A 104,017-nucleotide genomic window follows, 5' to 3' on the forward strand; every position below is an offset into this window, starting at 1 on the left:
GACTGGACTGTCAGTGTTGAATCCTTAACAGCGTCTTACTGGGCCTATTGTCAAAGGAAAAATCTTTATTCTGTAGTTTATTGTAGAAAAGACAATATCTATAGTTATAGTTGATAGGAAAACGTGTAGTAGGCTGTAGTAGAATATAGGATCCATAATACCACAGAAAATAACTGAAATCAATCATAGGGTTATGGATACAGTCTTTCTTGATCTTGCAGGACAGTCCATTGTTAAAACTCCATTAGATACAGAGACAAATCCTGCAAATCAACAAATCCCAGAATTATATTCCAAGTATTCTGGTAATCTGAAAGTACTGGTTACCAAATATCCTGATTTATAGGCAGGATTTTTAGAGAATGAATTTATTCAGTTGAGAATTGATGTCTTAATTGAGTTTTTTGACCAGGGCAAGGAAGGGACACATTAAAAACAGAGATAAAACTACAAAATCTATCTAATATAAAAGCTGATATTGGATTATCATCAAGAACTCACTTTGTTAAACAGCAGGAAAACAAATTCAAGAGAGAGAAGGGTGTGTAGTTTTCCTTGGTTGGGAAGTAAACGTACTGTTTTAATTTTTTAATCTCAATTGTTATCTTAAAATGTGCAGGGGCTTAAAAAGGTATAGGTGGCATATTTAACACTGAATGGCAGCCCAGTCAGAGGTTTTAGTTCTGCTGAAAAGCAGCCCGCTGTTGCGCTCTCCTGCTCAAGTTGAAAAGCCTCAGTGTGTCCAGATCGCTGTGTTCCTCTGAGGGCCTGAAGTCACTGCGCCCGAGTCATTTTCTTTGTCTCAGCGCTGGTCTCTTGTTAGCAGCTGTTATCTGCCTGCTACCTGTGTCAACTATGAGCTCAACAAGTCAGTGTACAAAAGGAGTGCACAAGATGAACTGTAATGCTGATACTTACAGTACAGAATTTATTCACATACTAATTTCCAAATATTACCTTGGAAAGTGAGTTGGTGGAATCTTTGTCATTGCTTCAGTTTTCTAGATATTACCTATTTAAATTAGCCTAAGTGATGCATCCGCATAATCAAAAGTTTATTGAAGGCTGTTTTAAGGAGCTCCCAGAGGTTAATTCCATCTTGCAAAGTTAATATTAAGCTTACCTTTTGTACTCTCAATTTGGAAGGCCAATCAAACAAGTCATCATCTTGTGCAGTGTAATGATAGCATGGTAACCCCATTTATTATGGCAAAATTGGGGTGATGACTTGTCCTTTTTCATTGGCGGTGCTATTTAATAAAATCATTCAATCAATATAGTCCAGCTTTCTATACTTTGCCCCTTGGAAGTGGTGTGCAGAAATTTTTAAGAAGACTGCCGAATGTTTTTTTGTTTGGTTTGGTTTTTGTGCACAATTTCAAAAATCAACTGAGTGTTTCCCAGCTAAGGGTTTTCACGGGATTTTCCACATCCTCCAAAAAAGGACACTTCATTTCTCCCTGGCATTTAAACAAAGGCGTAGTTAACTAATCATGCAGCGGTGAGCAGAAAAGAGCACCGATTCCAGGATCTAACAATGTGCATTTGGTACCGCGCAGTCTCTCACTGACAGACCCCGCTGGTGGTTGCGCCCGGCTCCTGAGCTTTTCCACACCTGTCTGCCGAGAGAAAGAGGAGGAGGGACCATGATTGACCTGAGCTACCTGACAGAGGAGGAGCAGGGGATGATCATGACGGTGCTGAAGAGGGATGCTGAACTGAAGAAGGCAGAGGAGGAGAGGGTCGGGTAAACAAGTGACATGTTATCTCCATCTTGCATATAAGCAGGGAACCTTATTTCTGCATTTCTATCTTTTTATAGTTCAAAAACGTATCATAAATCAACTGCTTTGAACCACTGATTTTATAGTACCGCTGTATCATGGGGTTATTTATACGTTGCAGAAATGTTTTTGATTACAGTTAAGTGTATCTAATGTCATTTTGATAAGAATGCCCAAGTCCTCTCGTAACTGTTTTGCAGAAGAGGCCATTGTGGGAGAGTAAACAGCCTAGTCAAAATGATATTTGTTTGACCATAATAGAATAACATGATAACAGCTTGGCCGGATATGGACATTGCTGGCATCACTGAGAAGCCTCAACGTGAGATAGGCAATTAGATTACAGCCCAGTTAAACTCCATGCATTGGGAGAGGAACATGCTGGTCTGATGGACAGGAATAGAAACCCTTCGAGGCACAACAAAGAGAGACACCTCATTTAATAAGGAACCAGTAAAAACACACACAAACACACATTGCAGCCATAGAGACTGTGAGTTGCACATTAAGTTGCAGCAACATGTGTCAAACATGGGTCATGATGCTGCTTCCTACTCGCCTGGAATTTCAGTATGCTGTCAGACTGTACAGTTATCACCTTAAATTGTTTTCACAGTAACAGAATAGGCCTCTTCACTCTAACTTAATTTTAACTTAATCTGCTCGAAAACACCTATTTGCAGGCATATGATAGTACTGTCTGTTCAACCCTATGGGAGGGGTCAGAGGCAGACATTCCTTGCCGTCTGCGTTAACAGGATGTTAAGACTAACAAGTAGCCTAACATCTTATCTGACCTCTCCCATGGGCCAGACTGAGAAACTTTCTCAGTATCGAATCGTATATGCAAACTAACCTCTGAAAATTCAGTACATTTTATTTACAAAAGTCAAGAATGTGATGAAACAATGTGCTTTTCATTGTGACTGTAATGGAATTGGACAGCTATCTCCCTTTTCATCAGACAGACACTGAATGCTTGCTGTGTCTTGACCAGGCCCGGCCCTAGTCAGCCTGGTGTAAAAGGATTAAGCCAATAGCCTGTAATAATGTGCTACCCTTTTTTCACATGACCACTGTAGTTTTCTTTCAAGAGGAAAGATGAGTTGGAACAGTTGTGTCAAGGCACATGATTTTTCATTCAATTCTAGCATGCTGTAAACTCTTTCAAATACTTTATTTTTGATGGATCATGCGCACTGTTATGTAAAAATAATTCTTCTGAGTCATAAAAGTAAAACTTAAAAATATGTGACAGAGCACAGCTTGTTCGGCTTGTACAGCTCGTATGGTTTACTTAGTAGTTCGCACTCTAAATCCAAATCTGTATCCACTTTTGCAGAAACTAAAGAAGTCATTTCATCAGGGCACAACAACAAACATGCTGTGGTTTGGCCTTTTTTGTCTGCCCTTGGATTTATATTTCACCTCATATTTTGAGAACAGTCCTCTTCAAAGACCTGAATAAAATTGGTGTCGGATGTTCCAGGTTGAAATAAGTGTGTCTTTTTGCTCTTTGAAGACAATGTCCTATTGTGTCTCTGCAGCCATTGGGCTGGATAGGAACAATGTCTTGATGGATGGACCTTTTCTTACCTTGATCCAGTGAGAACGGACACTCAGCTAGTGTAACATACTGTGTTATCAAGAAATTATTAGAGGAGAAGACTGCTGTTGATAGAATAATTGAAAGTGAAAAGTGGTCATTAGTCATTTTGCTAACATCTTTTTAATACTTTGATGGTGACTGAATAGACTGTGTTCACTACTGTGTTTGTTTCTTCTTCATTTTTTTCAACCAGGAAACTACAGAAACTGCTGAGCAGTGGCTCGCAGTCAGACACCAACCTGAAGTACCTGACAGGAGAGTGGTTTTATGAAGTGAAGTCTCGCAGACACATGGACAAGATCCATGGCTCAGAAATCATCCTGGCCTCCATGAAACAGAGGAAAGCTGGTGGCTTAGGTGTGTTCATTCTATACTTGTCAAAGTCACAGAAATACATGAAACCAAACAGGTACAATAGCTCATTTGTATGCACATTGTGTGACCAGAAAAATAATCCAATTTAAATGTCCACCCACCCATATTGCTCCAAAACAATAATGCAGTAAAACATGAAATAATTGACTGCACACAGTGTTTTATTGAACTGTTTACACTCAGCTTATTTCTCATTTCTGTGGCAGATGGATCCCTCAAATATGAACGATCCAGGGCCTCCAGTGGCAGAGGGTCAGACATTGTTGCTCCACCTAAACCTGCCAGACGTATGGAGATAGCACAGAGCCAGGAAATGAGGTATCTATCTATCTATCTATCTATCTATCTATCTATCTATCTATCTATCTACCATGTAATTTACATATAAATATATACATCCTCTCACATACAGTGCTCAGTGTTCCCTCCTTTCTGCTTTTGTGCATTGGAGAAATTTCTTGAAAAGCACAGATTATATCGGCAATCCAGAACCCATCAAATAAATTTTAATGGATTTAAAACACTGGAACAGATTGTGTGTGTGTGTGTGTGTGTGTGTGTGTGTGTGTGTGTGTCTGCATGTTTTTTTTGTGTGTGTGTGTGTACAGTATGTGTGGTTATGTGTGGTTGCCTTGTGACTCAGCTTGAGTCAACATAGGTGGTGCTGGCGTGAGATATGTCTGCTTAGCAGCAGCTATCTGCTCACAACACTGCAGGATGTGGCCTCACATGGCTGCTGTGATGTATGAAGGGAAAACATTTCCAGCAAAATGTTTTTCAGTAGAACTCAAAACGTAATTACTCAATATAGTGTCTTAGTCATCCCTATAATGGAATTCCACCAAAAGAAGCAGAACGTTCTACCCCATATTCATCTGATGCTCGGTACCTGAATGATTTATTTATTCATTTATTTATTCCCTATTTGCATTTGCAGATAAATGTAGTGTATAAGGAGAATCCTCCCCACCTCAACCCCACCACAAAAAAAAAAAAAAAAAAAAAAAAGACAAGACAAGAATTTCATCCACATGCCATTGCTGAGACACAGTTCAGAAACTCCTGTTATATTTAATTTGGCAAGTTTCTTAATTTGCTGCAAAATACCATTAAACGCCTAAGCCAATTCCTGGTTTTCCAGTGCAGCCCCTATGTTTCATTTAGATGCAGTAAGAAAGGCATAAATCTGAAATCTGATGCCCCTTAACTTCAATCTTCTCATTTACTTTCCTATGTCAAATTAAAATGCAAAGTGTGGGGAATTTACTAGACCGGAAACTTGTGGTGTGTTCTCTCAGACTCCCAGAGGGTCTTAAGTATTTTGGTTCATGTGCTCTGAACTTCCCTCGCTTCACTTTGATATCAGCATTAACTACGTTTGAGCAAGCCTCAGTCATGCACACTACAGTATAGCAAAACAACTACTAAGGTGGTTTTTCATGGGGAACATTATACACTTTGAAATAAAAACAAAAATAAACAAAAAAAAAAAACAGCTTCTTCTGTGGCACCTTATTTGTTTTTTCCACATGATTTATATGACTGGATTTATTCACATCAGTCAACTAAACAGAAAATGTTGTTTTTCCAGGGATGCAGAGAAAGAGAAACTGAATTCAGGAATCCGCTCTCCAGGACGGGTAGGCACACATGTTAAACATAAAAATCAAATATCAAAAGCAGCTTGGTGTTCCTTGATGAATTTTTGTCTCTGTATTGTTGTAGCCTGTTTTATAATCACATTGCAACTGTTGTAATATTTTAAAACACTCAGAGAACATTTATTTTCTTTCAGCCAAGGCACAACCCTTTCAATCGGGCATCCCTTATTCTGGTCGAGCCACCTGAGAAGACAGAAGAGCCATTAACCAATGGGGACCAGGAGTTTCCGAAGTCACCTGAAACAGGTTCGAATGAATGTTCACAACAGACGAGCACATCTGTGAAGCTGTGAATAGACAGTGGTTTTGTCAAAATGGCATTTGTGATGCATAATAATGAATGTACAAAGTGACAGCGTTGCAGTCTGTGCTTGTGTAATCCATGATGGCACCCTGTTATCACTCCACCAGACTCATCTTCTCATCTTTGTTTTCTTTTTTCCCCCAGATACCATATCTCCTCTTAATAATCACCCAGTTGGCCAGGCCAGTCAGACCTCAGGAGGCTCTATAACATCAGAAGGCTCCTCTGTAGGGTTCAGGCCTGTTCCAAAGAAGAGGACATTTCTGTCAAGGCGGTCCAGCACTCAGAAGTCAGAAGTCAGCAGCTCTGGGTCAGGCCCACAGGCAGGGTCAAAGGTCATTGTCCCTGCCCCAAGAGTGAGCCTCCAACGTGGCTCCAGTGGGGGCTCTAACCAGTCCAGCCTGAGGGGCACTGAAGAAATGTCACAGAAAAGTGCAACTACAACATCTCATCAAATTTCTCACTCTGGTCAGCCGCCCAAATCTCCAAATGAGGCCTCTCAGCAGCCGATGTGTGACACATCTCAGGTTTCCTCCAACACTGAGCTAGAGAGAGATAGCAACCTACCCTCTATAGCCAGAGAGGGGTCAGTAGAAAATTCATCTTACAATTCTTACCACAAACCTTTATTGAAGCCCCCTCCTCTCTCCACTGAAACCGACAACCTGTGCATTTCCAGAGCAGACACTTACACCAAAAGTGATGGTCCCTCTGACAGAGTAACCGTGGGTAAACGTGGAGAAAAGGATGATCTGAACCAAAGAGAATCTCTACCCACTAACAGGAATCAGGATTCAGATAGGTCAAAAAACAGCACTGTGGAAACAGCAGGTGGGCAGGAGGAGCTCAGCTTGACCGAAAGTATTGTGGGTAAGTTTAATAACCAAAAAAGAAAAAATTAAATAAAAGAAAGTTTTGTCAACACTTAAGATTATCCTGATATTTTCTTTGCTTTATGGATAAGCATTTAATGATTTTCCCACAATTTTCTTTCCAGAAACACCAGTACGTTATGATCTCAACTTCACTGAGAAAACTGATCAGCCTTCAACCAAAAAATCAAATCAGAAACTTAAATGCAAATTATCCCCCCAGACACCCACTGGGGATGAGGAGGACTCCATTGCCAAGGTCCTGGAGTGGTTCAGCCGCAGCACAGACAGCAGTGAATGGCTCAATGCAGAGGACAGTCCAAAGGCTATAAATAATACTGACAGACGAGAAGACATCACCACACTGAGATCCGAAGATTTGCTGACAAGAGATGATGAGGATGTCTATGAACCCAGAGTAACTGATAGAAAGAGCGAGGCTGTAGAAATTAAGAGAGATCCTTTACAACGACAGGCAAATGAGGCTAAAGATAAGATGGGGCAGACTAAGTTAAGAACAACAGACAGAATGGAGAGCAAGGAAGTGACAGAAGTGCATGAAGATGTGAAAAATGATGTCAGAGCACATATGAAGGCACAGGAAGTAAATGACAATGAAGATGAAAGTCAAGTACCCAAAATCTCTCATCTGAAGTCATTCTGGGAGAAAGGTAACACGGGCCCTAAAATACTCATCAGCAGATCAAACACAATCAGTGACAAAGGACAGAAACCTGTCTACCTTCCAGTGGAGAAGGGGAGGCAGAAAGAAGTGAATGAAAATGAAGAACATATATGTGACATGCCTTCTGGAGTGAAGGGAAAATATGACAGACGTGCCTCAAATACGGATGAAAGAGAAAAAGAACAACTGCAATCAGTTATTTCACAGAAAGACATTGGAGGTCATTCACCTGCACCAGAGATACACACATCACCAACCTACCAGGGAAAACATCACAGTTCTGGAAGTCAAATGGAAGAGGAACCAAAGCACAATACAGATTATTTAGCATCACAAGCCGGTCACCAAGTAGCTGACCGAAGAGGTTCAGACACAGAGTTTTTATCGCTAACCACAGTCAGTCCTCTGCCAAGGACACACCTCCAGTCTCGAGTCAGTCTCGAGTCGGAGGGCCTCTCTCCACAGCCTGACAGTATTTCCCAATCTACAGGCAGCCCTATGCCTGTTAAATCCCCATTATTCATATCAACCACACAGCAAGAAGAGTTGCCCGAGGATGGTCCTACCTCACAGCTTGATACAAACCTCCAAGCAAGGAACAGCGCTGACCCTGAGAAGCTCTACCTGTCCAGAAACAGTCCATATATGGACTACCAGAGAGGAGGGAAAGATGCACAATGCACTCCCAAAACACTAATGCGGAGAGGTTCAAGTGAAGATGGAAGATGGAGGGACAGTGAAGATAGAGGTGTGCAGTCAAGCACACCTTCCAAAAAAAAGGAAGATTTGTCCAATAAAGACAGAACTAGTAGCCCCCATTCGCAGAGACAGGGTCCCAAACATCAGGAAAGCACTGCAGAGAGGATAAAGCAGCTCAAATCTTTCTGGGAGCAGGAGAGGAACAAGCCTGTGTTTTACACTGGTAAATCTAAAGGTTCAGGGGACGGGAAAGTAAGTCGAGGGGCAAACCTAGCAAAACTTAATAAAAGATTCACCAAATCTGAATATGACCTGACATCAATTGGCAATGATTCCAACAGCGATGTGGAAGAATCTGATAGAACCCGGCAAAATTTTACAATTCTTCCTCTGAATCAGAGGCTAGACAAATTGTCCCCAAGCCTTGGAACTAACCGTGCACAATTTAATAATCTCCGTGAGTTCTGGGGTGAGGCCGCCTCAGTTCGCAGGGGGTCATTATCCTTTGACAAACCCAAAAGTTCCAGAAAGAGAGAATCAATAGATGCTCAGCCTTCAGCCTCAGAGTTAAAGTGCGCTGACCCCGAGTTTTACCGAAAATCCTCCACCATCGAGAAAAACAATACTAGACCAAATATGAAGTCCTCCCCACCCTGTCAGAACCGATCAAAGTCACCCCATGATAGACAGATGGGGTCTGGGTCAGGATCAGGGAACGATAACAAAGGCAACCTGTCCCATTACGTGACCGCTGAGATGGGACAGCAAAGAGATTCCAGGAGGGGCTCAAAAGAGTCTGCCAGAGAGGAAAAACCCACCAAATCACAAAACAGCCTAGGGAAAGACGCTCGTTCACCCAAGAGCAAGAAAGACAGCTTTGGCAATACCAGTGGTCGTGCAAGTTCTTTGCGTCGCGCCACAAGTATGTTTGCTCTGGACGTTAGTGATCAAGATCAACCATTTCTAGGCCAGCTGAAAAAGACCCCAGATGCTAGCCCTGTTCACTCCCAGAGCAGAAGGCAGACAGCTGATCGGATGCAAGGCAGGAGGCAGAGTACTGAAAAAGGAGCCACGTCTAGGAGATTGTCAGAGGAATGTGAAAATCTGGCCCCACGTGCACGGGCGTTTGTTCCCAGAGACTATCGACATTATTTGGGCATGACAGAGAAGTCCAGCGTTCACACCTCCCTGGCCCCAGCCATGAAGGAACAAGGGTCAGAGGGCAAGACCGGATATGAGCTTGACCTGAGTGGACCAGTGAGGGCCAGCACCCCTGTGAGCTCAGAGGAGCGCTACAGCAGGAAAGGCATCAAGGTTAGCCAGCGCCCTCTATGGGCAGGCTACAGCAGCTCCGACACCGGCCAAGAGTCGTCAGTGAGCAGCACGTCAGAAACGTGGTCCAACTCCAGGAACAGCTCTAACCGTGAGCACCAACCTCAGTTTCTACAATTTAATAATTCTCACAGAAGCTGTCTTTAGCGGTTGAGTTAATATTTATGAACATGAACCATTATTTCCAAAGCTTAAGCGAGTTCATTCATATTCTAATATGTGCTATTGAGAGTTAAAAGAAAAAAAATCCTTATCCTTTTCTTTATTTGCATGAAATTAGTTTCTAAAATTGCTAAAAGATTAGGCAGTTTCATTTGTTTCAGAGCAATTAAAACCAAAAGAATTTTCATGAAATAGTTTCATAAAATGCCCTGTGATGGACTGGCAGCCTGGCAAGCGTGCTTCCCCTAATTTTGCCCTTTGTATGCTGGGATAGTCCCCAGCCTCCTTGTGATGCTGATTAGGGATAAATACAAATATAGAACATGGATGGGTGGAATTACCTTAACTCTAACCAATGGTAGAATTTTTCATTTTTTTCTTTCAGAAATAAATATATATATATATATATATATATATATATATATATATATATATATATGTATGTATATGTATATGTATGTATGTCTATATGTGCATGCATACATACATATATCTACATCTATATTTATCTATATCTATCTATCTATCTAGATTTTGACACTTTGTCTTTGGCAGAGAGTTCCCATGCTCTAAGCTGAACTATCCAGCGGTATCCTTGTTATAATGTCCGTGTCTGGTAATCTGTGCTGGCAGACACCAGTCTCTGTAAACACTGACTACTTGCAGTCAGCTGCCCATGTTTAATTTGTGGGCTGGGCGATACACTGCTGTAACTTCTCTGACACCACATATCTCTGTAGCTGTGGGAAACCTAAGGCATGTTCAGACTTATTATATTTGATCAAACTTATTACAGCATATGTGATCGTTGTCTGGAATTATGAGCATCTCTATAATTTCCCTTCATACTAGATTACATTTCATACCTTGTGGTTTGTTTATTACATATTTTTGGGCTGCGAGATACCAATCAAAATCATATCATTGTGTAGATGCCAAATTCTGACTATGGCACTAAAGTCAAACTCATTTATTGCCAGTGTACAAGAGCCAGATTCATTTTTCTTTTGCTTTTACGTCCCTCTTTCATGTACACAAATCTTCAATGCCTTATCCAAAATAACAGACATGGATGTCATCTGTTCTCTGCATGCTCTTTTCATTGCCTTTTCAGTAGTTGCTGCAGGCATATCTCTTAAAACATTTGGATTCCCACTGCTGTGTTAATATTATGGATATACAGAATATACACAAGATCTCAGAGGTGATGGCTGCTACTTTGAAATCATACCAGTCACTCAAAATGCCAAAGCACTGCTCCAATATTTACGACCAAAACTTAAAAACTAAAATTCAGAATATTGCTTAACTTTCACATATTGTCAGTCCTTGGGCCAACAGTTAAGACGGCCACTTTTAGAGTGAAAAACAGTCCTTAAGCCAGCAAACAAACAAACCCAGTATTGTCTCAGTTGTTCTTCAGGACTTTCTTTTCCAATACTTCAGGAGAAAATGATGATGAGGACCAAAACCCTGTGAGGAAAGCATTGAGGCGAGCTGAGGCACGGCCTAAAAATCTGGCTAAAAGTATGGAGGACATAACAGCGTCCTCAACACCACGTGAGCATATTTTTAACTTCCAGCTCATATTTAATCATATGTTAATATCACAATGAACATTTTGATTGAATTTTATGGTTCATAAAAACTGCTCTAATTTTCCACAGGCCAAGAAGGAAGACAAGACCCCATTGCTGATTTGAGACGCATTAGTGATGGTTGAAATTTCACTCATGCTTTTCATTATAAACATTTGGTAAAGTTGTGAAGGTTTTTCTACTCAAGACCCACATTTCCCTTTGCTTTTTAGTCCCATCCATCCCCTCACCCGCCTCGTCCTCATTTTCGGACCCAGAACACCTCAAGAAGATGAGCAAGTCAGTTCCTTCATTCCTGCAGAAGGAGGTAAAGCCACTCCAGCACCTTTTAATCCACTCGGTCAAAGGCTGCTCTGCATCCCTGTGCATGTGGCTTCCTGTGGCTGCTGTCTCTGTTCCAGGGTGACGGCACAGACCCTGACTCCACCTCCGAGGACAGCTACCACCGAGGCCAGGCGAGGATGGGCAGATCTGTAACTAACCTCACCAGCTCCTCTGGCATGGCATCAGCATCCTCTGTATGTTGACACCCGAGCGTGCCTGGCTTATGCATAAGCATGTTTCCTAATCAAACACTACTCATGCACACAGTATTGGTTTTAGCTGTTTAGGCTTCTAGCTTGTCTCCAGCTTAAATGACACTTGACAGCTGCATTGGTGCTAAAAAAAATGTCATACACTTATGAAGGTTTCTGTTTGTGTTAACTGTGGGTATGTATTGGCATGGGATCAGTACTAATCAACACTAACGAGTGACTCTCAAGGATCCATGTCAACCCATGATTCATTCCTTTGTTCAAAGCAGTATCACCAGGGTGACACTGTCATCAAGACAGATGTAATGGCCTCCTCAATTTGGCAGAATCAAAAATAGCTTCCTGGACAACCTGAGCCACTACACGAGTACCAATTAACCTTGAGTTTGAACTCTGAGAGATGAATGAACCAAAACAGAGCAGCCCGCCTTCATTGTGAAGTTGATGTTTCTGTGACTATAAACATTTCACCAAGCAGACAGGCTGAGGGAATAGGTTGGGTCAAAGTCTCTTGTTGTGACGCCACTGGGAATCAACCACCCAGAAATTGGACTGCCAAAAGTGTATAACTGAGGACAGAGACATGGATTCTGACTTAGGGACGGTAATTTTTATTGGCACACGGAATCAAAATGCTTAAAAAACACTTCACTGGGTACATATTAAAAACCTTGTAAAGAGAAAGTAATCTAGTTAGGACTGTCACTAGGAATACTGGGCAGAAATGATGAATCCTGGATGGATCTCACAGCTTATCCACGGGCAAAGGGACACCAGCCGGGAAAAATGTGTTGCAACACGTAAACACACTCACAGCAACCAAAAATAAAGTAAAAGTGCACTCTATTACCGCCACTGCATGCAGTGAAGGGGGAGGGCCACACTCATTCATCCAGCCACACCCTATAAAAAGATGAATAAAAACTGTTTGACTTAAAATCTGTACAAAAATTAAAATTCTGATAACACACAGGGACAGCCAGCATTCACTCAATTACCCTTCTGCACAGTAGTGATAGTGATATACTACCATTTACAAAAGGCAACAAGGAAGATAATACAGTAATTCAAAAAGCATTTAAAAGTCCAGATAAATGCTTAAATTAGCAAAAGAGCACAATGTGGAGGGCAAAGCAGCAGTGGTCACGTCCTAGTTGCTGTGTAAAAGGTTAACTGGGCTTAAGCAGGACTGGCTCCTCTCAAACAAGACTTAGGCCAAAATAAGATCAACACTTCAGAACATCTGCTTTGCGTTGGGGCCAGGCAATATAACTGCACAGTACGGCTGCTGTTGGTAACTGTAGCAAACACACAAAGTAAACAATTTAACTACATTACTCACAAAATTAAATCAGCTCCACACTTACTGCTGGTGGTTAATGTCAGCCTAACAACACCCAGCAGCCTCAGCTCTAGTGTACTCCCGAAACTAATGGTGTGTCTGCAGGTGAGGTACCTGGGCCACAGAGAGGGAGGGGGCGGGGCCTACCTTAAAGAGAGGGGGCTGTCAGAGGCCTGTAACACACAAGTAGACAGAATGAAAAAAAAAAAAGAAACACATTAACCAAAATAATGTTGTTATCTTTTCTGTGATTACCATGGTTGTGACTGACACATTAACATGTTACTTCTGTGTATGTGTATGTGTATCTGTGAATGTGTGTGTGTGTGTGTGTGTGTGTGTGTGTGTGTGTGTGTGTGTGTGTGTTTCTAGCTGAGTGGAAGCGTGATGACAATGTATAGTGGGGATTTCGGAAATGTGGAGGTTCAGGGAAACATCCAGTTCTCCATCAACTATGTCCAGAAGCTCAGAGAGTTTCATATATTTGTGGCTCAGTGCCAAGACCTGGCTGCAGTCGATCCAAAGAGAGGCCGCTCCGATCCGTGAGTCCTGTCCTTAAAAACCCCCTGAGAGCACATCTTGCTTTTCCTAAGGTTTCATAAGTAATATGAATTGAATATGAAATTTGCTGCACTGCCTAAGTGAGTGAGGATAGGACTGGACTGGACTTGTGTAATGTACAAATGTACAGTATATCAATTACCGCATTAAAAGTTATCCTTGCAGGTTATTTTATTTTACATAACTTCAGTTTACCCGTCCCTGGCAATTAATTTTTGACACTGCCCATGACTACAGATGCTGTATTATGTAACTGGCTTCACAGATTTTTTATTTTTTTTTTTATTATTATTATTATGTCCTTTGAAGGTATGTCAAAAGTTACCTTGTTCCCGACAAAGCAAATCTTGGAAAGAGGAAAACATCGGTGAAAAAGAAAACACTAAATCCAACTTTCAACGAGATCCTCAGAGTAAGAATTGGCTGAAATGATGCCGGTAGAAATGAACACATACAGATATTTTCCCACACTGCACTGATTAATACACATTTGGACCAACAATCGGCAAACAAAAGAAATTCGCTCTTCTGTGTCCCTCCAGTATCGAGTTCGCATGGAATATCTCCGAACCCAGACGCTCATTCTTTCAGTCTGGCACCACGACACCTTTGGCAGGAACAGTTTCCTAGGGGAGGTGGATGTGGACCTTTCCAAGTGGGACTTTGACCACACCCAGATGAACTACTTAGCCCTGAAAGCCAGGGTAAGAAAACAAACACACACACGCACAGAGACACACAGGCTCCTTTATCTACAGGAGGTGTTTTCTCTACAGGTGACAGCTGGTTATCTAAGAATCTGATCAATTTCCTCTTTTTCTCAATGGGACCAAAGTCTATTTGAGCAGATGATATCACACGTGGTTGCTGTAACCTGCACGCACAGGAAATTCAAGAACTTTATGATAGATTTGTGCTGTATATTTCATGTGCGCTCTGTCATCTTTTTCAGACGACACCCACTCTAGTGCCCTCAAATGACAGAGGAGAGATGAGAGTAGCCATACGTTTCCTACCCCAGATCACCCACAGCGAGGGTCTGTCCCTTATCACTCATTCTGCTCACGAGGACTTTGTTAGCTGATGTAGTTTGTTTAAAAAATGTCATTTGTCTACAGCCAAGAGGCATCAGATCCCATTAAAGCTCAAGTTTTCCCTGTTGTTGCTGCTGTGTAGGCGTGGCTAAGGACGGCCCCAACACAGGAGAGATTCACATTTGGGTGAAAGAATGCAAGAATCTGCCTCTGATCAGGGCCACCATTGACCCATATGTTAAGTGGTATGCACAAAACCCAACAAATATAGCCTGTCACTTGAAGTTTCCATCATACGTATCAAGTGACATGTTTCTTCTTTCCCTTTCTCAAGCTTTGTTCTGCCAGACACAAGCAGGAAGAGCCGCCAGAAGACACGTGTACTGCGGAGGACAGTGGATCCTATATTTAACCACACAATGGTGTATGATGGCATCAGAGAGGAGGATCTGACTGAAGCCTGCGTGGAGCTCACTGTCTGGGACAGAGACAGGCTGGCCAGCAACCTGCTGGGAGGACTGAGACTGGGACATGGCACAGGTACCAGTAGCACAGATTTCCTCTCATATCTACATGCACAAACCAACAAAAAAAATCAGGGTTATATATCATTGCAATGCCTTTGACATAGTTTTATAGATTACCAGTGTATTGAGAGTGACATAGTATCATTCCCATGTAATTTGCTGTCTCCCTCTGTAGGCAGGAGTTACGGAGCAGTGGTGGACTGGATGGATTCAAATCAACAGGAGGTGGCTATGTGGGAGCGAATGATGGCGGCACCTAATGAATGGGTGGAGGAGGTGCTCCCCTTAAGAATGCTGACCTCTGCCAAAACAGCACTGAAGTAAAAGTGGAATACCCGCCACATTTCAAAGACATTACATTTTAATCGATGAAACAGTACTATTTTATAAAGATCCAGTGCAATGATCTTAATTCAGTCAGGGAAAGCTTTCTAAGGATTTCAGCAAGATATGGAGACAAGTGAAAAATCGCAATTAACCATGTTATTGTCATTTCACAGCTGCTTACAGTGCTAACCACCAAGGCAGTTTCTCAGTTCCCTTCCCCCTCTCTTTTTTGCACAGTCCTCAGTGTGCAACACATATCGTAAACACATCTTTTTACTCCCTAAATATCAAATAAGCCGCATTATCGAACAATGGTCATATCTTCAATCCCGTTTTGTAAGGCTAATGTTAACAACTGTGGAGGCGAGCAGTGCTAAATGCATGTTACCACACTGAAACATAAATAAAATTTCACTTTCAGTACCAGAGAAGCGTGTGGGACTTTATTTGAAATTTGTGTAAGGCTTTGACCTCATTGTCTCCACCAGGCACCTGCACAAAGGCAAAAGTAAGTAACTTGCAGCTTCACTGCAAACAAGCACAAAGATTTAAGTCTAACTGCACATTTTAGCTAATCAGTATACCCAGTGTCAATGTCACTCTGGGTTTTCTGACCTCTTGACCTCTATTTTTTCTTGGTGACACTGGTATTTTCTTCAACATAAAATTATTTGTAAAACCAAACATTTTTTAGGCGGCTTATTGAAGCATTGCTTCCAAAGAGTTTGCAGCGCAGACAATGACAGACAAAATAAGATGATAGTCCTTCCTTCTAAATGCACCAAATCCTGCATATGAGAGTTTTTATCTTTGGAGTGGATATCTCACTCCTAATCTCACCATGGTTAACTAAACCATGGTGAGACTGTCAGCACAAACCTTGGTACCCATTGGTGATATACAATCTAGATGATTATGATAATGAGTTTGATTGTTTGGAAAGCAGTCAGCTGGCTCCTGCTGTGCAGACTATGGGCCACCTGATTAGCGATGCACTCTGTTAACCAGTCAGAGAATTTGCTAAAATGTGGGTATATCTGGGTCAAATAAAAATGAGGTCAAATAAACATTTTTGTATCTTGTTATAACCAGCAGCGTAGTGTAACTTAAATTTTCTCAGAGTAACACTTGATTAACAGTTTTCAATCAGGGGCCCTTCATTAAACATCCACATGACATTGGGAAATCCCATTCTTGTTGCACTGGACCTTTAACGCACAGTTGTTAAATATCCTCAGTTACTGACCTGCACCATACATATATCTATCAGTATACTAGCCACTATTTCAAAAGTTGTTGAAACGGTTGTTGCTGAACAACTGGTAATTCATCTAAATAAAAATCTACTTCATCCCATCCAATTCAGGTTTAGAGCAAACAGTGAATGGACACTGAATGGTTTGCTGACTGGTGCTTTTGATATGGTCAGTCACCCAGTACTCTGTCTCTAAGTTGTATAAATTCAAATTGTCTGTTAATACAATAAATTGAATTCAGTATTGCCAATTTGACTACTCTCAGTGTCTGGATAAAGGAAAAAAACATCATCTCAAGAGTATGTGTTATGGGAGTGCCGCAAGGTTCCATCTTAGGACCTTTGCTGTTCAGTGCATACGTCAGTGATTTTGGTGTGTTTAGATCCTGATGTATGCAGATGACACAGTCTTATATGCAGTTTTTGTAATAAACAAAAATATTTGGCTTTTTCCAAATATTTATGTACATGGACAAAAGATAGAAAATGTTGATGAGTTTATATGTTTAAATGTAACTAGATTCCACACTTATATTCAAAAGGGCACGTTAAAAACATATTGAACATGTATTGAAATTTAACACTGCTAACTTTAGATATATTAGGAACAGCTGAAACCTCTAAGAGATATTTGAATGCAGTGATTTTGTCTTATTTTCATTACTGCCTATCATGTTGGTCTCAGGCAAACAAACCAGTTGGGTCACTTAATAACCAAGCCCTGAAAGTCCTGGACAGGGAATCATGACAGTGTTATCATTGAGATGAACTTATTAAATATAAAATGTTAAACTTTGACGACTCAATTTTGTATTCAGATATCCGTTTAGTACATAAGATAATCCATAATGCTGCTCCTCCACCGCTGAAGAGCTTTGATCAGTTCTGCTCAGTTTAGCAGAGCTTCAAGGGGAGAATGTAGTGTTGCTAAATGAGGCTCGGCTTTGCACAATCTGCTTTTTCTTCTAAAGCCATTAAAGAAAGGAATAAGTTCCCTCTCAACCTGAGAGCCTGCACAGATTTCCATATTTTCTCTTGGAAAGTTAAAAAATGGATTTTAAGTAACCAGTTTTATCAGCATTAATTTGATGTCTTGATTACCTGTTTTTAGAACTTTGGATGAATGTATGTTATGTTTTGATATTTGTATTCTACTTTGTGTTTATTCCTATGAAATGCGTGCGTGTGTGCATGTGTGCATGCGTGCCTGTGTGTGTGTGTGTGTGTGTGTGTGTGTGTGTGTGTGTGTGTGTGTGTGTGCATATCCCTGCGTAAGTCTTAATAGGTTGTTGATCCATTTGTTGTGGAGATGATAGGTTTTGCTCTGTGTTTTATTGTGCCTCTTCACCTGCTCAAGGACTTTCTGTTTGTTTGAGATTAATGTATTTGTACATGGTCCCTGATATAAATAAATGTAATAAACTCAACTAAACTAAATCAAATATTGGCCCTTTAAATATTGGCCCTGTCTCCATATCTTTTTAAAATTTTGAATGTTTTTACTGGTAAATCTCTTGCTTCTTAAAAATGCTTTCGTGATTTATATTTCCTCTTGTTTTGACGGTATTTGTATGGACCTAGTTGGATTTCACAGCATATTTGGTATGTGACTTAATTCCCAACTGTACTCCATGTACATACTGTGTTAACCACATCTGGAATTAAAGAAGTGAAATGAAATGAAACAATTTTCACAACTCATCCTTTTTTGTCCTTGAACATTTTGCTGCACAGTTGCCATTTCAAATACCTGGACCAACTGGAGAAATGTACATGGGGATGTGAGGTGCCCTTGAGCAAGGCATTTAACTCTCAAATTGATAGTTCCTGGAAGGGAATGTGAATTAAGGTGCTATTACGGAGAAGCAGGCTGTTGGTGTAAAAGGCCCATGCTCAGTCTACTGCCTCTGTTGAAATAAAGGTTTCGACTATAAAGGTATATAAGGTTTCAACTGCGCGCGCGCGCGTGTGTGTGTGTGTGTGTGTGTGTGTGTGTGTGTGTGTGTGGTGCTTGTGACTTAGAAGCTGTACTTAGAGGCGCAGGTTGTTTGGTGGGAGGGCCTCTCTGCTCCTGTTTATGATCTCCATCTGGTGGTCAGAGCCTCATATAGACTCTATAGATTTTGCAGGAGCTGCTGGTTTCAGTGATGTTGTGGATTTCTTGTGTCACATTCCAGTAATTAAAATCACACTCGAGTTCAATAGAGAGCCTTTTTCTTTGCACTGAATGCTCTGCAGGAATATTCTGCAGCACCAGTATTGTTTACAACATGACTGACTTTACACATATATCCCTAAGGTTTATTTATTGTTTAATTAGTACTGGATGCAATGGTTGCAAGTACGACATATTTTTTTCCTGAAACTGTACGTACCATAAAAAAAAGGACATCACTATCAAATCATAATGCCATTTCTCCCTTACCACTCGATTTCTGCTTTTTGATCCCTGCTGTTTTCTTGCAGTACCCAAAAGTCGAGGTAATTAATTACAATCACTCATGTTACTGTAATTGAGTACTTGTACTTTTTGAGTGTTTTCTAAAGTCAATAATTTTACTTGTACTCAAGTACATTTTTGCTTGAGTATTGTCCTTCACTACATTTTAAATCACATCCATTACAGTGAAAAAAATGATCAGTGACAGATTGTGGAACCTTTCACAATAAAAGCTCCATCAGCAATGATGAGAAGAGGAATCAGCTTCCTAGTTTGTTGGTTCTACTTTTTGCCATTTCCAAGTTTCCAGTGAAAGCTGCTCTATGAAAAATTGAAAATGGTTTGTGAACCATTTAGACTCAACTGGCAAAAATTGTGGAATAAGTGTAGAAAATGGAAATAAATGTAAGACTCTCCTCTTCTAACTGCATGGAAAAGATCATATCTAACAAAGTTATTATTTTGAAAAGTAACGTCTACTCCGAGTACATGTTAAATGAGCAAGTTTTTACTTTCACTTTAGTAGATTTTACAGCAGTACTTCTACTTCTATTTAAGGGAATGTCAGCAAACTAACAGTACTTCTACTTGAGAAGCAATTTGTAGTACTCTTTCCACCACTGACAATACCTGTATACCAGCTGTTTCGGTTTCACAAAATTACTTCACTCTTCTGTCAGGGAAGTGAACAAATAGTGCAGCACTTCTTTCTGTATATAAATGTTAAGTCAGAGTAAACTCGGCCAAACGCAGTCATGTATTTACGTGAAATATCCAACATGAGCACAGTTCAATGTAATGTGTGAAAAAGAATCAAAATGGTGCTCTACAAAACCCAGAGGACTGCTGTGGTTATTGCACTCAGCTGTGGCCCGTGGGTAAACCGCATAAGATTAGATACCAAAATAAAAGCCAGCAGGGTACAACCTGGATTGAGTGCCACTGATCTGCATGTACTTCCCTCAGCCAGTTACTTTTGGTTAAATTACACAGACACCATGGCTTATTCTGAAATTGTCTGTTCATTGATGAGACAGCAGAACTGTTGCACTTCAAAAATTCTTTCTTTTACCTAAGAAAAAAGGATAACAATCGACAAAAAACATCTGAAACAGCATTTCTACATACATGTTGCACAGGAATTTCTTCAAAGTTGGCTTGGATTGGATAGACATACTTCTCAACTAATTATAATGAATACTATCACTCATTAAACACTTCTGAGATCAGAGATGGAAAAAAATCTATTGAAATTCCACATATCACCATACAAAAATGTGCCAATAGGTATCATGGGGGTAGAAAAATAAATTGTGGTATAAACTCCATTTTATTTTTAAGTAATCACAAATGAGATATTTTGCTCATCACAATTCCACAACCTCTTCATTGAGATTACATTATTTGCACTTTGTATATGACAACATTTTTAACACTTTCATACTCTCACAAGCCAGTGCCGTTGCGAGAAAGATTTGACATTCACACTAAACAATCCTGTACAGTCATACTTTGTCATTGGGCTGTTATTTATTACATTGTATCTTTCCTGTATCAAATTATATTGTGAGATTCCCATTGTTATTGATATGACTCTGTCAAGGCAATTAAAACATTTCTAGCATTTAATTATATTACAAGATTACTATACTGTACACACTCTCTTGTGCTGATCATGATTATTTAGGTGCAAGCCAAGATAGCTATCTACAACCTTGTTATGATGCTATGGTTGGGAATGTTTATGAAGTTCAGCTAAGTATCTTGTTTTCTACGACATGACAGTCCTCACCGTTCTTGCTCATGGCTCGTGTGCCTATCTTTATGTTACTGAGGCCACAAGTTACAGATGATTAAGTATGACACTAGGAGTAGGAGAGAGAGGTGAATGGACTCCACACTCAGTCAGATGACCTTTGTCGCTATTTGAAGTACTGGGGTGTATGTTTCTTTCTCATGTACAACCCAAGCATGACTATCAAAGCCACAAAGAGGACAGCCAGGATGACAACAGCAGCGATTAAACCCACCACAGGGCTGCTGTTCCTCAGCTGGAATGTTCCTAGATGGGCAATGAAGAAGAGAAACGTTACAACAGGGGAGAATATTGTGGCACACAATTATTGCATGTGACATATTTTACATTTGGAGTACAGTTGTAGCATGAGGACAGCTGCAACACGTTGAATATCTTTTGAGCGACGCAAGGTTGAACTGTCATAGTTACGAGGCACACACGTCATGCTCTTTGGGAGTGGAAAAAAAATCATCTTGGTTCCTATAAAGATATAAGACAAAGTCTGTTTTTATGGTTAGCTATTTTCATTTCTTGACTTTCTTTTGATGTATCGTTATGCCTACTTGACCACAAAATAAAACTTTTGCTGGTGCAGTAATTGATCTATCCACCAAAAAAAAAAAAAAAAAAAAAAAAAAAAAAGACATTATTTGTGACATGTTTTTCATGAAAACCAAATAGACAGGGCAGGAGTGGGACTCATTTTCAGCCCTGGAGTTTCATGCCTCAGACCGGCCCACTTGGAACTAATGCTCGCTTGTTCACACACTCTGTCACAACAGCTCACCTGTTCCTTCCATACTGACAGGAGCAATCCCCTCATCACTACTGGCTCCTGGCTCTGCTTCTGACACCAAATCACATTTTAAAAATTGTCATAATTCTCAGCACAAATCTCCCCTTTTTTAACATAGCCTTCTGATCAATTCAGGCCAGTTTCATTAATGTAGTGCTGAGTCATCTAGCATCTCAGGACACTTTTCATATAGAGCAGGTCTACACCATACTCTTCATTATATTAATTCTAATAATATTCACTCAATGAGCAATCCTACCTGCCCACTCTGGGCTTGTGGGCTCATGGCTGGTGTTTGGTGCTGGATCTTGCTTCTGACTCTGAGGGGCTACAAGACAAAGTTTCCTAGTTATGTGTCAACGCATAAATTAAATTAATTAAATTAAATTATATAACGTTATGTTATATGCCACAACGCCACACAATTCATTGAATTGATAATTAATTAACTTGAACGGTGGCTTGCAGGCAAAGTTCAACATCTTGCCTTACCCGTTTCATCGTCCTCAATTGTTGTTTCAAACCGCGAGCTCGTTTTAGCGAAAAAGTTGCCAATTTTAGCACATTTGGCTGCGTCTGTTTCCAGAGCTTTCCTCTGTAAACAGGGAAAACTTGTAATACAGTGTTAAAATGGCCCACCAAAAAGTGTTGCAACTGTCCCATGGCATTGTGACAAAACTGTCCTATATTTGAGGACTTTTACAAATGTATTCCTTGTCTTTAAACACCAATTGTTACACCAATATAAACACTAACACTACAATATTAACATGAAACACTACAATATTAACATGAAACACCAAAATTTTTACCCATGAAACTGTCTGTGCACTTATACAAAGGATGCATGCAGAAAAATCAGATGTTTTCTATCTACAGTTTTTATGTGTTAATGCAAAAATCAGAAAGTGTTACAACGATGAAGTAGTCCATTAGGGGCTATTTCAGAAAAAAGACATCTACGTATCTATCTATCTATCTATACACATATATGTATCTATATCTATGTAGATATAGATATCCACTATATAGACCAAAGTACTGGGATTTTAAACAATGAATTCAGGTGTTTCATTCAGTCCCATCGCCGCAGGTCTATAAAATCCAGCAGCAAGCCAAGCAGTCTGCCTTTACAAACACTTGTGAAAGAATGGCTCATTCTAAAGAGCTCACTGAACTCCAGTGTGGTGCTGTAATAGTAATGTAAAAGGACTGTCACCACATCAACAAGTCACTGTGCACCAGGAGCTTCATGGCATGGATTTCCATGGCCGAGCAGCCGCATCGGACAGAGCGGTGTAAAACACGCCACCACTGGACTCTGGAGTGGTGGAAACGTGTTCTGTGGAGTGACCAATCACGCTTCTCTGTCTGGCGGTCTGATTGACAAGTCTGGGTTTGGTGAATGCCAGGAGAACCTTCCCTGCCTGACTGCATTGTGCCAACTGTACAGTTTGCTGGAGGAGGGGTAATGCTACTAGGGTCCTATAATTTCTGCGATCATGGAATCGTGGACGGAATCGCGGAATTAGCCAAATAAAACGGAATCTACTTTTAATGCGGAATATCGCGGAATTTGACATAATCTGAATGAAATGCTGTTTCTGTGTGGAATATGAACGTATGTCTGAAGAAATTACATGGAGGGAAGCAAATCTGGTTGGCACAACCCCTCCAGTCGTTTCACCTGCACCACCAAAAAAAAAAAAATTACAACAACTGCACCAGCACCAAGTCCAAAAGGCAGAGAAACTTTCCAGGCTACAGCAGCGCACTGACATAGATTGTGTAACAAAGCGACGAGTTGCCACTCCGGTCTATTTTCACTGGCTAACAGCAGCATACTGGCTTAGCTTGTCTATTCAGAGAAGCGGTATCACTTCTGCTTATTTTTCAATCTATCTTATCACATGCATGCTACTGCTCATTCATTGGTAGTTGAATCGTTAGGTTTGTTTTATAAGTAATTTACATTTTTAAAACAAATAATAATTTAACATATTGTTAAATTATTTGAGTCACGCTTACTGGTAAACATCTACTCCTGCAAGATAATTTACTATGTTCTACAACTCATAAACAGGGGCGCCACCAGGGATTTTGGGCCCCATGAAAAGAAATCTTATTGGGCCCTTGTATAGCTGACCAATAGGCAAACCTTTTTATTGCAGGCCTTTGAGACCTTTGATGGAAGATACTGCAGCGTCCTAAACATCGTCATTTGTAAGTTAATGTGAATAGCCTGTACGTACAATGGTCAACACTCAGTTAACAATCTTTTAAGTTAAATGTGTGCATGCACTGACCCAAAATCAACCCTCAGGTGAAATAATTACTGATGCATCCTCATGCATGTCATTTTTGTTCAATCATTAATAACATATCATTTTCAGCTTTTATTGCTATAACAACGTAATTGTTAAATAAATAAGGTTTTGTTTATTTGTTACCTCAGTTAATTTAAGGTAATTTCTATTTCATTTGTGTGCATTTTAGTCATTAACATTTTAGTCATTAACATTAAAAACACACTCTTTTTTGGCAGTAAAATAAGAGTAAAAGGTAAAAAATGGAATTCCCAAAAATTAAATCGGAAAAAACGGAATTTGGGAAAAAATAAAACAGGTTTTATAGGGCCCTATGCTATGGGCTGGTTTTTCTTGGCTCGGCCTCGGCCCCTCAGTGCCAGTGAAGGGAAATTTTAATGCTTCTGCTCACCAAGACATTTTGGACAATTCTCTGCTTCCAACTTTGTGAGGACAGTTTGGCGAAGGCCCTTTTCTGTCCCAGCATGTCTGAGCCCCAGTGCACAAAACATAGAGAGAGAGCGGAGAGCGGTCTCCTCACTGACTATGCCACCCCACTGTCCATCACCAGTTAAAAAAAGCTTAAGTACAATTTCATTATTTTGACTGCATGCATGCAAACATGCATGCATGCATGTACCACATCCATACACAGCACAGGCCACACACACCACATTCAATGGATATTCTTACCGTGAGCAGTTGCAGGTGCTGAAAAGTTGAATCAAAATATGTTTATTGTGTTAAAACATAATGATAGTTGAAAAAATAAATAAATAAATAAAAGGTAAAAGTGTTATTTTTTTCCCAAAGGAATGCTGTAAGCCATAAATTCTCCACCTGCTTTACATCTCGTATTTGGAATCACAGCACAATCATCACTTAATAAATGAGATTTCCAGTGTTAATGTTCTTATCCTCTGACCCATATGTTACATTTATTTGGTAATTCAGGTGCTGATGTTTGATAAATTAAAATATTAAGGACATTTAAACTTCCTAAATAACTCTGTTTGACTTAGGTTTCAACTTTTGCTGTGTAATGATGAACAAAAAAGCTGCCCCATCCCCAGATCACTGAAACATAAAGCTATAAACAAATGAAACCTGTTATTTCTCCCAGTTCCTTCCATTTATTTTCCTCATCAGTGGAAAAGCTAAGGATCATTTGGCTGTATCTATAATGCTGTGGGCATAAACTGCATCCATGCCATTGTAATAGTATTGAAGTTTTCATCAAGCATGTTTATTTCTAAAATGCCAGTGTTAAAGTTAGGCCAAGCAAGTGAACCTCTCAGTTGGGAAGTTAGGAAGTTAGGAATCACTTTGCAAACAGTATACATCGTTTTGATTGAAATAGTTTTTTTTTTTTTGTTGTTGTTGTTTTTTTAATGGAATTAAATAAATAATAAAAACGAGAGTGCTCAAACAGTGTGTTTGTGAGCAGTAGACTTAAGCACAATGGATGTTTTCTTATTGTATCTACACTTTTGTATATATATTTGGATATACCTAATATATCCATGTTCCACCCATGCTTTACTGGCCATGGACTCACACTTCTGGTCAACTGCAATTAATCGAGATGAATCACTGCCAATTTTGTGATTGATCAGTTTGTTTATTGTTTGTTTTTATTTCACAGCCCTGTTTTTCTTGAACAAAAATTAAGTCAGAGCTTAATAAAGGCATACCGTCGCTCAGTTCGTTCACAATGATGGGAGGGGAGGAGACTGTGGCCATGTTCTCATCCACAGCCTCTCTCTTTCTCCTGGATGGGCCCTCTGGACAGGTCTGCTCAAAAAGAAATGAAAGACGTTAGAGAAAAATCTGTCTGGCTGTCTGTTTGTCTGAAAAAAAAAAGTCAAACATAAATACTATTAACTAAAATACCTTTTCATATCCATAAAATACCTTTTCAGCATCCATAAAGTAATTTCTGATAAAAGTGTAGTTGGAGGTCCTGAACATGAAAAAGATTGGCACACCCACTCTAAACTATGCAGCACTTTGTGGATAAAGTGTGACATACTCTTTTTTTTTTTTTTGATGAGAAAGAATAGCTTAGGACATGGTTTTTTTCCACTCACAGGCTTTAAAGTGGCACATCTGGACACTTCACAGAGTCTGGTGATGCAGTGCAGGTAGAAAGTAGAGACCGTCATGTTTTTGTGGCTGACGAATCTGAAGGCCTCGAAGGAGAAGTGTGCCTTCTGATCCTCCCCGTTCATTTCCATCACTGTTTGCGGGTCTCGTGTGCACCTCGGATGAAAAAGTCAAAGCTATAAGACGCTACGGTCATAGTGTAAAAGCTATTATTGTAATCTGCATAGCTGACAGAGAGCTGACTCACCCCACGAAAAGGTCATAGTAGGTGCTGTTTGTGGGAAACGGCAGCGTTGTTGCGTAGCATCTGTCGAGCAGCACGTGGAACCTTCAAAGAGAGGCAGGTGGGTTTTTAGAAAAAATCAATACTGTGATATATATACTCACTTATGACAAAAACATATGTATTTCAGTACTTGTCTGTGAGATTGGTAGCTTTAACGGCCACAAAAATCTTGGTCTTCAGGTTGAGCCCACTCTCTGGCACGAAGAGTGCCTCTGTGTAGTCGCTATCCTGTCCCATGCAAAAGCAAGAACACCATCAAGTCAGCACAATACAGCGTGGCCCTGTTATAGATACTCTGTGTGGAACATATTAAATCCAAAATTAGGGCAGCTCTTACTCCATACAGGTGCATGCTCAGAGTGCTGATGAAAGTACCATTGTTGTCTTTGATGGCGAGACTCACGCCGGATCTAGATTGAACGAAAAGAAGTTCATGTTATGTATCTGAATACAGGCAGATACATACATGCACCCCCCAGTTTCTCTTGCATGCATCATCATCACTGAAGGGGCTCAGGTTTATTTGTGTTGGTGGCAATAAGAAGTTTATCATAATAAGACAGTGGAAGCATGAAGTCACTCACACGCCCAGCTCGGTGTTGTTCACCACATATTGCATGGGGTACTTGCAGGAGAACATGTACATGACCTGTGGGCGATAGGTGATTGTGCCCGCGCTGGGGTCCAACGAGTTGAGCGTACCGGAGATGTTGACATGCTGGACGTTTGAGAAGTCAGCAAATATACCAGTGCCAACTTCATTGGTTACCTGTAAAAAAAGAAATTCAGTTTCTTCTTACTTTTACCAAGCCTTGATTTTCTTTTTCTTTCTTTCTTTTTTTTTTTTTTAAAGATAGTGTTAGTACGTGTCGTTTCATTGTATTATTCTCTGCCAAAATCAATCTCCATTGGTCCTGCTAAAATGGCATTAAAGATTCTATTCTATTCTATTCTATTCTATTCTATTCTATTCTATTCTATTCTTAACAGTCATTCCAGATATCATACATTGCCACTTCATTTGAGAAATACAAAAATTCATTTCATGCTCAGTTTTCACAGATTAGTATGAAATGCTATTGTGAAGAATACCTTAAAGTAATTGTTACAGGGATCACGTTCAGTTATGGAGAAATTGAATGTTAAGAGAGGGGGATCGGCGTTCCAGTCGGGAACTCCAAAGCACTCAGGCTTGTCAAACACTCCATTCATGGCCATCAGGGATTCATTGTAATTAGCATGGTAAACTGGACAAAGATAGATGGTCATCTGCATGTGGTCAGTACCGCATGTCACGTTTATGTCAGAGTTTCCTGAGGGAGATGACAAGGGAGATGATACATAAGTACAGGCACCATAGAAGGGTAAAAATAAGAGAAAAATAAAAATAAAATAAAGTACTGAACTACAATTTTGTCCTTGGTCTAATAAAATGCTACCAACTTGGGGATCTGAAGGTTTCACCACTGCAAACTCGCTGTGTCTGTGTCTGTGCCTCACACCTAAGAATTAGGCCGAGCTGGCACACGAGGATGAGCAGCCTCATTGTTCTGGATCTGCAAGAAAAAAAAAACAAACAAAAAAAAAACAAAACAAAACAAAACAGAACAATGAGAACAAAGACATTCACCATCTTCTTTCATGAGGAAGTGATCTGCAAGAAAACCACACTTGGCAACATATTTGACTTCGCAGCTCGCTTATCGACCTACATGAGGACAAAGCCCACAAAGATAATTATGACAGAGGAGTCATCCTAGACCATTATGCAACATAAGCAGCTACTCGTGGCTCTGCCATGAAAAAAAAAATCACAAAAAAGAAAGAAGGAAATAATTCTACTGTTGTATTATCACCATCAATGAGTTATCACACATATTTTCAATCAGAAAAATCTATACATTCACATGAAACTTCTTACATTAATGAATTTGGCACACAAAGTTGCACTCTTTTTAAATTTCAACACACCCTACATTTTGAAAATCCAGCAAATGCGTTAAGTTTATCAGTGAATCCAAAAACAAACTAATTATTTTTGCCGCATTTTATTCTGTTGCACAGATAGAAGGCAGACACTAAAAAAATCCTTTTGCTTTTTGAGATTTTCCCATCAAAGTGAAAATGTTCTAGATAATATTGTCACTATAATTATAACCAAAGCATTTCTATGAATATTGCATGGGTGTAAAAATGATGCTGTCTCACCTGTGAGGCTTCATGTTGAGTCTTGCTATCGTTTTCCAGAGCTCTGCCTTTATACTGTCCTCAGAGGAACTGAGGGGCGTGAGAGGCACAGACTCAGACAATAGAGTAACATGAGCTAAGGATGTAACAACTTCATTTTTATGAAATTTGACGTTAATCGTTTTCTTGAATGATTATTTCCCATAAAATAAAAGTCACTGCCTACATAGTTTGGCATGCCCATTGATTTCAGTCTCCTCCTGTTGATTTGTGACACCCGGTTATTTTTAAAGATCCACTCAGGGCTGGAGCTCAGTGCCATTGTCTCCCCTCGTGTGAAGGCATTTTTTCCTGCTGAAATTTAGTGACTAAGCTCTGGCTCTTGATACAAGAACTAATGTGTGTGAAAGCAACACACAAGTTATAAACATTTTCGGACCTGTAATTTGAATTAGGATGCAATCCAGAAGTGATTCATTACTTCAGTTAATTAAGGTAGCTGCCCATTAAAATGTTGCGTATAAAAATTCCTACAGAGCTGAATTCATACACAATATGTTGAATTGGGGATTTAAAATGAGTTGGTCCAAGTTTAAGGACCACACCAGTGATTGAATGTTTGAATTTTTACAATTTACCCACATTTTACATCATAACAAACCATTTGCAAATCATGTGGAGGTACTACAAATTTCACATTAATCACATACAATAAGTACATACAATTGAAATCCCTTGATTTTCAAATTTGAATTTTTGGCTAAAACACCCACCTTATCATGTTCTGCTTCCATGGCTAACAATATCGTTGCCGTTCATAAACCACATTGGCTGTGTAAAGTTTCACTCTGCCCAATTCCATCGATTTAAATCCTAAAACAACATTGCTGCTGCTTTATGGAAAACTGTTGATGATGTTGGTGATGGATTACTGGCGTGAAACAGTTTGTAGTCTCAGAAAGTTCATTTTCATACTGGAGTGAAATGAATGGAATCCAATGGCCAGCTAACAGACAGAAAAATGAAGCCGAAATCTAAAATATGACCGGTTGCTTGGGGATTCACAGAAATGTGACTATGTTTTGTAGATTTTATACTAAACATGCAAAATCATTGGTATGGTCCTTTAGTGTTGGGTTGTCTGCCATACACAGACATAAAGAGGCACATATACAATATCCATGCAACTTTTCATTACATAAGTACCCATGAGGTGTAGCTACATTAGAAATTCTGTCTTGAATAATTTCTTTATAAGGCAACCACAGAATTACAAAAGTCCTTGTATTATTGTGGGGAATGAACAAAATCATTGGGCTTTCTTTACTTTAGTGGGGCCACTGTTGATTTCCATGCCACAGGTCTGCAGCGTGGTCACAATAATAACATGAAAGGTTGCTGATCCAAGCAGAGGAGCTCTCTTTTAGTTTGGAGGCTGGAGCACAGAGCTCAGTGGAGGCGAGACAGTTTCTTTCCAAGGACACTTGGATGTGTGTTGATGTTTGCTGATAGTGTGAACTGAACTGGGAGGTCTTCTCTCTTGCGACACCGTTCTGCTTCCCCAACCACTTATTGGCAGTAATGGTTGTCACAGTTCATTTGGGCTATTAGTAAAGAAGGTGTTCAAGTTTATGCCTGGGGGACAAGAAATAACCCCGGACTAATGCTGTACCTTTTACAACTAGTCATCTGTGCCTTGGTTGTTACTGGAACGGTGCTGGATGGTGTAGCGTGGTATCTTCTTGCTTGTTAAGACACTTTGATCAAATAAAACAAAAAGATAAAGAACTGTTCATACCTATTTAGTATCAATTAAGCGACTTAAGTGAGAGTCACTCTGTCAAGACATTTATCAACTGCAGTAACACAAATGGTACATATTACACTTACCTAAATGCATAGGCATCATGTAATGCAATGCATGTATGTGTGTTTGTGTGTGTGTGTGTGTGTGTGTGTGTGTGTGTGTGTGTGGGAGGGGGGGTGTCAGGGAAACAACTGTAATCATCACTGTTTGTTTGTGTAGAAAGCCATAATGTATACACAAACTGTTCTTTAGCTGTCTTTTCAAAGACCAGGATCAAAGATCTCTTTGAACACTTATTCTCTTTGGAGATTTTTCAAGGTGATAAAAGGCTCATTATTGTTCTTTGGCATGCGGGTTCGGTAATGGATCAGTTTTTGTTATCGCCCCAGGCTTTAAATTGAATATAGAAATTTTCTCTGCAGCTCCCTTACAGTCTGTGAATAAATGACACACCTAGCTGAGAGAAATCCTGGGCCTTTTGTGCGACATCACAAAATGAAAAGGAATTCTAACTTTCCTAAGTCCCCAAAGGATAGCACTACAATGCGCTATGTGGGTACAGCCTAAAAAGGGGCATGTTAGATTACTTTAGACATATCCAATTTCAAATGCCAGTTTTAATCTGCTCTTTGTTGTCTAAACAACTATTTTTCTGTAAGGCATGCCATTGGTGCTACCCGGATACTCAGTAACTGAACCACTGGCACATTTTGTCAGTACTTGGACCCAAACTGGGTAAATTTGGTCACGCCTTGGGACAAAATATTAGTACGAGGAGACCCAGCAGGTACAGGCCTGTGGCACATTTAGGTCAGAATCCATGATTAAAGACACAGGTGCATGGTTTGAAAAGGGACCTAGTAAGTTTTCACTGTGTATTTTAGCTGTATAAAAGGTACAATACACACACCAAATGAATGGCCTCTTTTAATGAAGCATTTTAAACATTCTGTAACAGGACATTTCCCTGCAGTTATGGTAATCTCTGGAGGCCTGGTGTCTTCTCAGGTTATCTCAGGTTGGTGTCTACATATACCTATTGTTTAACTCCCAGAATGCTCAGTTTTTTTCTACCGTGTCTCTCTGCATACGCCCTGCTTGACTCACAAGGAATGTGTTTGGTTTTCGGTGAGCTGTATTTCATGTATGTGTATCTCTCCCACTTTGCAACAATGCCAGGCTAGTGTACAGTACACTCCCATATGTCACTGAGAGAGAGAAGAACACAATAGACTATATTCCCAATGGGAGCAAAGGTGTGAATGGATGTTTACGCTGATACAAGAATGACGATCATGTAATGTCAACTACCATGTCTCTGTACGGGCTCGTATATGCCACTCACTGTTTTAACCAGAGGCCACTCACATTTAATCACCGAATAGCTCCTTGAAAACACTCCAGTGTGAAAACAACTTCAGTTACATCTTAATACCACCCAGTGGCCATAGTGAATAGTCAATTAGTAATTATTTCCATAAAACCAGGTACTTTCGGTGAATCTGTTTCTGATATAATTTTCTGTTTGGAGTACTCCTTACGTGTGCAGCTTTTGAGTACAATAGTCAAAAAGTTTTTAATGTATCTAGCTATGTGTTAGAATATTTGTGCTGAGACCTGACTTACTAAATGAGTCACACTCCCTGGCACATGTAACACATGAGCAGGTCATCAGCGCCTAACATGTGTCACCTCAGCGACAGGGGAAGGGCTTACTGTTTTTCCCCTGGGTCACACTGGGACAGACCTCTTGCAAGTAAACAGTAAAACAATCTTAGGGCCTGTTACAAAACTTTGTGACCCACTTATAAGTTATTTGAGAGACACTGCATACAGAATATCTCTGTTCAAATAAGTTATATAACACCTGGTCTGGCACTGCACAGATCATGTTGCAGAGGTGTTATTAAATTAATATGAGGAAAGCCTGTCACCAGCCCAGAACAAACTCATCTGTTTCACATGGCCCTGAAATTCATTTTGCACTTGTTATATGTATGTGTTTTCAGATGAACTACTTCAGTATGGCTTTATCAGCCATGCATTGCTGCCACATCGCAGAAACTGAACATGGTCTTTAAGTTTGGAGAGATTTGCCTGTTATATAGTCCAGTCATTTTATGAAAAAACCTAGGACAAATTGCAAGAGAAGCAAACTCAACTGATTTTGGATCCTCAGTATGTCCTGAGTGAGGGGAAAAAAGTCCCAAGAAATCCCATTGGTGGAAAGTTTTGAAAATCACCTATTTATGACCACATATTACCAAAAAACACTGTTTTTAACACACATGGGAAAGGGGTTCAAAATTTTGCTTTCAGATATCACTATAAAAATTCACAAGTTGATTACACACACATCACACATCACACATGATCACACATTATCTGATTTGATATGCGCTAATAAGAAATATAAGGAATAAATGCCAGAACAGATATTTAAACAGTGAATTAAAAGGTTACTATATATATAGTAACCTTTTAATTCAAGGTTACTATATATCACTGTTTAAATGTCTCTTCTGGCATTTATTCCTTATATTCCTTATTGACGCATATCAAATCAGATAATGTGTGATATGCATGTGTAAACAGAATAATTCAAAGAACTTGTAACTGACTTTTTTTCTTGTCTTTGTGTGTGTAATCAACTTGTGAATTTTTATAGTGATATCTGAAAGTAAAATTTCAAACCCCTTTCCCCTGTGTGTTAAAAACAGTGTTTTTTTTTTTTTTTAGTAATATGTGGTCATAAATAGGTGATTTTCAAAACTTTCCACCAATGGGATTTCTTGGGACTTTTTTCCCTCACTCAGGAGTCAGGACATACGAGGATACAAAATCAGTTGAGTTTGCTTCTCTTGCAGTTTGTCCTAGGTTGACCCCAATTTTGGCCTAGAATTACTGGACTAATATGCCAAAGGATGTCTATATACTTATATATATTGCTTCACCTGTTTTGGGTGTTCAGCCAAATTTGAGTCCCTAGAAATTAAAAACAAATGCCCGTCCTCAGACCCAAACCAACTGCGTTACACTGATCGGACACAGACGCTCTTTAATCTCATGCTCATGATCTTCCTCGGTTCCTGGTAGCAACTACTGTTAAAATATTTTAATTGGACAATTTGTTCGGGGGCTGTGAGATGATTGACATGTGATTGGCTGCGGCGGTCCTCCTGTGTTCTAGAGTGTTCTGCGTGGAAACGGGTCGTCCAGCTCGCCGCACACAGCCGCGTCTGTCAGAGAGAAAGACGGGGAGCAAAAACACAGAGAGAAACCCAGCGAGGGGCGTCCACACCTGCTGCACTGTCAAGAGACGCATTCACACTCTGAATAAGGCAAGTTTGTTATTGTGTTGTGGCGGCTAGCCGACATGAATAACACTGAGCAGGGAGGGCGATATGAAGGAGTGACGTTAACGTGTGTTTTAAAAAAGTTTGACGAGGGAAGCTTGTTAACGTTCAACAGATGCTGCCAACGTTACGTGTGGCGTTGTTTAGTAGTGTGAAATACGGTCTAACACAGTTTCCTGACGTCGGTTCTATTCGTCTGTTTATATTATTTTGCTGGTTGAAAACCGTGGTACCCAAACAAAACTGCGTGAGTAGCTAATGTTTACAACTGAAGTTAGCGTTTGCTAGGTTGTCAACTTCGCATTACACTAGAGGATGCTGTAACGATAACTTGTTACTGACTTGTTGATTTGAAATTGCCCAACAGTTAACGCTACATAAGTTTAAATTAATGTTCGTATTATCTGGTACGACGGGCTAACGAGTCGGTGCCTGTCCGGGCTATGGTGTGCCCATGCTGGCATCTCTCTGCCGTCACGCCTAGACTGGGCTGGCTGGGTAAACAGCTCGCAGGCTTGGCACGGCACTTGGATTTAGCCAACAATGTTATGGCGTGACACACCAAACATTGTGAATGCTGTAGACCAGGAAGTGGCCAGAATGTTCCAGCACTTTCTTCACCACCCAAATTCAGGAATGGCACGCCCTCTTACTCAGTCTTGTGTTTTGATGATGATGCAGCATCAGCCTCGCTTTTGACCATAGTTTAGTTGAATCACGAAGAGCAATATCAAACATGATGTAGTATTTTTTACCTCTGTTAAGCTGTCATGGTGGTGGTCTGCTGCTGTAGCAGCACTAAGTTTGCCTTTCTGTCTGTTGTTGCCTAAATAAAGACAACAGTTATTAAGCCAGCTGTCAAAAGTGTGATTATAGATGTTTGAAAACAAATGCTAGGGACCCTCATTGAGACAGTTTGGTGCCATTTATGTTTAGCTACTGAAACTCTAATCATAATTATATTTTATGCACTTATACACAAGTGTATCTTGGTAGCCACACACAGTAGAAACTCCTCTGCTAGATGATTTCAGGAATCTTTTGGGGATTTCAACTGTATTCTTGATTGTTGTGATGATGATTTTCCCATAACCTCAGGAACTATGTCAAAGGGACCAGCTGTTGGCATCGACCTGGGCACCACCTACTCCTGTGTAGGGGTGTTTCAGCATGGCAAAGTGGAGATCATCGCCAATGACCAGGGTAACAGGACCACACCCAGCTATGTTGCTTTCACAGACACAGAGAGGCTGATTGGGGATGCAGCCAAGAATCAAGTGGCCATGAACCCTGCCAACACAGTCTTTGGTAAGAGAGCTGTCCAGATATAGTAAGTGAAGTATGGGCAAGGATTGCTGCTGTTTTTGCTTATTCACTTCCCTCTCCCCACAGATGCAAAGCGTCTGATTGGACGGCGGTTTGATGACAGCGTTGTCCAGTCAGACATGAAGCATTGGCCATTCACAGTCATTAATGATTCGTCACGGCCCAAAGTACAAGTGGAGTACAAGGGAGAGACCAAGGCCTTCTACCCAGAGGAGATCTCCTCCATGGTGCTGGTCAAAATGAAGGAGATTGCTGAGGCCTACCTGGGCAAGGTAAACAAGCATGCTAAATTTGCATGACTGTGTCTGATTAGTTTTATTATTCATTTGAGGTCCAAGCAGCAAAGTTGCTGGAATAAAATTTGAGCAGTTGGTGCCAAATTTTATTTAAATGCTTTAGGCGGGGCATATATAACACAAAATGTCATACCTCCTGAACACTTCGAGCTGTTGCACCCAATTTGCTTTAGATGTGTTTATAATATGTGTGAGTGACCATGGCAAATTTGGTGCCTCTTTGCCAATAGATGGTGCTGTAGCAGCATCATGGGTCTATACATCCATAATTCATTAACTGTTAGTCATATTCATTTGAAATTTTGTATGTTTCTTCAATGTACAAAGTTTTTATGATGTCTGACAAGATGTCCTCATACAAAAAAACAAAACAAACAAAAAAAAAAAAAAAAAATGGCCACCATCATTCAGTCAGTTTTCTGCTGCAGTTATAACATGGTGAGTATGTCATACTATCTGTTGGTCATTTCATAGTTGAACTCACTTTACCTTTATGAAGTGGCAGGCTGCCATTGTGTTAAAACCAATGGATAAGATTTCATGAAATAAGCAATGTTTGTGCTGTTTGTGCAAATTTTTCTACAGTTCTGGGGCCCTGTACTTTGTAGTGACTCCAAGACTGCTTGTTCTGCTTGGACCTCATTATTGCTGCTTGTGGCTAAATTTAAAAATAAATTTAGTGCACTAGTTCACAGGGTCACAAAAAAATCTTTGTTTCACCAACAGTAAATAGACATGGACAGATGGAAGTTGCCGGATTGTTCTTTCAAGTCAAAACACTGTAATGTCCCCTTTTAAAGCATGCAGATGTCATCAAAATTCTGCACAATCTGTTTACTGCAGTAGAAATCGAGTGTATCTGTTCTCATTTAAGTAAGTATATCTAAGGTAACTTAATATAAAACATTCAAATTAAAATTATATTAAATTAAAATTAATGTCCAATTTGTTGTGACTGTTTTCTCTCTGCAGTCGGTGACCAATGCTGTTGTGACTGTGCCTGCCTACTTCAATGACTCCCAGCGTCAGGCCACTAAAGATGCAGGGACTATCTCTGGGCTTAATGTCCTGCGCATCATCAACGAGCCAACGGCTGCTGCCATTGCTTATGGCTTAGACAAAAAGGTGAAATGACTCACAAGCTGCAGCCTCCTTGTGATAAATATTGATCAGAAATGTTAAGATGTGTATTATACAAGTGTTTTTGTAGGTATTTACATGTTAAAGGCTCTCTCAGTGATGGCAGTATGACACACCCTTTCAAAGGCTGCATCTCCTTTTAAGCCTTTGTTTATGAAACAATGAGCTCATCACATAAGGACTGTATGACACCTTAACATGATTGATAGTTTAACATCTTGACACTTTCACAGTTTTACACATTTAAGTACAACATTGCTGTATTTTGACGTTGAAGTCTTCAAGGACATAGTGAATAATAATGCTTGGTCAAATAATGATGGTCAAATAAATTCCACATTGTATTTTGCAGGTCGGATCTGAGAGAAATGTCCTTATCTTTGATCTTGGCGGCGGCACATTTGATGTCTCCATCCTGACCATCGAAGACGGAATCTTTGAGGTGAAGTCCACCGCAGGAGATACACACTTGGGTGGAGAAGACTTTGACAACCGCATGGTCAACCACTTCATCTCAGAGTTCAAACGCAAGTACAAGAAAGACATCAGTGACAACAAGAGAGCTGTGCGTCGTCTTCGCACAGCTTGTGAGAGGGCCAAGCGCACCTTGTCCTCCAGCACTCAGGCCAGCATTGAGATTGATTCTCTGTACGAGGGCATTGATTTCTACACCTCCATAACCAGGGCTCGATTTGAGGAGCTAAATGCAGACCTGTTCCGTGGCACCCTGGACCCCGTGGAAAAATCTCTCCGTGATGCAAAGTTGGACAAGGCCCAGATCCATGACATTGTTCTGGTGGGGGGCTCCACTCGTATCCCCAAAATCCAGAAGTTACTGCAGGACTTCTTCAACGGCAAAGAGCTTAATAAGAGCATTAACCCTGATGAAGCTGTGGCCTATGGTGCAGGTATTGTAGTAAGCTCTTATCTAAACATAAAAAGCATGAAACTATTCTGCTAAATTAATTTAAAAAAATCTTGACCAAGAGATCGTCTGACAGATGTGTTTCTGTGGGTTTGAATTGTAAATCCACCTGTTTGTTTTGCAGCTGTGCAGGCAGCCATCTTGGCAGGTGACAAGTCCGAGAATGTGCAGGACCTGCTCCTGCTGGATGTCACCCCCTTGTCTTTGGGCATCGAGACTGCTGGAGGAGTCATGACTGTGCTCATCAAAAGGAACACCACCATCCCCACCAAACAGACCCAGACTTTCACTACCTATTCAGACAATCAGCCTGGTGTGCTCATCCAGGTATGATCACCATCTTTTGCCTCAGTAGAACTGTTGTGGTTAGGTACTTTAATTCAGGTGCCAGTAAAAGCAGACTTGATTGCACTTTAAAATGTTAATGAGGAATAATTTGCCAGTGCACTACCAAGTCAAAGGTACTTAAAATGCCTCAGGAGCAGAGAGTCACATTTAAAATAATCTCAATTGGTGGTTTGACCTGAGATTATACCTGCAGGTGTATGAGGGTGAAAGAGCCATGACCAAAGACAACAACCTTCTGGGGAAGTTTGAGCTGACTGGAATCCCCCCAGCCCCCCGAGGTGTTCCTCAGATTGAGGTGACCTTTGATATTGACGCTAATGGTATCATGAATGTGTCTGCAGTCGACAAGAGCACCGGCAAGGAGAACAAGATCACAATCACGAATGACAAAGGTACTGACAACTGTAAAGAATCAGCCACTGCAAAGTTTGACGTGTTCAGCTTCATCTTCACTTGTCAGTATCTTTCTAATAAAATCCATCTTTTACCAATAATCAGGTCGCTTGAGCAAGGAGGACATTGAACGCATGGTTCAGGAAGCTGAGAGGTACAAGGCCGAGGACGATGTACAGAGAGAGAAGGTGTCTGCCAAGAATTCCCTGGAGTCTTATGCCTTCAATATGAAGTCCACAGTGGAGGATGAGAAGTTGAAGGGCAAAATCAGTGATGAGGACAAACAGAAGATCCTGGACAAGTGCAACGAGGTCATCAGCTGGCTGGATAAAAACCAGGTATGAAAAAACAAGTGATGGTCAGGGCTTTTGGTCATCAACTGTGTATAGCTGTGAAATCTCCCTTTCTGCAGTGTGTAGTACAGGTTTTTCTAAACATGCACAGCAGGTGTTTTACAGAATTGTCACGCTGTTATCAGATTGACATTTCAGTTCAGCTTCTTTCTCTCCTCTCAGACTGCAGAAAAGGATGAGTTTGATCACCAGCAGAAGGAGCTGGAGAAGGTGTGTAACCCCATCATTACAAAGCTGTACCAGAGTGCAGGGGGAATGCCGGAGGGGATGCCAGGCGGCTTCCCAGGCGCTGGTTCTGCTCCTGGAGGAGGATCTTCTGGTCCCACTATCGAGGAGGTTGACTAAACTGCAACATTCCACAAATTTGCCCTCTTGCCTATTTGGTTGTTAGTGTGAAGGGTGATCACCTTGATAACAGCACTGGTTTATCTAAATGTTATATTCCAAAACATTAACTACTTGTTTTATGGGATTATCACATTTGCATATGCTATGCTAAGCGCAGCACTTTTCAACTGTGGTTTTCAGTGAGCATTCTCTGCTACGGCTCTATTGTGTTCAGTTAAACCAGTTAATGTCTACAGTACATAACCGCAGCATGTTGTTTTTTGTTACTTCTCTCTGTGGAGCTGAAATGGTTGCTATTGTTCCACAGTTTGCAAATTGACACTAAAATAAAAATTCTTTTTGAAATCTGACTCATGTCGATGTTTCATCTACCTTAACAGTTACCAAGTTGATCTTATTTTCTGTCACTGTTTTTGGCTGTTACACCTGCTAAGAGAAAGCTTTGTTTTTTAACTGATGACAAACAAATACTTTGGTTAATCCCATTTATTTTGCTTGATTGTCAATGTTAAGGTTAACAGGAAAAGTGTATGAAGGTTCACAGGGCTATTTGTTCCTCAAGGCCATAAATAATGAACCAGTGCCAGTGTGTGTGTGAAAGTGTTGGGCAGATTAACGTGAATTAGAGCTCCTTGGGCATTCATGCATCCGGTAGGCACACATGTAGAAGATACCTAGAAGAGAACGAATACAAGTTATACAATTTTAAAAAATTGTCAAAGAAGTCAATGTTTTTGTCAGCATAGTTTGGACATTAAATGAAGTGTTGGCAGCTCTCAGTGTGACAGCACACATACCTGAGAAGAACATTAGCACCACAGCCACCCAGCCCATGATGTAGGACCAGGAGAATCTCCAGTTCCCGTAGCGTTTACCATAGTAGTTTACTGTCACTCCTGTGTAGACAGCCATTGCCAGCAACACAAAGAAGCCTACAGAGAGCAGATGAGATCAGCTACTTTTAAATTAAAGCTGAGTCACACAGGCATGCATGGGACTTTGGGAGAGGAGCTTACAGGAAATGAAGAAGAGGATGCCAGCTGCAAATGTCTTGTCAAACCCATCAAAGGAAGAGTAATGGATGAAGGCCATGACGCCAATCACAAGGCCGAGGAAACAAGCCAGCAGGGAGAGAATCATGAAGGCCCGGGTTGCATCCCAGTAGGCTGAGTGTAAGAGAAATAAGATGTAAGCTGACTGACACTTGATGAGCAAGGCCAGAAGTGAAAATTAACAAAGTGCGTTTGCTCAATTACTGCATCTAAGAACAGTTTTGAGGTACTGTCTTTTGAATGTTTCCAATTTTGTGAGACTTCATCATTTTACTCCACTATGTTTCAGAGAAATATCGTACTTTGTACTGCACTACATGTATCTGACAGCTGTGTGTACTAATTACTTTATAGAATAAGCCTGTACATGCAAAACAAAATCTGCATTGATAGAGCATAAACTAGCCACCAGTATGGAACTCTTCACAGTACATTTTACTGTTAACATCTGAAAGCAGGACCTGTTGTGGATTATTTTTCCATTATGATATTATCACCTTTACGTAAGGCTGTGTAAGGCACTATCATGCTCACAGAGTTAACTTGTTTAGGAAGACATCACTGGGGCCATCATTCTGTTTGGAAGATCACTACTTTTGCAGTATAAACTTAATCAAATATTTTTTTCTATCAACCAAACCAACAAAACCAGACTAGTCATCCCAGTGTTCATTCCGGTTAGTGCCAAGATCTGGGCCTGAGTGACAGGAAACTAATGAATCTCAACAAGGATCTGCAGTGCATCTCCATGCAATGGAAGCCATCCACCGAGTCTTGCTGTCTTACCAATGCTGTCTGTGTGTGTCATGCATTTTCCAGGCACACAGTACCGCCACAGGCCTTGGTGCATGTAATTGTTGGAGTGACGGTACTGCATCCAGTAGTCAGTTGCCGTGGAGACAATGAGGAGTATGTTGCCGACTCCAGCACAGAACAAACCGCCTCCCATGAAACTGTACATCCTGCCAAACACACTGACTGACAGAGAGGAACAGAGCAGGTCAGGGCCTTGCCACATCTGCTGTACCCCCCGCTATACCAATTACTCCCTGTTACAGAGCACTGAGTAACCATGGCCATGAATAAAACAACAATATTCAAATACATTCAGCGTACCCTGAGGAAGCATTGTTACTGTAGAGCCAGAGCAATCTAATGACTGGGGCAAGACTTAAACAGTAACACTGAAGTTTGTTAAGATGGGTGGCCAGCTCACCTTTATTAACTCTAATTAAAGCAGCAGGGAAATGATCACTTTGTCTTCATCAGTGTCACATGTACTGCACAGGTACACACACGCACACACAGTTGCATATATCCACATATGCCAAGATGTCACGCTGATTGCCTACCTTTATCTTTTTTCCCTCAAAAAGTCAGAGATTCCAATATTACCGGGTTGTCAAAGCACAGAGGAGCCCAATATTGCCCGGGGTGGCAGTAAAGTTTTGTTTGTGCATAGGAAACCAAGCGAACAAACGGCCTGTTGGAACAATGGAGCATGCTGAGCCACAACCAATCACAGAGGATGAGTTTTGTGTTTTAGGGAATCTGCTGAAAATACAAAACTGGTAAAGCGCTGTGCACGTCGCCGTAATACTGATGACACAGGGCTTTCAATTGAAAATGCTGCACAACCATGCACAGTAAACCAGCAGGCCGCAATAGGCTTAGCCATACTATTGCTGGAAAGTTAATTTCACAAAGATTATTTCGTCATTCATTCATTATTTATTTATTTACTTATTCATCTTTTAGCTGTGTCTCAGTCACTCTGTCTAATTTTTCATATACTTTGCTCTCTTATGTCAGTTGAAAAGCATAATCATTTTCAGCACAGATCGCATACAGAATGTAATTTCTGCTGCATAGATTTCAATTACTGGTGTCTGTATTAGCTCGTAAGCAGTATTATATCAGTTTATGTTGTGCTTTACCCCCTTGGCACATAAAAGTCAAATCCTATTGTGAAAAAGAGAGTTTTTTTCCCCCCCATGCATGCAGTTTAAAATTTGAAACGATAATACACAAACTGCACACACTACAGAGTGCTTTCATGTCTTTTCATACAATCTGCTGTGGAGAGATAAATTTGGGGGTACTTCATTAAAATTACATTTACTCTCACATTTTAGGCATTTCATATTCAGGTCCTTTAATTACTGCACAGCCAGCTAAGTGGAACTGATTTAAGTGCATATGAAAATTTTCACAGACATTTATAATGCGCGCACACACACATACACACACACACACACACACAAATGCAACAGTAAGCATGAGCACAGCTGACAGCAGAAATTCCCAGGACAAGATGTGCAGTGACCTCAGAGGGAGAGAGCATACTGACCTGGGAAGTGGATGGCTAATGGTTTGAGGTGTGTGTTTGTACAGCTTGGGGGAGGAAGCTGTTATTTGTCTTTTTGCCAAGTGCTCGGAGCTTTTTCCTGAGGGTAGAAGCTGAGAGAGAGAGTGAGCTGGATAGGAAATGTCTGATTATCTCCCTTGCTCTCTTGATGTTTCTTCTGGTGGAGAGACGGTGCATCGGAAAGAGCCCAAACAAGAATTATAGCTTGTTATATAGAGACTGGTTGCTGAGAATCGATTTAAAAATGCATTTAGGATCAATTCTATTCCTGAACATGGTGTCATTTCCAGTTTATTCACAAATTAGATAACACTTGATATGTGATACTTTAATGAGCCATACATCCACATGTGACAGACAGCAGATCCATATATTTGTATGTAGATGTTACACAAAATGCCACTTGCCTGTTTGTTGCATCAGCACATAATGTGTAACCCTAACTTTGAGCATAATGGTAATCTAAACTCCACTTTAAACCTTAACACAATGAAAACCTGGCTTTATTTCTAACCTTAACCCAAAGATTAGCCCTAACCAAGTCACTGAGTTGGCTCTTTCAGATGCACCATCTCTCCACGTACTCCAGCTGTGGCATCAGGGGAGCAAGGGAAATAATCTCCTGTATTGGTAACCGGGAACTCATTAGACTTTTTAATGGATTATATTACTGCCACATAATGAGTTGAGTGTCAGCATTGGACCGTGGGAGCATTGTGAGCCAATTACAGGAACAAAGAAATCAGATAACATAGATTAGTGATGATGCTCCCCAGTTCTAGGACATGCCTACCTACCACCAGAGTACATGGGAGCACTGTTATTATGCACGTATCGCTAATGACCACTAGATGGCGGTTTTTGTCAAATCTTGCAACAAGAGAGCAGCAAATTCGTGGGGCTTTGGATTGTTTTCACTTGGTTTCTCTCCCACATCCAAATTGATTGTGGTGGCCACAGATGGGCCAGCAGAATCATAGTGTTTGTTCACAGTGAAATTCTCCCCCAACTAGGAGAGCCCTTACCTGCTCAGGCAGATGGTTTGTTGCTGTGTGGTCCTGCATGTCCTTTTCATCTTAACCCAAACAGATCAGCCCCCCACTCCATCTTTTAAGCTTATCCCCACTAATGACAATATGATGGTTTATTGATGCCTGTAAGGAAATTCTCTCTTCATTCGCTCCACTTTCAGGCAGATCAGAGCACAAGCTCAGTTACAGAGCATAACACGGATAACAGTGTCTTGCTCAAGGACACAGGAACTTAAAGTCTTTCGAACCACTCGGCCAGTCGGCCACCAGGCATACAAAACAGGTGTTCACTATACTTACATGCAAGTTAGCCAGTTGAATTCATAGGCGTCTATATTATTTTCACCATACTGGCTTTTATAATGTCTACTCAATCACATTTACAATTACTCTGTCAATAAATAAATAAATCAATAAATACAACTATTTACGTCATGAGAAAATCTCTCTCTCCCTCTCTCTCTCTCTCTCACACACACACACCCCCCACACACAGGGATATATTTGTCATTGTGCAAGTGGAGTATGCTTATGGACAGATGTGAAGTGACCATTTTGTGGCGTCTGTCGCTGATTGTGGCTGTTTAAACTGAGCAGCAGGGGGGGTGATGAGGAGGGGAGGGGCAGTAAATCACAGGGACCCTAATCCGTGCTACAAGCCTAAAAGCATAAAACAGTAGAACCCCTCTAAGTTACATAACCCCTTTAAATTGCATTGGATTACCATTATCCTCTAGCCTGGTGGAACCTAGCAGGTATTTGCCAAAGGCAGCAGACTCCGACTCTCTCTCCACTCCATCCAAACGCTTTCCTGCCAAATTGCTCTACACACAAGAGAATCAAGCTGCAGATATATTCCAAGAGTTGATGCAATAAGACATGGGTTACCTCTTCTCGCTCGCTATATATATTTCTGATATGTTATAACAAAAAAAAAAAACAACCCAGGTAATCTCACACAACATATCCTGAAAATCTCTGGAACATAAAGTGAGGCAAATATAAAATGTTGTCACTGCTGCAATTTGCTGACACTAGAAGTCCAAATTCATATCAGACATCAAATTTTACAGGCCTCAAGGAGGAGCGGCACAGATGGGAAAATCGGAGCTCACACCTTTGTTTGTCTCTTTCCCTTTCTGTGTTTTTACTTTCTTTCGATACTCCTGGTGAGGCAGTTGATCTAACACAACACACATCCACATTCCTGCTCACTTCCCTCCCGTTGTTGCAAAGTGATTCAGCGACAAATCATTTCAGGCGTCAGATACTTTAGAGGTCAGTGTGTTTTCCAGCAGATTCCAGAAATATTTCAGGTTAAGACTCGGAGGCATCAGGCACATGAAACACAAAACATTGCCTATAGTGTTGTATATGTCATACATATTATTTTGAGATATGAAGTCCAAACACTGATTGGGAACAGTTTTGTAACAAATCTTTTATTGGTCAGTTTAAAAATCTCGACAGAACTAACACTGGTGATCAACGAGGGTACAGTACACAGTCACAGAGATGAGAGATAACACTAACACACACACACACACACACACACACACACAAACACTGCACACATGCACTGATGCACACACTCATACACACCCACACAATGGCTTATTAACAAGTTTTTTGCCTCATGTCTTTTCCAACCTTTCATCAAACAAACATCATCATGGATTCATGGTCAAGAGTAAACGGTAGTTACATTCAATAATCTGCTGTACAATATGTAATAGTTACATTTCAATCCCATTTCCTAAAAATACTTTTTTTTTTTTTTTTTTAACCCCAGATCCATTTCAGTACTGTATCAGATCACATTTTTAAAAAGTTGTAAAGATGTCTATATACATGTGGTGGGGCAGGAAGTCACAAAGAAAGAATAATTAATAAATTAAAAAAATGAATACAAATAGCAATAGTTAGTGAGAAGGCAGATGGCAAGCCTTGACATTTTCCCTTTTGTCTTCAGTTTGTCATAAGATACCATGGCAACAGATTGATGGTTCGCAAAGACAGGAAATCAGAGAGGGAAAAAGGAGGATGTCGTGTCACATAATCTGCCGCTCTGTCTATATGAGGTTCTGAAAGCAAACAAACACAAGACAGTCAGTAATGGGATGAGTGCAAACGACTAATCCGGATGCTGAGAGTGTAATTAAGCTACAGCTTAGCCACAGAAACATCCAGGTTGTTATGCAGACGCCAAGTAATTCTATTTCCCCCATGACTATTTCCATGTAAAAAAGAATTTATAGAATTAACATTATTCACAGAAAGTTGGTTGAGCATGCTTTTTCAGCAACACCAAGCTTCACGTATACATATTATTATAATAAAGTAGACAAGATTACTGCATTTAAGTCCAGTCCTCCAACCTATAAGGTACCATTGGCACTCTAAAATTATATCCTGACATGGTGTGACTTTTTACCAACATCTTGAATAAAACTTGCAATTCCTCATCATCAATTAGAAGATTGGTAACATGACAGCTTGTTGGGTCATGTGTGTGTTTGTTGGCTGTAAGTCTATACCAATCAGGCACTGATTAAAAGAAGAAGAAGAAGAAACATCTGCCATTAAATGTCCTAAAGAAACAGTTCACCCAAACTAGAAAAAAAATATATTTTCCCATTCCATTTGCAACAAAATGGATCTGTCCAACTCAAATTTGTACTCGTTGGGGGCGGACAGATATAGTTTGCTGGGGTTCTTCAGCAGGAAATAGTTCCCAGCAAAACTCTGGATTATGCTCGGTGTCTGTGTCATTGTCCTTGGAAAGAAGTGTTGCCGTTGAGTTTTACACATATTAGATTTTAACGGCTTCAGCTCCAACACCAAAACTCATCCAGCCCCATTGTAGAGTGCTGGCGTGCTGAGAGGCAGGGAAGATCGCAGCACCAAATCACACCAAGACCATCTGGATGGATAGACTGCACAAAGGCTATGTGGGAAAATATCTTGTTTTTTTTTATATTTTGGGTTACCTGTTGCTTTATGATGGTTGACAGGCAGCCCTAATTGTAGTTACTTTGAAGTGACCCTTACTATGTGAAAGTGTGGTGTCTAAACCTAAGCCATACCTCATCTGACCTCCGACCAGCGGCGGGGCCCCGGGGCCCAGTGGAGGACCGTGGATAGACCCCTCCACCCAGCGACCCATAGCCTGACATCTGGACCTTGGGCAGGAAGCTGGACTGGCCGTATGGGATTACATTCTCATCTGCAGATGACAATATAAAACCAATAACTCAAAAGTGCAGCAGGAAATATATGGGTCAAACCCTGAGTGATGAAGCAGAGAGGTCAGCCGACCCCCTGCCACTGCGGGTCAGAGCAGTCTTATTAGACAAGAGTATGCTGCTTACACTGATGACTGATGGTTCCTTTTAAGTCCAAGCGGATTTGTGTGCATATGAAACAATAACAATAATATCTGGACGCCAGTTGTTTAAGCAGGATGCCATGTGTGTGCTTTTTTCTTTCTTTCTTTTTTTTTTTTTTTTTGGTCCGACAGATATGAAACTGTACTATTTGAAGCCTTAAATGGTTAACATATCGTACATACCCTCTGATAACCACTTTGTAGGGCCTCTCTTCTGGGGTGAGAAGTGCTCTCCCCTCCTCTGAAGGATGGGCGAGCCGATCCCCTCCCTTCGTTCACTGTCTGTTCGGCTGCAACTCAACACATCAGCCAAGAGCTGCAGGGAATCATCTGTGGGGGGAGGGGCCGGTGGTGGAGGAAGATCTGCACATGATTGATTGTTCATGATTAGTAACTCCAGAGGAAAATACTGCATTAAATGCCTGTGACACACATTAGTGACACAATAACTGCCTTTACTGTATTCCCCTCTGTTCCTCATTCCTCTCTCAAGTGGAGAACATGAAACAGAAATGAGACACACTACAAACTGTGTGTCATACCTGCTTGGTTGTGCAGTTCTCGCCTGAGTTGTCCGTCCTTGGGGGTTTTCTTCTTAGTCCTGGTTCTGTGAGCCGGGACTGCAGGGCTTGACTCGGCAGGCAGAGCGGCAGATTGTCCTGACAAGAAAGAACACTGATGTCACCCTCTGGAAACTTAGGGGGCAACTAAGGAATACTGAGCTACACTTAAAATAAAGCTAACAAATACTTTCCGTTAGGTAACGTCATGAGCTAAATTATAAATGACATGCACTGAGTCTAAGAGAGTCTCTCTCAGCAAGGCGAAACACAGTGCCGAACACTGAGTAAACCAACTTAAATACCATGAAGAGCCTACCTTTTCCAGCGTTCTCCCCGTTGAAATCATCTGCCCATTGGCTGGTGTGGTACACCTCGCTGACATCTCCGACCTCCTTGTTGGCAAACAGATCTGGGTTGGACTTGGTGACCTGGGAAGCCATCCGGTGGCGGTCCAGCAGGTCAAAGTGCTGCAGCCGGGGACTGTCACTGGGCCTGTGTGTGCTTTGTTGTGGGGGAGACGGCAGCGTGGCTGCAGCCTGCAGACTGTAGCACAGCTCCTCTCCTCTGCAAGACAGGCCAGACAGTTCCTCCCTTGAATTGTCCATCAGGTACGTTCTGGCCGGCAGTGGAGGACACCAGTCCTCATCGTCCTCCTCCGAGCTAGAGGAGAGACAGTGACAGTATGTAATTTAGAGGGAAACACTGTCAACATGAAAACTACCTACATATGAAATGATACAGCTGGCTACAGCATTGACTTGGGAATTAAATCTCTCTTTTTCAGTGGTTTTGCCATTGGTCGTCTTTGCTTTCTTTATATTATTGTCATTGTCCCTGTTTGTATCTTTTTTATTGTTTTGCATCTGTTGCATGCTCAGCTGTCCTGTTGAGCCTGTAATTGCTGCGCCCAAGGTCTTCCAATTCTTTTCTGCCTGATTTGGTTTATTTGGGAGCCTTTTTTCTCTTCACTGAGGTGCTGTTGTTTGTGTACTGGCGTTATTTTGATTTGTAAATTATTGTTGATTACTTGGATTTAGGAAGGCTTTTTCTTGGTAAAGTCCTTTGAGACATGCCTTGTGATGAAGCGCCATACAAATAAACTTGACTTGACTAGACTTGTTAATTTTAGGTTTAATAGCCGTAATATTTCCAAAAGAGAAATCTCCATTGTGATCCACTTGACAAATCCGAGTTAGCATAAAAATGGGACCAATATAGAGTTACAGAGGACAAGAACTACCTCCGTGATTTATGTTGTCACTTCAGTGCCGTCGGGGCTAATTTAATGATGGACGTGTCATTGAAAATGGAAACTACTAATCCAGACTGTCAGATGGTGGCCAATGTCATTACAAAAGACACAGCACAGTCAGAACAGCCCTCCAATCCCACCCCGTTATGTCCACAATCTAATCTGTCAGAACCAGTTAGACGAGACGCTCCCTTCCATAACCTCAGTGCGCAATCTACTCACTGCCTGCAGACATAACTGTTAATTTCAAAACTTCTCGAACTCGAAACTTCACTCAAGTTTTGTTTGACAGCCTTGCCTGAGTTATAGGGCAGGTTTGATACTCATCTGCATTAACTCTCCCTGTCATGTGGTTGAAGTCAGAGGCCTCGAATCTAATAATAACCTACAATACTTACTGAATGAAAATTACACGTCGTGAAAAGCAATCATGTTTGTTGGACGAGGAGAGCCTCGATAAGCCTCACCTGGGTTGCTCCTCGTCCTGGTCTCTCTTTGGATGGCCTGTGTCCGTGCCGGCATGCAGGGGCACAGACAGAACGTCCACCCAGTTGAGAGGAGCCGGCTTGGACGAGGACCCGGTAGATCTCTGTTTCACCAGTTTGTCTACAAAAGTGAGCAGTAAGATGTGAGCAATCAGTCAACACAATGCAAACACTGCAAAAACGCAAAATCTTACCAAGATTATTTGTCTTATTTCAAGTCAAAAATGTCTTATTTCTAGTCAAAATATCTCATTACACTTAAAATACGTGAAAGTGAAAATTCACTTGAAATAAGTGAAAATTAGCTAGAAACAAGAAACAAATTTTGCCAATGAAACAAGCAAATTTTCACTTGTTTCAAGCAAATTTTCACTTGAAACAAGAGACAATTGTCTAAAAACAAGTTACTTCTGAGGTGATCATGTCTTATTTTAAGTGTAATGAGATATTTTGACTAGTAATAAGACATTTTTGACTTGAAATAAGACAAATAATCTTGGTAAGATTTTGAGTTTTTGCAGTGAAGTCAATATAAGATTATGCGCGGAGGTAAATACCTTTACGATCTGTTGTCCTGGAGTACTGGAGCTTTGCATATTCAGCCCCAGACTGACCAGACTGGATGGTCCACTGGTCCAGGTCCTGCTTCAGACCCACCAGGCCACTGTTTGACAGGACCGGGGTGCTGGCATACGGGTCGGGGCCCTGATTGTAGGATGCGCTGGAGTAGGTGTCATAATACGCCAGCAGGTCCTCGTCAGCGGCCGTGTTGATGGTGCTGTAGATGGGACTGTCATTGGAGGCCGTGCTGTATTTCTCTGACTGGCTCGGGTAGCCGTGGATACCAACTGCCGGACAGCAATGGACTGTGTTACATAAACGGTGACAATCAATCTACTCCATAATCTCAAATGTATTATTCCACCAATGACCTACTTTGAAAGTCACAGCGCTCTTACCGTTGTAATATCTATCCGAGTCCAGCTTGCCGGAGCAACAGTTGACTGAGTCTTTGCTGTTGTGTGTGAGGTTGGGAGCGGGCCAGGAGTCGGCCAGCCAGGGGTAGTTGCCCATGTTGGATCCCAACATGCCAGGCCTGGAAACAAGACGTGAGATTGTAGCATTTTTATTTTGTGTCATTTTCATTATTCTTCTTCTTATTATTTTTTTTTAAATCACACATGAAGAAGTTAATGTATCAAAGTGTGATTTGTACCCTCCATTGATGATCCCAGATCCTTCACCATGAGCGAAGCCCACTGAAAGAACACACAAAAAACCGGCTGTCAGCTTTAAATCCCAGCTTTTCATTATAAGGCTTAAGTTTTTTCTATAAGATTGATTTCCAAAGATTGCGTTAAAGATGAAATATTGCGCACTGCGTTGCACTCAGGGCCATGTAGACAGTTTGTCTCACTTGGGATTAAGGCATGCACATTTTAATTGACGGTTTATGAAAGGCACCGTGGTGACCTACATACGCCATGAGGTACACAGTTGATCATTATATATATATATATGTATATATCTGCAATACATGTCAGCGGCGTTGTAATTTCAACGGCAGGGAATTTAAAGATTCAGTGCTATTTGGAGTCTAAGCCATCTAAAATGACAAGATGATATAAGCTTTACATTGTGAAATAATAAAATGTTCTTGAGATGTGTAATAATAGCCACAGTCATTAATAATTCAAATGGTAGTAAAAGTCACAGTAAAATAATCCTCAATATTAATGAGGAATTTAAGACAAATAAAAAATTCATGTTTTTCTTGAGGCCTTAAGTATTTGTGCATATGGACAAGTATTTCTTAAAGTCAGAAACTAACTTATGTATTTATGTGCCCGAAGGTATCAGCTAAAATTTATGTGGCGATTGCTGTTTACATATGCTAGGCCATGTTTTAAATGCAAACGTCATGCCTGCCATAAAAATCACCCAGCAGATATAATTACATTTTAATTAACCGAGTATGCAATGAAAGTGCATGAATCACAGTGCAGAAGAGAACGAACGTTGAAAATATTTATCACTGCGGGAGATCCTCATTATCCTGCGAGCAACTTTATCACCGTCACCTGGGTGAAAACTTAAATCTGTCATTTGCTCTGCAACGCAATCACAGCAACAGAAATAGTTTCCTCGGTTGCTCCCACTTTTCATGAACAAGAGATATAATAATAAATAAGAGCTGACAGTCATCACATTAGTATGCCATGCATGCGCTCGGTGATGACGGGGTGTCTCCAAAATTGAGAATCCTCCTGGATGGTGTCATTGTAATCTCTTCCACATTTCACAATTCATTCTTTACGGAGCTATACATCTGTCTAACATCAAAGATTAGAAGGAGGGCAAAATTCCTCTCTCTCATCTGGTAACAGGAGATAATATTCAGAATTTCCACCGATGCAGACTGACTGTTTTGGTGGATAAAAATGTCATATTTCAGAAACTGAAATTTGGTAACATTTCCTCTCAACACCTGAAACGGAAATCATATCTTCTGGTGCTAAAATACACCTAGAGCACAAGAGCTCAAAGGCTGTTTTTTTTCCCCACATACCTGCAGGTGTGTATGCGAAGGAGGTGGTGTAGTGTCCGAGCTGCTTCCTCCTGCGGTGGCGACAGTACAGCCAACCACTGAAGCCCATCAGAACGAGCCACGAGGCCACACCCAGTCCGGCAATGAAGGCCGGCTGGCGGACGACGTCTGCGATCTGCTCTGACAGGCTGAGGCTGCTGCCTTTCTGCACAGGAGTGGAAGACTTGTCCACTGGCATGGCTGAGAGCGTGTGAGAAAACAAAAACAAAACAAAAACGGGGAAAAAAAGCCGGATTAATTCAGACTTCATTCATAATCATCATCATTAATACATCACCTTCACAAGTACCTTGTTAATTTTGAGTAGTCTGATACTGCCACTGTTTTCAGCCCATCCAATATCATTTAACAGCAACTGAGTGGCAGTAAAATCCTTAATTACTCCGCCGCTTCATCGGTAATTACGGATTTGCAAATTTAAAACATCACACTCAAAATATCAGCCTTGCGAGGGCTCCAAATGTAAATTGATTAACACATAATCGACATCCCACGTAACAGATTTCACCTATGATTAAGTCGGTGTCGCAGAGAGCCGTTTCTAGCCGTAGTAGCTGCAACAGATTGAGTGACTCACAGAGAAGCAGGTTGACAGGTGGGCTCTGGGCGCCCACACCCAGGCTGGTGACAGCAGCCACCACAACACTGTAGTGGACGTCAGGCAGCAGGCCTGTCAGCAGGATGGACAGAACCGATCCGTCCACCGTCCGGTTAATCTGGTGCTCTCTCTCCAGGTCGCTGCTCACACACCACACCTGACCACCAGACAGGGAGGGTTAGTGTTTGAGTGATCACAGTTTAACACATGTTACAGAGCGTGAGGACATTGCTTTCCATGCCTTGTGATAGGGGTATCTTCCCTGATTAAGACGGCCTATAGTTCTTTGTGGATTACTTTTATGGGATGTCTGTGTTATCTGATTGTGCGCTGTGGAGAATAAAAGATAGAGGAGACAGAGAGGGGAATGTCAATGCAAAGATGACCGCGAGCCAGATTCAAAACGGCGATGTTGCAGATGTATAGTTGGCGCCACGGGCCGGGATCACCCTTCACATGTTGACTGTGCTCCTATCCCGCGGAAGTTCATGCATTTCAAATAGGACAATGTTCTGGCGCAGTGCCGCTGCTGGATCCTGTCTCTGTTTCTGCTGCTGCTGTGTTGGATTTATTCACAGTGTGCGTTGGTCATGCATGCATAATCTAGATAAACTTTTTTCTTTGCTAACACTCTGTGATGTCTTTGTGTGATGAAAACATGCTGGCAGTGATCCAGAGTGCAGTGGAAAATGCGCACCGTAATTATTAGGGCTTTTACAATTTGTCAGTTAATTGGGTGACACTTACATTTTGGTGGGCCACAAACATCACGGTAAGTAGGTGATAATTAGCAAGTAATGTGTTTGAAATGACCCCCATATTTACATCAACATTTACCTCATATTGAAAATGAAAACCAAACCTTTTATTCTTTCCATGTCACCAAACTTATTCTATACTTTCCAAATGATGTTGCAGAACTGAAGTTATGATTTTTATTCAATGGTTTTCCTGCAGAACCCCAGTGCCAGAAAGTCCAAGACCAGTGGCAAAACTGATTTCATTTTTATGATCTGATGGATTTGAAATATTCATCTGAAATGATTTTAGTGACAGCACTTAGCTGTGAAATCGCAGGCCACTAAAGTGTGTTACCACTGACTGATAAACCAGCTATCATTTTGATGACTGATTATTCATCTCAGTCATTTATCATGTAAAAATACCAAACCACCACTGGTTACAGCTTCATAAAAGTTAAAGTGTGCTTGCTTTTCTCTGATTAATGCAAATCTCAAATTAATACTCTGGCATTTTTTTGGATGCTGGTCAGATGAAGCAATTCTAAGACTTTGGGAACTGATGGGCATTTGCCAATATTTTAAACATTCGACAGATAAAATTGTAAATCGATCGATCGAAAAAATATTCAATAGATTAACCTTTTCAACTTTTCACAGGTGGGTTCCTCTTTGCTGTGCTGCCAAGCTTTGCTCAAACCTGCTGAACTTTATTTTAAAACTTAACTTCAAGTGGAGACTTCAAAAGATACCAAACATGTCCTGCTGCCGACCCATCTGCCAGCACCCTGGGAAATGTGGATAAAAATCATGCACAAGACATTTTTTGTAATTGCTCAGCCATAAAACAGTGGGATCTTGGGTTTGAATATTTTACTATAGTAAAATGTCACTTTGCATACATGTACACTGTGTGACATTGTCATAGAGGGGGAAAAATAACTTAATAGCTAAAGGAAAGGGAAAATCAGAGTTTTAGGGGTTAATTGACAATAATATTGTCTGTGTTTTTGTATGTATTTTATATGGACCTGAGTCTGGAATAAGGTTTATATACAATAAAAATAACTTCTACTTCCACTTCTAATACTACAAATACATGTAGCCATTTAATCTGTTTTATCTCAATATGCCTGAGCCAAACGATGCTTGCGTAAAACTCTGCGTGTAGTTTGCAGCAACATGAATCAAATGGGGATTAAATGTGATCCCAGCTTGGGACCCCCGAGCGAGCGGGATGCCCTCGGACTGGGATGTGGACGTGGCTGATACAGGATCTGGAGTTCGATGATCACACTTGTGCTCTTTTCTTGTAACTTTCAGCGTGCAGACGCAGATGGGGAGACAAAACAAAATAATAGAACTGCGTGTTCCATTCTCATGTTTTTTTTTCCGGAATAGCAGATCGGTGATTAGTAATCAGTGTTCTGCTTGCACCAAAGGACAGATAATCAGAACTCTGTGTTTTTCACAGAGCAAACAGATGACAGTCGGTGTTTAGCTGAAAATCTGATGACAAAATTGGTTCTCTTTCAGCAGCAGTGCCTGTACTGGCAGCAGATAAGAAGCAATAAGTAATTACTAATTGTAAATTAAAATCAGTGTTTTTATAAGTATCTAAACAGCAAATTTTGACAACATTGAGCAACGACTGCGTGAAATCAAAACACCGTGCAGTAAAAGATCCACTGTTTTTTTTTTTAGCACACATTCCCGGTCCACAGCTGGCAGGACTAATTGGCTATCGTACAGTGAGGAATAAACATCAGAGAAGAAGACACTGGGGCGCTCTGTACCAGTCAGGTGTCGTCTCACCAGTCAGGTGCAGCCAGGCACAGATTGTAGTCTCACCTTGTACTCTTGAATGATGCCGCTCTGAATGTTATGCGGCGGAGGCTCCCAGGACACGCTGATACTGGAGCTGTTGCTGAGCTGCACCACTGATACAGCTTGTGGGGGAGCGCTTAATACTGGGGACAGAGATAAGCGGGAAAATGATATCAGGCTTTAACAGGTTATTGAATGATTCCAAAATGAGTAACGGGGTGACCTCTGACGGCGGTGTCATCACCGATCAGAATATTTTGAACAATAACATAACCTAAAGCGACTGAGTGAGCCGCACTTGCCGATATACAATATGTGAAATGACATGATACACGCAGTGATGTGCTGTGGACAAAGCCATTGTGCGAGCATGTGTATGTGAAAAAGGGCATTGCCAGGAAAGAACATATGTCATGTACCCTGACTAAATAAAGGCTGAATTAATTAATTAAAACAAAAATCCTGGTTCATATGAACATGTTCAGGGAAGTGAGCAAGTAAAATTTATAAGGGGTATAAGTACTGATATGAGAAATAATTTGACTTGCCTTGTGTTTTCTGTTGTTTTCCTGATTATTATAACTATCAATGGGTGATGTGGTTTTTAGTTTTTGTATTTATCTTATTAGTATTAGTATCAGTATAGTGACATCACCGTCTGGATGAATATTAATTTCTGAGGTGCGTGTTAAAACACGTAGTTCGGCTCGACTTGAATCACCGCTCCATCATCCAACTTGTAACCATGGCGACATTAAAAAACACAGCGGTCAAAGCTTACTGGTTATAAACCGCGTCCGCACAGCCAAGTCATCGGCTTGATAAACTAAATGATCACAAAGGAAAACACACCAGTGGAATTTTTTTATATAGTTTTCTCCTCTTTTCTTTATGTTGTTGGTAAATGACCTTGGAGTGAGTGGGATAACCAACCAGCAGGTGTGCGTTAAGCGGTTTTAAGGCACGACGTGGAGGCAAAGAAGCACCCGACGTGAAGCAGAGGGTGGTCCGCCTCCGTGAAATTATTTAACACACACCGACTCGTTGATTATCCCTTACATATGCACAGTATATACTTTTATTTGTATTTTATTTTTACTTTTTTCTTACTCCTTCTTCCCCTCAGGAACGTCATGAATATAAGTTGTATTGCATAACGTGTACCAGCTCCAAATTAAAATTTAAAGAAACAAAGAAAAATAAAATCCTTACCCTCCTCCGGTGTACGCAGGAGAACCATAAGACTGTCAAGGCCCTGTAACTCATTGAAGTACGGGCGGATTTTGACCTCGTACTCGGTGGTGCTGCGCAGATCCGTTAAGATGGCGCTGTGCTCAGGCTTGGCCTCCACATCCTGGACCAACCAGGAGCTGCCGATGGTCCGGTAAAATATACGGTAACCCTGGACATACCGAGACTGCCGGGCTACCTGGAAAAACGGAGGAACAAGAGTCTGACACCACAATCGAGAGGCTGAACCAGCTGTGTTTGTGCTAGAAATCAATACTGTTTTGCCACATGATGTTTTTGAAGTTAAGGTTTGAAGGTCTCAGTCTGTCTTTCAAACTGCCAGCCAGCTATCAGAAGCAGGATATTTTCCTCAGCCAAATATTCTACTCACGGTCCAAGAAATCTTGGCACTGGTAGGAGAGAGAACGACAGGCTTCTGCAGGTAGACAGACACTTCTCCTAATTCTCTCTGCACCTGTCTGTGGTCCACACCCTGTTCTGCAGGACTCCCATCTGAAAACAACACAGAATTCAATTCAATCTAGGCCAAAAAAAAAAAAAAAAAAAAAAAAAAACACAGCAGATAGCAGCTATTCAGCAAAAAGCTTTTAGATTAATTCCAGCATTGCTCAGGACAGAGGACTGTCATACTGAGAAAACAATTGCTTTTGAGACCACACATCCCAAGCCAGTTTCTGTAAACCGTGTGGCATATCATCTTGGCGTCAGCCCTACACTCATTACTCATGACCTCTAAATGATCTCCGCCGCAAAAAATAGCCGTCCTAAAAAAAGCTCCGTAAACCTGAATTTTGCTTCAAGATTAAATTGGTAACACTTTACAATAAGAGTACAACAATTAATGTTAGTTAATGCCGTAAAAACATTAAGTAACAGGTAATAAACATTAAGTAACAGTTAACTAACCGTTAACTAATGTGTCTAAGAATCAAGTACTAATGCTGTTCATGCTAAGGTATTAATTTATATGTTATTTAAGGGTTATTGTAGATATTATTAACATTAGTAAATGCCATAATAATCATTAACTAACAGTTAATTAACCATTACGGCATTAACTAACGTTAATTGTTGTACTCTTACTGTAAAGTGTTACCATTAAATGATCTGTTAATTCAGTGTTGCATCAACACACGTGAGTTGTGGTGGAGAAACAGAGAATGTGTCACTCCACTGGCAGATTTTTATTCTGTTTTAAAATATGAAAATAAACACATGATGTTGGCACTCAGTACAAGATGAAACTATTTGTACAAATGCAGCATTTCTCCGACGGATACTCACCCTGTGTTCTGACCGGCTCAGAGATCGGACTGGGGTCACTGAGGCCGTAAGAGTTTACAGCTCGCACAATAAACAGATAAACTGTGTTGGGAAAGAGCCCGATGACTGTGTGCTTCTCCTGCTTCACATGGTCTGCAACTGTCTGCCAGGTGCTGCCCACGGATTGGCTGGGAAAAAAGGCGGTGATTTGTCACTAAACACTGCGGATGCACTATGAGACAAACAACACTTATCTCCTGATCACAAAATAATTATGTCGTTATCTCAAGATAACTTTGTTTTCTGATGATCACAGTTTAAATTATCTCATAATCACGAGATAGCAGAAAATGGTTTTCTCAAGATTACAACTTATTTATTAGGTAAATGATTTTGGCCGGGTCACACGATGATATCACGCCTCAAGGTCAAGCTCTTCAGATGCTCAGCTAATTTGAAAACCAAATCCACAGTTAAATATGAAGTTGATACGGTTCCACTTGGCCGACTAACTCTGTTCTTGGCAAAAAAATGCTCATATTTTTAAATCGCATTATCTCTTGATCACAACTTCATTTTCTTGAGATAACAAATTAATGATTTTGCCAAGAGCACAGGTCTTATCCTGTTGCTGCTGCCTGCACGAGAGGCGAGTCCAGCAAAAGCAAAACTGGACCTGACTGTGACGACTGGTCGATGCATCAGATTCTGCTTCAGTCAAGGTACTTTTAATTTAGTCAAGGCAGTCAGTTCTGCCTGTTTAGACACGGGCAGCGTTACCTAATTAAGTTGTGATCTCAAGAAAACCGTTTTTTATTATCATCTCCTGATCACGAGAAAATTAAGTGTCATATCTTGACATAATGAGATAATTTAGTCATTATCTTGAGATAACAGGAGTGAAATAAAAATTAGCAACCACACCCTCCCCTCCCTCCGCAAAATAATCATTAGTTTTACTTCTTTCATTAAATTAATACATAAGGATGAGTGTTGAACAGGTCAAGAGAGCACACTAGAGGGATCCAGGGATCTGGGGACTAAAAAAATGAATGAGTACAATTTAAAATTATCTACTTTTCATCATCATCCATTTCTTCTCCTCTTCCGTTTTGCCATTTAAATAGAGTCACGAGCTCTATTTAAAGCCATCTCTATTAATGGAGTTGGAGAGACGCTGCAGCAGTTGCTACTATATAAACCACCCCGATCATTCATCTCTGTCTGTCTCTACTTTATGAAACAATAACGCAAGAATGAGCACAGGCATTGTAACTTAAAATGTAGGGCTATTGTAAGAGACAATTTGGTGTCCAGATCTTCGCTTTTTTTTTTCCCTGCTGATTCCTGAGAACAAAAATTTCCAAGCAATTACTGTTGGTGGTGGAGCATGCAGCAGTAAGTTTGACATGAACCACGGCTACACGAGAACATCCTCAGCTCTCACTGACAGTTTAGTCTGCAACAAATCTGCAAATCTGGGCTTCCTGTTACACAAAGCCTCTTGGAGTGTGTGTGTGTGTGTGTGTGTGTGTGCACGTTCCCACACTTGGCCTATACCCTCTCTCCCGCTTCTATAATGAGTGAATTCTCCAACTGGTCTAGCATCTCCCTCCATTGCCCCAGGACAGGACAGAGCTGGTGTGCTGACCACTGCAATAACTGTCCTCTCTTTCACCCGCTTCCTCTCTTGCTGCAGCCCGTGGTTGGTTGTTAAAGCTGCTACAGTTGTCTCTGGATGCTACGACTACACACAGCGTACCGATGCAGTGAGTGACTTCACATCACTTCACAGAACTGTCTTTCCCTCGGGCGGTAATGAATCAGCTCCAAGATGTAATGGCTAAATAAAAAAGGCATTTGTGACATGGGAATAGCCAGAATGGTATCGGCATAAACAGAAACAGACAGAGAGCACACAGTTTAAATAGCAACAGATCCTAACTAAGATATAGTGACTGCCCTGTGGCCTGGCAGGGGGGTGGGAAGTTTACCGCAGTGTCATACCCAAGTGGAACCACTCTCACTTTACTTATATTTGACTCAAGCACAAATTAAACGACTGGTGATAACATCAACATAAATATAACGTAGCACTTTAATTTAATAAATTTTCTCCATGGATTCACAGCCAGCGACACTGTAAAACAATCAAGACAACAACCAGACAAACGGGAAGCGATAAAGCTATGGCTGCATGGACGGCTCTTTATCCAATGTCAATTAAAACAATCAGTGCCGTGCTCGCTGGATTGTGTCCCTAGCAATGTTCAGTTGTTGTCAAGCACCAGTCTATGCTGGATGAGTTATGTTTTTGTTTTTTTTTTTTTGCATTGGTAGTGCCCCCTAGTGGTAGACAGCTTATAATACTACACGAGAAAGTCAGCAAGTCACAACTCGGGCAACAAGGCTATTATGGGTAAATGAGCATTTAATGTTATACTTGGGTGAAGTCTGCATTCTCTATCAATCCTTTGTAAAGTGTTTTAAATTTTTACTCTGACACATGGTATTGATCTCTATCTCTAAAGCCCCTTTTCCACCAAAAAGAACCTGGTGCTAGTTCGGTGCTGGTGCTAGAGCCTGTGCTTAACTGGTTCCAACAAAGAACCGGTTTGCTTTTCCATCGGCCAAGAGCCAAGCTGAGCCACGTCAGAGCCGCGTCATTACGTCATCGTAAAACGTGATCACGTGGGTGTGCAAGGCGCTCGCTCGGAATCACAATAACCAACATGGACGACAAATGGACGAACCATCGTAGCAATGCAAATACTGCTCGTGTCTTTACATTGTTGGCTACCCGTCGTATTCGTGGTCGGAAAAAATGACGACTACGTTTAGCTATACGTTTATAGTGTTCGCTGTTCCCGTTTGGGTCTGTAACCCCGCCCACCAATGACGGGTTGGTCGCGTCATCAGTTCTTTCTCTGGCCCCTGTTTAGCACCTGCTCGAAGTTGGTGCTTGCCTGGAACCGATTTGGAACCAGTTTGGCCGGTGCTTGGGTGGTGGAAAAACAAAGAACCGGTGCTAAGTCAGGCACTGGCTCTGAACCAGCCCTGGAACCTCTTTGGTGGAAAAGGGGTATAAGAAATAATGACAAGCTCCACAAAACGGAGTCAAACTGGGGTACAGTTTGACTCCATGACATCAGTTTACCCGGGCAGTTAAAATAAGAGAAGCTTTCATTAATGACGAGGCCCGACTATGTGACCAATAATGAAAGCTAAGATTACAAGTGGAGCTCCATGAGTGTGTAAATGTGCCACTATGTTATAAGACAGACAATAAGACAGGAAAACAATTTCTGAACCGACAAATAAAAGCAATCAGTCAGTCGGGTTTGATGCAGACAGACTGTAAAATCAGTCTGATGCAGTTGTTATGAAAAAGCAACACAATTTGTAATAGCTATCTGTAATGGATGCCATTTAAAATCTAGCAAAGTCCCCATGAAATGAACACCAGTTACTTTTACTTCCTGGAAAACTGTCCGTGTTAAATCAAAATTTCAGCCAATAAATTTTTGTTAGCAATCCCACCCGTCCAACTGTTATACTCTAAAATCAAGGCAGTAACAGTGCCATTTCATGGGGTCGTTAAATCAAAATGTACTCAAGTAAAAAGTAAAATGAATGCCTTAAAGAAATATTCAATACAAATTTAAGCAGAAAAAAGATGCTCAGTTGCAGTAATGAATGTACCTGAAGGCCTCGATGACGTAGGAGGTGACGGCTGCCCCGCCCTCATGGGGGTTGGACTGCCAGGTGAGGGTGACGGTGTTCTTGGTCACCTCGGTCACCACGGGCTTCTGGGGCGGCCCCGGCAGCTGGATGGACTCAGAGACCCTCGATATGGAGGAAACTCCATCCTCTGTCACGTAAACATGAAAACAGCATGAAGCCAACACAGTGAAAACTACAAAAGAACGGCAAATATTTTGGCCGCGGTGCTTTTTTGTCACATTGCGGCTCCAGAATGTGATGTCCCACATTATGAAGAACGCCGGCCAAGCGTGCTGCCTCTTGTGTGAGGAGGTGCTGCGTTAAGAGTGACAGGGTGTGAGGTGTGAGAGAGTGACAGGGTGTGCAGAGAGTTATGTGTGAGTACCTCTGACAGTCAACATCCCACTCCAGCTCGACTCCCCTGTGGCACTGGAAACCACGCATGTGTACATCCCAGAGTCTGTGTCCTGTCAAAACAGCAGAAATCCCACATGGGAGGGTCTCCAAAAAGCAAAGCGAATGAACGCCTCCAGTAATTTTTCATTGTTTTAAATAGATTTGGATCTACTGAAATATGTTTAAATAGCCTGCATGTTTGCTTTTACTATTTCATGTCTGCTTTGCTCTCATCCCCGCATTTCAGACCTAAAACCTATTTATTCATAAACTCCAAACTTTATCAAATGCTGCCTTTTCCACTTCACTTGATAGTCATCGCCAAAAAGCAGGACTCTGAGTTTTATTGCTGCCATCCCTGAGGTGCCGCACCGCGCTCTGTACCTGCCCTCTATTTACATTGTGCACTGTACATCTGTACTGCATGCCTCACTGCCACTGTTGGTGCGAGCTGTTAGCCCTGGCCTGGCACACAGCCAGTCTACTAGAACTATCATCAGACCATATGAGATCATTCACTGCAGTGTTGACCTCTGGCTGACAGACAGCACAGCGTGTGGGCAGCCAAACTTCTTTAGATGACTCTAACTACCGCTAAAATATTGATGACGAGAAGGGGCATCAGCAGGGTAAATATTTTTAGTCTCTCACTCGTCATCTCCATTTCCCCTTTTTTCCTTGTCATCCCCTTGATGCCACACTAATGCATCTCTTCTGTTCCATTGAGCACAGTGGCATGGCAGATTTCCCCCGCCTCAGCGGTGCACTGGACCAAACCTTAATGCTCCAAGTTTGCTGAGCGCCACTGTTGAGCACGGCACGGCCAGAGAAAGAGACCGTCAGAGGAAGTGAGCGAGCACAGTCTGGGCAGGGGATTTAATTAAAGTCCGTTAGATCGTTAATCATCTATCGCCAGTCAATTAACAGAAATGATGCTGCTTTACTCCGTCCTCCATGCACTCACTAACCTCCAGGTGGGGTTATAGCACAAAGGGCCCACTGACTGCTCTTTCATCAAAGCCGAACACATTAGCATTTACAAACAAGCGCCTTCATTAACATTACAATTACACACTGCATGAGCACATAATTGTGTTGGAGAGATATGTGCTGCCTTGGAGAGATTGGGCTTTGAAATTCAGTCTCACCTTAATTTTAAAAACTGAAAAGGAATTTATAATAGACAAGAAAAAAAAAATGTCATATGGGCTTTAGAAGTTTCAATGCGGAGGAAAGAAAAGAATGTTGGAGAAAAGGACAAGGTTGTTTACAGTCCTTGTTTACTTTCCTCCGTGTAAGGCCTCTCAAACCACATCCCTCTTAACGCCCTTCCCATTAAATGACACTCATTTTACCCAAACACACACATACACACACCTTTATGTTGGTGATTTGCAACGTGCCATTCTCCATCAAGGTCATTCGAGGTTTATCTGCCTGAATTTTCTCTCCATCCTTCTCCCATGAAATCCTGACTGAGGGCCCGCCGATTACACGGCACTGTAGTTGTGCCACCGACCCCACAGATACGGTCTGATTGGCTGGGCCTTGGCGGATGATTGGTGGGACATGGCCTGAAGGACCTTCGAGTGAGAGGGTAGAGGAGGAAGAATGTTATTAGACAAGGCAATACAAAACTTCCTTCCTATGTGTCACTTCTCCCGTCATTAGCTATCCACCGGGAACAGCAGGGCACAAAAATAATAGGCGTTCTTAAACGGCTTGCAGAAAACAAAATGAAAAGGCACCACAATGCAAAGGGTGAAATGTATTAATTGCGTACGAGGCACAAAATAATAAGGCACATGACGAGAAAAAGTGCTTAGATGCTGCCTGGGGAAGAGTGCTATGCTTAAAACGTGTAAATTATCCTGCATGCAGAATGGAAGCCTAGAATAGAAACCTTTAGAAGTCTTTTTTGTTCTTCATGGGCCTCACTGTTTTGCATCTAGTAAGCAGTTAATTCATTTTCTCCTCATTAGCTGACAGCACAGAGAGCATTAACCTCGCTGAGGCTCAGACATGATTCTATCTTCTAGTCTTGAGATACTCACCGCCCTCCACCTCAAGCAGGGCTTTGGTCAGCACGCTTCCTGCCACACTGATGGCCTGGCAGATATAGAAACCCGAGTCTTCAGGGTGCACATCAGTGATGGTCAGCTCCCCACTCATGGACACAGAGTAACGACCGGACTGTGATGGCGGCTGGCCAGGGAACAGCAGCATCTACACACACAAACACCGGAAAATAAAAACATTACATCGTGACAATACATCTTAAGATCCGGGTCACATCCCTTCACCTTCTGGGGACTCAAACCTGAAACAAAAAGACCGAAGTGGATGGGACATGATGTTTTGGTGTTTTGGGATGATGCTCACTAACAGACGTTTTATAGTTGCCCCAGTCTGTTTCAGTAAGTGAGATGGATGTGAACAAGGGGGAAGGGAGGCACATCAATCCATTCAGCCATCCATTTCATTCCTCTAAGAAGCTTAGGCTACAGTGGAGGGGCCAAGGTTATAAGGCTACAGATAATCCCCAAAATACAGCAAAAAGCTCTACAAACAGGGAGGCCATGCCTCAACTATCCTGCAGAGTGAAGCTTATTCAGTAAAGCTGCAGCTCAACTTCCGGTTTCCTCTCTAACTTGAGGGGCTCCAGAGCTACTAAAACATCTCATGTTCCTCCTCCAAGTCAGTGATCTCAGCTGTTTTTGAGCAACAGGGTATTTATAGTTGGGTACAATGTGGAAGGAGGACAGTGTTTTTCTGTGGGTTTGCCCTGAAGAAGCAGTTTCCACACCTGGTGTACTTCCTTGGACTCATCCCCTCCCTTCTTCTTTTTCCACTTCTCCTGATTATCCTCCCCCATCACTTTCCTTTTTCCCTACATCTGCAAGCAGCAGAAAATTTCTCGCCAACGCAATACCGCATTGCCTTCCAACGCTTATCTGTCCTCATATCTCTGAGCCAAATGCAAATGTGCTGCCCTCCCTTGTCTGCCTCTCGCCCATTTCCCTTGGAAAATGTGTCTCAAAGAGTGTGGGCAAAAAAAAAAGAAAAAAAAAAGTGTCAGTGAAGGCACGATTAAATCAAACAAAACCTGTTTGTGTTGCGGTGAATCATTCTCAGCTGAAAAACAAACAAGGTGTGAAAATAACTACCATACTCATCAAAATAACACTATAAAATACAAGTTTGTTTCCTTGACAGAACTACAAAAAGTTCAATTTTAAAATTCATAGACAGACGTTTTTCATATGCACTCATCCAATGGCTTTTGGAATGGATTTTTCCCTCCATTGCTGCACTGGATTTTTTTTTTCTCTGCAGCACAAAGTGTGTATTTTCCCCAGGACCTCTCGTTCCCTGCTCCCGCCTGGTCTGCCTCTTACCTGGCTGCCCTCTTTCTGCCAGAAGATGGCAGGTGGAGGGTTTCCTGTGGTGCCGCATTGGAAGGCGACGCTCCTCCCCTGGGTAGCAATCTGGTCCCGGGGCTTAATGGCAATCTGGGGTGGTACTGGAGAGGAGAAGAAGCATGACCATCAATTATAAGCCCTGGACATTATTAGGAGCTTCTAAAAATTGGCCAAGCTCCAGCTTCTTTCCACTGTGCGGCCAATACCTGCTTCCAGTACAGCACAACTGAATATCCCTACATCACTGGTTTTATATGGTCTCCTTGAAATGTGTAAAATGCATGTTATTGTATGCAAAATCACTTAATTGATTGGTGGGTTTAATAGTAACACTTACATTGTGATTAGCCCCAGAGTAACAGCGGTGCAGTTGAAACAGCAGCGCCTGCCTTTATGTCACCTATATAATCCCTCGTGCCTGTGTGTTAATGCTCTGATGGCTTTTTTTTTTTTTTGGCCAAAACACATTAGCATCATATGATGTTTGCCTCATTAAATATGAAGTTTGTCTCTACTCTCTAAATTTTTAATTTTTGATGTGCTGCCTCTTCCTTTTGGAGCTTTGTTCTGTGAAACGAGGGGGGAAAACTGCACAGTGTCCTCACTTACTGGTAATTATATTACATTTTGTTCACATTTCAGTCATACGACCTTCATCAGGCCTTGTCCTATATTTTCTTTGCTGATTTTGGGTCAGCTACGAGAATCCTCCTGTACAATGTACTATACACTCAGTATTACTTATCTTATCTTTACCCTCAATATCCTTTGAAACCACCAATCATCTCTCACCAGCGCGGTGCCATTCTGATGACATTTATTGAGTTATTTTGAGAAAGGTCTAGGTGCAGCTGCCAATTGCCAGCGTCTGTCAGATCACTGCATTAGCCGCATCATCAAGGGCCTCTATAGGAGACACCGACACCGCCTGCAACTTCAGTCTGAATTATAGACTCATGCTTACCCGCGATATGAGGTTTCTCCCTTCTGTATTCCTTCCTTCTCTACACACACACAACAGGCACACACACAAACACACATGCACGCATGCATTCACACACATATCTGGCTCGATACACAAGGGAACTGAGTCATCTATGTTATGCCTTCATGTTCTCACTAAGAGGAAGAACAGTGCATCGTCCCACTGCGAGCACAGAGCACACAGGAGAAAATCACAAACATTTGTCCTCATTAACATGAAGGAAATAGAGACAATTTGATTTTTTTTTTCTCCCCCAGAATCATGTGATAAATGGATAGGTTTATTATATTGAACTTGCCCCTCAAAATGCTGCTCTGCCTCCTAATAAAAACAACACAAGAGTAGTAAATCTTGGCAGAATTGTAATATGAGTGCTAATATTACTACAACTATTATTACAGCCAGTAATGACATTCAGTGTTTTGTTAAAAGTACACTTATGTGTGAAGCCACGTAAATCAAGCAAGTTCTTCCACAGTTCATGATTAACAACTAAATCTATAAATTAATAAGTAAAAAGCCTGGTAGCTTTTAGATATCTATTCTGAAACGGTTATGAAGCAGATACCAAAACGTTGCCTATCAGGGTATACTTACGCTTGACCAAAGTATGGTCATTAACACAAAGGTCACGCCCTACCATGACTTATTTATATCCATAATTAAAAGCCTAGCTGCATTTTCAACTAGCTGCAAATGAGAAAGGGATTTACATAGTGTCAAAGTCTCCTGACACACTCCCCTATACACAGCAGATGTGTGTTTGATAGTCTTTAATCTGCCGTTCTTTAAGTCTCAAAGTCCGAGGCTTGCTTAGTGCCTGCCTGCAGCAACCGGCATGCCAAAAATAACTCGGTTCCTAGTAGAACAACGTATTTACACCATTAGGCGGTGATGTTTATTAACAAATCAAGAGAAGCCCAGAGTGTAGCGTAAACACTGAATTTGGCAAATAAATAAACAGAATGTTAACTTCACAGAACCGGCCAACTTGAATGACAGAACTGTACGGGAAAAACATGATGGAGGGCGATGGAAAATGAATGAGGAGGACGAGCACGGCGGTGCAGAATATGAAATGCACAGCCACAAGACCGGCGACAGCGGGAACAGAGTGAGAGAAATGTCCGGCGAACGCGGAGCGCCCGGTTTGGATTTCATTTGCACTGATAAAGGCGGATGGTGGATCGTCTCAGACCATTTGATCCAAGAAGCACAGAGAGCAAGCCAGAGAGAGGGGAAAGAGTGAAAATGAGAGAGAAAGAGTGAAAATGAGAGAGAGAGAGAGAGAGAGAGAGAGAGAGAGAGAGAGAGAGAGAGAAGGAGAGAGAGAGGGAAAGAGTCATGTCTTATTAATACTGTGACTGCTCTCTGGCAGTGTGTTAAAGCACACATCTACCAAACATCTGTCAAATGGAGTAATCCATACGGTTTAGCATAAGCTCCTGGCAGCACGGCTGGACAGGGACTCACACAGATATGCTGATATCACACACGCCCAACCTTGGACAGGAAATGGGCATGAACATTTATTTGGCGCTGTTGCCATGTGAGTGTGAGCTGCCTTATGCATGAACATGAACTGTAGGTATGAGGCCTCGTTTATGCATGCTTAAGTATGTGTGTGTGTGCGTGGCACGCGTGCGGGCGGCATTTACATATGATAAGCAAAATGCATGACACGTCTCTCACCGTGGACCTGCAACATGGCCGAGGCCTCCGTCTTGCCCACGCTGTTCTCCGAGGTGCAGGTGTACGTTCCTTCGTCCTCCTCTCTCACCCTGAGCAGACGCAGGCTGTTGTCATTACGGATCTCAAACCTGCGAGGGGCAGACAGACCGAGAGACGGCGAAGGACCCCATCAGAACAACACCGTTCGAAAAAACAAAACCCCCATCCTTGTTAACAAGCCATTTCATCTACACAAAGTGAGGAGAATCTGCCAGTGGTGCAGAATAATTCCACTTGTTTCCAAATGCCAAATCCCACTGTTTCAAGGATTTTTCTTCAATCAACTGACATTATCTCGAGTGCAGTGAGGCAATCTTATTTCGAGATATTGTCACTGGCTCCAAGAAAATGGAAAACAAGTGAAACTCAATTGGAGGCAAACACGTAATCTCACTCTGTTGGGTAGATTTCTCAATTGCTGTAAAAAAAAATGTCAATTTAAGCCTCAATCATAGATGAAATGTCGAGCTAAAATGGACTTTCGCCTTGCAAAATTGGTTTAAGTGCTAAATACAGGAATTTAATTACGCAGTGTCTCGGGCTATACAAAACCTATGAACAGTCAGCCACACACAGGTCTGCTTATACAGTTACATAGTGTGAAGGAATTTACCATTAAAACCATCTGTTACTTAGCCTTTATATGACCTCGGAGTTAAACTGGTGGTATTAAATCCCTTCTTAAAACTCACTTTTACCGTTTGGCCTTTTCTTAGTTGCTGGTTCTGTCTTTTATGGTCTTTTACTATTTTATGGGGACCCCTTCTGGTTTTATTGTAATTTCTTTTTTGTTTTATCCTCACTTCTATTTTTATTTATTTTTTTTTAATTTTATTGTATTTTATTTTATTATTTTATTATTTTTATGTTGTTAATTTATTGTGAAGCACTTTGTAACTGCGTGTTTTGAAAAGTGCTATACAAATAAAGGTATTGTTTGAAATGGATCAGACCCTCTACCAGCTTATCTCATTTAGAGGTGATCAGTTACTTGTCTGGACTTTATGACTAGACCTGTTCATTAGCTAGGTCTGTTTCTGGAAAATTTTTATTGCTTTATTACCTGATTGACTATGTAACACATGCAAAGTATATGTAAAATGTGAAGAATGGTCCTGTCACTAATTGACAATCTACCTCCAAGCTTTGGTGTGTATGATTCTCCTGCTGTCACAGCATTAAAGGCCTGAAGACCATCTGACTGTTTGTTTTTGTTGTAGAGAATTCCACGATAATAATATAATAATACTCTTTATTTTACTGTAACTGAGCAGCTTTTATGTACTTTTTACAGTCATTAATTTTACTTTGACTTAAGTAAATTTTTGCTGATTACAGCCATTACAGAGGGCAGACTTTGGTGGCTCTCGATAAACAACAGAAACCGGATCATCTCAAATTGAGTAGTTTTGCAGCTTTTCACAGTAAATGGGCAGTTGTCCGAGATGAAAATGGAAATCTGGCTTTACTTTGTTATCACACTTCTACTAATTTCTACTCTGAGTACAACTACTTTTTACTTTTGCTTAAGTTGACCTTTTACAGTAGTACATCAACAAAATAGCAATACTTCTGCCTGAGTAGGAATTTCTAAGACTTTTTCCACCACTGGCTCTACAGGTGCTTTGAACAGTCCTTAAAAAAACACACAAGGCTTATGTGTAAAAATGATGTGGATAAAGCCTGATTGGTCACAGGAAATCTCTGGCAACTAATGAATCCTCTGCGGTCTCCATCTCATGAATTTGTATCGTTTGTTTGAAGGGAAGACACAAACTAAGCAGTAATTGCTCTCTCCTTTCTGGGTCAAATCCTCTGATCCAATACATATTCATATCTGGTGGAACTTCATCCAGGATTCAGTCAATCTGTCAATATTGCAGAAGCCGTATGTCACCAAACTTGATCCTCATTGGTCTGTGGTCATGTCCGTCATCCTCACCTGCCCCGGGGAAGCTCACCCTCCTCCCTGCGCCATCGCACGGTGGGGGCGGGGTCTCCGTGCACATCGCACATGAAGTCGACCGTCTCCTCCTCCATTACCACCTGGTTCACCGGCCTCCGAATCAACACAGGGCGCTCTGCAGGAAAATGGAAAAGGTTTCAAACATACACACCTAAACACAGACACACCAGTTCACTCTAACCCACTGTCAGCACACAGACTCCTAGAGAAATGGGGTGATGACATGGCACTAACACTTTATGTGCACCGTGTTAGAAATTCTCTGATAAAGGTCGAAGTGGTCTTTCTTTAGCCTTTTAATAATACTGCAATATGGAAACAGCCGCACACCGACAGTGTCAAAGTTGCTCGGCGCAGGCTGATTCAACGAGAAAACGCTCACTAGTTACACTGAATCTGAATGGCTGAAGCTGTTGCTGACCAGAAAGCAAAATCCCTATTAGGTCATAAGAGACTAGATGGCAGATATAATTGGTTAACAACCTTTCGACAATAGCTCACACCCACAGCTTCTGCAGCGCACAAACCTGAGTCTCTTAGTCATGTTTCAGAAGCATGACTCATCGGTTTTACCACAGCTAAAGACCAAACAAAATGTACAAAAACACAGGATGAAGTTGTTTTGGTTCTTTGGTCTAGAAACGTCTAGAAAGCATCTAAATATAGAATAAGCGCAGGATGAAATGTGGAATATGCATGAATGTGGAAGAAAGGCGGTTCCATGATTTTAATGATAAGATAGGCAAATATATGTTTATCAGAAATGAATACATAATTCGCATTTCCCAGTCTCTCTGTTAGGATGCTGCGTCTTTGGTTTGTTGGTATTTGTATGAGATAAGCAAGACAGACAGAGACTTTCCCGAGCATCCCAACATGAGGTCAATCAGTCAAACACATAGCTCATACAGTGATTTTCAGTGATTAATACTAGATGTGTTGGAGTATTACACATAAAACACTCCTGAACGGCAAAAATCCTCCACAATACACAGCCTGTCAGCAACTCACCATACACCACCAGCTCTGCAGGATCGCTGTCCCTTTCTCCGACCATATTAGTGCCCACACAAACATACATGCCAGCGTCACTTTTCCTTGTGTGAGAGATCATCAGTTTGCCCCCACGCATCTGCAAAACAACACAGCAACAGCTCAGGTTATCAACTTTTGGGATATCCTGAGCCACGATCCCAGCTAGATACTGATCAAATCATCAGAGCCATTAGAGGAATACTGCACCCCCAAAAATCTATATATCTATACTTATTATATTTCCTAATAAAAGGCTTGTAGCAGTTTAAGACTGTGGTTCTTCATCTACCTATTAGTCACAGCTTGTTCTGCACCAATCTACACCTTTGAAGCTACCGCAGCGGTGCACGCGGCCCTCACCTTTTTTTGCAATTAAATATTTTGAATCATTTGCTCACCCAGAGTTAAATGTCAGAAAAAAAAATGTTTTAATGGTGTGCCCCTGCAGAGATTGAAGCATCCAAAAACGGTAGCATCTCTGTTAAAATGGAATTGATTGGTGATTTCCACATTGCAGCAACAACAAGTTTATCTTGGACCTTTTTTTTTTTTTTTTTGGTGATCTTGCGAATAACACTTTCTTGATCAGACATTTAAAACAAATCAGGGCGAGTAAATCATACAAAAAATATAGTTTGGGCATAAGTGTTGCTTTATATCTATGATGCTCAGTGCAATCCGGGAGCTACTTTGTGCCTTCCTGTTGTGATTTCCTGTTTTCGTCCTTTAACCTGCCTCGTCTCTTTCTTCTTCTTTAGTTGGCAACTCGCCGCTTTTCCCGAAATGCATCAAATTGTTGGTTTTACATGAAAGCAGAGAGTGCAGTAACAATAGTACGAGCGAGAGAGTGAGTTTTGCCAGTTGAAAAAAAGTGACAGTTGCACCCTTCTCTCTGAAAATAACGTGCCTTGTGGCTGCATTGCCCTATCATCTATTGAGGCTACTCTCGGTGGTTCAAACTGTTATCTCTGCCTCTTCTCCCTGTATGATTTTTGAACCTCCGTCCAAAATGATGAATGCAGGTAGAGGCCCCCTCTCTTTTTGATTCTGAGGAACTGACACCAAAATTGTCCAGCTATCACACGCCATTGTATCTGGGCTGGAAATATTGCAACATGGCATCAAGTTGTCTGCATTTGGTCGGGTATCTAAAGAATCAAAATAAAACGACAACACACCATCCAACAACAAGATGGACCCAGAAAAACAAGGTTCATAGCAAATTGCTGTTTTTTTGTTTTGTGTATTGTGGATGTTCTCTTCAACTTTTTTTTTTTATAATGTGGGTTTCAAAGCTTTTTATGTGTATCTCTCTCTCTCTCTCAGCTCTTATTTCTGTCTGAAACGTGAGCCATACTTCCCGTCTGTGTTCAGAGTATCCCGTACGGTTGACTCACAGAGATGCGTTCGTCCTTGGTGCTGACGCGGACGTTGTTGCGTTTCCAGGACACGGTGGGCTCAGGGTGACCGCGAGGAGGCACACACTCCAGGACCGCGGGCTCTCCGGCAGCCACGACCACATCGCTCGGGGCCTGCCGGAAGTCATCCCTCAGGACTAGAAGTAAGACACAATGAATGTGAATTAGGTTGAAACGTTAGAAAAATGATCAGTTTAACGTATTTAAAACACAGACTCAAAGACGGGGCTTTGAGTAGTAACACAGACGTATGACCGGCAGCGTCAAAAGAGTCAAGGATCTGTCCCAGGAGTCATTTAGGACTGTTTCCTTGAGTGGGCTGTCTTCCTGAAGGTTAGACGAAAACAAGCTTATTGAGTGAGAGTCGATTATTGTGTTTACATGTGCATGACTGCTCAAATCCCTGGCAACATCCTTGTTAGACTGTGCTCCGCTTTAATGTTTTTTTCCCGGCTTGTGTCCTAGTCTGCTGTCTCTCCTGTCAGAGCAGATGAATAATGCACATCTCTCAGTCCAACACAGAGTAAACAAATCACAGCGCATTTATAATTTAACCCGTGTGCGAGGGAGAAAAAATGGCCTCTGCATTAATGTAAGGTTTGTGACTCTGATTCCCAACATCATCTCACGCATCCGCAAAACACTCGTGACCGGGAGGATAAAATCCGGACGGTCCTAAACACGCACGGGCCTGTCCCCGTGTCATCCTTGAGCCCGGCGCTGTCGCCACCCTGTGAACAAAGACAGGATGAGAGGCTTGACACGATGACTTCTGATAACTTTTAATCTGCCGCTGTGACTGACAGATCAAAGTCACAGTGTGAACTGTGAACTGAAGCCATCTCTGGAGACTTCCTGTACAATCGGAGCTCATACTGGGACTTGGACATGTTCACACACAAACACACACATATGCATAGAAACACACAAAATGACATCACTTGGCATTTTGGACCATGTCCCGTGGCTAAACCTACAAGCTTTTTCCTCAACCAGCGTGTAGTATCCCAGAATAATCAATCAAAATGTTCTCCTTTTAAACCCTCATGAATATTTCAGCAGTCCATCACAAATACAAGCAATGAAAGACTCTCTGCTTCCCTGTCAATCTCCCCTCTACAATACAGTGTGTTAACATAGTAAACATGAGTACGTCCTGCACGGTACACTCATCATTATCACTCGAAGAATGTTGTAAATTAGTGTAATCTCAGTTAGCCTGAGAATATTGCAAATTGGTGTAATTACTGTAATCCAAGTGAAATCGGGTCGGTCTCAACTAATCAGTTAGTTTATACAAAGCACATTTCTCTGTGCAAATCAACCTGGTCTGCATGAATTATCCACCAACGCGTCTGACAGGTCTATGTCTCCCCGCCTTCAAATCGAGACGAATATTCAGAGCCACGGGGCCTGAGTTTAATCTAATTTGGAATGGCTCTATTACTGCCCTTTAAAGAAAGAAAAGCACCTCTCGCTCTCGTCTGAGGACAGCAATTGTCTTGGGCAAACACGTATGAATATTCCAAGCTCAGCGAAGCAGCAGACAGCCTTCACTCAGCGTCCTGCCTTTCAGAGCCGCCGTCTGAACTGAAGTGATCATCAGCCGATCTGTCCCCTTTCACGCCCCCCCCCTTCAGCCGAGACATGAGACAGGCCGACATCCACTACCTGCTCACTTGAAGCCGGGCCCATTGAAATGCAGTGGTAACCTCTATGAGGTGGGCTGTGTTTGCATTATAATGAACCACATTCTATTCACTGTCCAGGAGCGTTTTTTTTTGTTTTTTTTTTTTTTTTATAATCTTTTTTTTTTATATAACTGCTGCTGTGACATTTAAGCTTAGCCGAGTATATTTTTTTTTATTTGATGAAAACTTATTCAGGAATTCTATTCACCTCCACATTATTCAATTCTTCACTATATTCATATGACATTTTGATTACTATCATTCACATTCAAAGTTTTAATACATCCAGGCCAGGTGATTATGCGGCAACAATATAAAAGCCCTGTCGAACTCTACTGGCCAGGGGGAAGCTGAGGTCCTTGCAGACAGGAATGAGTAATCCCTGGAGGGGGCTTCTGGCTGGACATCTGTCCACCTAGATACTGTGACATCCTAAAAACCCTCAGCCCTACTCTAAGCGCCCTCCCATAAACCCTTGCTAACCGAAGAGGACCACACTATAAAAACAGCCCTGGCAAAGACATGGATGAACTATAACCGGTCGAGGCACTCACACTCCTCCCAAAAGTCTGTTCGCCAAACAACCCCCCCGCCCCCCGACCCTATTCACATGGCTGCCTGTTTCAAATGCTTTGCGGAGCTGAAGGGCTAATTGAAAGCACTGCATTATTTTTAGACCTCCGTCTGTAAGGGCTGGTTAGATGGGAGCCGAGAGACCTTTGTTTCACTGCCATGGTGACTGGAGTGAAAAAGTTATGGGCACAGAGCTAATCCTTGAACCTCACACAGGCACATGCACACCCACAGATACACACACACACACACACACTGTACGCAGGCATGCACACACCTTCAGCATTTAGTGCTGAAACCCTGAGTCCCCGGGCACAGAGACTAAGAAAGTAGGACATTGGAGGGTTGATGCCAGAGAGCAGAATACTGTATACACCTCAGATCGCTCCCCTAGACACGATGCAATATGAGCTTCAAAACTCTTTGAAGCTGCGTTGAAGTTAATGTGATCCTTCCTCGGTCGGGCTGTAAAGCATGCTATGCTTCACACGGATGCTTGTATGAGATGCTGATCCCAGTAAAACATCGACCGAGATGCTCACAAACACAGAGACAGGCGCCCTCCTGAGGGGCTGCTGTCCCTAACTTAACTTGGGAGGCATGATAAGGCTAAAATAATTTTCTCAGCTGTACCCTGTGCTCTCCTTGCTGTAGCTATCCAGCTCTAATAGAGAGCAGGCATATTGCAGGGCAGCTGAGGTTTGACCCTTCCTCTCACCGGGGACAAAGACAAATCCTCATATTCCCCTGGCCACCTCCTGCGAGCTTAAATAATGGCAAGGCAGAGCTAAATGACTTTAACGGCTTCATCATTATTCCTGTTGCGCACTATTCTGGGATCGCCCATTCATTTTCATAACTTTAATATTTCAGGGATATACAGATTAAGAGATTTAATCTCAGACAGAATATTCATCACTTGATTTTTAAGTGACATTTATCTCCATAATACAGTGTTTAGCAGAGCACAGCTTTAGGACTGTGGAAAGGCCATCTGTTGGTGTTTTTAGAAGAATGGATAGATAGAGGATGAGAGATTAATCACAAGAATAATGGTGTGTTGCATTCTCTTGCAGGTCTGCTTGTATTGCATGCACTGAAATGTGTACGGTATTGATGAATGTAAAGTGCTGATGTTTTGTTGTTGTTGTTTTTTTGTTTTTGTTTTTTTAAATTGACTGTGAAGACGTTAGTAACCAGGCAACCACATGGGGCTGGTTTCAGTTCACTGCAGGTTGAAGGAAGTGTAATTGACAGGGTGTGTGTGACAGACAGGACAGGAAAAAAGAGCAATGCTTAAAGGAGAGGTGACAGTGAGCGTGGGAGGCAGGCAGGACAGATAGTTGGGTTGGACAGATATGTGAATGGGTACCAGACATGGTGGAGGAAGAGAAGGGTGGAGGCTATAGGACGGTGGAAGTGTACAGTAAATTTTAACAACCTGGGATGACCTGAGGCTGAGCTTTTACTGTTCTTTTGTTTCTGACAGAAATAAACCCATTAGGGAGGTGGTCTAATCCCATTGCCATGATACTGCACTGTAACAACTAATGGAGGCTTTGCCTACAGAGAAGAGAGATTGTTTTAATCCAGCCATTGTCTGACTGTGTTGATGTAGGTTGAGGAGGCACTCCAGGTTCAGCAGTCCTTGTCTTGTCAATGTCTTGTCTATAAATTCCTCCCTGTCCCAAAATCGCATGGATGTTTCACTTACAAGACACACTGCAGACAAAAAAACACACATACAAGTAAGGGTATACTCTAAACTGCCATACAACACGCAAAAGCCTTATTCAAATGGGATGATGTGAAAAGAGGCTCTAAAGTGGAAGAAGCCAAGAAACAAGCTGCAACCACAACTTTGATTCCTTCGTAATCCTTCATCAGGAGTAAGAGGAACATCTGGCTCTAAAGCCTTTTAAGCAAGTTTTATTTTTTATTTGTCCTACTTTATCCTAATCCAGTCACAGCATGTGACCGTCTTCTCTCGGAAACAGATATTCACATTCATGGCTTTGAAACAGATTCTATTTCCCTTTCACCTAAAAGACAAAAGACAGAGCAAAACACTGTTTGGAGGAATGCAGAAATGGATTTCAGTCCACTCCCACTGTCTCATTATTCTGGTTTTTCAACAGCCAAGTCAGCCAGTCAGCCAGAGAGAGAGAGAGAGAGCATGAGAGTGAGAGAGACTCTCATGCTCAGAGTGTGAGTGAGGGCTCAGAGTGTGAGTGAGGGCTCATGGCTGTGTGAGTGCAAACATCGCGAGAGTCGGATACCGGAGGCAAGATCCAACATGGCGGCGCCCTATCGCTGAAGAACAAACAAAGAACAAACAAAGTACTTTTTAAGTAATATAGAATACATACCAGATCAGATCGCACACCATCCAACTGCTATTATCAACCCGGAACACCATACTACTACAGTGGAGGATACAACAGACCTCGAAGCCTTTATTGACCACTACTACTACCACCAGCATAGCAACATGGACCCGGACATGGCAAACCCGAATAAAAGGAAAAAACAGGACTCCTCAACTGACACTGACGACCTGGAAACCACCAACATAGAGGTCAGTGTACTCGCCAGCATAAATAAAAAACTGGACTTGCTTTTTACAGTGCACCAAGAAGTCACAGATATACGCGATAGCCTGGAATTTGCCCACAACCAAATCATCACACTACAACAGTCAAACCACGAACTGCAGACCTCCGTCAAAACACTCAATGATGAAATTCAATCCGTCAAGCGAGAAAACAAACTAATGAAAGAAACTATCCTGGACTTACAAACTCGCTCTATGCGCGACAACCTCATTTTCTCTGGCATCCCTGAAAACACAACTGACAACCCCGAAACACTAATCAAGGACTTTATGAAAACGCAACTAAAACTACCACCCGACACCGTCAAAAACATTACCTTTCACAGAGTTCATCGTCTCGGCAGGCAATCAGACAGTAGACCACGATCCATCATCGCGAAATTCGAACACTTTAAACATAAAGAACTAGTAAAAAGCAAAGGAAAAGAACTCAAAGGAACAACATTTGGACTTAACGATCAATACCCACGTGAAATCAATGAACGACGAAAAGTGCTGTACCCAATCTTAAAAGAAAACCGGAAAAAAGACAAACGTGCAATACTTGTAGTTGACAGACTGTATATCGAGGGACAGTTATACCGGAACACACAAACCACGCCATGGCTCTTTTAAACAAACTGCAATGAATCAAAGATACACCTCCGAACCGGCATAGCTCCGAGGACTCTCCTAAGACCGCAACCAAATGCCCTTTTCCCTTCTATGTTCTCTTATTATCCTCTTCATTTTGACATGTTGTCACTGTTTTTGTTGTCATCTTTTGTTTTTGTTTTATGTTTTTTTTTTTTTTTTCTCTCACTCCATGCTCTATGTGCCCAAACTACGTGTTGTATGTACACGCGCGCGCGCGCGCACACACACACACACACACACACACACACACACACTCCTCCTCCCCCTGGTTCTCTCTCTTGCTCAAGTACACCTGCACACACTCACTCCAACCCTCTCTCCCTCTCTCTCCCTCCCTCTCTCTCTTTTACCTCCCCCTACTTCTCATTCAAAGAAAGACACCAGACACATCTAATACACAATCACACAAACTCTTAACTTAGTAACATGGAATGTACGTGGCATTCGAACTCAGACTAAACGAATTAAAATAATCAATCAACTCATAAAATTAAAGGCTGATATATGCTTTATACAAGAAACACACTTAACAAACTCTGAACTACAACATTTCAAATTTAAACAATTTGATAAAATTTTTTCATCCACATACAACAGTAAACAAAGAGGCGTCTCAATTTTGATAAATAAAAAGATTCCATTTACCCATAACGCATCTATCATTGACCCAGACGGAAGGTTCATCATTATTACTGCATCCATACATAACCATACATATACACTCGCAAACATATATGGCCCTAACAATGACGATCCATCCTTTTTCCACAACTTCTTCTCCCTTCTGCATAATACGACAAACATCATATTAGCCGGTGACTTCAATACTGTTCTCAATCCCACAATTGACCGCTCAAGTACCTCTGGCAACTCAAGAAACTGGCACTCCTCCCATATAATAAAACAATACATGGAAGATTGTGGACTTGGCGACAGCTGGAGAATGAGAAACCCATCTCTAAAACAATACTCATATCATTCCTCTGTCCATCACTCTTTGTCTAGAATTGACTTTTTCCTCATCAGTAATTCCTTCAACCAGCATATCAGAGAAAACACAATTCACCCAATCATGATCAGTGACCATGCCCCAGTCTCCCTATCAATAAATGTCCAGACAATAATCAAACCTCACACAAGATGGCGATTCAACACATCACTGCTAGAAGACCCCAATTTCACCACAATGATTAAAAGAGAGTGGGCATCCTTCCTGGAGATGAACGACTCTCCAGAAATCTCACCATCAGTTCTATGGCAAACAGGCAAAGCAGTAATGACAGGAAAAATCATATCATACTCATCATACAGGAAAAAACAACAACAACAATTTGAAAATACTTTAGAACAAAAGATCAAACAATTAACAATTCAATACTCTAATAACCCTAGCGAAGAAATACAGAAAGAATTAAGCCAACTTAAAACCCAAATGGAAACTATTATACACAAAAAAACACAATTCATTATACACCAACTCAAATATGAAAAAATTCACTACAGTAATAAATCAAGTAAGTATCTAGCAAACCTACTACAACACAAAAAAGAGAAGGCAATTATCCCATCCATCCGTAACTCAGCAGGCACAATCACCCAAAATCCAAAGGACATCAATAATATATTCCAAGAGTTCTACAGTAAACTATATTCCTCAGAACAGGACCCTGATCAATCGGAAATAGACACCTTTCTGAATCACCTGAATCTGCCAACATTATCAACAGACCAAGCTAATACTTTAGATGCACCCATTACCATAAAAGAACTCACAAAATCCCTAAATACCATGCCTAACAATAAATCACCTGGACCAGATGGATTACCAGCAGAGTATTATAAACACTTCTGGGATATCTTATCACCACTATTCTATAGAGTCACAACAGAAATTAAAGCCACCTCTAACATACCCACACATATGAATACTGCTGTAATGTCACTTCTATTAAAACCCAATAAAGATCCAACCTACCCCTCCAGCTACCGTCCACTCTCCTTAATCAATACCGATCTAAAAATAATCACCAAAACATTAGCAACACGAATAGAGACAGTCACTCCTACGTTAATCCACCCCGACCAGACAGGCTTTATCAAAAATAGACATATCTCAGACAACATGCGGAGACTCTTTAATTTAATTAATATATCACAACAACAACAAAATAAAACCGTTATTGTATCACTAGACGCAGAAAAGGCCTTTGATAAAGTAAACTGGACATTTCTTTTCACCACCCTACGCAAATTTGGTTTTGGAGAGTCGTTCATCCACTGGATAAGAACACTTTACACCTCACCCCGGGCCACAATAACCACAAATGGGATCACCTCACCAAGTTTCACACTACATCAAGGAACCAGACAAGGATGCCCACTCTCTCCATCTTTATTTGCCATCTTTATCGAACCACTTGCAGCAACAATACGACAAAATAATAACATTGAAGGAATCAAAAACATAAACTCAGAACACAAACTCAGCCTATATGCAGATGATTTACTTTTATACCTACAGAATCCATCCATATCACTACAGGAAACCTTTAAGATCATTAATAACTTTTCCAAAATCTCTCATTACACCATAAACTGGAATAAATCAACCATCCTACCACTATCAGAAGACGCTTGGGATTCTGCAGCCCAAGATTCCCTCCTCCCACTTCACATCGGTAACATAAAATACTTGGGCATAAATATCTCCCCCAGGCTGTCAGAGCTTTTCAACCTCAACTACACCCCTCTATTAAAAAAAACAGAAGATGATTTCAAGCGCTGGACAAAACTTCCACTTAACCTCATAGGACGCATCGCAACAGTTAAAATGAAAACACTACCACAGATTAACTATTTATTTTCAGTACTTCCCATCACCCCCACCGATAAATGGTTCCAGACTCTCAACTCACTAACAACTGAATTTTATTGGAAAAACAAGAAACCCAGAATTGCACTCTCAACTTTACAGAACGGAAAATCACAAGGCGGTCTAGAAGCACCAAATTTTCATTATTACTTCTTATCTAACCAATTACAGTATCTATTCAAATGGACCAAAAAGCACAATTACAATAACTCTTGGTTAGAATTAGAACAAAATCTATGTAATCCAACCTCAATTGCAGACCTTCCCTTCCTTCCACAATCAATCAAGAAACTAGACTACTGTAACAATAACACAATCTACTCAACTCTGACAGCCTGGTGGAGAACTCACAAAATCACAAAATCATCACTAGCACCATGTAGATACACTCCAATCTGGCACAACCCGAACTTTCAACTGCACAACACCACTGTTCACTTTCCATCCTGGCAACAAAAGGGAATTACCCATCTCCATCACTTATTCCAGAATAATCAATTTATATCATTCAACACTTTGATCCAGAAGTACGGGGTTGGGAGAGACCAGTTTTTACAATACCAACAACTAAAATCTGTTATCAAATCCAAAATCAACATATCCAACAACACGCTACAACCGTCTGAACTAAGCACAGAAATTATGAAAATTACTAATTCAAAAAAAATAGTCTCCAAATTATACAAACTCATATTGATTTCAGATGCCCAAATAACACTCCCATCCACAAAATGGGAGAGGGACCTGAGTCTATCTCCCAACCCCGACTTCTGGATAAATATCAATAACAAAATTTTTTCTATGACCGCTAATTCCAATTTGCAACTCATACAATACAAAACTATCCATAGAACTCACATCACCCAAGCTCAGATGTTAAAAATGGGATTAGCTAACACAGACACCTGTACACAATGCACTCTGGGTATCACAGAAAATTACTTTCATGCCACTTGGGTCTGCCAACCGGTTCACTCCTTCTGGACGACAATAACTGAAACACTCTCCATTATCTTGGGCTGCAGAATCCCATTGTCCCCATCACTCTGCCTACTGGGAGACATTACAGAAATAACTCTTTCGCCAAAACACCAAAACCCGCTGCTCATCTCTCTAGCTGTCGCCAAGAAAATAATCTTTCAAAATTGGAAATCCAAAACATCTTGTCATATCAATCACTGGACCAGCCTACTCACAGAATACATCTCAATAGAAAGAACTACAGCTAACAAACATAACAATATATCAGCTTTTAACGAATCATGGAACCTTTTCATAACCCACTTTGAAGCAAAGCCATTATAAAAAATAAAGAAAGAAAGAAAGAAAGAAAAAAACAAAACAAAAAAAACCTCAACCACTAATGCCACGTACATGATCCCAGCCATACATCACAACACACACATACTTCAACATACCCAACCATACTCCATTTATCTATTCTAATATACAAACACAAACTTCCTTGTATATTTATTTCTCTTACCTGTTGTATATTTATTTTCCTTTTCCTTGATTTTTGAGACACTGCTATACCATATACAAGATCTTTAGGGATAGAAACTTTTTTTTTTTAAAATTTTATTTTATCTTATTTTATTTTTATTATTATTATTATTATTATTTTCTTATTCATTCATTGATTTACTTATTTATTTTGTTTGTTCTTGTTATTATTAGAACTATCTTTGACTAACATAAAACTGATGCTAATGATGGTTATAACTATATTACACGTAAGTTAATATTACTATCAATCAATTGAATGTAGTTACTGTAACTGTCATTATTACTATTATTATTATTATTATTATCATATTATAACTACTAGCATTATTACTACGCCTATGATTATGATTGGTATAATTATCACTATTGTTATTATTGTTATCATTATTATTATTATTACTTTTTTATTATCATTGTTGTGTTGTGTATGTGGGTGTATGTGTGTATATGTATATATATATATATATGTATGTGTATATGTGTATGTATGTATGTTTATATATATATATATATATATGTGTGGATGTGTATGTATGTATATGTATATAGATGTTATTCTAGCGGTAATCATGATAATGACATTATTATAATAAAATAAAGGCAGGGGGATGGGGCTGGACTGGATTGGCTGAGGGCGGGGGTGAGCGGGGGCTCCATGCCGGGCTCCCTGGGGGTGCGGCGGGGCCCTCGGCGGGGGCGGGTGGGGGGCGGAGTGGTTTGGTCCTACCTCTCTCCCTCTCTGAAAAATAAATAAATAAAGAAATAATAATAAAAAAATAAAATAAAATAAAATAACGCCACTCCTTAGCAGGCAGACTCCCTCCGAAGGGTCTGGGAGTTGCCCTGACCAGGAAGAGGCACAGGAGGCCAAATCTGCAACGGGCCAGCAGCCACCCCTGGGTCTGGGTGCGGCCCAAGGCACGATTGCCCCCCAAAAAAAAAATTAAAATCGAATTAAAATTAAAAAAAAAAAAAAAAAAAAAAAAAAAAAGGTGGGTGGTGGGGTGAGTTCCTTTCACTGCTGTCTCACCCCCGCTTCCCGCTGGGGCCTCCAGCTGTGCTGCTTGGGGCCTAGTGGGGGGCCCCCTTGCTCGCCTCCCTGATGCCCCAGTCTGGCCTCACCCCTCATTGCAATATATATCATCAATTATTATTCTTATGATTGTCAGGATATATCGGCTCATATCAGATTATGTTATGTATCTTATCATATCATATAATGTCATGTATGTATGTGTGTATGTATATATATGTATATATTTATATATAATAATAGTTTACTATGCCATGATATATTATACTATTATATTGCATCATAATGTGTCGTATCAGCTCTCATTATATTGTATTGTGTATATATAGGTGTATCTAGGTATATATGTATTATTATTATTATTATTTATTTATTTATTTATTTATTTATTTATTTATTTATTTATTATTATTATTGTTATTTTTAATTTTCATTATTATTATTGTTATTATTATTATTTTAGTTATTTTCATTATATTACTATATCTTCTGTCTTCTCATCAACACACGGGCTCACACACACACACACACACACACACACACCTATATACATACCATCGCAACTTTATGTTATTCTCTGTGGTGGTTCGTACTGTCTGTCCACCGTCTGTATCTTGTGTTCACTTGGTGTAATTTATTTGTCCCCTATGTCACCTTGCTTATGTCACCTTGTCTGTTGTCATTTAATTTCACCAATAAAAAAAAAAAAAAAAAAAAAAAAACAAAAAAAAAAAAAAAAAAAAAAAAAAAAGAGAGTGAGAGAGACAGAGAGAGAGAGAGCACGAGAGCGAGAGAGACAGAGAGAGAGAGAGAGTGAGAGAGAGAGAGAGCATGAGAGCGAGAACAAGAGAGACAGAGAGAGAGAGAGAGAGCACAAGAGCGAGAGAGCCAGAGAGAGAGAGAGCACGAGAGCGAGAGAGAGAGAGAGAGAGAGAGAGAGAGAGAGAGAGAGAGAGAGAGAGAGAACAGAATAATGACTCCTGCTAACATTTCCATGCAAAGGAAGCTCCTTACTACAAGGTACTGTGGAAGGGAGCAACAGTGGCTATACAAAAAACATAAGCGGTGGACCGAAGGGCAAATAAAATGCATTTGAGCATGAAAAACATCACTTCAAATGCAAATATGCAGCAGATATGGACTAACTGTACAGAACAATGGAGCTCTACAGAAATCTATCTGAAGCCTTCAATCCTTTTCAAGAGTTACCTCATGACCCCGTCACACAACAGCGAGGGAAAATGGATCAGAGGTCAATGTTCGTCATGGCCACATTTCCTTAGATTTATTATATTCTAAGGCACTAATTCATACGAGTGAAGTATCAGACTGTAATCTTGACAAAGGTCTAAGTCTGCTTATACATCACATTATGCATTATGTATTGGCATCAGTGTAATTAAAGTGGTAAGATCAGCGTCAGCAGGACTGCTTCCTACTCAGTGGTCCAAGCTGCACTAAGTCTAACAGATGCATCGGCATTAATTACTGCTCAGTGGGAGTTTAAAGCTCTCCCTTGTCCCACCTGTTGTCCCTCACACTCCCACAAACTCTACCCACATAGAGTTATACCCCCCGACCCCACCCCCACAGCCCCCCTCCCCTTTTCCTCAAGACCACCAGCTTAAACTGGCCTCTACTGACACTGCATACTCCCTCCCCCCTGCCAGAGCTAATTGGGTCACTAATTACCCCACAGTCAGCACAACCTCACACAGAGAGAAGGGGGAGCCTAGGACCACCACCATACTGTCTTAGCATATGCCCCAGCTACCCGGAGGCATCGAGATTAGAACAAAACAGGCACTCATTAATACTGTTAGTCACTCAGTGCCTGCAGGTGAATCATCCCTTTACCGACATAACAGTACTGTAATCTTCAGTTGTACACTAGGCAGACTTTCATCATCAACAATTTAAGAGAGGCAATATGACAGTATATCTCTGCTAAGTGCAACATTTGCATTACTTGCAGCCGTTTACGGTTCCCAGTAATAATGAAGGAAACTGCCCTTATTTTATTTTTGGAAATGCGCTACAGATGAGGTCAGCCAGCCATGAGCACTTATGGACACGGCCAGTAAGGAAGTCTCAATATGGTGGAAGATAAGACATGCTCAAATTGCTGTTTTGTGTTTTTAACGAGGACAATTCGACCTCACTAATCTGTTATGCTCTCTTCCCTAATCAACGTACTGACTAATCCATTTCCTAATGCCAAGGAAAACTGCTGTTCAGCCCAGGGCCAAGCCACACTGGCACAGTTAGAAGGAAAGGAAGACAATGGCACGTGTCCTGGATTGAGGAGGAAAAATTACAGACATGGTTCTTAGTGGGAGCCTTTTATTTCAGTGCGCTATCAAGCAGATATATGAAAGCTCATCTTCGCCAGCTGTAATCTTTAGCCTCTTTGGGAGCCAATAACACCTCCACACAAAGAGCTGAAAATAGATGCATTCATAAATGTACATAATCCTAAAATAGAGAGGGGTTTCAGGTCACATAACGTAACCTCTGGTGCTAGCAGCCATACTGGAAGTCCTCCACACTTGGGCAGCAATGGTTGTAAACAGCTGATGGCAATCCTAACAACAAATTTACTGTCTTAACAGCACTCAATAGAAATGGGTTATTTTCTCTGAGCATACATCTAGTTGACTTTGTCAATCAGATGAGTAACAAAAGTGAATTTGGGGTTGGCTTTCACCCCCTGGTGAGCACTGAGGGAGAGGATGAGGATGAAGAGCAACGCGGTGTTGGCCTGTTTTCTGTTGAACAGGTCGGTGCTGGTGGGCCAAAGGATGGAGACACAATGTTTTAGATTTCATCCGTCAACAACCTAGGAAATGAAAACTGGCTGCTGGCAGTTAGCTTAGCCAGGCAGGAGGGGCCAACTTTGACTGATGTGTTTACAAACCACAACTGACAAATCATATCCATTCTGCCTTTAAACGCTGATTTGATTTGCACAGTAGCTGATGTATTTACTACTAATAATATCATTATTAATACATAGCAAAACATAGGTTGCAAAGTGCCAAATAGCAAGAGTAGTTAACAAACAACAGTTAAAAACATTTAGCAACACCAGTGAAATTCTGTCATGTTCAATTTGATTAAAAAAAAAAAAGGTAAAGGATGTCTTAAGAGGGGATTTAAAATATGACTTTGCCTGGCTGTTTGTAAGGCAGTCGACAGTAAAGGTTGACCAATATCAGTTTTTGTCAATGGCTCATGCCAATGCTGATATTTAGAGAGCAGGAAGGCTGACGGCCAAGATGTTGTTGTTGTTTTTTTTTTTTTTAACGTGATAAAATACAGCAGTTTAATAACAAAAATAATAATAATAACAAATGAGACACAAAATTGCTGAACTTAAATTAATATTTATTTAACATGAATGTTATTTTCTGCATTGTCTCTGTTTGCTTAAGTAGATCTGCACTGTCTGTAGTGCACTTATTTGAAATAAAAAAGTTGGGATACTGTTCAAGAGTTAGATTAATTGAGTTATAATCCAAAATTACTTGACACAAGCTTAACCTTTTGTGGCAGAGAGACAAGAGAGGGCTGAATTTGGCTAGAAAGATGATCCGGGCTGATAGGAAGACCTTCAATTTTGTCAGAAATTAACTGAGGAAAGTTCCTCCACCCCTTGAAATCACCAGTCTAGACAGTTATTAAGTAAGATCAATTTATGTAAGCCATTGGCCTTGACAGCTATGTACAACTGTATGTCATTGACAGAGCAATGAAAATAGATACTATGTTGGTAAATGATATGGCCAAGGGGGTGCATATACAATGAGAATGAGATGGGCCCCAGAAATGACCCTTGGGGAACACCATGAACAGAGCGTGAAATGAGACCAACAGATTCATCACCAGAAACATCACATTTTCTATCAGTAAGTCCACTCAGGAGGATAGTATGATCAATGATATCAAATGCTGAACTTAAGTCAAGGAACACAAGAACAGAACAATTTCCATTTTCAGCTGTTTCAGGGCTGTACTAGTGACAAAAGCCAGTCTGAATTTTTTTCAATATATGGTTACAATCTGAAGTAGTTGCACTGATCCATCCCTTTGAAGGATTTTAGAAGTAAGTACAGATGAGAGTAGAGATGGATCTGTTTTTTAAGGAGGTAGCTGCGCAAATGAAATAATCAATGAGACTACAGACCAGAGGACAAGGGCTTCAGATAATTTCAAGAATATAAATTTGGAACATGCCACTTTTACTTATAACTGAATTGACCTACTCACATGACACCATGTTGTTTTCACGGAAGGTGTGAGCTCCCTAGTTCTGCTGTGAAGCATACATACCCACACATGTATACCCATGCATAATACACATGCACACGTGTATGTGCACACACTCAAACACACACACATGCTTTAAGGACTATGATAAATAATACAGCGCCTTACCAGCAACTTCCAGGGATGCATTATGACTAATGGCCTCTCCCAGGTAGTTGCGGGCTACGCAGGTATAGACACCCTCATCTGGTTTGCTCCGGCGCCCGTGTACGATACGCAGGAAGAAGAGGGAGCCACTGGGCAGGAGCATGCGATGAGAGCGTGGGTCATCTTTGTCCGTTTCCACACGCTCCCCATCCTTATACCACTCTATATTAGGAGTGGGTCGGCCCTCTGCCTTACAGTTGAGGGTCGCAGGCTCCCCTTTGGAGACAATCAAATCCGAGGGGTCCTCCACGATCCGAGGCGGGCTGTCCTCAAACCGTGCCCGGGACCCTGTGAGGAGGAGATGATGACAGATATTATTCAACCTGCCATGTGTGATGCAATCTCAATGAAACAGGACAGGCAACAGGAGCCATATAAGAGGTAAAAATATCACTTTTTAGTGATGCTTGACCAAAACTAGAAGAGTGCACTTAGTAAAGTGCAGGTCTACCCCAGGAGTATCTTCCCTTTTCTGGACTAGAGGCTATGTCATGAGCAAAACTTGGGACAGACTCAGCAACAAACTGTATCATCAAACGCTTTTCAAATTACAAAATAAATTACTGTATAATTCAAATGTAATATAATACAGTTCAGCATGGAAGACATAACAAGCCTCTCAAGTTTAGCTTAATTCATGTATTTGTTTCACTTTATTATATAGCAGCGGTGGTCAAGCAACAACAGACAATGAATGACGAGAGGGAGCAGAAGTAGCAAGAGAAAACTTTCTCAAAGGTTTTGAATCACCGCAGCCACAAAAGGTTCTTCATCATACAGTCATAACTGAGCACAGAAACTTTTAGGCCGATAGCCCCAGTAGTTTGCACAGAGTAGTTTGGACAGGCTGACAGACGCCAGACAGACAGACACACGCGACCAAATCCATGATAAAAATTGCATAGTATGTGAAATGTATCTAAAAGCGTCTCTGAAAAGTAAAGCGTAGAAAATCCCTATTTCAGAGCTGACTTTACATTGAGGAGAAAAAGTCATATGCTGCATTTCAATAGCATCCTGTGGCTTTGAGCTCACAGAATTAGATAAACAGTTGTTCTTGCCATATTCTGCAAACGGCATGATAGGACCATAATGGTACAGTATATTGCAGAGTTTGATAACACGCATGTGTGCATACAGGGTATTTTCACAGGAGGCACAAGCTACAGGGGATTCAATCACCCATGTGAAATGGTAATGGCCAATCTCTCTGTCAATCAGGATTTCTGCACAGAGGAGATGATGGGTGGTGGAAAGCTGAGAATGAGATGGGCAGAGTGATACGACCTGCACATCTGAGGGGAGAGAGATCTAAGTTGAGAGAATGAGGGAGGTAGAGAGATATAGATAACTCCCATATCTGTCTCTCTGGGGATCCATTACTATCTTCCCTTGGCTGTGAGGAAGAGGCAGACTACTTCAAGGCCTTTGGTACGCTTTTAGAGCAGGACCAAATGTCTCTAACAATGTGTTACAGTTTAAAAAAAAAATGAATAATTCAAACACTGCTGCTTTCAGTGCAGTTCTTAGGAACAGATGGACCCTCAAAAAAAATGATATTGTCAACTGGTCACTGTGCCACTGATTATTGTGCTGGTCTGTCTGAAGCGCAATTTTCACTGTATAATCTAGACTGCATGAAAATCCTCGGCTATAAAAATCGTATGGTGGGGAGGAGCAGTCAAGAGCAACCTAATGACATACATGTGCACATGCTGCTGTTACACTATACTTAAAACTGGGGGCATTGGGGTAAATCCTCACTTTTAGCTGTAAGCAGATTTAGGTCTTTTCATAAAGTGATTTGATCTACATCACACAGAAGTCACCATCATGGCTGTAACCTGAAGTAAACATCTAAAGAGCAATCCCACTGCCCTCAGCTAATACGCTTGGGTCAAACACTAATGCATGATGTAGATAAATACTACAAGGGCCATTAAAATATGCTATAGCACCTTCAGTGGTGCAAACACACACTCTGTTTACCAATAGCTCAAGTGTAACATAGTCTTCTACACACACACTGCTGTATGTTTTATGAACCATTGAGCTATGAGCCCCCAAGCTTTAAAAATATAATGTTCTTTCTGTTAAATTATGGCATTTTATAGCCTGTTATCATGTCTCTATGTTATGTTTGACACAGCTGGGTCCACATATTGACACATCTGGCTGCGTTGCGGGAATATGACTTTGATGATGTCTATACAGGCCAGGCACGTGCAGGTGGTGAGCACTATTTGTCTAACATGCACATGCAAAGAGTTCATGGTCAGTTTCCCAACTCGTGTAATACAGTTACATCACTTTCCACTCTACTTCCTCTGCCTCTCTTCACTGAATCTGAATCCTATTACAAAAGTCAGGCAGCCAGTTGCCTGACTGACTGTGATTAATTTCTATCGTACCTAATTTCCCTTTAAATGTGCCCAAGAGTAGTTTTAAATGCAAGAAAAATAACTGAACCCTTTGTTAATCTAAACTCTGTGACCCTCATCTCATGCTGATTTTAACACTGTTGTGTATACTTTAACCTAGGTCACAAAATGCTTTACAAAGGGATAAAAGGTTAAAAGAACAAAAAATGAGTACTGAATATAGCTATAGTAACAGCAAAACAACAGTAACACAGTGACAGTAAAAACATTATGACAGGAGCCATAGCACAATGAAAACAAAAACAGTTAGAGGTGTCACAAATCAACATGACATGGCAACTCAAGCACAAAACACTTAGAAAAAAGAAAAAGGTCTTCAGCTGTGACTTAAAACACCCAAGAGGGTTTGCTGACCGGACTCCCAGGGGTAGACTGCAGCACCGCCTGGGACCCAGGACGGCAAACGCACCGTCCTCTCGTGGTCTCAGTCTTATGCGTTGTGCAACTAGCAGGCCTCGCTCAGAGGACCCAAGGGACCCAGCAGAGGTCTAAGGCATTAGTAGTTGACTAATATACTCTCTGGAGCAAGATTATTTACAGCCTTAGAGATGAGGAGGAGGATCTTGAACTGAATCCTAAAATTAATTGGAAGCCAGAGCAGTGATATCAGAACCCGGGTGATGTGAGAGCGTTCGGAGGTGGTGATGAGGTCTTTGTGAGTAATATTGCTGCAGAGTTTTGGACTAACTGTAACCCAGTAACAGAATCGTGGATTAGACAAGAATAAAGAGCACTGCAGTAGATGTAAGCAACCTGTTATGTCACCATGAAAAAATGGTAAAACCCCCTTATTATAAATGTATTCAAGTGTCTACAGTATTTCTTCCACTTTCCAGCATTTCTGAGAGCCAGTTTTCATCACTATATTTTGTAGGTATGAGAATGAATATGAATGTCATACAATGTTTGGCATTAACTGGAAGCCCTAAGAAAAACTTGGTTGAAATGCCATTTTAATTGTTCCACCTGAATAAGTACAAAGTTCAAAAGTTCAAAAAAAGTTTATTCCATTTCTGTAGTGCCAGCCATCAGGATTAATAATCAATGTTAATGGAAACGTACTTTGGCTACATCGTAATGGAATCAATGGTGCACCATGCTGATCTATTAGGGAAAAAAATAGTCTTATCAAAGGAAGGAAAGCAAACAGCCGCAGGTGGTCGAGTGACAAGCAGCAACCCACTCCAGTGACAACCATGCAATCAGTGAAAAGTTTACGCCACCTTGAGCGTGACAGCAACACCTTTCCTTTGAGAGAAAGCTTTAATGTATATTCAGGGCCATGTTTGGTTCATGACGGGAAGATTGTGGTGCCGTGCTTGAAAGCACCTGTCACAGAAACTCTGCCCGCCCAGTTTATGAAAAGGAAAAATGCATGCCACTGACAATAACACGGATCTTGATGACGCTGTGTTTTCAGTCAGATAATAATCACAGCCCATTAGTTCTCAATACCATCCATTGGCATGAAATGAATGCCCTGGCACAGCTGGTCCTCAGAGATATTCAAGTGCAAGGGAATTCATAATGTGACTGATTTGCCCACAAAAGGTCATCCCAGCATGAAATAGCTGTTTCAATTTAAATGAAAGAGGATGAGCAGCACTTTTATTTGTATAGTCCAATGTTGCTACTCAGCTATTAGGTGATAAAAACTAGACACACAACAATGCATCACTACCTGACCTTAGCCTAATCGTGATCCCAACACTAAGCTTGGATTTGTTTTTAAAACCACATGAAAACCTAAAATTAAGACTAAACCAGGTAAACAGGTATTGCATAATTGTGTATTTTTCAAGCAAGTATCAGTTGAAACTCAACACTTTTTGGTGCTATAGTACTTGACAAGAAGTTGAGTTTGAACATGAGACGCTCGAAAAATACATATGACTGAACGAACCACCAACATAGGCTGTTCCTTTGCTTCATGTAGTTTTGGAACAGAACTACAAAAACACAGAGAAAGATACAGGATTTGCACAAACTGCACCGTCTGAGCTCATCCAGAGAGCAGTCATGCTACATGCAACACCTTCTTCCTGAAGCACAGCAGGCAATAAGCAAATGCACAATGTCCCACAGAATCCCTACTGAACACATTTTCTCCTCTAAAAACCTTACAGACTTTTGGAATGGGGGCCAAACAGAGCTGGCGCTACAATAATCCATAAGAGTGAATGGCAGGCAACCTTGAGCTGTCGTCCAAAATGGAGGAGTTTTGTGAATGAAAGTGCAAGGATATCACTCTCCACTACACTCTCAAGGATACTGTCAGCCCGTGGAGTTTGGGTATAAATGAATGTGTCCTGTAGCGTCAGAACAGGCAGAGTTGTTTGCTGAGAGGAATAAGTGAATTTAGCAGCTCTTTGCCTGTTGAATACATGTTCAATCTTCAAAATGAAGAATTTAGTCTCTCCTCATATTAGTCAAATAATGCAAAATAATCTATCTAATAGTGCGGTTAGAATAAAGCTTAACATCTACCACTACCCTTGATGAGAAACATCATGGTAGTCAAGCCTGTCAGTGAGAAAAGTAACTTACATGTCACACTGTCATTATGCATGCATGAGTCATTCAAAGTTATACAGCATCAACTCTCATGATTCTATCTGATCTGCGAGAAATCCCTCATTTATTCATGGAGAAAATGAAATATCCACAAGAAGCAAGCAAACAGTCAAATGGTGAACACGCATTGGTGCTGCGCGCAGGCCTGATAGACATGTTATGGCATTGGCCCTAATTGCAAACTGACAAACACCCACGTGTTTGCTCATGGCCTCTCTCATGTATTTCTGCCTTATTTAACATGGAGGAGTTAGCAGGATAGGAGCTAAGGCAATGATCAAAATCACGTCTTTACAACCCAGCTGATTCAGGCTATATTTGGTGTATGGCTTCCAGCTGTGACGTTACGTAACGGGGACACTTTCATTAATTAATATTTACAAATATTAACCCTGCATCAGTCTCTTCCTCCCCAGGGGCAGAAGTGTACTCCCATCATGCTAATGTGTGAAAACAACAAAACCAGAGGGGGGACGTCCTGCTCTGCCTCAAATCCTGCTGCTGACCAGGGTTACAGAGGCCCTTCAGCAACAGCATGGCTGAGAGTGAAACTCTCTGGGACACATAAGCTGACCCTGGACCTGCGTCTGTTTCCAGCTTAATATCTGCTGAGACACGCGGCGCTCTACCTGTTGGGCAGAAAGCTCAGAGCCGAGCTTTGCCCAAGACTTTAAACGGAGACAGTGCAGAAAGCTGAAGGCAGCGTGACTCTGAGGCTGTTTGCTGTCGTCTGAGATTTACTCATGTCTTTTCAATTCTAATTAATTTATATAATTAAAAAAGGCCAAAAACAAGGATTCAAGGATTTCTCATGACATTGCCAAATGATCTCTGTGGGAGGGTGATAACACGCTGGAGAAAATAAAATTTTATGCGAGAAAGTCAGGTTAAATTCGCCTTGGCGCTAATCTCAGTCTTTCGTGCCTTTGTTTGGCAGCCGTCCTTGCCCGTCATCTAATCTCGGTGATGTCATCACCAACTGTACCAGAAGTAGGACATCAACATTCAGTGATATGACTCAAGCTACTGCCTGTTCATGTGGCGTATTAGACAACTAAACAGCTTCTGCAGTGGTTTCATCATCCACAGTCATTTCATCAAGCGGGGGGCTCTGAGAAGCTTTAGTCAGCCTTCAGCCATATTTGTCACTAAGTAATTGGGGGGAGGACAGACTGGGCACAAATCACCGGTTAGGGGTTGTTTAGCACTGATTAGTTCCACACCAAGCACATCAACAGCTTAGCTTGAATTTAGCTGGAGATAACTGAAATTTCAATGAGTTGCATTAGGCCCACTGCTGCTACAGTCAGCTAATTGAGACATTATTTCCTTTCTGAGGACAGCGTGCGTGTCCAAGTGTGTGTGTGTGTGTGTGTCCAAGTGTGTGTGTGTGTGTGTGTGTCTGAGAGAGAGAGAGAGAGAGGAGAGTGAGTGAAATGAGGAGCAGAGAGATAGAGAGGTAAAGAGCTGCTGTGTTAAATCAAATGCAATTTGTGTATTTTTGCACACAATCACACAGGGGTTTAGAGAGACACGTACGATGCTCCCATGCAATCTGCAAAACACCTCGAGAACAGAGGACCGAAAGAGTGTCTCGGTGTAATCTTGAACTCACTTCTCTTCCTTTTTCCTAAATCAAGTGTATGTGTGTGTGTGTGGGGGGGGGAGTCCCACTGCTATGAACTCTGTTTGAATCCTCTTCTTTCAATACTTTTTATGAAAATAAAGTTTGCCCCAAGGGAACCTTTGCAGGGGTGAGATTGAAAGGAAGGATCCCCTGTAGATTAATGCAGGCAGATGTGATGGATGCTGAAAGGTGTTTTAACTGTTGAGAGGCGGCGCCCCTTTAGAATAATCTAACAGCCATTTAGTGGATTTATGTCATTCATGCAAAACCAATTCCACGGGGGTTTCATTGCTGCAAGGCTCGAGATTTAAATTCAGAATGTATCACTAGACAATGGAAAACGTGATTTCAACTTTTATTATTGAGATTATTTGTTATTATTTGGCACAATCTCTTCGTTTTACTTTTCAGTCATTCTGAATTTAGCCCTGTACAATTCAAAGCAATGAGTGTGGAAGGCAAACAGGAAAAAAAAAATCAAAAAACAAAACCACAATTTCCGGCTTAATTTGATGCAAGGTACTTCAAGTCCTTCTGTCAGAAGCTCTGCCAATTAATTTCAGAGTGAAAAAAAAAGGTCTGCACTTTCATGATTTGCTTTTTGTAAGCTATGCTTTTATATGTGTTTGGATTAAAGCTTCAGCATTTAAGCTGTTATTAAAGCAATGGTTAAAAATGATAATCCCTCTCTCAAAGGTAATCAAGAATGAGCCTTTAAAAGCACTTCTTTTTTCCAATAAATATCTGGGCATCTGAGAGCCACCTAAGAATCACAGGGAGCAGCTTTTCAGACTATGCCCCTGTCCAGGGCCGTGTCCCTGCACACCACTGGTCTCAAGACCGGGAGACTTGGCCTGAAATAGCGGCACACTTGCTGGGATGGGCGTCTTATTGTAGTGCAAGACCCCCCCTGCCTTCAGTGATGATGCATTTTACTGTCCAGATGGCTCTCCTTTGCCATTACTGTTATTTACCTCGGTGTTTAGGGGGCTTACTCCATACAAAATATGCACTTTCCGCATGCACTGGATATTCATCAAATCTAATAAAAGCATCTGTGAGAATATTCCTCTTCCAATTTGTTCATTTTTAACTGTCACAGCTGCATTCAGCTCCCACAGACGTCTGACTTTCATTTGAATCCTGATCATCAGCACATTTGCACCAATCTGGAAGGTTAGTCATCATATCTCAAATGGCAATACATTATGGATTATTAAATATATATATATCTAGTATATATATACACACACAGTAGCATGCTGTGTGTGTGTGTGGTGGGAGAGAGAGAGAGAGAGAGAGAGAGAGAGAGAGAGAGAGAGAGAGAGAGAGAGAGAGAGAGAGAGATTTCTCCCCAATACAACCTACTTAATCTAGTTAAACTTAGGGTCTGCAATTATGTGTTACCTGAGGCCACAGGGATGAATGAGAAAGCCACCAGTAGAAAATTTCCAAAGTTCATCTCCACACTCCCGATGGCACATCCACTCGTGTCTGGAAGGCTCTCGACTCGATAGTCCACTTGTGTCAATTTTTCAGCCACACCAAATCTCCTGCCACATAGAGTCCTGAGCAGCGCCCGAGTCTCACCGAGCCAGGTGAACGGCACGCCGAGGAGGGAGGACCTCAGCTGGGATATCTCAAGCGAATAAAATCACCCCGCAAAACTTTGATGGAACTCCCAGAAACCCATGACAGAATCGCCCCGAGAAATCTAACAAAACTCAGCAGCATCACTTCGCCCCCGCATGGGCGCGCACAAATCCATGTCTTAACGCACTGAGTTCACTCTTAAGATGCCCTGCTGACGTCATGGGCGCAACAAAAGATGCCTGTGTCTGTTTGTGGTGTAGCCTTGTCATAAAAAACAACAACAACAAAAAACAAATAACGCGGCGCTAATTGTTATTCTTCAAGCTGTTGCAGGATGCGGCGTCGGCTTGTGTGAATTTGAGGCGATGCACATGCTGCGCCGCGCACACCCAGCTACCCGCAACAAATCCTCGCCGATCTACAGGAGTCTGTGCTTTAAAGAGACAGAAACGACATGTGCGCGCACGCGTGTGTGTGTGTGTGTGAGTGTGTGTATTAGAGAGAGAGAGAGAGAGAGAGAGAGAGAGAGAGAGAGAGAGAGAGAGAGAGAGAGAGAGAGACTCCCCGAGTTGTCTATCTGCACACTTTACTGAGCACATCAGATGTTGCTGATGGCAATGAACAATAACAAAGTCGAAAAGTTGCCGGGTGCTGTGCTGAATTACAAAACAAACAGTCTCAAGTTATCTCACAAGCATTCGAGCCACTCAGAAGAATAATCGAGGAAATCTTCAGTGTCAGTTAAATGTTTTTTTGTATGATAAAAGGCAAATTGGTGGATTTTGTCGCCTACGTTTAAACAGAGGAGATCCACATGATTATAATGCGTGGGACAAAGTTTTATTATCACTGCAAAATATTGTTGCCACCTCATCACAATCATCACCATCCTCCACATTTCTTCATCATTAACTTTCATCATCTCTCGTCATGCTTATTCATTACACTGTGTATTCGCCGCTGCATCTATAATGGGAAGCTTTACTTTGTGTAGCTACCACCAGCCTTCCTGTTCCTGCGCCTCATTGCTCCAGATCATTGTGGTCCTGCTGTTTTGCATCCCCAGTCAGATTCCATTGTGATTTATTAAGCAGCTGTTGTTTCGCACCCACTCCTCCCTCTCACTGATGCACAATCTGGCCTTGCTAGAGTCTCCGGTGCCTGGGCTTGCTCTGGGGAGAGGTGGGCGCACTGCTCCCTGGGGGTATGGGCTCCATTTCACTACCTCTCCAACCCCCCCAGCCCAGCCCAGACCAGTTTTGTCGGTGCCGTTGGTCTCTCTCCCCTCTGCCTCATTGTCTCCATGTCACTCTGTAAGAGCCCAACATGATGGAGAGAGGCTGAGGAGGGTCAGGCGCCTGCTCCCTTTTGTCCCCTTGAATGGGACTGGAAATTGGGCAACAGAAGAGGAGTCCAGATGCCTGTCGCAGGGCGTGACACAAAGAGGGGCCACAACGGCATCAATCTCAGCTTCAGTGGAAGTGTGTAACCTATTAAGGACCACAAAGGCTAAATGGTGTAAAATAGAGGCATCTTACGAGAAGTGTGACTGGAGTCTCAGGGGCGTCAGGTGGGCATGCTGGTCATATTTAGGCAATAACCTCAGCCTATTTGTCAGCAGACCCTCTCTCAAATAGCTTAAAGGGGCCCTATTATAGGAACTCATCATATCCTCTTTTAATATGCATAGATTTTTAATGCTAACATGGTTAAAATGTGATATTGTTTGAGTAGTTAACTTAAAAGTAATTCCCTTTTCAAAAATGCAGTCTTTTCTTACACACAGTTTTGGAGTGACTCCAGTGGTATTGATTAGCTCATAGGTCTCACTTCACTAAACAATCACTAGACAAATCCTTCCAGTCAAGAGAGTTTGCAGAGTTTGGACCCACAAGCCTCCACTCAGCAGGTTTGCCTCATTTGAATTAGGGGAGCTGCTATCATCAGCCAATCAAAGTCCAGTGCTGTAATTGCTCTGACTGTGAACTTTCCTCTTTGAATTTATTCAGTAAATAGCCTTTTAGCTAAAGTACATGTATTTGCAAAACATCATTAAGAACATTATTCTCACCTTGAGCCATAGCATATTTGAACACAAAATGATGAATAACTGAATAATATAAGACCTTTAAGCGCCTTTGTACCTCTTAACATGCAATGTAATGGAGTCATGTCACCAATGTCATTTCTGTCTTTGTGTTTCTGATCATGTGTGTGTGTGTGTGTGTGTGTGTGTGTGTGTATGTGTAGTGTACAGGTCACTTGGTATAAATAGCAGTTTTATGATTTTCCTTTTTTCTGCCTTATGTAGGTAAGTGAAAGGGTGCATGTTTAAGTGTGTGTGTGTGTGTGTGTGTGTGTGTGTGTGTGTGTGTGTGTGTGTGTGTGACAGTGCAGCGGGGTACAGATGGTGGGATGTGGCAGTCTGTCTGACTCCAGTGAAGAATGTGAGATTCAGCTGTCGGCCTTTTGGCCCTCAGCTCTGACCTTATGTGTCCCTGATCACCGTCTGGCTCCATCTCATTATGACAAACTCAATATTGCTCCGCTCCCCCAAAACAAAGTCATACTCCAGATATAAGACAGCAGCAGCAATTAACTTCACTCTCAGCAAAGACCCCCAAAAACATTTCTTTTCAGCATGTGCATAGTCATGCCTTGGGGTCGATGTTTGCCTTTACTAATTGCCTCCTCTGAGCTTCTACTATCATTTTATTTACATGAGAAAGGGTCCCAGTTGTTGACCTGGTAAGCTATACTTTGTCAGCAGATTTCCTTAGTTACAAGAGCAGAGCCCTTGTCTTCCTGCGGTGTGTGTGTGTGTGTGTGTATGTACAGCACATGTGTGAATGTGTGTGAGTGCAAAGGACCTTCAGATAGCCTGGAGGACTTAGAGTTTATTTATAGGCTTGGTGTCACAACAGCGCCGGGCCAGCAGCAAGTCATTTACATCCAATGCACTGGAGTGCTAAGGTAAGCACCTAATATCACAGCAGCGTTTGGCTTGCAGCCTAGCTTTTCTCATTTCACGGCCCTTGCCAGCAGAGGGAGCAGTATTTGTCAGTGTGCACCCTCTTTAGTCGTGCTCCTAAATGGCAGTGTCACATTGTCAAAAAGTTGCGTTTGTACTGAGAAATGCGCAGAGCTGGAGGAGCCCTGGAGGAGCCCTGACTCCTGCTGAATCTGATCGACACACAGCCTGCGAGACGCTGCCCGCCTCGCTCACTCCGCACACCGTGTCACCACACATACTGCACCCGTCTCCCCCTCAATTGATTTGATGCATTTTTCCGAATTAGGGTTCATATTCTCAAAACAGTTAACGCAGCCACTGAAATATAATCTCAATCCCAATGCAAAGTGAGGGGCCACCGACTTTTCTGATAAGATGGCGACAGAAACCAAAAATTGACCAAGATTAGGTAACATACACAGCTATATCTGCACAGGGATACAGAGGGTGAGACATGTTTATCAGTTCCACAGTTATTTGATTTCATCTGATTTCATGAAATCCTTACCTTTACAGTAAACAAACACCTTGCTCCGTCATTATAAATGATTTCATACAATCACACAATTTTATAATATGTCCTTTTCCGTAGTTTCACATGTAGTATTTTTGTACATATTTGGGATATCATATCTGATGTTTTTATGTATTTGTTTATTTGTGATGCAGAGAGAAGCTACTGGACAACATAAACTATAATGGTTAGATGCATGGTCACTATTCATCGTCAGCTCTTTCATTTATATCAGGCCAGATGTCACACTGTGAATATGGTATATGCAGTTGTATAATTTGTGTGAAAATACTGTAATAAATATGTGCCGTTAGTTTTACAAAATTATGCAGACTTGCTGTGTTGACTGTGTTGTAAACTTAGACCTTCGGAGATGTTAGTACATTTTTCAAAAACTCATATACGTTGTTATTTTGTTATTTGGGAAAACAATGTATCATTTGTTTTGTCTGATTAAAAATTATGAGATAGCTTTGAAAATGTCTGAGAGCATGGAGCATAGTTTGAAAAAACGTATCAAATTAATTCAGAGAAGCTGTAATCTTGCTGACCTAGAGTAAGTTGAGGGTTTTGTTCCTCTCAGGGACATCCACATCCCCTGGAATTTGATTTTTGCAGAGATGAAACAAATGACTCCTCTTCCTTGGTGCATGCAGCTCCCTCATGTAATTGCCACTTACGTTTGAGAGCTCATTTGTCTTGTCTGCAACATTACGTCACAGACCCCCCAAGTCTTCCCTCTGCACCATCACGCTCATATGAAAGAAATCTCAAACACTATTTTTGCCTCTGTCACAGTTACAGCAGCCACAGAAATGTTCATCCATGAGGTTATGTGAGAGCTAGAAGACACAGCATCATTGTGACAAGCAGTCCTGTTCTTTGTTACTTCTCTGTGTGAGTGTGATGGTCATCTGTTAGGCATGTAACACCACACAGCCATGTGGGCATGTGCCATGCCCAAATCCAACAATTGCTCAAGAAAAGGGGGGGAAGCTCTGGAAAACTGGGCCAGGAAGACAGAAGGAATAAAGGAGTAGGATCTCTTTGGTTCCAACATTATGGCTGGAGCTGCCACGGCTGATTTCTGCAGAGGCTCAGGGTGTCCTCTGCTGGCCTATCTTCATAAATGCAGATCTTCACATGGATATGCTGTATTATCATTGTATACGTGCCAGCATTCATATTTCATTTATTTTTAGCTTGTGCGTGGGCCACTGCACCCAGACCAGATGTTAAATGTCTATTTAAAAGAATGAACTCACATTCATACGCTTTATTGATCCACCAAGGGGATTTTTTTTTCTGGAGCACTGCAAGCAATAGAATAAACAGAGTAGAGTACAAGTAGGACACAGCTCACACAGACAAAACCAAATGCATCAGTAATGTCAGGAAAATTGTGTAAATATAGGGAAAAAATAGCCATTAAATCCTATTGAGAGGCCGTACTAAGAGAATAACTAAAGTAAAACTCCACCGTGTTCACATCGGATATTTTATTATGACGACTCCAAGAAAAATCCTTGATGTAAGCCTGTGGCTGAGGCAAAATCATTTTCATATTCCTTATGCTCTAGCCAAATCTAATCTCCTCTTTCATGATGGTAAACGGTGATAAAAACAGAAGGCCCATTACACAGAGGGCTCATATCACCAAACAAGTGGCAGACATCCAGACTCACACACAGCCTCTGAGGTTGCTCGCCAACCCAACCGTCACATCTCTCTGCTGGTTGCCTCTGCTACAGACTAGGAGTGTGTCAGTGTGAGTGCAGGATTTGTAATGGAAATGGAGGAAGGAGGGAAGCAGTCAATGTCCAGGGCAAGCCAAAATTCAGCTCAGATTTCACAGTGAAAACCATTCATACTGGTGTCATCCATAAACACAAATGTATTCAGCACAGTCGCATTTACGACCTGAAACTTACAGTCAGAGCATTTTTGCAACAGACGAAAATGAAGGCTGCTTGAAAAAATGTCATAAAACCAGAGCATCAAGAGATTTGGAATTCAATTTAAATGCAAAAAATAAATATATTCTCCTGCTACTCTTTGCTCAATATTTTGAGAGCACAAATGGCTCTCTCTAGTAAGATTAGCAGTGTAGTTTGCATGTAAAGGTTTTAAGGTAGTATTTAAGATAGTAATTAATTAGTGATTAATTTGATAGATAACTCATTCAGTCTTAAATTTTATTTAAGACTGGTTGTCAGTATTCACCATGTGCAATGCCGCTTACTGAAATAAATGTTATTGAAGTCAATCCATGAAGCAACTGCGCTTTCAGGAAAACGGTTTACTTCGCTGCACCGAGATTATCTCTTGGCATTTTTTCTTAGACGGTTCAAATTAGAAAGGCAGGAAAGACTGGGGTGACATGTGAGGTCACGAGCCAGATTCAAACCCACAACATGATTCCCACACAGCATGACCCACGCCCACTGAGCCTGCAGCATGGCCGCTCCACAGAGAAATGTACATAATTTCAGAACTGACCTTGCTGCTTAAATAATCTTTGCCTAGAGCTGCACACATTATCACTGAGAAACAAACAAACAAAAAAAAAAAAAAGACAAATAGGGCATGCAATAATAGAGTTGCTCAATGAAATTACAGCGAATGAAAGAAATCTGTTATGAGATTACACTGTAATCTGGGATGTAATTATTTTGTATACAGTAGCTTCAGGAGCCACTCTTGTTCTCATCCTGCGTTGCTCAATAAGGAAAATATAATGCTGCTGGTGCCAAGGTCAGGCTGCTGAGTTCAATGTGTGCTTTCATGGAACAATTTTATTGTTTTAACTGATGTTTTATTGTATTTTTTGGTGTTTTTATAGTTTATGTGGTACTGTTTTAGTTTGTTATCATTATTTGCTGCCGTTGTGATTGTTATTCATTAGCATGTGTTATTGCTTTGGTTCGTTTTTATTGCATTTTTCCGTTTTCCATGCACTCAGTGGCCACGTTATCAGGTCCACCTACACAATCTAATACAATCCAATAAAACTGCTCTGCCATAACGTTTCCTTTTCTGCTGCCTGTAATGCTCAGGTTTTCTTTTTGTCACAGTAACAGGGGTGTTCATTCAATTCTGTGTTTGGCATTGAGCTCACAGTTAGTGCTGCTATTGTACTGGACTGCATTTTATTGAGAGCTGTTTCTACTATTCTGTCCCCCCTCACATGGCCGGCTCACAGTGGAGGTCACAGTCACCCTCGGGAAATCAATCAATCAATCAATCAATCAATCAATCAATCAATAAAAATTTCTGATGCCCATTGGCGCCCTCCCTTTGTTTTCTGTCTTGAAAATAACAAATAAAATAACCAAATAAAGAGAGAAATAAACAAAGACATGTTTGTCACTTGTGGTGCCAAGTCACATGACATGTTGGGGGGGGCGCATCTCAGGGTCAGAGGAGTCATGGGGCTTTCACATTGCGCACGCGCGGCACATACTTGTGTATGTGATCACGGGCGCACCAGTCTGCGCTGAGCTGAGCGCAGCACAAGGCTGGCGCAGGTGCCCATGCATGCTGTGCCCATGCATGCTGTGCCCAAGTTGAAAATTTTTTAACTTGGACGACACCTTAGCGTGTCCAATAGGAGCAGGGAGTAATTTTGCCTAGTGCACCAACATGGCTAGAGCCAGTCTTGCCCCCTCATGTATATAAATAAGAAGGACAAAAAATTAGAAACATCTCCTAACATAATGTAGTCCAGAACAAGACCACTGAAACTACAACCTCAGTAATAAACGCAGCATTAAATTTACATTCTCCACAATGTCACCAAAAACTGAACATTATAAACTTCGTTAAAAGGTAGAATTTAAGGCAGAGCTGTTGCATTGAACTGCATTCGACTGTACAGGTGGACCTGATAAAGTGGCCACTGAGAGTACATACTTTTGTATTATGATATGCTTTGTGTAATCAGGACATGCTTGAAATAGAGTTTGCTCTTAAGAGCCAGCCCTGATTTAATAAAGGTTTGATAGTGATCATCATCATCATCATCATCATCATCATCATCATCATCATCATCATCCTCACATTGAACTATCCAAATAAAGACTGACCAAATTCATTTTTAACAGTTTTATATGTGCGTTCTAGGATGAAAAGAGAGGGTTTTAAAAAGCTGAACTGAATTTTTGAATATACAGAGAGTGGAAACTCACAGTAAGACGTAAAAGGATTTCCCCACAGAGATCAGGCACCTATCCATGGGAGTATTACATAATAAAAGTGAGGTCTCCATGTCTCCATACAATTTAAATTGAGGCCCTTCACAGCAAGGCCTGTCTGACTGAAACAGCATTTCACCCATTTCAGCTTCATCCTCAGGATTTTCCATGAGGATGTGAGCTTGTATTTAATGAAATTGTATGGCAAAGTACTGAAGAGACTTCTTGGTTTGTGAAATTAAGATCCTCAGTTATTAAGAACAGCAACATCTTTTCCCAGCACAGCAGTATTACCAAGGGACTGCTGCTCAGTGGCTGGTGAACAGAGCTTCCCTAATGAGAGCCAGAGCAGCCGACATTTTCTCACGAACAGAAGCTGCTAAGTGTTTCTAACTGGAATCTCACAGAAAGACAGACCTGGGCCTGACTCTCCACCTTGGCCTTTTCCAAATGGGGTTTGCATGTTTTAGCATGGATTTCCCCTCAGTGCCTCAGTGCTGTGGTGTCTTCCCACAGTCCCAAAGACATACAGGACATGTAAGTCAGGTGAGCTGGAAACTGCCCAAACTGTGAGTATGAGAAAGATGGAGGGATTCATTATTCGTCCCCATAATCACAAGGCATTTCACGACAACATCACAGAGGCACCGATAGGCAATCAATACTCATGCACACTTCCTTA

The 104,017-nt window shown here is 41.3% G+C and overlaps 5 protein-coding genes and 1 long non-coding RNA gene across 9 annotated transcripts; 2 read left to right on the forward strand and 4 right to left on the reverse strand.

The window, feature by feature from the left end:
* Positions 1 to 1,578: 1,578 nt before the first annotated feature.
* Positions 1,579 to 17,010, forward strand: sytl2b (synaptotagmin-like 2b). The gene is made up of 18 exons (XM_030067807.1): positions 1,579 to 1,747; positions 3,587 to 3,750; positions 3,975 to 4,086; positions 5,360 to 5,408; positions 5,564 to 5,675; positions 5,878 to 6,603; positions 6,731 to 9,412; positions 10,930 to 11,043; positions 11,151 to 11,201; positions 11,294 to 11,388; positions 11,483 to 11,599; positions 13,332 to 13,501; positions 13,830 to 13,932; positions 14,063 to 14,224; positions 14,473 to 14,557; positions 14,697 to 14,799; positions 14,889 to 15,094; positions 15,257 to 17,010. The coding sequence occupies exons 1-18, from the start codon at positions 1,647 to 1,649 to the stop codon at positions 15,403 to 15,405; spliced, it is 5,301 nt and encodes a 1,766-aa protein (XP_029923667.1). The 5' UTR covers positions 1,579 to 1,646; the 3' UTR covers positions 15,406 to 17,010.
* Positions 15,752 to 23,284, reverse strand: LOC115370683 (uncharacterized). The gene is made up of 3 exons (XR_003929270.1): positions 23,176 to 23,284; positions 19,948 to 19,949; positions 15,752 to 15,763 (listed from the first exon to the last, which is right to left on the reverse strand). It is a non-coding gene; the product is annotated as an uncharacterized LOC115370683 (long non-coding RNA).
* A 1,395-nt stretch (positions 23,285 to 24,679) lies between these two features.
* Positions 24,680 to 29,363, reverse strand: LOC115369739 (zona pellucida-like domain-containing protein 1). The gene is made up of 11 exons (XM_030066404.1): positions 29,356 to 29,363; positions 28,604 to 28,672; positions 27,839 to 27,951; positions 27,488 to 27,708; positions 26,980 to 27,164; positions 26,733 to 26,805; positions 26,526 to 26,623; positions 26,357 to 26,437; positions 26,094 to 26,265; positions 25,698 to 25,797; positions 24,680 to 24,714 (listed from the first exon to the last, which is right to left on the reverse strand). Exons 1-11 carry the CDS (start codon positions 29,361 to 29,363, stop codon positions 24,680 to 24,682), a joined length of 1,155 nt encoding a protein of 384 aa, XP_029922264.1.
* A 4,218-nt stretch (positions 29,364 to 33,581) lies between these two features.
* Positions 33,582 to 39,219, forward strand: hspa8b (heat shock protein family A (Hsp70) member 8b). The gene is made up of 9 exons (XM_030066531.1): positions 33,582 to 33,730; positions 34,844 to 35,053; positions 35,138 to 35,343; positions 36,340 to 36,492; positions 36,860 to 37,415; positions 37,557 to 37,759; positions 37,974 to 38,172; positions 38,279 to 38,511; positions 38,689 to 39,219. The coding sequence occupies exons 2-9, from the start codon at positions 34,849 to 34,851 to the stop codon at positions 38,869 to 38,871; spliced, it is 1,938 nt and encodes a 645-aa protein (XP_029922391.1). The 5' UTR covers positions 33,582 to 33,730; positions 34,844 to 34,848; the 3' UTR covers positions 38,872 to 39,219.
* A 267-nt stretch (positions 39,220 to 39,486) lies between these two features.
* lim2.3 (lens intrinsic membrane protein 2.3) lies at positions 39,487 to 40,887 on the reverse strand. The gene is made up of 4 exons (XM_030067338.1): positions 40,713 to 40,887; positions 39,891 to 40,040; positions 39,672 to 39,806; positions 39,487 to 39,548 (listed from the first exon to the last, which is right to left on the reverse strand). Exons 1-4 carry the CDS (start codon positions 40,885 to 40,887, stop codon positions 39,487 to 39,489), a joined length of 522 nt encoding a protein of 173 aa, XP_029923198.1.
* Positions 40,888 to 44,746: 3,859 nt separating this feature from the next.
* LOC115370324 (roundabout homolog 2) lies at positions 44,747 to 95,971 on the reverse strand. Of its 4 annotated transcripts, none has more exons than XM_030067307.1 (26): positions 95,430 to 95,971; positions 87,342 to 87,668; positions 71,956 to 72,113; positions 70,535 to 70,655; positions 69,500 to 69,638; positions 67,519 to 67,646; positions 64,818 to 64,942; positions 63,474 to 63,645; positions 62,797 to 63,002; positions 61,409 to 61,490; positions 61,003 to 61,171; positions 57,322 to 57,488; positions 56,408 to 56,529; positions 55,999 to 56,215; positions 54,811 to 54,929; positions 52,199 to 52,376; positions 51,583 to 51,801; positions 50,230 to 50,272; positions 49,973 to 50,109; positions 49,571 to 49,861; positions 48,996 to 49,134; positions 47,593 to 47,936; positions 47,256 to 47,372; positions 46,897 to 47,076; positions 46,412 to 46,551; positions 44,747 to 45,409 (listed from the first exon to the last, which is right to left on the reverse strand). In XM_030067307.1, the coding sequence occupies exons 1-26, from the start codon at positions 95,482 to 95,484 to the stop codon at positions 45,398 to 45,400; spliced, it is 4,107 nt and encodes a 1,368-aa protein (XP_029923167.1). In that variant the 5' UTR covers positions 95,485 to 95,971; the 3' UTR covers positions 44,747 to 45,397. The 4 variants fall into 4 exon arrangements, with proteins under 4 accessions (XP_029923167.1, XP_029923168.1, XP_029923171.1 ...); XM_030067308.1 differs by having other exon boundaries at positions 46,897 to 47,043; positions 95,430 to 95,484; XM_030067311.1 differs by lacking the exons at positions 87,342 to 87,668; positions 95,430 to 95,971 and adding an exon at positions 77,172 to 77,215.
* Positions 95,972 to 104,017: the final 8,046 nt, after the last annotated feature.

The sequence above is a fragment of the Myripristis murdjan genome, chromosome 13 (genome assembly GCF_902150065.1).
Source record: "Myripristis murdjan chromosome 13, fMyrMur1.1, whole genome shotgun sequence".
NCBI lineage: Eukaryota > Metazoa > Chordata > Actinopteri > Holocentriformes > Holocentridae > Myripristis > Myripristis murdjan.

What these genes read in the sequence shown, in the direction of transcription:
- sytl2b (XM_030067807.1), top strand. Translation starts at nt 1,647, where the DNA reads ATGATTGACCTGAGCTACCTGACAGAGGAGGAGCAGGGGATGATCATG. An exon ending in GCATGGCATCAGCATCCTCT is followed by an intron (nt 11,600 to 13,331) that starts GTATGTTGACAC and finishes GTGTGTTTCTAG; the next exon opens with CTGAGTGGAAGCGTGATGAC. An exon ending in CCAGATCACCCACAGCGAGG is followed by an intron (nt 14,558 to 14,696) that starts GTCTGTCCCTTA and finishes GCTGCTGTGTAG; the next exon opens with GCGTGGCTAAGGACGGCCCC.
- LOC115370324 (XM_030067307.1), bottom strand. Translation starts at nt 95,484, where the DNA reads ATGAACTTTGGAAATTTTCTACTGGTGGCTTTCTCATTCATCCCTGTG. An exon ending in GGTGAGCTTCCCCGGGGCAG is followed by an intron (nt 67,647 to 69,499) that starts GTGAGGATGACG and finishes TGCCCCTCGCAG; the next exon opens with GTTTGAGATCCGTAATGACA. An exon ending in CGGGGAGAACGCTGGAAAAG is followed by an intron (nt 47,373 to 47,592) that starts GTAGGCTCTTCA and finishes CTTTCTTGTCAG; the next exon opens with GACAATCTGCCGCTCTGCCT.
- lim2.3 (XM_030067338.1), bottom strand. Translation starts at nt 40,887, where the DNA reads ATGTACAGTTTCATGGGAGGCGGTTTGTTCTGTGCTGGAGTCGGCAAC. An exon ending in GACACACACAGACAGCATTG is followed by an intron (nt 40,041 to 40,712) that starts GTAAGACAGCAA and finishes TCTTACACTCAG; the next exon opens with CCTACTGGGATGCAACCCGG. An exon ending in GGTGCTAATGTTCTTCTCAG is followed by an intron (nt 39,549 to 39,671) that starts GTATGTGTGCTG and finishes GTTCTCTTCTAG; the next exon opens with GTATCTTCTACATGTGTGCC.
- hspa8b (XM_030066531.1), top strand. Translation starts at nt 34,849, where the DNA reads ATGTCAAAGGGACCAGCTGTTGGCATCGACCTGGGCACCACCTACTCC. An exon ending in CCCTGCCAACACAGTCTTTG is followed by an intron (nt 35,054 to 35,137) that starts GTAAGAGAGCTG and finishes CTCTCCCCACAG; the next exon opens with ATGCAAAGCGTCTGATTGGA. An exon ending in CACAATCACGAATGACAAAG is followed by an intron (nt 38,173 to 38,278) that starts GTACTGACAACT and finishes ACCAATAATCAG; the next exon opens with GTCGCTTGAGCAAGGAGGAC.
- LOC115369739 (XM_030066404.1), bottom strand. An exon ending in TGAGCATGCACCTGTATGGA is followed by an intron (nt 26,624 to 26,732) that starts GTAAGAGCTGCC and finishes TGCATGGGACAG; the next exon opens with GATAGCGACTACACAGAGGC. An exon ending in TGTGAACGAACTGAGCGACG is followed by an intron (nt 24,715 to 25,697) that starts GTATGCCTTTAT and finishes TCAACTTTTCAG; the next exon opens with CACCTGCAACTGCTCACGGT.